Source organism: Heterodontus francisci, chromosome 10 (assembly GCF_036365525.1).
Source record: "Heterodontus francisci isolate sHetFra1 chromosome 10, sHetFra1.hap1, whole genome shotgun sequence".
NCBI lineage: Eukaryota > Metazoa > Chordata > Chondrichthyes > Heterodontiformes > Heterodontidae > Heterodontus > Heterodontus francisci.
In genome coordinates this window covers 122,620,509-122,764,687 of record NC_090380.1, presented here as the reverse complement: position 1 = coordinate 122,764,687, position 144,179 = coordinate 122,620,509, and the positions used below count along the sequence as shown (strand labels likewise).

Below are 144,179 nucleotides of genomic sequence, written 5' to 3'. Positions count from 1 at the left end.
AGGGAGCAGTGATTGCGCGGTCATTGTCAAGGAGAGGTGACTTAATAGAGACATATAAGATAATCAGAGGGTTAGATAGGGTGGATAGTGAGAGTCTTTTTCCTCGGATGGTGATGGCAAACACGAGGGGACATAGCTTTAAGTTGAGGGGTGATAGATATAGGACAGATGTCAGAGGTAGTTTCTTTACGCAGAGAGTAGTAGGGGCGTGGAACGCCCTGCCTGCAACAGTAGTAGACTCGCCAACTTTAAGGGCATTTAAGTGGTCATTGGATAGACATATGGATGTAAATGGAATAGTGTAGGTCAGATGATCGGCGCAACATCGAGGGCCGAAGGGCCTGTACTGCGCTGTAATGTTCTAATTCTAATTCTAATGTTCTTGGCTTGTGTCCCAGGGCAGAGCTTCTGTTGATTCTAATGAGCAAGGGAGAGCTGAGAAAGAGGCAAAATCACTCCACAGGACCTCTGTTAATAATTAAACCTTTCACTGGAGATGAATATTGTCACTGTTTCAGTTCTATTTTTCTCAGAAGTTTTCATTCCTTCTCTCTGTGAGATTGAGGAGATGCTCCCGGTGTTAGTAGATCTTTACTGCACGTCAGCAGAGGAAGCTGAAATGGATTGAAATTATCCTTGGAGATACCAATCTCCATTTGAAAAGAGATTGCTATCTTTCCTGTGAATTCACTGCCCTCCTGGCCTCTCTGACCCTCATCCTCCATCTAAACTCCCACCAACTTTCCAGCCATCCTCTGGACCTTGCCATCATTACCTTTCTTTGCCTAAAGATCTTGATCACAGGTAAAGCCATTTCTGATCACTTCCTGATGCCCATCCCACCCCCACCCACCTTTTCCCACCCCCTTCCTCCTTTTCCCCACCTTCCACCATCCCTTTTCCTACCCATAATCGTTTTTCAAACTCCACCCCTCTTTCCCCTTCCCCTCCCCCTCCCCAGTTCCCCTCCTCCTCCCCAGTCCCCCTACCCCAGTTCCCCTCCCCTACCCCAGTTCCCCTCCACAGTTCCCCTCCCCAGTCCCCCCTCCCCAGTTCCCCTCCCCTTCCCCAGTCCCCCCTCCCCAGTTCCCCTCCTCCTCCCCAGTCCCCCCTCCCCAGTTCCCCTCCTCCTCCCCAGTTCCCCTCCCCAGTTCCCCTCCCCAGTCCCCCCTCCCCAGTTCCCCTCCCCAGTCCCCCCTCCCCAGTTCCCCTCCTCCTCCCCAGTCCCCCCTCCCCAGTTCCCCTCCCCAGTTCCCCTCCCCCTCCCCAGTCCCCCCTCCCCAGTTCCCCTCCTCCTCCCCAGTCCCCCCTCCCCAGTTCCCCCTCCCCAGTTCCCCCTCCCCAGTTCCCCCTCCCCAGTTCCCCTCCCCTTTCCTTTTGCATCAAACCTTGGCAAAATAATCTTTTACAAAATCATTGTCAAACTCCTGCCTGTCCATCCTTTGGCCCTCTCTTCACAATACTTCTGCAGCTGTTGATGCCCCTCACCTCCACCTTTGATGCCCTAGTTTCCAGTAAAATCTTTCTGCCTCAAAGGGGAGCAGTTTTGAATGAATCTTTTACATAATGGTTTCGATATCCATTGAGAGATATCGCTGTCCCACATCAATCACTATCAGGCCCTCCTATTTCCAAAAGCATTTGGTATCATCCTGCGGAGCAAAAATAACCCATGGCTTTTTTTTTACCGCTATCAACCATCCCCTTAAACCCCTCTCCCCTGCTTCCTCCACCCTCATCTCCAACAAGTGCGAGGCCTTTCTGGACTGCTCTGTCACTAACATTGTGTTCCTGCAGCATCTCTTTTTTTATTCTTTCCTCGGATGTAGGTGTCATTGGCAAGGCCAGCATTTGTTGCCCGTCCCGAATTGCCCTTGACAACTGAGTGTCTTGCTAGGTCACTTCAGAGGGCAGTTAAGAGTTAACCACATTGCTGTGGGTCTGGAGTCACATGTCGGCCAGACCAGGTAAGGACAGCAGATTTCCTTCCCGAAAGGACATTAGTGAACCAGATGGGTTTTTACAACAATCGATGATAGTTTCATGGCACCATTACTGAGACTAGCTTTTAATTCCAGATTTTGATTAATTAATTGAATTTAAATCCATGGTGGATTTGAATCCCGGGACTCTGGATTACTAGTTCAGTGACATTATCACTCTGCGACCGTCTCCTGTCTGCAGCATTTTGCATTGAATAACCTTGCTTGGATTCCGAGGAATCTATCACAGAAACATAGAAAATAGAAGCAGGAGTAGGCCATTCAGCCCTTCAAGCCTGCTTCGCCATTCATTATGATCATGGCTGATCATCCAACTCAGTAACCTGTTCCCACTTTCCCCCATACCCTTTGATCCCTTTAGACCCAAAAGCTATATCCAACTCCTTCTTGAAAACATGCAACGTTTTGGCCTCAACTGTTTCTGTGGTAGTGAATTCCACAGGTTCACCACTCTCTGGGTGAAGAAATTTCTCCTCATCTCAGTCCTGAAAGGTTTACCCCATATCCTTAGACTATGACCCCTGGTTCTGGACTCCCCCACCATCGGGAACATCCTTCCTGCATCTACCCGGTCAAGTCCTGTTAGAATTTTATAGGTTTCTATGAGATCCCCCCTCACTATTCTGAACTCCAGTGAATATAATCCTAACTGACTCAATCTCTCCTCATACGTCAGTCCCACCATTCCAGGAATCAGTCTGGTAAACCTTTGCTGCACTCCCTCTATAGCAAGAACATCCTTCCTCAGATAAGGAGACCAAAACTGCACACAATATTCCAGGTGTGGCCTCACCAAGGCCCTGTATAATTGCAGCAAGACATCCCTGCTCCTGTACTCAAATCCTCTCGCTATGAAGGCCAACCTGACACACCATCCTGACTTGGAATTATATCACCGTTCCTTCACTGTCGCTGGGTCAAAATCCTGGAACACCCTTCCTAACAGCACTGTGGGTGTACCTACCCCAAATGGACTGCAGCGGTTCAAGAAGGCAGCTCAGCACCACCTTCTCAAGGGCAATTAGGGATGGGCAATAAATGCTGGCCTGGCCAGTGACACCCAAATCCCATGAATGAATAGAAAATAAAACATACCATTTGCCTTTTTTACCGCCTGTTGCACCTGCATGCTTACCTTCAGTGACTGGTGTACAAGAACACCCAGGTCTCACTGCATATTCCCCTCTCTCAGTTTATAGACATTCAGATAATAATCTGCCTTCCTGTTTTTGCTACCAAAGTGGATAACCTCACATTTATCCACATTATACTGCATCTGCCATGCATTAGCCCACTCACTCAACTTGTCCAAATCACCCTGAAGCCTCTCTGCATCCTCCTCACAACTCACCCTCCCACCCAGTTTTGTGTCATCTGCAAATCTGGAGATATTACATTTAGTTCCCTCATCTAAATCATTAATGTATATTGTGAATAGCTGGGGTCCTAGCACCGATCCCTGCGGTACCCCACTAGTCACTGCCTGCCATTTGGAAAAAGACCCATTTATCCCTACTCTTTGTTTCCTGTCCGCCAACCAATTTTCTATCCATGGCAATACACTACCCCCAATCCCATGTGCTTTAATTTTACACACTAATCTCTTATGTGGGACTTTGTCGAAAGCCTTCTGAAAGTCCAAATAAACCACATCCACTGGCTCCCCCTCATCAACTCTACTAGTTACATCCTCGAAGAATTCAAGTAGATTTGTCAAGCATGATTTCCCTTTCGTAAATCCATGCTGACTCTGTCCGATTCTACCACTGTTCTCCAAGTGCTCTGCTATAAAATCTTTGATAATGGACTCTGGAATTTTCCCCACTACCGACGTCAGGCTGACTGGTCTATAATTCCCTGCTTTCTCTCTACCTCCCTTTTTAAATAGTGAGGTTACATTCACTACCCTCCAATCTGTAGAACTGTTCCAGAGTCTATAGAATCTTGGAAGTTGACCACTAATGCATCCACTATTTCTAGGGCCACTTCCTTAAGTACTCTGGGATGCAGACCATCAGGCCCTGGGGATTTATCAGCCTTCAATCCCATCAATTTCCCCAACACCATTTCTCTACTCAATGATTTCCTTCAGTTCCTCTCTCTCACTAAGCCCTGTGTTCCCCAACATTTCTGGTATGATATTTGTGTCCTCCTTTTGTGAAGACAGAACAAAGTATGCATTTAGTTGGTCAGCCATTTCTTTGTTCCCCATAATAGATTCCCCTGTTTCTGACTGTAAGGGACCTACATTTGTCTTCACCAATCTTTTTCTCTTCACATACCTATAGAAACTTTTACAGTCAGTTTTTATGTTCCCCGCAAGCTTGCTCTCGTACTCTATTTTCCCCTTCTTAATCAATCCCTTGGTCCTCCTTTGCTGAATTCTAAACTGTTCCCAATCCTCAGGTGTTGTTTTTTCTGGTGAATTTGTATGCCTCTTCCTTGGATCTAATGCTATCTCTAATTTCTCCTGTAAGCCATGGTTTGGCTACCTTTCCCGTTTTACGTTTGCACCAGACAGGGATAAACAATTGTTGCAGTTCATCCATGTGCTCTTTAAATGTTTGCCATTGCCTTTCCACCGTCATCCCTTTAAGTAACGTTTCCCAATCCGTCCCAATTAGTAAATTCCTTTACTAAGATTCAGGACCCTTGTCTCAGAATCAACTACATCACTCTCCATCTTGATGAAGAATTCTATCATATTATGGTCGCTCGTCCCCGAGGGGTCTCGTACAACTAGATTGTCAATTATTCCTCTCTCATTACACAATACCCAGTCGAGGATGGCCTGTTCTCTGATTGGTTCCTCAACGTATTGGTCCAGAAAACCATCCTGTATACACTCCATGAATTCCTCCTCTACGGTATTGTGACTAATTTGATTTGCCCAATCTGTATGCAGATTAAATTCACCCATAATTACAGACCTTCCTTTATCACATGCGTCTCTAATTTCCTGTTTAATGCCATTCCCAACATCACCACTACAGTTTGGGGGTCTATATACAACCCTGACTAACGTTTTTTGCCTCTTAGTGTTTCTCAGCTCTACCCATACAGATTCCACATAGTCAGAGCTAATATCCTTCCTCACTATTGCATTAATTTCCTCTTTTACCAGCAATGCAACTCCACCGCCTTTTGCTTTTTGTCTGTCCTTCCTAAACACTGAATACCTCTGGATGTTCATTTCCCACCCCTGGTCACCTTGCAGCAATGTCTCTGTAATCCCGACTATATCATACTCGTTTACATCTATTTGAGCGATTAATTCATTCAGTTTATTGCGAATGCTCCACGTGTTATGACACAAAGCCTTAAGGATTGTCTTTTTAACATTACTTGTCTCCTTCCCACTATTTTTCACTGTGGCCCTGTTTGATTCTGGCCCTTGATTTCTCTGCCTATCACTTTTCTTATTCCCCTTACTGTCTTTTGTTCTTGTCTTTGATCCCCCCTCCTCTGACTCCTTGCAAAGGTTCCCATCCCCCTGCCATTTTAGTTTAAACCCTCCCCAACCACTCTCGCAAATACTCCCCCTAGGGCATCAGTCCCAGTCCTGCCCAGGTGTAACCTGTCCAGTTTGTGCTGGTCCCACCTCCCCCAGAACGGATCCCAATGTGCCAGGAATCTAAAACCCTCCTCCTCACACCATCTCTTCAGCCACGTATTCATCCGATATATCCTGCTGTTTCTACTCTGACTAGCACGTGGCACTGGTAGTAATCCTGAGATCACTACCTTTGAGATCCTACTTTTCAACCCACTTCCTATCTCCCCATATTCTGCTTTTAGGGCCTCATTCTTTTTTTTACTTATGTCGTTTGTACCAATGTGCAACAATGACCTCTGGCTGTTCACCCTCCCCCTTCAGAATGTCCTGTAACCGCTCTGAGACATCCTTGACCTGAGCACCAGGGAGGCAACATACCATCCTGGAGTCTTGTTTGCAGCCACAGAAATGCCTATCTATTCCTCTTACAATTGAATCCCCGATAACTATTGCGTTCCCACACTTTTTACTCCTCCCCTGTGCAGCAGAGCCAACCGTGGTGCAATGAATTGCTGCTTTCCCCCGAGAGGCCATTCCCCCCAACAGTATCCAAAGCAGCATATCTGTTTTACAGGGGAATCGCCACAGGAGATTCCTGCACTGCCTGCCTAGTCCTCCTGCTCTGCCTGGTGGTCACCCATTCCCCTCCTGCCTGTGGAGTCTGAGCCTGCAGTGTGACCACCTCTCTATACGTGCTATCCACGATACTCTCCACCTCGTATCCCCACAGTGTCCCCAGCTCTGAAACACGGGCTTCCAGGAGCTGCAGCTGGAAACACTTCCTGCACACATGCTGGTCCCGGGCACTGGAAATGTTCCCAGCTTCCGACATGAAGTACAAAGAACACACCACGGCTTTGAGCTCCCCTGCCATGACTTAACCCTTTAAATTAATTTAAATCTTCTGGAAGATCTTAATGTCCAATAATGTCAGTTACTCTAGGCCCCTTCTTCCCTGGTCCTCGTTACTCAGTCACGCTCCTTCCCGCTGCCGCTGCTCTTTTCAACTCTGCCGGTCTCCCTCAGTCTTGCTCCTCCTCGCTGCCACTGCACATTTAACCTCTGCCGGTCTCACTCAGTCTTGCTCCTTCCCGCTGCTGCTGCACTTTTAAACTCTGCCGGTCTCGCTCAGTCTCGCTCCTTCCCGCTCCACTTTTAAACTGTGCCAGTCTAACTCAGTCTCGCTCTTTCCCGCTGCCGCTACATTTTTCAATTGTGCCGGTCTCCCTCAGTCTCGCTCCTTCCCGCTGCCGCTGCACTTTTAAACTCTGCCGGTCTCACTCAGTCTCGCTCCTTCCTGCTGCCACTGCACTTTTAAACTCTGCTGGTCTCGCTCAGTCTCGCTCCTTCTCGCTGCCGCTGCACTTTTAAACTGTGCCGGTCTCGCTCAGTTTCGCTCCTTCCCGCTGCTGCTGCACTTTTAAACTCTGCCATTCTTACTCAGTCTCGCTCCTTCCCGCTGCCGCTGCTCTTTTAAACTGTGCCGGTCTCGCTCAGTCTCGCTCCTTCCCGCTGCACTCTTAAACAGTGCCGGTCTCACTCAGTCTCGCTCCTTCCCGCTGCTGCTGCACTTTTAAACTCTGCTGGTCTCACTCAGTCTTGTTCCCTCCCACTGCTGCTGCACTTTTAAACTGTGCAGGTCTCACTCCTTCCCGCGACCGCTGTAGTTTTAAACTCTGCCGGTCTCACTCAGTCTCGCTCCTTCCCGCTGCACTTTTAAACTGTGCCGGTCTCACTCAGTCTCGCTCCTTCCTGCTGCCGCTGCACTTTTAAACTCTGCTGGTCTCAGTCTCGCTTCTTCTCGCTGCCGCTGCCCTTTTAAACTTTGCTGGTCTCACTCAGTCTCGCTCCCTCTCGCTGCTGCTGCCCTTTTAAACTCTGCCGGTCTCACTCAGTCTTGTTCCATTCTGCTGCCGCTGCACTTTTAAACTCTGCCGGTCACGCTCAGTCTCGCTCCTTCCCGCTGCCGCTGCACTTTTAAACTCTGCCAGTCTCACTCAATCTCGCTCCTTTCCTCTGCCGCTGCTCTTTTAAACTCACCCGGTCTCACTCAGTCTCGCTCCTTCCTGCTGCCGCTGCACTTTTAAACTCTGCCAGTCTTACTCAGTTTCGCTCCTTCCCTCTGCCGCTGCACTTTTAAACTCTGCTGGTCTCATGCAGTCTTGCTTCCTCCCGCTGCTGCTGCTCTTTTAAACTCTGCCAGTCTCACTCAGTCTCCCTCCTTCAGCTGCTGCTAGACTTTTAAACTCTGCTGGTCTCATGCAGTCTTGCTTCCTCCCGCTGCTGCTGCACTTTTAAACTCTGCTGGTCTCACTCAGTCTCGCTCCTTCCTGCTGCCGCTGCACTTTTAAACTGTGCCGGTCTCACTCAGTCTCGCTCCTTCCCGCTGCCGCTGCACTTTTAAACTGTACCGGTCTCGCACCTTCCTGCTGCCGCTGCACTTATAAACTCTGCCAGTCTCACTCAGTCTCGTTCCTTCCCGCTGCCGCTGCTCTTTTAAACTCTGCCAGTCTCAGTCAGTCTCGCTCCCTCCCGCTGTCTCTGCACTTTTAAACTCTGCCGGTCTCGCTTAGCGTCACTCCTTCCCGCTGCACTTTTAAACTGTGCCGGTCTCACTCAGTCTCCCTCCTTCAGCTGCTGCTAGACTTTTAAACTCTGCTGGTCTCATGCAGTCTTGCTTCCTCCCGCTGCTGCTGCTCTTTTAAACTCTGCCAGTCTCACTCAGTCTCCCTCCTTCAGCTGCTGCTAGACTTTTAAACTCTGCTGGTCTCATGCAGTCTTGCTTCCTCCCGCTGCTGCTGCACTTTTAAACTCTGCTGGTCTCACTCAGTCTCGCTCCTTCCTGCTGCACTCTTAAACAGTGCCGGTCTCACTCAGTCTCGCTCCTTCTCGCTGCCGCTGCACTTTTAAACTGTGCCGGTCTCGCTCAGTTTCGCTCCTTCCCGCTGCTGCTGCACTTTTAAACTCTGCCATTCTTACTCAGTCTCGCTCCTTCCCGCTGCCGCTGCTCTTTTAAACTGTGCCGGTCTCGCTCAGTCTCGCTCCTTCCCGCTGCACTCTTAAACAGTGCCGGTCTCACTCAGTCTCGCTCCTTCCCGCTGCTGCTGCACTTTTAAACTCTGCTGGTCTCACTCAGTCTTGTTCCCTCCCACTGCTGCTGCACTTTTAAACTGTGCAGGTCTCACTCCTTCCCGCGACCGCTGTAGTTTTAAACTCTGCCGGTCTCACTCAGTCGCGCTCCTTCCCGCTGCACTTTTAAACTGTGCCGGTCTCACTCAGTCTCGCTCCTTCCTGCTGCCGCTGCACTTTTAAACTCTGCTGGTCTCACTCAGTCTCGCTTCTTCTCGCTACCGCTGCCCTTTTAAACTTTGCTGGTCTCACTCAGTCTCGCTCCCTCCCGCTGCTGCTGCCCTTTTAAACTCTGCCGGTCTCACTCAGTCTTGTTCCATTCTGCTGCCGCTGCACTTTTAAACTCTGCCGGTCACGCTCAGTCTCGCTCCTTCCCGCTGCCGCTGCACTTTTAAACTCTGCCAGTCTCACTCAATCTCGCTTCTTTCCTCTGCCGCTGCTCTTTTAAACTCACCCGGTCTCACTCAGTCTCGCTCCTTCCTGCTGCCGCTGCACTTTTAAACTCTGCCAGTCTTACTCAGTTTCGCTCCTTCCCTCTGCCGCTGCACTTTTAAACTCTGCCGGTCTCACTCAGTCTCGCTCCTTCCCGCTGCCGCTGCACTTTTAAACTGTACCGGTCTCGCACCTTCCTGCTGCCGCTGCACTTATAAACTCTGCCAGTCTCACTCAGTCTCGTTCCTTCCCGCTGCCGCTGCTCTTTTAAACTCTGCCAGTCTCAGTCAGTCTCGCTCCCTCCCGCTGTCTCTGCACTTTTAAACTCTGCCGGTCTCGCTTAGCGTCGCTCCTTCCCGCTGCACTTTTAAACTGTGCCGGTCTCACTCAGTCTCCCTCCTTCAGCTGCTGCTAGACTTTTAAACTCTGCTGGTCTCATGCAGTCTTGCTTCCTCCCGCTGCTGCTGCTCTTTTAAACTCTGCCAGTCTCACTCAGTCTCCCTCCTTCAGCTGCTGCTAGACTTTTAAACTCTGCTGGTCTCATGCAGTCTTGCTTCCTCCCGCTGCTGCTGCACTTTTAAACTCTGCTGGTCTCACTCAGTCTCGCTCCTTCCTGCTGCTGCTGCACTTTTAAACTCTGCCATTCTTACTCAGTCTCGCTCCTTCCCGCTGCCGCTGCTCTTTTAAACTGTGCCCATCTCGCTCAGTCTCGCTCCTTCCCGCTGCACTTTTAAACTCTGCTGGTCTCACTCAGTCTTGTTCCCTCCTGCTGCTGCTGCACTTTTAAACTCACCTGGTCTCACTCAGTCACGCTACTTCCCGCTGCCGCTGCACTATTAAGCTCTGCCGGTCTCGCACAGTGTTGCTCCGTCCCGCTGCACTTTTAAACTGTGCCGTTCTCACTCAGTCTCGTTCCTTCCTGCTGCCGCTGTACTTTTAAACTCTGCCGGTCTCGCTCCTTCCCGCTGCTGCTGCGCTGCTGCTGCACTTTTAAACTCTGCTTGTCTCACTCAGTCTTGCTCCCTCCCGCTGCTGCTGCACTTTTAAATTGTGCCGGTCTCACTCAGTCTCGTTCCTTCCTGCTGCCGCTGTACTTTTAAACTCTGCCGGTCTCACTCAGTCTTGCTCCTACCTGCTGCCGCTGCACTTTTAAACTCTGCCAGTCTCACACAGTCTCACTCATTCCTGCTGCCGCTGCACTTTTAAACTCTGCTGGTCTCACTCAGTCTCGCTCCTTCCTGCTGCACTTTTAAACTGTGCCGTTCTCACTCAGTCTTGCTCCCTCCCGCTGCCACTGCTCTTTTAAACTCTGCCAGTCTCACTCAGTCTCGCTCAGTCCCGCTGCTGCTGCACTTTTAAACTCTGCGGGTCTCACTCAGTCTCACTCCCTCCCGCTGCCGCTGCACTTTTAAACTCTGCTGGTCTCACTCAGTCTCGCTTCTTCCCGCTGCCGCTGCACTTTTAAACTCTGCTGGTCTCACTCAGTCTCGCTCCCTCCCGCTGCCGCTGCACTTTTAAACACTGCTGGTCTCACTCAGACTCGCTTCTTCCCGCTGCGGCTGCACTTTTAAACTCTGCTGGTCTCACTCAGTCTCGCTCCCTCCCACTGCCGCTGCACTTTAAAACTCTGCTGGTCTCACTCAGTCACGCTTCTTCCCGCTGCCGCTGCACTTTTCAACTCTGTTGGTCTCACTCAGTCTCGCTCCTTCCCGCTACCGCTGCAATTTTAAACTATGCCGGTCTCGCTCCTTCCTGCTGCCGCTGCACTTATAATCTCTGCCGGTCTCACTCAGTCTCGTTCCTTCCCGCTGCCGCTGCTCTTTTAAACTCTGCCAGTCTCACTCAGTCTCGCTCCTTCCCGCTGCCGCTGCACTTTTAAACTCTGCCGGTCTCGCTCAGTGTCGCTCCTTCCCGCTGCACTTTTTAACTGTGCCGATCTCACTCAGTCTCGCTCCTTCCCGCTGCTGCTGCGCTGCTGCTGCACTTTTAAACTCTGCTTGTCTCACTCAGTCTTGCTCCCTCCCGCTGCTGCTGCACTTTTAAATTGTGCCGGTCTCGCTCAGCCTCGCTCCTTCCTGCTGCCGCTGCACTTTTAAACTCACCCGGTCTCACTCTGTCTCACTCATTCCTGCTGCCGCTGCACTTTTAAACTCTGCCGGTCTTACTAGGTGTCGCTCCTTCCTGCTGCCGCTGCACTTTAAAACACGGCTGGTCTCATTCAGTCTCCCTCCTTCCTGCTGCACTTTTAAACTGTGCCAATCTCACTCAGTCTCGCTCCTTCCCGCTGCCGCTGCTCTTTGAAATTCTGCCAGTCTCACTCTGTCTCGCTCCTTCCCGCTGCACTTTTAAACTGTGCTAATCTCACTCAGTCTCGCTCCTTCCCGCTGCCGCTGCTCTTTGAAACTCTGCCGGTCTCACTCAGTCTTGCTCCTTCCTGCTGCCGCTGCACTTTTAAACTCTGCCGGTCTAGCTCAGTGTCGCTCCTTCCCGCTGCAATTTTAAACCGTGCCGGTCTCACTCAGTCTCGCCTCTTCCCGCTGCCACTGCTCTTTTAAACTCTGCCAGTCTCACTCAGTCTCGCTCCTAACTGCTGCAGTTGCACTTTTAAACTCACACGGTCTCACTCAGTCTCGCTCCTTCCCGCTGCCGCTGCTCTTTTAAACTCAGCTAGTCTCACTCAGTCTTGCTCTCTCCCGCTGCTGCTGCACTGTTAAACTCTCATGGTCTCACTCAGTCTCACTCATTCCTGCTGCCGCTGCACTTTTAAACTCTGCTGGTCTCGCTCAGTGTTGCTCCTTCCCCATGCACTTTTAAACTGTGCCGGTCTCACTCAGTCTTACTCCTTCCCGCTGCCGCTGCTCTTTTAAACTCTGCCAGTCTCCCTCAGTCTCGATCCTTCCCGTTGCCGCTGCACTTTTAAACTCTACTGGTCTCACTCAGTCTCGCTCCTTCCCACTGCAGCTGCACTTTTAAACTCACACGGTCTCACTCATTCTCTCTGCTTCCCGCTGTCGCTGCTCTTTTAAACTCTGCCGGTCTCACTCAGTCTCGCTGCTTCCCGTTGCCGCTGCTCTTTTAAACTCTGCTGCTCTTACTTAGTCTCGCTCCTTCCCGTTGCACTTTTAGACTCACCCGGTCTCACTCAGTCTCGCTCCTTCCCGCTGCCGCTGCACCTTTAAACTCTGCCGGTCTCACTCAGTCTCGCTCCTTCCTACTGTCGCTGCTCTTTTAAACTCACCCAGTCTGACTCAGTCTCACTCCTTCCCGCTGCCGCTGCACTTTTAAACTCTACCGGTCTCACTCAGTCTTGCTCCTTCCCGCTGCCGCTGCTGCTGCTCTTTTAAACTTTTGCCGGTCTCACTCAGTCTTGCTCCTTCCTGCTGCCGATGCATTTTTAAACTCTGCCGGTCTCACTCAGTCTCGCTCCTTCCTGCTGCAGCTGCACTTTTAAACTCTGCCGGTCTCACTCAGTCTTGCTCCTTTCCGCTGCTGCTGCCCGTCTCACTCAGTCTTGCTCCTTCCTGCTGCCACTGCACTTTTAAACTCTGCTGGTCTCGCTCCTTCCCGCTGCACTTTTAAATTCTGCCGGTCTCATTCAGTCTCACTCCTTTTCGCTGCCGCTGCACTTTTAAACTCTGCCAGTCTCACTCAGTCTCGCTCCTCCCCGCTGCCGCTGCACTTTTAAACTCTGCCAGTCTCATTCAGTCTCGCTGCTTCCCACTGCACTTTTAAACTCTGCTGGTCTCATTCAGTCTCTCTCCTTCCCGCTGCGCTGCACTTTTAAACTGTGCCGGTCTCACTCAGTCTCTCTCCTTCCCGCTGCGCTGCACTTTTAAACTCTGCCGGTCTCACTCAGTCTCTGACCCATTCTGGTGGGATAATACATTTTACAATTTCATAAGTCATGTTGCAACCATGTTCTTATTGTGGTTTTTACAGTTTCAGCTTTATTCTTATACTCAGAACATAAGAAATAGGAACAGGAGGAGGCCATTCAGCCCCTCGAGTCCTCTCTGCCATTCAATGAGATCATAGCTGATCTTCTACTTCAACACCATTTTCCTGCACTATCCCCGTATCCCTTGGTGTTTTTAATATGTAGAAATCTATCGATCTCAGTCTAGAACATACGCAACGACTGAGACTCCACAGCCCTCTGGGGTAGAAAATTCCAAAGATTCACCACTCTCTGAGTGATGAAATTCCTCCTCATCAGTCCTATATGGCCTGTCCCTCATTCTGAGATTGTGTCCCCTGGTTCTGGACTCCTCAGCACCCCCTCTAATCTTCAATTTATAATTCTTACCTATTTAAATTCCTCCATGGCCTCGGCCCTCCCAATCTTCCTGGTGTTCCAACCCTACAGCCTCCCCTGCCCTCATCTCATCTCCCCATGTCTTTTCAGACCTGCCATAAAACTCAACGACTTGACTAAGTCTCCGGTTATCCCTGCTAATATCTCTTCCTTTGGCTTGGTGTCCATTTTTGTCTGGTTAAGCCTCAGTGAGACACTCGGGATAGTTTTAGATGTTTGAATCGCTGTAAAAGCAAGTTGTTGTAGGAATTTTCCCAGGGTTCCTAACTGGAGAACTTAAGAATTAAATGCCAGAAGCAGTTGATTGGGATCACGTCCTTGTTGATGCAATTTCTGTACAGTTTGCTGACGGGATGATTAATCCACCCCACCTCACAATGAGTATGTCCAACTAGTCGATACAGAGAAAGACATTGTAGGAAATGGGCTTGCAGTAGCTCCTCCCACTTACCTACAACCTGTCCACAATAATGTTAAAAACTGGTTCAGATTAGAATTTAAATGAAATGTGAATTGTTTAAAATTCTGTGATTCATTCCCTTCATTATTAAAGTATGGAAGGGGCAATAGTCTGCTCACTTAACCTGAGTTCAAGTTTTTTCAAACATTTAGCTCCAGACCTCATCACTGCCTCACTGAAGAGCTGAACTCCAGAGGTGAGGTGAGAGTGATTGCCCTTGACATCAAGGCAGCATTTGACCGAGTATGGCATCAAGGAGGCCTAGCAAAACTGAGGTCAATGGGATTCAGGGGGAAAACCCTCCGCTGGCTGGAGTCATACCGAGCACAAGAAATAGGAGGAGTAGACCATTCGGTCCTTCGAGCCTGCTCCGCCATTCAATACGATCATGGCTGATCTTAGAATTTAACTGCACTTTTCTGGCTGCTCGCCATATCCCTTGATTCCCTGAGAGACCAAAAATCTGTCTATTTCAACCTTAGCACAAAGGAAGATGGTTGTGGTTGTTGGAAGTCAATCATCTGAGCTCCAGGACATCACTGCAGGAGTTCCTCAGGGTAGTGTCCTAGGCCCAACCATCTTCAGCTGCTTCATCAATGACCTTCCTTCAATCATAAGGTCAGAAGTGGGGATGTTCACTGATGATAAATCACCAGGGCTCGATGAAATGTACCCCAGGCTGTTAAAAGAAGCAAGAGAGGAAATAGCAGAGGGTCTGACCATCATTTTCCAGTCCTCACTGGATACAGGTGTGATGCCGGAGGATTGGAGAATTGCTAACATTGTACCTCTGTTTAAAAAGGGAGTGAAGGATAGACCGAATAATTACAGGCCAGTCAGTCTAACCTCAGTAGTGGGCAAATTATTGGAATCTATTCTGAGAGACAGGATAAACAGTCACTTAGAAAGGCACAGGTTAATCAAGGATAGTCAGCATGGATTTGTTAAGGGAAGATCTTATTTGACCAACTTGATCGAATTTTTAGAAGAAGTAACAAGGAAGATAGATGAGGGTAGTGTAGTTAATGTGGTCTACATGGATTTTAGCAAAGCTTTCGACAAGGTCCCACATGGCAGACTGGTTAAAAAAATAAAATCCCATGGGATCCAGGGAAATGCAGCAAGGTGGATACAAAATTGACTCAGTGGCAGGAAACAAAGGGTAATTGTTGACAGTGTTTTAGCGACTGGAGGGTTGTTTCCAGTGGCGTTCCACAGGGCTCAGTACTGGGTCCCCTGCTTTTTGTGGTTATATATTAACGATTTGGACGTAAATGTAGGGGGCATGATCAAGAAGTTTGCAGATGACACAAAGTTTGGCCGTGTGGTAGATAGCGAGGAGGATAGCTGTCGGCTGCAGGAAGATATTGATGGTCTGGTCAGATGGGCAGAAAAGTGGCAAATGGAATTCAACCTGGAGCAGTGTGAGGTGATGTATTTGGGGAGGTCAAACAAGGCAAAGGAATACACGATTAATGGGAAAATACTGAGAAGTGTAGAGGAAGTGAGGGACCTTGGAGTGAATGTCCACAGATCCCTGAAGGTAGCAGGACAGGTCGATAAGGTGGTTAAGAAGGCAAATGGAATCTTTTCCTTTATTAGCCGAGGTATAGAATATAAGAACAGGGAGGTTATACTGGAACTGACCCTCCCTCGGTGCACAGTCTGACCCCCCCTCAGTGCACAGTCTGAACCTGCCTCGGTGCACAGTCCGACCCTCCCTCGGCGCACAGTCCGGCCCTCCCTCGGCGCACAGTCCGACCCTCCCTCGGCGCACAGTCCGGCCCTCCCTCGGCGCACAGTCTGACCCCCCCTCGGTGCACAGTCTGACACCCCCTCAGTGCACAGTCTGAACCTGCCTCGGTGCACAGTCCGACCCTCCCTCGGCGCACAGTCCGGCCCTCCCTCGGCGCACAGTCCGACCCACCCTCGGCGCACAGTCCGACCCACCCTCGGCGCACAGTCCGACCCACCCTCGGCGCACAGTCCGACCCTCCCTCGGTGCACAGTCTGACCCACTCTCGCTGCACAGTCTGACCCTCCCTCGGTGCACAGTCTGACCCTCCCTCGGTGCACAGTCTGAAACACTCTCGCTGCACAGTCTGACCCACTCTCGCTGCACAGTCTGACCCACTCTCGCTGCACAGTCTGACCCTCCCTCGGTGCACAGTCTGACCCTCCCTCGGTGCACAGTCTGACCCTCCATCGGTGCACAGTCTGACCCACTCTCGGTGCACAGTCTGACCCACTCTCGGTGCACAGTCTGACCCACTCTCGGTGCACAGTCTGACCCTCCCTCGGTGCACAGTCTGACCCTCCCTCGGTGCACAGTCTGACCCACTCTCGGTGCACAGTCTGACCCTCCCTCGGTGCACAGTCTGACCCTCCCTCGGTGCACAGTCTGAAACACTCTCGCTGCACAGTCTGACCCACTCTCGGTGCACAGTCTGACCCACTCTCGGTGCACAGTCGGACCCTCCCTCGCTGCACAGTCTGACCCTCCCTCGCTGCACAGTCTGACCCTCCCTCGCTGCACAGTCTGACCCTCCCTCGGTGCACAGTCTGACCCACTCTCGGTGCACAGTCTGACCCACTCTCGGTGCACAGTCTGACCCTCCCTCGGTGCACAGTCTGACCCTCCCTCGGTGCACAGTCTGACCCTCCCTCGGTGCACAGTCTGACCCACTCTCGGTGCACAGTCTGACCCACTCTCGGTGCACAGTCTGACCCTCCCTCGGTGCACAGTCTGACCCTCCCTCGGTGCACAGTCTGACCCTCCCTCGGTGCACAGTCTGACCCTCCCTCGCTGCACAGTCTGACCCACTCTCGCTGCACAGTCTGACCCACTCTCGCTGCACAGTCTGACCCACTCTCGCTGCACAGTCTGACCCTCCCTCGCTGCACAGTCTGACCCTCCCTCGGTGCACAGTCTGACCCACTCTCGGTGCACAGTCTGACCCTCCCTCGGTGCACAGTCTGACCCTCCCTCGGTGCACAGTCTGACCCACTCCCGCTGCACAGTCTGACCCACTCTCGGTGCACAGTCTGACCCACTCTCGGTGCACAGTCTGACCCACTCTCGGTGCACAGTCTGACCCACTCTCGCTGCACAGTCTGACCCACTCTCGCTGCACAGTCTGACCCACTCTCGCTGCACAGTCTGATCCTCCCTCGGTGCACAGTCTGACCCACTCTCGCTGCACAGTCTGACCCACTCTCGCTGCACAGTCTGACCCACTCTCGCTGCACAGTCTGACCCTCCCTCGGTGCACAGTCTGACCCTCCCTCGGTGCACAGTCTGACCCTCCCTCGGTGCACAGTCTGACCCACTCTCGGTGCACAGTCTGACCCTCCCTCGGTGCACAGTCAGACCCACTCTCGGTGCACAGTCTGACCCTCCCTCGGTGCACAGTCTGACCCACTCTCGCTGCACAGTCTGACCCACTCTCGCTGCACAGTCTGACCCACTCTCGCTGCACAGTCTGACCCACTCTCTGTGCACCGTCTGACCCACTCTCGGTGCACAGTCTGACCCACTCTCGGTGCACAGTCTGATCCTCCCTCGGTGCACAGTCTGACCCACTCTCGCTGCACAGTCTGACCCACTCTCGCTGCACAGTCTGACCCACTCTCGCTGCACAGTCTGACCCTCCCTCGCTGCACAGTCTGACCCTCCCTCGGTGCACAGTCTGAAACACTCTCGCTGCACAGTCTGACCCACTCTCGGTGCACAGTCCGACCCTCCCTCGGTGCACAGTCTGAAACACTCTCGCTGCACAGTCTGACCCACTCTCGCTGCACAGTCTGACCCTCTCTCGCTGCACAGTCTGACCCTCTCTCGCTGCACAGTCTGACCCTCCCTCGGTGCACAGTCTGACCCACTCTCGGTGCACAGTCTGACCCACTCTCGGTGCACAGTCTGACCCACTCTCGGTGCACAGTCTGACCCACTCTCGGTGCACAGTCTGACCCACTCTCGGTGCACAGTCTGACCCTCCCTCGGTGCACAGTCTGACCCACTCTCGGTGCACAGTCGGACCCTCCCTCGGTGCACAGACTGACCAATTCTCGGTGCACAGTCTGACCCTCCCTCGCTGCACAGTCTGACCCTCCCTCACTGCACAGTCTGACCCTCCCTCGTTGCACAGTCTGCCTCTCCCTCGCTGCACAGTCTGCCTTTCCCTCGCTGCACAGTCCGACCCTCCCTCGGTGCACAGTCAGACCCACTCTCGGTGCACAGTCTGACCCTCCCTCGGTGCACAGTCTGATCCTCCCTCGGTGCACAGTCTGACCCACCCTCGCTGCACAGTCTGACCCACTCTCGCTGCACAGTCTGACCCACTCTCGCTGCACAGTCTGACCCACTCTCGCTGCACAGTCTGACCCTCCCTCGCTGCACAGTCTGACCCTCCCTCGGTGCACAGTCTGACCCTCCCTCGGTGCACATGCAGACCCACTCTCGGTGCACAGTCTGACCCTCCCTCGGTGCACAGTCTGACCCACTCTCGCTGCACAGTCTGACCCACTCGGTGCACAATCTGACCCACACTCGCTGCACAGTCTGACCCACTCTCGCTGCACAGTCTGACCCTCCCTCGGTGCACAGTCTGACCCTCCCTCGGTGCACAGTCTGAAACACTCTCGCTGAACAGTCTGACCCACTCTCGCTGCACAGTCTGACCCACTCTCGCTGCACAGTCTGACCCTCCCTCGGTGCACAGTCTGACCCACTCTCGGTGCACAGTCTGACCCTCCCTCGGTGCACAGTCTGACCCTCCCTCGGTGCACAGTCTGACCCACTCTCGGTGCACAGTCTGACCCACTCTCGGTGCACAGTCTGACCCACTCTCGGTGCACAGTCTGACCCACTCTCGGTGCACAGTCTGACCCTCCCTCGCTGCACAGTCTGACCCTCCCTCGCTGCACAGTCTGACCCTCCCTCGCTGCACAGTCTGACCCTCCCTCGCTGCACAGTCTGACCCTCCCTCGGTGCACAGTCAGACCCACTCTCGGTGCACAGTCTGACCCTCCCTCGGTGCACAGTCTGACCCACTCTCGCTGCACAGTCTGACCCACTCTCGCTGCACAGTCTGACCCACTCTCGGTGCACAGTCTGACCCACTCTCGGTGCACAGTCTGACCCACTCTCGGTGCACAGTCTGACCCTCCCTCGGTGCACAGTCTGACCCTCCCTCGGTGCACAGTCTGACCCTCCCTCGGTGCACAGTCTGACCCTCCCTCGCTGCACAGTCTGACCCTCCCTCGGTGCACAGTCTGACCCTCCTTCGGTGCACAGTCTGACCCTCCCTCGGTGCACAGTCAGACCCACTCTCGGTGCACAGTCTGACCCTCCCTCGGTGCACAGTCTGACCCACTCTCGCTGCACAGTCTGACCCACTCTCGCTGCACAGTCTGACCCACTCTCGCTGCACAGTCTGACCCACTCTCGGTGCACAGTCTGAAACACTCTCGCTGCACAGTCTGACCCACTCTCGCTGCACAGTCTGACCCTCCCTCGGTGCACAGTCTGACCCTCCCTCGGTGCACAGTCTGAAACACTCTCGCTGCACAGTCTGACCCACTCTCGCTGCACAGTCTGACCCTCCCTCGGTGCACAGTCTGACCCACTCTCGGTGCACAGTCTGACCCTCCCTCGGTGCACAGTCTGACCCTCCCTCGGTGCACAGTCTGACCCACTCTCGGTGCACAGTCTGACCCACTCTCGGTGCACAGTCTGACCCACTCTCGGTGCACAGTCTGACCCACTCTCGGTGCACAGTCTGACCCTCCCTCGGTGCACAGTCTGACCCTCCCTCGGTGCACAGTCTGACCCACTCTCGGTGCACAGTCGGACCCTCCCTCGGTGCACAGTCTGACCCACTCTCGCTGCACAGTCTGACCCATTCTCGGTGCACAGTCTGACCCTCCCTCGGTGCACAGTCTGACCCTCCCTCGCTGCACAGTCTGACCCTCCCTCGTTGCACAGTCCGACCCTCCCTCGGTGCACAGTCCGACCCTCCCTCGGTGCACAGTCTGACCCTCCCTCGGTGCACAGTCTGACCCTCCCTCGGTGCACAGTCTGAAACACTCTCGCTGCACAGTCTGACCCACTCTCGGTGCACAGTCTGACCCACACTCGCTGCACAGTCTGACCCACTCTCGGTGCACAGTCTGACCCACTCTCGCTGCACAGTCTGACCCACTCTCGCTGCACAGTCTGACCCACTCTCGCTGCACAGTCTGACCCACTCTCGGTGCACAGTCTGAGCCTCCCTCGCTGCACAGTCTGAGCCTCCCTCGCTGCACAGTCTGAGCCTCCCTCGCTGCACAGTCTGACCCTCCCTCGCTGCACAGTCTGACCCTCCCTCGCTGCACAGTCTGACCCACTCTCGCTGCACAGTCTGACCCACTCTCGCTGCACAGTCTGACCCACTCTCGGTGCACAGTCTGACCCTCCCTCGGTGCACAGTCTGTCCCTCCCTCGCTGCACAGTCTGACCCTCCCTCGGTGCACAGTCTGACCCTCCCTCGGTGCACAGTCTGACCCACTCTCGGTGCACAGTCTGACCCTCCCTCGGTGCACAGTCTGACCCACTCTCGGTGCACAGTCTGACCCTCCCTCGGTGCACAGTCTGACGTTCCCTCGGTGCACAGTCTGACCCACTCTCGGTGCACAGTCTGACCCTCCCTCGGTGCACAGTCTGACCCACTCTCGCTGCACAGTCTGACCCACTCTCGCTGCACAGTCTGACCCACTCTCGCTGCACAGTCTGACCCACTCTCGGTGCACAGTCTGACCCTCCCTCGGTGCACAGTCTGACCCTCCCTCGGTGCACAGTCTGACCCTCCCTCGCTGCACAGTCTGACCCTCCCTCGGTGCACAGTCTGACCCACTCTCGGTGCACAGTCTGACCCACCCTCGGTGCACAGTCTGACCCACTCTCGGTGAACAGTCTGACCCTCCCTCGCTGCACAGTCTGACCCACTCTCGGTGCACAGTCTGACCCACCCTCGGTGCACAGTCTGACCCTCCCTCGGTGCACAGTCTGACCCTCCCTCGGTGCACAGTCTGACCCACTCGGTGCACAGTCTGACCCACTCTCGGTGCACAGTCTGACCCTCCCTCGGTGCACAGTCTGACCCTCCCTCGGTGCACAGTCTGACCCTCCCTCGCTGCACAGTCTGACCCTCCCTCGCTGCACAGTCTGACCCTCCCTCGCTGCACAGTCTGACCCTCCCTCGGTGCACAGTCAGACCCACTCTCGGTGCACAGTCTGACCCTCCCTCGGTGCACAGTCTGACCCACTCTCGGTGCACAGTCTGACCCACTCTCGGTGCACAGTCTGACCCACTCTCGGTGCACAGTCTGACCCACTCTCGGTGCACAGTCTGACCCTCCCTCGGTGCACAGTCTGACCCTCCCTCGCTGCACAGTCTGACCCTCCCTCGCTGCACAGTCTGACCCTCCCTCGCTGCACAGTCTGACCCTCCCTCGGTGCACAGTCTGACCCTCCCTCGGTGCACAGTCTGACCCTCCCTCGGTGCACAGTCAGACCCACTCTCGGTGCACAGTCTGACCCTCCCTCGGTGCACAGTCTGACCCACTCTCGCTGCACAGTCTGACCCACTCTCGCTGCACAGTCTGACCCACTCTCGGTGCACAGTCTGAAACACTCTCGCTGCACAGTCTGACCCACTCTCGCTGCACAGTCTGACCCTCCCTCGGTGCACAGTCTGACCCTCCCTCGGTGCACAGTCTGAAACACTCTCGCTGCACAGTCTGACCCACTCTCGGTGCACAGTCTGACCCACTCTCGCTGCACAGTCTGACCCTCCCTCGGTGCACAGTCTGACCCACTCTCGGTGCACAGTCTGACCCTCCCTCGGTGCACAGTCTGACCCTCCCTCGGTGCACAGTCTGACCCACTCTCGGTGCACAGTCTGACCCACTCTCGGTGCACAGTCTGACCCTCCCTCGGTGCACAGTCTGACCCTCACTCGGTGCACAGTCGGACCCTCCCTCGGTGCACAGTCTGACCCACTCTCGCTGCACAGTCTGACCCATTCTCGGTGCACAGTCTGACCCTCCCTCGGTGCACAGTCTGACCCTCCCTCGCTGCACAGTCTGACCCTCCCTCGTTGCACAGTCTGCCTCTCCCTCGCTGCACAGTCTGCCTTTCCCTCGGTGCACAGTCCGACCCTCCCTCGGTGCACAGTCCGACCCTCCCTCGGTGCACAGTCCGACCCTCCCTCGGTGCACAGTCCGACCCTCCCTCGGTGCACAGTCTGAAACACTCTCGCTGCACAGTCTGACCCACACTCGCTGCACAGTCTGACCCACTCTCGGTGCACAGTCTGACCCACTCTCGCTGCACAGTCTGACCCACTCTCGCTGCACAGTCTGACCCACTCTCGCTGCACAGTCTGAGCCTCCCTCGGTGGACAGTCTGAGCCTCCCTCGCTGCACAGTCTGACCCTCCCTCGCTGCACAGTCTGACCCTCCCTCGCTGCACAGTCTGACCCTCCCTCGCTGCACAGTCTGACCCTCCCTCGGTGCACAGTCTGACCCACTCTCGGTGCACAGTCTGACCCACTCTCGGTGCACAGTCTGACCCTCCCTCGGTGCACAGTCTGTCCCTCCCTCGCTGCACAGTCTGACCCTCCCTCGGTGCACAGTCTGACCCTCCCTCGGTGCACAGTCTGACCCACTCTCGGTGCACAGTCTGACCCTCCCTCGGTGCACAGTCTGACCCTCCCTCGGTGCACAGTCTGACCCACTCTCGGTGCACAGTCTGACCCTCCCTCGGTGCACAGTCTGACCCACTGTCGCTGCACAGTCTGACCCACTCTCGCTGCACAGTCTGACCCACTCTCGCTGCACAGTCTGACCCACTCTCGGTGCACAGTCTGACCCTCCCTCGGTGCACAGTCTGACCCTCCCTCGGTGCACAGTCTGTCCCACCCTCGCTGCACAGTCTGACCCTCCCTCGGTGCACAGTCTGACCCACTCTCGGTGCACAGTCTGACCCACCCTCGGTGCACAGTCTGACCCACTCTCAGTGAACAGTCTGACCCTCCCTCGCTGCACAGTCTGACCCACTCTCGGTGCACAGTCTGACCCACCCTCGGTGCACAGTCTGACCCACCCTCAGTGCACAGTCTGACCCTCCCTCGCTGCACAGTCTGACCCTCCCTCAGTGCACAGTCTGACCCTCTCTCGCTGCACAGTCTGACCCTCTCTCGCTGCACAGTCTGACCCTCCCTCGGTGCACAGTCTGACCCACCCTCGCTGCACAGTCTGACCCTCCCTCGCTGCACAGTCTGACCCTCCCTCGCTGCACAGTCTGACCCTCCCTCGGTGCACAGTCTGACCCACTCTCGGTGCACAGTCTGACCCTCCCTCGCTGCACAGTCTGACCCTCCCTCGGTGCACAGTCTGACCCTCCCTCGGTGCACAGTCTGACCCACTCTCGGTACACAGTCTGACCCTCCCTCGGTGCACAGTCTGACCCACTCTCGGTGCACAGTCTGACCCACTCTCGGTGCACAGTCTGACCCTCCCTCGCTGAACAGTCTGACCCTCCCTCGCTGCACAGTCTGACCCTCCCTCGGTGCACAGTCTGACCCACTCTCGGTGCACAGTCTGACCCACTCTCGGTGCACAGTCTGACCCTCCCTCGGTGCACAGTCTGACCCTCCCTCGGTGCACAGTCTGACCCACTCTCGGTGCACAGTCTGACCCACCCTCGGTGCAGTCTGACCCACCCTCGGTGCACAGTCTGACCCTCCCTCGCTGCACAGTCTGACCCTCCCTCGGTGCACAGTCTGATCCACCCTCGGTGCACAGTCTGACCCTCCCTCGCTGCACAGTCTGACCCTCCCTCGGTGCACAGTCTGACCCACCCTCGGTGCACAGTCTGACCCTCCCTCGCTGCACAGTCTGACCCACCCTCGGTGCACAGTCTGACCCTCCCTCGGTGCACAGTCTGACCCTCCCTCGCTGCACAGTCTGACCCTCCCTCGGTGCACAGTCTGACCCTCCCTCGCTGCACAGTCTGACCCTCCCTCGCTGCACAGTCTGACCCTCCCTCGCTGCACAGTCTGACCCTCCCTCGCTGCACAGTCTGACCCTCCCTCGGTGCACAGTCTGACCCTCCCTCGCTGCACAGTCTGACCCTCCCTCGGTGCACAGTCTGACCCTCCCTCGCTGCACAGTCTGACCCTCCCTCGCTGCACAGTCTGACCCTCCCTCGGTGCACAGTCTGACCCTCCCTCGCTGCACAGTCTGACCCTCCCTCGCTGCACAGTCTGACCCTCCCTCGGTGAACAGTCTGACCCTCCCTCGCTGCACAGTCTGACCCTCCCTCGGTGCACAGTCTGACCCTCCCTCGGTGCACAGTCTGACCCTCCCTCGCTGCACAGTCTGACCCTCCCTCGCTGCACAGTCTGACCCTCCCTCGGTGCACAGTCTGACCCTCCCTCGCTGCACAGTCTGACCCTCCCTCGCTGCACAGTCTGACCCTCCCTCGGTGCACAGTCTGACCCTCCCTCGCTGCACAGTCTGACCCTCCCTCGCTGCACAGTCTGACCCTCCCTCGGTGCACAGTCTGACCCTCCCTCGCTGCACAGTCTGACCCTCCCTCGCTGCACAGTCTGACCCTCCCTCGGTGCACAGTCTGACCCTCCCTCGGTGCACAGTCTGACCCTCCCTCGGTGCACAGTCTGACCCTCCCTCGGTGCACAGTCTGACCCTCCCTCGCTGCACAGTCTGACCCTCCCTCGCTGCACAGTCTGACCCTCCCTCGGTGCACAGTCTGACCCTCCCTCGCTGCACAGTCTGACCCTCCCTCGCTGCACAGTCTGACCCTCCCTCGGTGAACAGTCTGACCCTCCCTCGCTGCACAGTCTGACCCTCCCTCGGTGCACAGTCTGACCCTCCCTCGGTGCACAGTCTGACCCTCCCTCGGTGCACAGTCTGACCCTCCCTCGCTGCACAGTCTGACCCTCCCTCGCTGCACAGTCTGACCCTCCCTCGGTGCACAGTCTGACCCTCCCTCGGTGCACAGTCTGACCCTCCCTCGCTGCACAGTCTGACCCTCCCTCGGTGCACAGTCTGACCCTCCCTCGGTGCACAGTCTGACCCTCCCTCGGTGCACAGTCTGACCCTCCCCTGACCCTCTATGGGGTGGAGCCCCCAGCAAGATTCCAAGGAAAGTTGACATTGGAACATGGGGCGGGGCTATAACTAAGCCCCGCCCTATGGCATGATTGATGGGCGGGGTCTTGCAGCAATTGAGTGCGGTACCAATAAGCGGGGTCCTGGTCTTCACGCCGGGTGACGGAGGACGGAGGCCGCGGACCGGATGTCTGTTTGAAGTGCAGGGGCCGGTGCGCGGCTATAAAGAGTCCGGTTTGTTTAAACGCTGTCAAGTGGTGCGTTGGGCCTGGAGCCGCGGTCTTGCTTACACGGTCTGTCCGCCCAGCCCGGGAGCCAGCCGAGCCTCCCGGAAAGGTGAGTGTGAGGAGGTAACTCGGTGTTCGGGCTTCTCCGGCCTGTGACCTTTCATCAGTAATTAATCCAGGAGACAGACTTGCATTTCTATAGCGCCTTTCATAAACATCGGACGTTTCAAAGCAATTTCTGGTCCTTTGACGTGTGGTCAGTGTTGTAGGAAAGTTACACAGTAAGATTCCACAATTAGCAATGTGATGATAGCCCTCAGTCCCGCTGGAGTGTCAGCCTCCATTAGACTGGGCCTTAAACACTCAGTCACAGCCAATACTGTAGAGAAAGCCCTTTACACAGAGAGTGGTCAAGGTGAATAGTATAGATATATCTAACAGCTGAATCAACACAGGAGGAAGAAAGAACTCAAAAGTATATGGTGATAGGGTAAGATTGAGAATGTGGGATGAGGCTCGTGTGGAGCATGACTGCCAGCATGGAGTAGATGGGCAGAATTACACCCTGTCTGTTCAGGTACATGTCTGAGTGTTGCTTCTTGTAACTGACCCTGTCATTTGAATGAGTGGCAGTGAGTTGCATGATGTGGGTGGGTGAGTGAGTGAGTGAGTGAGTGAGGTGTCAGGACTGAGCTGAGTGGGTACAGGAGAACACTCTGCAAGAGTAGCTGGGATACCCAGATAATGTAAGCGGGGAACTTTCAACCAGTCAACCTGATGTCGGTAGTGGGGAAAATTCTAGAGTCCATTATACAAGATTTTATAGCAGAGCCCTTGGAGAACACTGGTAGAATTGGGCAGAGTCAGCATGGATTTACGAAAGAGAAATCATGTTTGACAAATCTACTAGAATTCTTTGAGGATGTAACTAGTAGAGTTGATGAGGGGGAGCCAGTGGATGTGGTTTATTTGGACTTTCAGAAGGCTTTTGACAAAGTCCCACATAAGAGATTAGTGTGTAACATTAAAGCGCATGGGATTGGGGGTAGTGTATTGCAATGGATAGAAAATTGGTTGGCAGACAGGAAACAAAGAGTAGGGATAAATGGGTCTTTTTCTGAATGGCAGGCAGTGACTAGTGAGGTACTGCAGGGATTGGTGCCAGGACCCCAGCTATGATGATGGGGGAACTAAATGTAATATCTCCAAATTTGCAGATGAGACAAAACTGGGAGGGTGAGTTGTGAGGAGGATGCAGAGAGGCTTCAGGGTGATTTGGACAAGTTGAGTGAGTGGGCAAATGCATGGCAGATGCAGTATAATGTGGATAAATGTGAGGTTATCCACTTTGGTAGTAAAAACGGGAAGGCAGATTATCTGAACGGCTATAAACAGAGGGGAATGTGCAGCAAGACCTGGGTGTTCTCGTACACCAGTCACTGAAGGTAAGCATGCAGGTCCAACAGGCGGTAAAAAAGGCAAATGGTATGTTGGCCTTCATAGCGAGAGGATTCGAGTACAGGAGCAAAGATGTCTTGCTGCAATTATACAGGGTCTTGGTGAGGCCACACCTGGAATATTGTGTGCAGTTTTGGTCTCCTTATCTGAGGAAGGATGTTCTTGCTATGGAGGGAGTGCAGCAAAGGTTTACCAGACTGATTCCTGGGATGGCGGGACTGACGTATGAGGAGATATTGAGTCGGTTAGGATTATATTCGCTGGAGTTCAGAAGAGTGAGGGGTGATCTCATAGAAACCTATAAAATTCTAACAGGACTTGACAGGGTAGATACAGGAAGGATGTTCCCGATGGTGGGGGAGTCCAGAACCAGGGATCATAGTCTAAGGATACGGGGTAAACCTTTCAGGACTGAGATGAGGAGAAATTTCTTCACCCAGAGAGTGGTGAACCTGTGTAATTCGCTACCACAGAAAGTTGAGGGCAAGACATTGTATGTTTTCGAGAAGGAGTTGGATATAGCTTTTGGGTCTAAAGGGATCAAAGGGTATGGGGGGAAAGCGGGAACGGGTTACTGAGTTGGATGATCAGCCATGATCATAATGAATGGCGAAGCAGGCTTGAGGGGCCGAATGGCCTACTCCTGCTCCTGTTTTCTATGTTTCTATGTGTGTAGGTTTGAGTAGGGTGCGGATGCTATAGGTTGATGGGGGCCATGAGTAATTGTGTGAGGGGTGGTCAAGGAACAGCCAGAGATTTAAGGTGAACTCATTGACTGCTGACAGAGTAGGCAGGGAGGGAGCCAGGGATGAGTAGGTGTCATGGGGCTGAGGGTTGGGAGGTGCTGTGTCTACAATGGTGGTAGGATATGAAAGCTTTAGGAGTTGAAGTGAGAGGCTATACAATCCTGCAGGACCAGTCATGCATTTCGGCTATCAGTGGTCTGAAGAAAAGGGTGTCTGTGCACCACTGCAGGGTGGGACCAGTATGAACAGGAAGAACTTTACCCTTTGCTTCATACTTTCTGTAAGCAAAACCATGAGAGCTGCAGTAAAATGGAAATACATCGTCATCACAATGGTATCTAACTGCAGTCATCAAATCACAGCCTGTACCAGTAAGGGGAGAACCCAATTAATAATGTAGAGAGCGTGAGAGTGTCTGATCAGCACAGTGAATGTTTTGTAGCTGAAGTGAAAATGACCAGCACTGAAACCTGAGGAGCAGGGTGTGTAACACCAGCGTGATCACTAGTAATCAGTTTCATTTATAGTACAATAAAATGTAGCATTAAAACATCCTGCTCTCCGACTGAACTAGCAATCTAGAAATAGTTGCTGTGAAATTAATTCTCACTAAACAATAATCTGTCAGTATGACAAGGGAAGGAGTGGTAGAACCCCTGGGAGGGTAGATGGGATACCATCTGATGAATGAAGATTCAGGGAGGGTAGCAATGGTATGGGCTGAAGGCCAGGAATAGTTCTCAGCTAAGTCGCTAAACAGATTCTCAGTTTCATTTTTATTAGATATTATCAGAAGTATAAGGAGCAGATTGAACTATTGAACTGACATAACTAGTGTTTGAAGTTAAAGCTTTAGAGCAAATAACAATTTATACCAGTTAGTTCGAATTGAAGAACAGGTACAGCAGAGACCAGTTTAACATCTCTGTCCATCATTAGAGTTTAAATATTTATAATACGCTGAGTTGTGCTGTTCGAGGCAAGAAGTGAGTAAAGTGGGTTTGTGAGATGTGATTCTATCTATGTGTGCTGTGCATGAACGGACGTAAATGGTCTCACAATGGAATTCCAATGATTATTACTAAGAAACTGAGGTCGCAGTGCAGCATAGTGGCAGGAAATTTGTTGTGTCAGGGAACAGCAAGCTGCGGATTTGAAAAGCTGCAAGTTGTTGAAGTGAGGATTGAGGGAAAGGAGAATCCAACAGTATTGAGTTCCAGGGAAGAGCAGGAAGTGGGGGGGGGGGGGGGAGGGGTGGTTACAGATAGGTGCAGGGACATGAGCAGCAGAGGTTTGGAAGATCTCACGTTTGTGGGGGGGTAGAATGTGCGAGACCAGCCAGAAGTGTTGGAATAGTCGAGTGTAGAGGCAACAAAGGCGTGAATGAGGTTTTCAGCAGCAGACGAGCAGAGGCAGGGGTGAGGTTGGGCGATTAAGAGGTGGAAATGGGTGCTCTTCGTGATAGCGTGTGAAAACTAACATTGTACTTTTGGATGATGTCATCGAGGGGCAGAATATAGATGAGAAATAGGAGGAGTCCAAGGATCAATCCTTGGGGGACACCAGAGGTAACAGTGTGGGGGGGAGGAAGAGAAGCCATTGCAAGTGATTCTCTGTTTTTGATTAGATAGATAAGAATGGAACCAGGTGAGAGCAGTCCCACCCAGCTGGACGATAGTGGAGAGCCAGTGGAGGAGGATGGTGTGGTCAATCATGTCAAAGGCTACAGACAGGTCGAGAAGGACAAGGGGGGAAAGTTTACCTTTGTCACAGTCTCCCAGGATGTCATTTGTGACTTTGATAAGAGCTGTTTTGGTCCTGTGGCAGGGAGGAAACCTGATTGGAGGCATTCAGACATGGAGTTCTGGGAAAGATGGGAATGGATTTGGGAGACGACAACACGTTCGAGGCCTTGGAGCGGAAGGGAGGTTGGAGATGGGGCAAGGATGGTGGGATCAAGGGTTTTTTTTTTTTTTGAGGAGTGGTGATGATGGCAGATTAAAGGAGAGCTGTGATATTCAGCGCTCCATCTGCAAGTTTGAGGGTTGAGTTTGGCACTATTGTGTTGGCAGGGTTAAAGGGGGCAGCACTGAGGGAGCGCCGCCCTGCCGGAGGGGCAGCACTGAGGGAGCGCCGCCCTGCCGGAGGGGCAGCACTGAGGGAGCGCCGCCCTGCCGGAGGGGCAGCACTGAGGGAGCGCCGCCCTGCCGGAGGGGCAGCACTGAGGGAGCGCCGCCCTGCCGGAGGGGCAGCACTGAGGGAGCGCCGCCCTGCCGGAGGGGCAGCACTGAGGGAGCGGCAGCCCTCTCGGAGGGGCAGCACTGAGGGAGCACTGTACATCATAAATGATTGCTGTTAGCTGCAGAATGGCAATGAGCTTGTGGGTCACTGAAATTCTGAGAGCTGTTTGTGAGATGTGACAAGGCCATATATAATTGCAGGCTTAGTGTAGTGGTGAACTCTTTTTAATAGGAAGTAATTGAAAATTGGTGTCACTCATTAGATCCCCCCCCTTTCCCCCCCCCCCCCCCCCACTCGCTCCCTGTGCCCTTTAATATTCCACCCAATCTAATCCAGCTCTCCCCCACCCCCCCCTCGCTCCCTGTGCCCTTTCATATTCCACCCAGTCCAAGCTCCTGAACTCTTGATTTTCCAGTGTCTCTGAACTCTTGCCCAGGAACTGTGCACTCACTGGAGCCACGTTCAATTAAGTTGAATTGTCGCTTAACATTTGCACTCGCTAAATACAAGCCTAGCAATTTTATTATTTCATGGAATGCTGGTGTCACTGGCAAGAGTAGCATTTATTGGCCATCCCTAATTGCCATTGACAACTGAGTAGCTTTCTGGGTCATTTCAGAGGGCATTTAAGAGTCAGCCACATTGCTGTGGGTCTGGAGTCACATGTAGGCCAGACCAGGTAAGGACAGCAGATTTCCTTCCCTAAAGGACATTAGTGAACCAGATGGGTTTTTTACAACAATTGATAGTTTCATGGTCACCATTACTGAGACTAGCTTTCAATTCCAGATGTTAATTAATGAATTGAATTTAAATTCCACCAGCTGCCATGGTGGGGTTTGAGACCATGCCCCCAGGACATTAGCCTGGGCCTCTGGGTTGCTAGTTCAGTGACATTACCACTGCACCACCATCTCCCCTCTTTATCACACTATCTGCTTGTGCTACATATGAACATGTGAATTAGGATTGGGCCACTCGGCCCCTCAAGCCTGCTCTGCCATTCAATAAGATCATGGCTGATCTGATTGTAACCTCGACTCCACATTCCCGCCTTCCCTCAATAACCTTTCACTCCCTTGTTTTATCAAGAATCTATCTAACTCTGTCTTAAAAATATTCAAAGACTGCTTCCACTGCCTTTTGAGGAAGAGAATTCCAAAGACACTCAACCTTCAGAGCGAAAGAATTTCTCTTCATCTCTGTCTTAAATGGGTGACCCCTTATTTTTAAACAGTGACCCCTGGTTCTAGATTCTCCCACAAGGGGAAATATCCTTTCCACATCCACCCTGTCAAGACCCCTCAGGATCTTATATGTATCATTTTGTCACCTCTGTGTCTGCACACCAGGCGTCCTCTGCTCCATTTTAAAGTTACACCATTTGAAATCTATTTGCTTTATTCTGTAATATTTACGCTCTGTGCATTGACCTGCACAGTGAGGGTTGGCAATAAGCCGTTCAGGCTAAAAGGGAAAGGGGTAGTTTTCTTAGAGTTTGCAACATTGAGCCATTTCGATTCCAGTACTCCTGAAACAGAGTGGAGCAGTGGTGGAAGTGAGGGGTGGTTCTGGTGTGGAAGTTTCAGCTGCATGGACTGGAATGGTGGGATTCAGCCACTCGCCCTGCGTGACAGTGAGCAGGCTTCTTATTCACTCTATTGCTCTGACTAACTGGGTAAAGGTGCTGAACCTTACAGAGCAGCACCCCTATGCTGATTGGCTGACCTCAACCAGGTCCACTGCCATTGGCTAAAGTGCCCTTGGACTGTGGATGTGAAAATTCAGCCAGATTCCTGATTCTGATCCTTGTCCATGCTGGAGATGTCAATGTGATCATTGGGTAAGATCAGGATTAACACAGCACCTTCTCTGATCTGTCAGACCACAAGCGCCTCATGTCCCAGTTCTCCCAGTGTATAAGGGTGACTGGACAAGGAGAGAGGTCCTGTACCCCACTGAGGACAGAGCAGTAGTTTAACATTGTAATGAGCTGTCACAGGGACTCCCTCCTGAGGTGGGAAATGAGCTCACAAGTTAGAATTTACTAACTAGCAACAACTGGGATGGAGTGGGGTATGGGTCTGCTGCTGCTTTCCTTTAGTCTCAATAACCAGGAATGGGGGCAATGGGTGAGCAGCTGGTGCCACAGGGAGTGGGGGGGTGGTATTGGGGTGCGTGGCCAGTATGAGAGAGACTGTGTGGGGTGGGTGGTGGACGAGTGGCCAGTGTGGCAGGGACTCTGTTGAATAATGTTCCAGCAATGGGTTGATGTAAATGCAGGGAGACTGATCCAGGGCATTTGAACAAGCTAATTGTTAAGCTGTTTAAAGGATTAACATGCGAGCAGTGTGTTGCACATTCCTTGTGATTCTCTGGAGAGAAGGAATGCCTGATTTCTTCTATTTCAGTCAGACACTGAGGCATTTGTGAGGATTAATCCCTGTGGTGTTGTAATTTAGGAATAATAACCACACTGTTCCAGGCAAAGGACTGGCCTCACTACCTCCGATCCCTGACTTGCTGAGGGTGGTGTTTCTAGGAGCTGTTGTGCTCTCCGCTTTTTAATCAGACTGCTTCTGTCATAATCTGTTGTGGATTTGCTCAGCTTGTCAGGCCTTGTTCTTGGGAACGAGTGCACTGTTGAAGATGTCGGTGACCCAGACTGCCTACCTCTTGTTCTCTGCTGTTTGCCTGACTCTTCTGCTCCTTGCCCTGGCATACTACAGCTACTGGTAAGGGGAAGCACCAAACCGTCTGACTCCACAGGGAGGGAACAACTGTATAACACTGGGGTACAGTACTGGTGGGACTGGGTCTGTCACTGTCCAACACGGGTACAGGTCTGTCACTATAACACTGGGGTACAGGACTGGTGGGGACAAGTCTATCACTGTATAACACTGGGGTACAGGACTGGTGGGGACAAGTCTATCACTGTATAACACTGGGGTACAGGACTGGTGGGGCTGGGTCTGTCACTGTCCAACACGGGTACAGGTCTGTCACTATAACACTGGGGTACAGGACTGGTGGGGCTGGGTCTGTCACTGTCCAACACTGGTACAGGTCTGTCACTATAACACTGGGGTACAGGACTGGTGGGGCTGGGTCTGTCACTGTCCAACACGGGTACAGGTCTGTCACTATAACACTGGGGTACAGGACTGGTGGGGCTGGGTCTGTCACTGTCCAACACGGATACAGGTCTGTCACTATAACACTGGGGTACAGGACTGGTGGGGCTGGGTCTGTCACTGTCCAACACGGGTACAGGTCTGTCACTATAACACTGGGGTACAGGACTGGTGGGGACAAGTCTATCACTGTATAACACTGGGGTACAGGACTGGTGGGGACAAGTCTATCACTGTATAACACTGGGGTACAGGACTGGTGGGTACAGGTCTGTCCTGTATAACACTGGGGTACAGGACTGGTGGGTACAGGTCTGTCACTGTATAACACTGGGGTACAGGACTGGTGGGTACAGGTCTGTCCTGTATAACACTGGGGTACAGTACTGGTGGGTTCAGGTCTGTCACTATAACACTGGGGTACAGGACTGGTGGGGACAAGTCTATCACTGTATAACACTGGGGTACAGGACTGGTGGGGCTGGGTCTGTCACTGTCCAACACTGGTACAGGTCTGTCACTATAACACTGGGGTACAGGACTGGTGGGGCTGGGTCTCACTGTCCAACACTGGTACAGGTCTGTCACTATAACACTGGGGTACAGGACTGGTGGGGCTGGGTCTGTCACTGTCCAACACGGGTACAGGTCTGTCACTATAACACTGGGGTACAGGACTGGTGGGGACAAGTCTATCACTGTATAACACTGGGGTACAGGACTGGTGGGGACAAGTCTATCACTGTATAACACTGGGGTACAGGACTGGTGGGTACAGGTCTGTCCTGTATAACACTGGGGTACAGGACTGGTGGGTACAGGTCTGTCACTGTATAACACTGGGGTACAGGACTGGTGGGTACAGGTCTGTCCTGTATAACACTGGGGTACAGGACTGGTGGGTACAGGTCTGTCCTGTATAACACTGGGGTACAGGACTGGTGGGTACAGGTCTGTCACTGTCCAACACGGGTACAGGTCTGTCACTATAACACTGGGGTACAGGACTGGTGGGGACAAGTCTATCACTGTATAACACTGGGGTACAGGACTGGTGGGGCTGGGTCTGTCACTGTCCAACACGGGTACAGGTCTGTCACTATAACACTGGGGTACAGGACTGGTGGGGACAAGTCTATCACTGTATAACACTGGGGTACAGGACTGGTGGGGACAAGTCTATCACTGTATAACACTGGGGTACAGGACTGGTGGGGCTGGGTCTGTCACTGTCCAACACGGGTACAGGTCTGTCACTATAACACTGGGGTACAGGACTGGTGGGGCTGGGTCTGTCACTGTCCAACACGGGTACAGGTCTGTCACTATAACACTGGGGTACAGGACTGGTGGGGCTGGGTCTGTCACTGTCCAACACGGGTACAGGTCTGTCACTATAACACTGGGGTACAGTACTGGTGGGTACAGGTCTGTCTCTGTATAACACTGGGGTACAGGACTGGTGGGGACAAGTCTATCACTGTATAACACTGGGGTACAGGACTGGTGGGTACAGGTCTGTCACTGTATAACACTGGGGTACAGGACTGGTGGGTACAGGTCTGTCACTGTATAACACTGGGGTACAGGACTGGTGGGTACAGGTCTGTCACTGTATAACACTGGGGTACAGGACTGGTGGGGCTGGGTCTGTCACTGTCCAACACGGGTACAGGTCTGTCACTATAACACTGGGGTACAGGACTGGTGGGGCTGGGTCTGTCACTGTCCAACACGGGTACAGGTCTGTCACTGTAACACTGGGGTACAGTACTGGTGGGGACAAGTCTATCACTGTATAACACTGGGGTACAGGACTGGTGGGGACAAGTCTATCACTGTATAACACTGGGGTACAGGACTGGTGGGTACAGGTCTGTCCTGTATAACACTGGGGTACAGGACTGGTGGGTACAGGTCTGTCACTGTATAACACTGAGGTACAGGACTGGTGGGTACAGGTCTGTCCTGTATAACACTGGGGTACAGGACTGGTGGGTACAGGTCTGTCACTGTATAACACTGGGGTACAGGACTGGTGGGGCTGGGTCTGTCACTGTCCAACACGGGTACAGGTCTGTTACTATAACACTGGGGTACAGGACTGGTGGGGCTGGGTCTGTCACTGTCCAACACGGGTACAGGTCTGTCACTATAACACTGGGGTACAGTACTGGTGGGTACAGGTATGTCACTGTTTAACACTGGGGTACACTACTGGTGGGTACAGGTCTGTCTCTGTATAACACTGGGGTACAGGACTGGTGGGTACAGGTCTGTCACTGTATAACACTGGGGTACAGTACTGGTGGGTACAGGTCTGTCCTGTATAATACTGAGGTACAGTACTGGTGGGTACAGGTCTGTCTCTGTATAACACTGGGGTACAGTACTGGTGGGTACAGGTCTGTCTCTGTATAACACTGGGGTACAGGACTGGTGGGGACAAGTCTGTCTCTGTATAACACTGGGGTACAGTACTGGTGGGGACAAGTCTGTCACTGTATAACACTGGGGTACAGTACTGGTGGGTACAGGTCTGTCACTGTATAACACTGGGGTACAGTACTGGTGGGTACAGGTCTGTCTCTGTATAACACTGGGGTACAGTACTGGTGGGGACAAGTCTGTCACTGTATAACACTGGGGTACAGTACTGGTAGAATCCGCAGCCCTGATGTTCTGCTTTAACAGTTGTCACTTGTCTCCGTAACAAGATGAGCTGCAGTGATCTAAAGAATGCTTACCTTTTTCTAAAACCAAACCATTCCATGAGGATTGGTCAGAGGACTAAGAGCAGCAGCTGTTAAGATTTGGATTGGGATTAATTGAAGTAGAATGCAGCTGGGATGGGTCCCCTGTATCGCTGGGCTTAATGATAGCTCACTTGGTAAAAGTCCAGAGCTTGTCCTTAGCCCTGGTATAATTCACTTGTCCTTGTACAAAGGTCAGTGTTACGTGGCCATCTCTGTGGGTGACCTTTCTGACTTTCAGATGTTATATAGCCCAGCACAGCAAGATAACCAACTGAAATTGCACTGGAAATGTTGTTTTCTAAAAGAAACCTTGTCCCCATGTGAATCCGCAGCATCCTGTGTGATTAGGACAATGCCTATTTGAATGCCCTTCAGCGACTGAGAAATGCTGTTCCTTGGATCCCTGATCTCACCCTGCTGATGTGTCCTGACATCAGAACGATTTCATGCCCTCCTGACTAACACATCAGCTTTGTGTCCTTGACTAATGTTACACTCTGGAGACTGGCACTGATAATCTATCAAGGCTGAAATGTAAGGATTAGACAATAAGAACATGGGCCGATTTTATCAGCTTCTAGTCAGCTGCTTTTACTCTCTGCTGGCCTCCGTTGATCCTGATGAAAGTGACGACTAGTCCACAGGTAGCTGTGGCCATTGAAAAGCTGTGCAGGGTCATGCCTGTTCAAACACACCACTGGGTTTGCCTCCTGTTTCACTCAGAGTGGCCTCTGTGTCCAGAGGCTCGGGTTCCTCAGTTCTTGTTTGGTGCTGAGACAGGACCGAGTGACTATTGAAAGTATCAGTGACGTTTGCTCACGATTTTGATATGAGCGCTCGCACGGTTTGTGCAGTCGCTTACACTGTGAGGCTTTGGTCTCTGTTTGGGGGATGGTTCAGTGAGTTTACTAACAGATTGCACCCTTCTGCATTCCTAGGACAACACCAACAACAACAGCATCTTGTATTTATATAGTGCCTTTTAATAAAACATCCCGAAGTGCTTCACAGGAACATTAAAAAACAAAATTGGACAATGAAGCACAGAAGGAGATATTAGGATAGGTGACCAAAAGCTTGGTCAAAGAGTTGGCTTTTGAGAAATGTGCTCTTTGTAGTATATATAAATGATTAGGAGGAAAATGTAGCTGGTCTGATTAGTAAGTTTGCGGATGACACAAAGGTTGGTGGAGTTGTGGATAGTGATGAGGATTGTCAGAGGATACAGCAGGATATAGATCGGTTGGAGACTTGGGCGGAGAAATGGCAGATGGAGTTTAATCCGGCCAAATGTGAGGTACTGCATTTTGGAAGGTCTAATGCAGGTGGGAGGTATACAGTAAATGGCAGAACCCTTCGGAGTATTGACAAGCAGAGAGATCTGGGCGTACAGGTCCACAGGTCACAAAGTGGCAACGCAGGTGGATAAGGTAGTCAAGAAGGCATTCGGCATGCTTGCCTTCATCGGTCGGGGCATAGAGTATAAACATTGGCAAGTCATGTTGCAGCTGTACAGAACCTTAGTTATGCCACACTTGGAATATTGCGTGCAATTCTAGTCGTCTGGAGGCTTTGGAGAGGGTACAGAGGAGGTTTACCAGGATGTTGCCTGGTCTGGAGGGCATTAGCTATGAGGAGAGGTTGGATAAACTCAGATTATTTTCACTGGAATGACGGAGGTGGAGGGGTGACATGATAGAGGTTTACAAAGTTATGAGTGGCATGGACAGAGTGGATAGTCAGAAGCTTTTTCCCAGGGTGGAAGAGTCAGTTACTAGGGGACATAGGTTTAAGGTGAGAGGGGCAAAGTTTAGAGGGGATGTGCGAGGCAAGTTCTTCACACAGAGGGTGGTGAGTGCCTGGAACTTGCTGCCAGGGGAGGTGGTGGAAGCAGGTACGATAGCGACGTTTAAGAGGCATCTTGACAAATACATGAATAGGATGGGAATAGAGTTATATGGGCCCCGGAAGTGCAGAAGGTTTTATTTTAGGCAGGCATCATGATCGGCGCAGGCTTGGAGGGCCGAATGGCCTGTTCCTGTGCTGTACTGTTCTTTGTTCTTTGCCTCGCTTTCCTCCTTTAACAACAATGATGTGTAGGGATGGCATTCCAGAGCTTGGGGCCTAGGCAACTGAAAGCATGGCCACCAATGGTGGAGTGATTAAAATAGGGGATGCTCAAGTGCTTTTAAAGTACAATGTGCAACTGTATGTCATCAGCAGAGTGTGTTCTGAACAGCAACATTATCTGTCTCTATGTTGGCAGTTTAATCCTCAGCCTGTGTTTTCTTGCAAAGTTGGTGTTTAATGAGCAGCTGTCATCTTAATTTTGTGTAAAGGCCGTTTAATTCTCTGGGTGTGTACCTTCTGTATTAGTACACTGTACAATTATTGAGTTAGAATTAGAATTGGAACATTACAGCGCAGTACAGGCCCTTCGGCCCTCGATGTTGCGCCGACCTGTGAAACCATCTGACCTACACTATTCCATTTTCATCCATATGTCTATCCAATGACCACTTAAATGCCCTTAAAGTTGGCGAATCTACTACTGTTGCAGGCAGGGCGTTCCATGCCCCGACTACTCTGAGTAAAGAAACTACCTCTGACATCTGTCCGATATCTATTACCCCTCAACTTAAAGCTATGTCCCCTCGTGTTTAGAGGGTGCTCAGAGTCTCTGTATGTGGGGACCTGACCTGGTCTGATTTTTTTTTTTTCCTCTGGTACTTGAGCTTGTATGGTACGATCCGAGGAACATGAGGTGGTCATTCAGCCCCTCAGGGCTGTTCCACCATTGAGCAAGATCATGGCTGATCTGATCAACAGTTGTAAGCCGTGATTGACCTTTCTGTAAGTGTGACACTAGGTGTGTGAAATATTCTTAATGCCTTCATTGAACTGTGCAGAATCTCCCAGCAGCACTGTTCTCTGTAATGTCCTTCCACAAATAGGGAGAATGTTTTGCGTTGTCACTCGGAGTTTGTAGTATTGCTTGTAACTGGTTTGCCACCAGCACTGCCAGTTACTCAAACTGATTGCACATGTGCTACAGTCGGTGCTGATGTCAGCCGAACACAAGGGGAAACTTTGAGACAACAATCCAGGACACGGTTAATTGACATTTGGAATAATATGGGTTAATAAATGAAAGTTGGGTTGGATTTGTTAAAGGCCATTTGTGTTTGACTAACTTGATTGAGATTTTTGAAGTAACAGAGGGTTAATGAGGTCTGATGGAAGGTCACTGACCTGAAACGTTAATTCTGCTTCTCTCTCCACAGATGTTGCCAGACCTGCTGGACATTTCCAGTGCTTTCTGTTTTTATTTCAGATTTCCAACATCTGCAGTATTTGGCTTTTGTGGTATGGTTAATGTTATGTATATGTCCTTTTAAAAAGTGTTTGATAAAGGACAACATAATAGATTAATGAGCAGTAGCAGCATGGATACGCAATTGGCTAAGGGAAAGAGCAGAGAGTAGTGGTGAACAGTTGTTTATCAGACTGGAGGGAAGTATACAGTGTCCCTGGAGAGTCGGTGTTCGGACCATTTCTCGTTATAAATTTTTTTAATTATTCTTTCATGGGATGTGGGCATCTCTGGCAAGGACAGCATTTGTTACCCATCCCTAATTGCCCTTGACAACTGAATTTGGAGGGCAGTTAAGAGTCAACATTAATGACCTGGACTTGGGTATAATTTCAAAGTTTGCAGATTGGACAAAACTTGGAAATGTGCTAAGCAGTGAGAAGGATTGTAACACACTTCAGGAGGACAGAGACAGGTGGAAATGGTCAGACACATAACAAATGAAATTTCCCACAGATGTGTGGAGCATAAACACCAGCAAAGACTGTGCTGAAGACTCAATGAACTGATGCATATTGGGTGAGGAGAGGCAAAACCAAAAGGTACAATTTGAAAGTGGGTACAGGAACAGAGAGAGACATGAAGGCAGCAGGACAGATTGAGAAAGTGGTTCAAAGGTGTACAGAATCATTGGCTTTATAAGTAGAGGCACTAACTACAAAAGCAAGGAAGTTATTATAAACCTTTATATATCACTGGTTTAGCCTCAGAGTATTGTGTTCAGTTCTGATCACTACACTTTAGGAAGGTTGTCAAGGGCCTGGAGAGGATGCAGGGGAGATTTACTAGAACAGTCCCAGGATTGCCAGGGCTGGATGGATTGTATCCCAAGCTGTTCAAGGAAGCCAGGGAGGAAATAGCAGATGCTCTGAGGATCATCTTCAAATCCTCATTAGATACAGGTGAGGTACCAGAGAATTGGAGGTCTGCGAACATTACACCATTGTTTAAAAAGGGTGTAAGAGATAGGCCAAATCATTATAGGTCAGTCAGTCAGACTCTCAATTCTGAGAGATAGGATAAACTGTCACTTGGGCACGGATTAATCGGGGATTATCAGCATGGATTTAAACAAACCAAGAACAGTACAGCACAGAAACAGGCCATTCGGCCCTCCAAGCCTGCGCCGATCTTGATGCCTGCCGAAACTAAAACCTTCTGCACTTCCAGGGACTGTATCCCTCTATTCCCATCCTATTCATGTATTTGTCAAGATGCCTCTTAAACGTCGCTATATTACCTGCTTCCACCACCTCCCCCGGCAGCAAGTTCCAGGCACTCACCACCCTCTATGTAAATAACTTGCCTCGCACATCCCCTCTAAACTTTGTCCCTCTCACCTTAAACCTATGTCCCCTAGTAACTGACTCTTCCACCCTGGGGAAAAAGCTTCTGACTATCCACTCTGTCCATGCTGCTCATAACTTTGTAAACCTCTATCATGTCGCCCCTCCACCTCCGTCGTTCCAGTGAAAACAATCCGAGTTTATCCAACCTCTCCTCATAGCTAATGCCCTCCAGACCAGGCAACATCCTGGTAAACCTCTTCTGTACCCTCTCCAAAGCCTCCACGTCCTTCTGGTCGTGTGGCGACCAGAATTGCACGCAATATTCTAAGTGTGGCCGAACTACAGCTGCAACATGACTTGCCAATTTTTATACTCTATGCCCCAACCGATGAAGGCAAGCATGCCATATGTCTTCTTGACTACCTTATCCACCTGCGTTGCCACTTTCAGTGACCTGTGGACCTGTACGCCCAGATCTCTCTGCCTGTCAATACTCCTAAGGGTTCTGCCATTTACTGTATACTTCCCACCTGCAAGAGACCTTCCAAAATGCATTACCTCACATTTGTCCGGATTAAACTCCATCTGCCATTTCTCTGCCCAAGTCACCAACCGATCTATATCCTGCTGTATCCTCTGACAATCCTCATCACTGTCCGCAACTCCACCAACCTTTGTGTCGTCCGCAAACTTACTAATCAGACCAGCTACGTTTTCCTCCAAATCATTTATATATACTACAAACAACAAAGGTCTCAGCACTGATCCCTGCGGAACACCACTAGTCACATCCCTCCATTCAGAAAAGCACCCTTTCACTGCTACCCTCTGTCTTCTATGACCGAGCCAGTTCTGTATCCATCTGGCCAGCTCACCTCTGATCCCGTGTGACTTCACCTTTTGTACGAGTCTGCCGTGAGGGACCTTGTCAAAGGCTTTACTAAAGTCCAGATAGACAACATCCACTGCACTTCCTTCATCAATCATCTTTGTCACTTCCTCAAAAAACTCAATCAAATTAGTGAGACTTGACCTCCCCTTCACAAAACCATGCTGCCTCTCGCGAATAAGGTCGTTTGTTTCCAAATAGAAGTAAATACTGTCCCGAAGAATTCTCTTTAATAATTTCCCTACTACTGAAGTAAGGCTCACCGGCCTATAATTTCCTGGATTATCCTTGCTACCCTTCTTAAACAAAGGAGCAACATTGGCTATGTTCCAGTCCTCTGGGACCTCACCTGTAGCCAATGAGGATACAAAGATTTCTGTCAAGGCCCCAGCAATTTCTTCCCTTGCTTCCCTCAGTATTCTGGGGTAGATCCCATCAGGCCCTGGGGAGTTCCGAAGAAGGGTCACTGACCCGAAACGTTAACTCTGCTTCTCTTTCCACAGATGCTGCCAGACCTGCTGAGTGAATCCAGCATTTCTTGTTTTTGTTTCAGATTTCCAGCATCCGCAGTATTTTGCTTTTATTGACTTATCTACCTTAATGCTTTGCAAGACACCCAACACCACCTCCTTTTTGATAATGAGATGACTGAGACTATCTACACTCCCTTCCCTAGGTTCATCATCCACCAAGTCCTTCTCTTTGGTAATTACTGATGCAAAGTACTCATTTCGTACCTCGCCCATTTCCTCTGGCTCCACACATAGATTCCCTTCTCTGTCCTTGAGTGGGCCAACCCTTTCCCTAGTTACCCTTTTGCTCTTTATATACGTATAAAAAGCGTTGGGATTATCCTTAATCCTGTTTGCCAATGACTTTTCATGACCCCTTTTAGTCCTCCTGACTCCTTGCTCAAGTTCCTTCCTACTGTCTTTATATTCCTCAAGGGATTCATCTGTTCCTAGCCTTCCAGCCCTTACGAATGCTTCCTTTTTCTTTTTGACTAGGGAACGTCATGTCTTACTAACTTAATTGAATTTTTTGAGGAAGTAACAAGGCGGATTAACGAGGGCAGTGCAGTCTACATGGATTTTAGTAATGCATTTGACAAGGTCCCACATGGCAGACTGGTCAGAAAAATAAAAGCCCGTGGGATACAGGGGAATGATCCGACTTGGATCCGAATTGGCTCAGTGACAGGAAACAAAGGGTAATGGTTGATGGATGTTTTTGCGAATGGAAAGCTGTTTCCAGTGGTGTTCCACAGGGCTCAGTGTTGGGTCTCTTGCTGTTTGTGATATATAAATGATTTGGACTTAAATATGGGAGGCATGATTGGGAAATTTGCAGATGACCCAATAATACAAACACAAACATAGGCTGGGATAATAGTAGTGTAAAGGGCAGTGAGGGGCAAGAGTTCCTAGAGTGTTCAGGAACATTTTCTACAACTGTGTTTTGCTAGTCCAATGAGAAAGGCACTGCTAGACCTGGTTCTTGGCAATGAGGTGGATCAAGTATCAGTAGGAGAGCATCTAGGGGATAGTGATCATTGTATCAAGTTTAGGATGATTATGGAAAAAGACAAAGAACAATCCAGGGTAAGAATAATTAACTGGGGGAAGGCCAACTTCAATGGGGTAAGAATGGAGCTGGGGTGAATAAATTGGATTCAAAAGCTGGCAGGAAAACTGGTCGATGAACTTCTGGGCTACCTTCAAAGAAGAGATAGCTTGATTGTGCCCGAACTATGTTCCCTCGAAGGGGAAAAGTTGAGCAAACAAATCCAGAGCTCCCTGGATGACAAAAGAGGTAAAGATTAAGATAAAGAAGAAAAATTGTGCTTATGACAGATGCCAGGTAGAAAATACTATTGAGAACCAGACTGAATATAGAAGGTCCAGAGGGGGAGTGGAAAAGCAAATAAGAGAAGAAAAGAGACTGGCAGCTAGCATTAAAGGAAATCCTAACGTTTTCTATAGGCATATAACTAGTAAAAAGGTGGTAAAAGGAGGAGTGGGGCCGATTAGGGACCAGAAAGGGGATTTACACATGGAGGCAGAGGGCATAGCTGAGATATTAAAATGAATGCTTTGCATCTGTCTTTACCAAGGAAGAAGATGCAACCCAGTCAATGTTGAAAGAGCAGATAGTCAGACACGAGAGGGGTTTAAAATTGATTAAAGCGCAAGTATTAGATAGGCTGTCTGTACTTAAAGTGGATAAAGCACCAGGGCCGGATGAGATGCATCCAAGGATACTGAGGGAAGTGAAGGTGGAAATCGCAGAGGCACTGGCCATAATTTTTCAGTCTTACTTAGACTCGGGGGTGGTGCCAGAGGACTGGAGAATTGCAAACGTTACACCCTTGTTCACAAAAGGGCGTAAAGATAAGCCCAGCAACTACAGGCCAGTCAGTTTAACTTCAGTGGTGGGAAAATTTCGAGAAAAAATAATTCGGGACAAACTCAACCGTCACATGGACAAATGTGAGTTAATTTAGGAAAGCCAGCATGGATTTCTTGAAGGAAAATCATGTTTAACTAACTTGCTGGAGTTTTGAGGTAACAGAGGGTTGATGAGGGAAAAAAGTTAACAAAGTGAGCGTTGGTCTTCTCGAAAGTGACTCTGGGGAATTAATAAGGGAGAACAAGGAGATGGTCGATAAATTGACCCAGTATTTTGCATCAGTCTTCACTGTAGAGGATACAAGTAACATCCCAGAAATAGCTGTAAATCAGGAAATGGAAGGGAGGAAGGAACTCAAGAGAATTACAGTCACCAGGGAAGTGATACATTTTTTTTAAAATTCAATTCATGGGTTGTGGGCGTCACTGGCCAGGCCAGCATTTATTGCCCATCCCGAATTGCCCATGAGAAGGTGGTGGTGAGCTGCCTTCTTGAACCGCTGCAGTCCATGTGGGGTAGGTACACCCACAGTGCTGTTAGGAAGGGAGTTCCAGGATTTTGACCCAGCGACAGTGAAGGAAGGGCGATTATAGTTTCACGTCAGGATGGTGTGTGGCTTTGTCCTGGATGGTGTCGAGCTTCTTGAGTGTTGTTGGAGCTGCACTCATCCAGGCAAGAAGAGAGTATTCTATCACAGTCCTGACTTGTGCCTTGTAGATGGTGGACAGGCTTTGGGGAGTCAGGAGGTGAGTTCCTCGCCTCAGGGTTCTTAGCCACTGACCTGTTCTTGTAGCCATGGTATTTATATGGCTACTCCAGTTCAGTTTCTGGTCAATGGTAGCCCCTAGGATGTTAATAGTGGGGGATTCAGTGATGGTAATGCCATTGAATGTCAAGGGGAGATGGTTAGATTCTCTTTTGTTGGAGATGGTCATTGCCGAGCATTTGTGTGGCGCGAATGTTACTTGCCACTTATCAGCCCAAGCCTGGATATTGTCCAGGTCTTGCTGCATTTCTACATGGGCTGCTTCAGTATCTGAGGAGTCGCGAATGGTGCTGAACATTGTGCAATCATCAGCGAACATCCCCACCTCTGACCTTATGATTGAAGGAAGGTCATTGATGAAGCAGCTGAAGATGGTTGGGCCTAGGACACTTCCCTGAGGAACTCCTGCAGTGATGTCCTGGAGCTCAAATGATTGACCTCCAACAACCACAGCCCTCTTCCTTTAGTGCTAGGTACGATTCCAACCAGCAGAGTGTTTTCCCCCTCCCTCCCCCCTGTTTCACATTGACTCCAGTTTTGCTCGAGCTCCTTGATGCTATACTCGGCCAAATGCTGCCTAGATGTCAAGGGCAGTCACTCTCACCTCACCTCTTGCGTTCATCTCTTTTGTCCATGTTTGAACCTTGACTGTAATGAAGTCAGGAGCTGAGTGGTCCTGGTGAAACCCAAGCGGAGCGTCACTGAGCAGGTTATTGCTAAGCAAGTGCTGCTTGATAGCACTGTCGATGACACCTTCCGTTACTTTGCTGATGATTGAGAGTAGACTGATGGGGCGGTAATTGGCCTGGTTCAATTTGTCCTGCTTTTTGTGTACAGGACATACCTGGGCAATTTTCCACATTGCAGGATAGATGCCAGTGTTGTAGCTGTACTGGATCAGCTTGGCTAGGGGTGTGGCATGTTCTGGAGGACTAGTCTTCAGTACTATTGCCAGAATATTGTCAGGGCCCATAGCCTTTGCAGTATCCAGTGCCTTCAGTCATTTCTTGATATTATGCGGAGTGAATCAAATTGGCTGAAGACTGGTGTCTGTGATGCTGGGGACTTAAGGAGGAGGCCGAGATGGATCATCCACTCGGCACTTCTGGCTGAAGATTGTTGCAAGTGCTTCAGCCTTCTCTTTTGAACTACTCTGCTGGGCTCCCCCATCATTGAGGATGGGGATATTTGTGGAGCCACCTCCTCCAGTTAGTTGTTTAATTGTCCACCACCATTCACGGCTGGATTTGGCAGGACTGCAGAGCTTAGATCTGATCTGTTGGTTGTGAGATCGCTTAGCTCTGTCTGTCGCATGCTGCTTATGCAGTTTGGCATGCAAGTAGTCCTGGGTTGTACCTTCACCAGGTTGACAGCTCATTTTGAGGTATGTCCGGTGCTGCTCCTGGAATGACCTCCTGCACTCTTCACTGAACCAGGGTTGGTCTCCTGGCTTGATGGTAATGGTAGAGTGGGGGATATGCCAGGCCATGAGGTTACAGATTATGGTTGAGTACAATTCTGCTGCTGCTGATGGTCCACAGCGCCTCATGGATGCCCAGTTTTCAGTTGCTGGATCTGTTCGAAATCTATCCCATTGAGCACAGTGGTAGTGCCACACAACATGATGGAGGCTATCCTCAATGTGAAGACGGGACTTTGTCTCCACAACGACTGTGTGGTGGTCACTCCTACCAATACAGATGCGGCAGGTAGATTGGTGAAGATGCGGTCAAGTATATTTTTTCCTCGTGTTGGTTCCCTCACGACCTGCCGCAGACCCAGTCTAGCAGCTATGTCCTTGAGGCAAATTGTTGGAGCTGTGGGCTGACAAGTCCCCAGGTCCTGATGGACTTCCCATCCTAGGGTCCCAAAAGAAGTGGCGAGTGCGATAGTTGATACATTGCATTTAATTTTCAAAAATTCTCCAGATTTATTTATTTATTTTTATTTAGAGATACAGCACTGAAACAGGCCCTTCGGCCCACCGAGTCTGTGCCGACCATCAACCACCCTTTTATACTAATCCCATATTCCTACCACATCCCCACTTGTCCCTATATTCCCCTACCACCTACCCATACTAGGGGCAATTTATAATGGCCAATTTACCTACCAACCTGCAAGTCTTTGGCATGTGGGAGGAAACCGGAGCACCCGGAGGAAACCCACGCAGACACAGGGAGAACTTGCAAACTCCACACAGATTTAGGGAAGGTTCCATTAGATTGGAAAATAGCGAATGTAGCTCCTTTTATTTAAAAAAGGAGGGAGATGCAAAGCGGGAAACTCCAGGCCAGTTAGCTTAACATCTGTCATAGGGTAATGTCAGAAGCTATTAAAGACACTATAGCAGGGCACTTAGAAAAATACAAGGTAATCAAGAAGAGTCAACACAGTTTTGGGAAAGAGAAATCATGTTTAACCAATTTATTGGAGTTCTTTGAAGAGGTGACATGTGCTGTGGATAAAGAGTGGATGTACAGTACTTGGATTTCCAGAAGGTATTTGATAAGGTGCTACATCAAAGGTTATTGTGGAAAATAAAAGCTCATGGTGTAGGGGGTAACATATTGGCATGGATAGAAGATTGACTAGCTAACAGGAAACGGAGAGTAGGTATAAATGGGTGATTTTCTGTTTGGGTGTAAGAGTCAGTTACTAGGGGACATAGGTTTAAGGTGCGAGGGGCAAAGTTGAAGGGATGTGCGAGGCAAGTTTTTTTTTTTAACAGAGGGTGGTGAGTGCCTGGAACTTGCTGCCAGGGGAGGTGGTGGAAGTAGATACGATAGCGACGTTTAAGAGACATCTTGACAAATATATCAATAGGAAGGGAATAGAGGGATATGGGCCCCGGAAGTGCAGAAGGTTTTAGTTTAGGCAGGCATCAAGATCGGCGCAGGCTTGGAGGGCCGAATGGCCTGTTCCTGTGCTGTACTGTTCTTTGTTCTTTGTTTGAGTGGTGTGCCACAGGGTTCAGTGCTGGGGCCTCAACTTTTTACAATTTATATAAATGAAGGGACTGGGGGTCCAGTTGCTAAATTTTCTGATGACACAATGATAGGTAGGAAAGTAAGTTGTGAAGAGGCAATAAGGAGTCTACAAAGGGATATAGATAGGTGAAGTGAGTGGGCAAAGATCTGGCAATTGGAGTATCATGTGGCAAAATGTGAAATTGTCCATTTTGACAAGTAGAATAAAAAAGAAGCATATTTAAATTGTGAGAGATTGCAGAGCTCTGAGATGCAGTGGGATCTGAATGTCCTCATGTATGAATCGCAAAGGGTTAGTATGCAGGTTCAGCAAGTAATTAGGAAAGCTAATAGAATGTTATCTTTTATTGTGAGGGGAATCGAATACAAAAGTAGGGAGGTTATGTTTCAGCTATACAGGGCATTGGTGAGACCACATCTGGAGTACTGTGTACAGTACTGGTCTCCTTATTTGAGGAAGGATGTAAGTGCATTGGAGACAGTACAGAGAAGGTTTGCTAGACTAATACCTGGATTGGACAGGCTAGGCTTGTATCTGTTGGAATTTAGAGTAATAGGTGACTTATTTGAAACATATAAGATCCTGAGGGGTCTTGACCGGGTGGAAAAAGATGTGGGAAAGATGTTTCCCCTTGTGGGAGAATCGCAAACTAGGGGTCGCTGTTTAACATTGAGGTCACCCATTTAAGACAGAGATGAGAAACTTTTTCTCTGTGGGTCGTGAGTCTTTGGAACTCTCTTCCTCAAAAGGCAGTGGAAACAGAGACTTTAAATATTTTTAAGGCAGGGGTAGATGAGCAAGGGGGTGAAAGATTGTCTGGGTAGGCGGGAATGTGGAGTTGAAGTTACAATCAGATCAGCCATGATCTTATTGAATGGCGGAGCAGGTTGGAAGGGCCGAATAGCCTACTCCTGCTCCTAATTTGTATGTTCGTATGTATAGAATATAAAAGCAGGGATGTAATGCTGGAACTATATAAAACACTGGTTAGGCCACAGCTGGAGTATTGTGTAAAGTTCTGGTCACATTACAGGAAGGACATAATCTCTCTGGAGAGAGTACAGAGGAGATTTACAAGAATGTCGCCAGAGCTTCAAAATTGCAGCAATGAGGAAAGATTGGATAGGCCCGGGTTGTTTGCCTTAGAACAGAGGAGGCGGAGGGATGACTTAATTAAGGTGTACAAAATTGAGGGGCCGAGACAGCAGACAGGAAGGACCTGTTTCCCTTAGCGGAGAGGTCAATTACCAGGGGGCACAGATTTAAGGTGATTGGTAGAAGGATTAGAGGGGACATGAGGAAAAACCTCTTCACCTAGAGGGTGGTGGGTGTCTGGAATTCATTGCCCGGATCGGTGGTGGAGGCAGAAACCCTCAACTCATTTAAAAGGTACCTGGACATGCACCTGAAGTGCTGTAACCTGCAAGGCTAGCGACCAGATGCTGGAAGGTGGGACTAGATTGGGCGGCTTGTTTTTTCAGCTGGTGCAGACACGATGGGCTGAATGGCCTCTTTCTATGCTGTAACTGTTCTATGGATGAGGAACCTCAGTTATGTGGAGCAACTGGAGATGCTGAGCTTGTTCCCCTTAGAGCAGAGAAGGTTAAGAGGAGATGGAACAAAACCTGGGAAAGTCTCGACTAATTAGATAGGAAAGGTACAGTATCTATAGTTAAAGTGATAAAGCATCTAGAGACTGGAAATTATAGTTTAAAATAGTCAGCATGATTCTGAAAGACCAAGTCCTGCTTTTCTAACCTAGTAGAACTCTTTTTTTTTTTATTATAAAGAGGTAATGGAACAGACATGGGTAATGCAGTAGATGTCATCTACTTGGATTTTCAAAAAGCCTTCAATAAGATACCACACAGTAGACCTGTAACAAATATTGGGGCATGTGGAGTCATGAGACAAATAGCTGAATGGATGGCAGATTGACTAAACAACAGAGTAAGGTAAAGGGCAGTTATTCAGATTGGAGGAAGGTAGAAAGTATCAGGATTAGGGCTGGGACTGCTGTTAATAATTTACATTGGTGATTTGGACTTGGGATTAAGTAACTTTGGTATCATCTGCAAATCTTTATACAATCTGAGGTTGTAGCTAACACTGAGGAAGAATGCAACATTATACACAGACATTAGAAAACTCACAGACTGGGCGGTTAAGAGGCAAATGAAGTTTAACATTGATAAATATGAGGTGATGTACTTTGTTCGGAAAAACAGAATTATCAGCTACACCTTATAAAATAAGAAACTGAATGGAGTAGAAGAGCAAAGGGATCTGGGGATACAGGTGAACAAATCAGTAAAAGCAGCGTCACAGATCAATAAAACAGTTAAAATTGTAAACAAAACACTGGGATTTATTTCTAGGATATAGAATTCAAAAGTTATGTTAAACTCGTATCGGATCCTAACCAGGCTGCACATCCAATACTGCAAACCCGAGTTCATATTGTGGTGGGTCTGGAGTCACAGGTAGGTCAGACTGGGTAAGGATGTTCTGGTCTCCACACTATAAAAAGGACAAAAAATATTAGAGAAAGATTTACAAGGATGGTACCAGAACTGAGAGATTACAGCTCACGGGAAAGATTGTGCAGACTGAGGATTTTTCCTTTTAAAAAGAGAAGACTTGGAGACCTGATTGATCTTTAAAAGTGTGAACGGGTTGGGCTGGGTAGAACAAAGAGAAAAGAACAAAGATAATTACAGCACAGGAACAGGCCCTTCGGCCCTCCAAGCCTGCGCCGATCCAGATCCTCTCTCTAAACATGTCGCCTATTTTCTAAGGTTCTGTATCTCTTTTCTTCCTGCCCATTCATGTATCTGTCTAGATACATCTTAAAAGACTCCATCGTGCCCGCATCTACCACCTCTGCTGGCAATGCGTTCCAGGTGCCCACCACCCTCTGCGTAAAGAACTTTCCACGCATATCCCCCCTAAACTTTTCCCCTTTCACTTTGAACTCGTGTCCTCTAGTAATTGAATCCCCCACTCTGGGAAAAAGCTTCTTGCTATCCACCCTGTCCATACCTCTCATGATTTTGTACACCTCAATCAGGTCCCCCCTCAACCTCCGTCTTTCTAATGAAAATAATCCTAATCTACTCAACCTCTCTTCATAGCTAGCGCCCTCCATACCAGGCAACATCCTGGTGAACCTCCTCTGCACCATCTCCAAAGCATCCACATCCTTTTGATAATGTGGCGACCAGAACTGTACGCAGTATTCCAAATGTGGCCGAACCAAAGTCCTATACAACTGTAACATGACCTGCCAACTCTTGTACTCAATGCCCCGTCCGATGAAGGAAAGCATGCCGTATGCCTTCTTGACCACTCTATTTACCTGCGTTGCCACCTTCAGGGAACAGTGGACCTGAACACCCAAATCTCTCTGGACATCAATTTTCCCCAGGACTTTTCCATTTACTGTATAGTTCACTCTTGAATTGGATCTTCCAAAATGCATCACCTCGCATTTGCCCTGATTGAACTCCATCTGCCATTTCTCTGCCCAACTCTCCAATCTATCTATATTCTGCTGTATTCTCTGACAGTCCCCTTCACTATCTGCTACTCCACCAATCTTAGTGTCGTCTGCAAACTTGCTAATCAGTCCACCTATACTTTCCTCCAAATCATTAATGTATATCACAAACAACAGTGGTCCCAGCACGGATCCCTGTGGAACACCACTGGTCACACGTCTCCATTTTGAGAAACTCCCTTCTACTGCTACTCTCTGTCTCCTGTTGCCCAGCCAGTTCTTTATCCATCTAGCTAGTACACCTTGGACCCCAAGCGCCTTCACTTTCTGCATCAGCCTGCCATGGGGAACCTTATCAAACGCCTTACTGAAGTCCATGTATATGACATCGACAGCCCTTCCCTCATCAATCAACTTTGTCACTTCCTCAAAGAATTCTATTAAGTTGGTAAGACATGACCTTCCCTGCACAAAACCATGTTGACTATCACTGATGAGCCCATTTTCTTCCAAATGGGAATAGATCCTATCCCTCAGTATCTTCTCCAGCAGCTTCCCTACCACTGACGTCAGGCTCACCGGTCTATAATTACCTGGATTATCCCTGCTACCCTTCTTAAACAAGGGGACAACATTAGCAATTCTCCAGTCCTCCGGGACCTCACCCGTGTTTAAGGATGCTGCAAAGATATCTGTTAAGGCCCCAGCTATTTCCTCTCTCGCTTCCCTCAGTAACCTGGGATAGATCCCATCCGGACCTGGGGACTTGTCCACCTTAATGCCCTTTAGAATACCCAACACTTCCTCCCTCCTTATGCCGACTTGACCTAGAGTAATCAAACATCTGTTCCTAACCTCAACATCCGTCATGTCCCTCTCCTCGGTGAATACCGATGCAAAGTACTCGTTTAGAATCTCACCCATTTTCTCTGAGTCCAAGCATAACATTCCTCCTTTGTCCTTGAGTGGGCCAATCCTTTCTCTAGTTACCCTCTTTCTCCTTATATATGAATAAAAGGCTTTGGGATTTTCCTTAACCCTGTTTGCTAAAGATATTTCATGACCCCTTTTAGCCCTCTTAATTCCTCGTTTCAGATTGGTCCTACATTCCCGATATTCTTTCAAAGCTTCGTCTTTCATCAGCCGCCTAGACCTTATGTATGCTTCCTTTTTCCTCTTAGCTAGTCTCACAATTTCACCTGTCATCCATGGTTCCCTAATCTTGCCATTTCTATCCCTCATTTTCACAGGAACATGTCTCTCCTGCACGCTAATCAACCTCTCTTTTTAAAAGCCTCCCACATATCACATGTGGATTTACCTTCAAACAGCTGCTCCCAATCTACATTCCCCAGCTCCTGCCGAATTTTGGTATAGTTGGCCTTCCCCCAATTTAGCACTCTTCCTTTAGGACCACTCTCGTCTTTGTCCATGAGTATTTTAAAGCTTACGGAATTGTGATCACTATTCCCAAAGTAGTCCCCTACTGAAACTTCAACAACCTGGCCGGGCTCATTCCCCAACACCATGTCCAGTATGGCCCCTTCCCGAGTTGGACTATTTACATACTGCTCTAGAAAACCCTCCTGGATGCTCCTTACAAATTCTGCTCCATCTGGACCTCTAACACTAAGCGAATCCCAGTCAATGTTGGGAAAATTAAAATCTCCTATCACCACCACCCTGTTGCTCCTACATCTTTCCATAATCTGTTTACATATTTGTACCTCTATCTCACGCTCGCTGTTGGGAGGCCTGTAGTACAGCCCCAACATTGTTACCGCACCCTTCCTATTTCTGAGTTCTGTCCATATTGCCTCACTGCTTGAGTCCTCCATAGTGCCCTCCTTCAGCACAGCTGTGATATCCTCTTTGACCAGTAATGCAACTCCTCCACCCCTTTTACCTCCCTCTCTATCCCGCCTGAAGCATCGATATCCTGGGATATTTAGTTGCCAATCATGCCCTTCCCTCAACCAAGTCTCAGTAATAGCAATAACATCATACTCCCAGGTACTAATCCAAGCCCTAAGTTCATCTGCCTTACCTACTACACTTCTTGCATTAAAACAAATGCACCTCAGACCACCAGTCCCTTTATATTCATCATCTGCTCCCTGCCTGCTCTTCCCCTTAGTCACACTGACTTCATTATCTAGTTCCTTACAGGCTTTTGTTACTACCTCCTTACTGTCAACTGACCTCAATTGGTTCCCATCCCCCTGCCACATTAGTTTATATCCTCCCCAACAGCGTTAGCAAAAGCACCTCCAAGGACATTGGTTCCACTCCGGCCCAGGTGTAGACCGTCCAATTTGTAATAGTCCCACCTCCCCCAGAACCGGTCCCAATGTCCCAAAAATCTGAACCCCTCCTTCCTGCACCATCTCTCAAGCCACGCATTCATCCTGACTATTCTTTCATTTTTACTTTGACTATCACGTGGCACTGGTAGTAATCCTGAGATTACTACCTCTGAGGTCCTACTTTTTAACTTGGCTCCTAACTCCCTAAACTCTGCTTGTAGGACCTCATCCCGTTTTTTACCTATATCATTAGTGCCTATGTGCACAATGACAACTGGCTGTTCACCCTCCCCCTTTAGAATGTTCTGCAGCCGATCTGAGACATCCCTGACCCGTGCACCTGGGAGGCAACATACCATTCGGGAGCCTCGTTTTCGACCACAGAACCGCCTATCTACTCCCCTTACAATCGAATCCCCTACGACTATAGCCCTTCCACTCTTCTTCCCGCCCTTCTGAACAGCAGAGCCAGCCACGGTGCCATGGACCTGGCTACTGCTGCCTTCCCCTGGTGAGCCATCTCCCTCAACAGTATCCAAAACGGTATACTTGTTTTGGAGGGAGATGACCGCAGGGGACTCCTGCGCTGCCTTCCTGCTCTTTCTCTGCCTTTTGGTCACCCATTCCCTTTCTCCCTCAGCAATCCTAATCTGCGGTGTGACCAATTCACTAAACGTGCTATCCACGACCTCCTCAGCATCGCGCATGCTCCAAAGTGAGTCCATCCGCAGCTCGAGAGCCGTCATGCGGTCTAACAAGAGCTGCAGTTGGACAGACTTCCTGCACGTGAAGGAGTCAGGGACATCAGCCATGTCCCTGAGCTCCCACATTGAGCAAGAGGAGCATGACACGGGTCTGAGATCTCCTGCCATTTTTAATCTTAAGCTTAACTTAGTTAAATGAAAAAGGAACGAAAAGTTTTTACCAATCACAATAAAACCAGAGAAATAGAAAAAGCCTTACCTTATAAACACCCCACCGAGTCCTTTTTTTTTGGTTAGAGGAGGAGGGCGGGTGGGAGACACGACAAGTGTGGTGTCTCGGGTTCAGAAACCGCCCAAATCTATAGTGTTTTACTTACCCAGCAGCCCCCTGGCCTCCGCCGAAAAACAAAAGGAAATTAAATTTACTTTCAAACTGACCTTCCCAGCTGCTCACTCGCTCACACTCTGCTCCCGAAAAAGCTGCTGCAATGAAAGGCAAGTTATTTTAAACCGCCCAAATATATAGTGTTTTACTTACCCAGCAGCCCCCTGGCCTCCGCCGAAAAACAAAAGGAAATTAAATTTACTTTCAAACTGACCTTCCCAGCTGCTCACTCGCTCACACTCTGCTCCCGAAAAAGCTGCTGCAATGAAAGCAGTGCAGATGTGCAGAGAATGTTTCCACTTGTGGAAGAATACAAAACCAGGGCCATAAATACAAGATAGTTACTAATAAATCCATTGGGAAATGAGGAGAAATTTCTGAGTGGCTAGAATGTGGAACTTGCTACCAAAGGAAGTGGTTAAGGCAAATATCATGGATGCTTTCAAAAGGAAACTAGATGAGTACATGAGAGAAAAGGGAATAGAAAGGTAGGCTGAAAGCATGAGACTTGTTTGGAGTAAACACCAGCACAGACTAGTTGGGCTGAATGGCCTGTTTCTGTGCTGTTTATTAGTTTTAATCTTGAAATATTCTCTAAGTAAAGTAGCATAGTGGTTATGCTACTGGTTGAGTAATCCAGAGGCCTGTACTAATGATCCAGAGAGAAGTTGAATTCTCACCACTGCTGCTGAGGGATTTTAAATTCAGCTAATTAAGTAAATCTGGAATAAAAAAAAAACTAGACTCCGAAATGGTGACCTCGAAACTATCAGATTGTCGTAAAAACCCATCTGATTCACTGACTCCCTTTAGGGAAGGAAATCTGCCCTCCTTACCCAGTCTGACCTACATGTAACTCCAGACCCACCACAATGTGAACTCGGGTTTGCAGTTTCAGGATAAGGGCTGATCATTTAGGACTGATATGAGGAGAAATGTCTTTACTTAGAAGGATGTGAATCTTTGGAATTCTCTACCTCAGCGTTGTGGATGCTCAGTCATTGAGTATGTTCAAGACTGTTTGTTTTTTTTTTGGGCACTAAGGGAATCAGTGGGATATGTTGCCATGGTCTTATTGAATGGTGGAGCAGGCTCAAGGAGCTATCTGGCATACTTCTGCTCCCATTTCTCATTTATGTTCTTAGTCTATATAATTCTATATTGAATCTTGTACATCTATCCAATTTATTCCCCTCCCCAGTCTTATTACTATACATTTTCTTACACTGCCATTTACCCTCCAATCCAAGCTGTGCAAGCCATTTGGGATACGAACATATGAATTAGGCACAGGTGTAGGCCACTCGGCCCCTCGAACCTGCTCCGCCATTCAATAAGATCATGGCTGAACTGATTACTCCACATTTCCACTTACCCCCGATAACCTTCCACCCCTTTGCTTATCAAGAATCTATCTACCTCTGCCTTAAAAATATTCAAAGACTCTGCTTCCACCACCTTTTCAGGAAGAGAATTCCAAAAACTCACAACTCAGAAAAAAAAATTCTCCTCATCTCTCTTATAAAGTGACCCCTAGTTCTAGATTCTCCCACAAGGGGAAACATCCTTTCCACATCCACCCTGTCAAGACCCCTCAGGATCTTGTATGTTTCAATCAAGTCGCCTCTTACTCTTAATTCCAGCGGATACAAGCCTAGACTGTGCAATCTTTCCTCGTAAGACAGCCCGCCCATTCCAGGTATTAGTCTAGTAAACCTTCTCTGTACTGTCTCCAATGCATTTACATCATTCCTTAAATACGGAGACCAGTACTGTACACAGTACTCCAGATGTGGTCTCACCAATGCCCTGTACAGCTGAAACATAACCTCCCTACTTTTGTGTGCAATTCTCCTTGCAGTAAATGATAACATTCTATTAGCTTTCCTAATTACGTGCTGTACCTGCATACTAACCTTTTGTGAATCATGCACTAGGACACCCAGATCCCTCTGCATCTCAGAATTCTGCAATCTCTCACCATTTAGATAATATGCTTTTTTTTATTCTTCCTGCCAAAATGGACAATTTCCCACATTATACTCCATTTGCCAGATCTTTGCCCACTCACTTCATCTATCTATATCCCTTTGTAGCCTCCTTATGTCCTCTTCACAAGTTACTTTCCTACCTATCATTGTATCATCAGCAAATTTAGCAACCATACCTTCGGTCCCTTCATCTAAGTCGTTTACATAAATTGTAAAAAGTTGAGACCCCAGCACAGATCCCTGTAGCACACCACTCGTTACATTGTACCAACCAGAAAATGACCCATTTATGCCTACTCTCTCTTTCCTGTTAGCGAGCCAATCTTCTATACATGCCAATATGTTACCCCCTACACCATGAGCTTTTATTTTCTGCAATAACCTTTGATGTAGCCCCTTATCAAATGCCTTCTGGAAATCTAAGTACAATACATCCACAGGTTCCCCTTTATCCACAGCACATGTAACTCCCTCAAAGAACTCCAATAAATTGGTTTCTCTTTCACAAAACCATGTTGACTCTACCTGATTACCTTGAATTTTTCTAAATGCCCTGCTATAACGTTTTTAATAGCTTCTAACATTTTCCCTAAGACAAATGTTAAGATAACTGGCCTGTAGTTTCCTGCTTTCTGTCTCCCTCCCTTTTGGTGTGGTTTGGTTGCTTCTCCTCCCCTTGGTGTTATCTGCAAACCTGGTTTCTGTCCTCAACTCTAGATCATTTTTTGACATTGTAGCAATTAGTGTGTCGGTACAGGACCAGTAGCTGCTGGAGTGTGAGAAATTGTGTGATGTCCGTGCACATCATGGTGTTAAGGGAGGCCTGGTGCTGAGTTTCTCGTGCAGTTACAGTGCCAAGTTCAGCTGGATGGGTTTCAGTAGTGAGGGACACACCTTGGGTGGAGCTCGCTGGTGTGGGGGTGAAAAGGGGGCCACTCCTGTGTCCAGGGGGACAGTGAAATACCATGTGTGGGTTTGTGTGACTGGGGATGCTGTCCAATTTCACTCTTTTGGTTCACTACATGTGGATCCCTCATCTTCATTGGAACAGTACAGCTGCTGCTGTTCTGGTTTTAGTCTGTGACCTCTTGTGTCCTGTGCTGTGTTTGTGATAGTGAAGATGACCGAATCAGAATGTTGTTTGTTTCGATCTGTTTAGTTTTTAAATTGAGTCCCACACTGAGAAATCGAAGATTGTTTCCCTTCCAGTGGCCCATTTGTAATTCCATGCCTTTAGATTGGTCATAGACATTTACGGCACAGAAGGAGGCCAGTCAGCCCAGCGGATCCATGTTGGCTCTCCACAGAGCTATCCAGTCAGTCCTACTCCCCTGTTCGAACCCCATATCCCTGCAAGTCTATTTCCTTCAAGTGACCATCAAATTTCCTTTGGAATTCATTGCCTCAGCTTCTACTCCCTTGTGGGCAGTGAGTTCCAGGTTATTTACCACTCGCTGCATTAAAAACTCCTCATATTTCCCCCACCCCCTGCCCCCGTATCTCCTGCCCAAAACCTTCAATCTGTGACTGCTAGTTCTTGTACCATTAATTAATGGGAACAGTTTTTCCTTGTCTATCTTATCTAAGCCTGTCATAATCTTGTACACCTCTATCAAATCCCCCTCAATCTCCTTTGCCCAAGGGAGAACAAACCCAGCTTTTCCAACCTAACCTTGTAACTAAAATCCTCCATCCCTGGAACCATTCTGGTAAATCTCCTCTGCACCCTCTCAAGGACCCTCACATCCTTCCTGAAGTGTGGTGACCAGAACTGGATGCAATACTCCAGTTGGGGCCTAACCAGAACTTTATAAAGGTTCAGCACAACTTCCCTGCTTTTGTACTCAATGTCTCTATTTATGAAACCCAAGATCCCATATGACTCGCTGTTTTCTGTCCTTAAGCCAATTTTTTTAATCAAGTAGATACTGACCCTCCTCTTCCATGAGCTTCAGTTTTGTCAACCAGCCTTTTATGTGGTACTTTTTCAAACGCTTTCTTAAAATCCATATAAACAACATTCACCACATTCCCTTCATCAATCTTCTGTTACTTCAAAAAATTGAAATAGATTAGTCAAGCATGATCTCCCCATTACGAGTCTATGCTGGCTCTCCTTAATTAACTCAAACTTCTCCAAGTGTCTGTTGATTTTTGTTTTCCCTGATTATTATTTCTAAAACCTTACCCATCACTGATGTTAAACTAACTGGCCTGTAGTTGCTAGGACAGTCCTTACACCCTTTCTTGAATAAGGGTGTCACATTTGCCACTCTCCAATCTCCTGGCACCTCCTTCATATTCAGAGAAGATTGTGACGAGCCCTTCCGCTATCTCCATCCCCTCCCGCACAGACACTTGGTCCACTCTGCCCACCTCATTTCCCAGCACTAGATCCAGCAATACCTCCTTTTCTAGTTGGGTTGAGAACAAACTGATCAAGGAAGTTCTGTTGAACACATTTCAGAAATTCCTCCCCTTTACTCTAACAGTATCCCAATTGATATTTGGGTAATTAAAGTCCCTCCAATATCACCATTCAATAGTTCTTGCAAATCTCTGATTTCCCCTACAGATCTGTCCATCCTGTCCCATTTGAATTTAATGAATAAAACAATCTGGAATCGAAAGCTAGTCTAATGGTGACCATGAAACCATTGTCGATTGTTGTAAAAACCCATCTGGTTCACTAATGTCCTTTTAGGGAAGGAAATCTGCTGTCCTTACCTGGTCTGGCCTACATGTGACTTCAGACCCACAGCAATGTGGTTGACTCTTAAATGCCCTCCGAAATGGCCTAGCAAGCCACTCAGTTGTATCTAACCACTACGAAGTCAGTAAGGAATGAAACTGGACGGACCACCCGGCATCGACTTGGGTACCAGAAACGACAAACTGCAAACCCAGCCCTGTCGACCCCGCAAAGTCCTCCTTACTAACATCTGGGGGCTAGTCAAGCAGCAGCCTGACAGTCATACTCACTGAATCATACCTTACAGACAATGTCCCAGACGCTGCCGTCACAATCCCTGAGTATGTCCTGTCTCACCGGCAGGACAGACCCAATAGAGGTGGCAGCACAGTGGTATACAGTCGGGAGGGAGTTGCCCTGGGAGTCCTCAAGATCAACTCTGGACCCTATGAAGTCTCTTGGCATCAGGTCAAACATGGGCAAGGCAATCTCCTGCTGATTACCACCCACAGCCTCCCCATTGGTTGATGAATCAGTACTTCTGCATGTTAAACACCACTTAGAGGAAGCACCTGAGGGTGGCAAGGGTGCTGAATGTACTCTGGGTGGGGGACTTCAATGTCTATCACCAAGAGTGGCTCAGTAGCACCACTACTGACTGAGTTGGCCAAGTCTTAAATGACATAGCTGCTAGACTGGGTATGCAGCAGTTGGTGAGGGAAAAATATACTTGACCTTGTCCTCCCCAATCTGCTTGCTGCTGATGCATCTGTCCATGACGGGTATTGGTAGGAGTGACCACCGCACAGTCCTTGTGGAGACAAAGTCCCATCTTCACATTGAGGATACCCTCCATGTGTGACACTACCACTGTGCTAAATGGGATAGATTTGGAACAGATCTAGCAACTCAAAACTGGGCATCCATGAGGCGCTGTGGGCCATCAGCAACAGCAGAATTGTACTCGACCACAATCTGTAACCTCATGGCCCGGCATATCCCCCACTCTACCATTACTGTCAAGCTGGGAGACCAACCCTGGCTCAGTGAAGAGTGCAAGAGGGCATGCCAGGAGCAGCACCGGGCATAGCTCAATATGCGGTGTCAACTTGGTGAGGCTACAACTCAGGACTACTTGCATGCCAAACTGCGTAAGCAGCATGTGATAGACCGAGTTAAGCGATCCCATAACCAATGGATCAGATCTAAGCTCTGCAGTCCTGCCACATCCAGTCGTGAATGGTGGTGGGCAATTAAACAACTAAGTGGAAGATGAGGCTCCACAAATATCCCCATCCTCATTGATGGGGGAGCCCAGCACGTCAGTGCGAAAGATAAGGCTGAAGCATTTGCAACAATCTTCAGCCAGAAGTGCCTCCTCCTGAAGTCCCCAGCATCACAGATGCCAGACTTCAGCCAATTCGATACACTCTGCGGGATATCAAGAAACGACTAAAGACACTGGATACTGCAATGTCTATGGGCCCTGACAATATTCCAGCAATAGTACTGAAGATCTGTGCTCCAGAACTTGCCGCACCCCTAGCCAAACTGTTCCAGTACAGCTACAACACTGGCATCTACCCGGCAATGTGGAAAATTGCCCAGGTATGTTCTGTACACAAAGCAGGACAAATTGAACCTGGCCAATTACCGCCCCATCAGTCTACTCTCAATCATCAGTAAAGTGATTAGAAGGTGTCGTCAACTGTGCCATAAAGCAGCACTTGCTTAGCAATAACCTGCTCCGTGACATTCCGTTTGGGTCACCAGGGCCACTCAGCTCCTGACCTCATTACAGCCTTGGTCTAAACATGGACAAAAGAGCTGAACTCCAGAGGTGAGGTGAGAGTGACTGCCCTTGACATCAAGGCAGTATCTGACCGTGTATGGCATCAAGGAGCCCTAGCAAAACTGGAGTCAATGGGAATCGGGGGGGGAAAACTCTCTGCTGGTTAGAGTCATACCTAGCACAAAGGAAGATGGTTGTGGTTGTTGGAGGTCAATCATCTCCGCTCCAGGGCATCACTGCAGGAGTTTCTCAGGGTAGTGTCCTAGGCCCAACCATCTTCAGCTGCTTCATCAATGACCTTCCTTCAATCATAAGGTCTGAAGTGGGGATGTTCGCTGATGATTGCACAATGTTCAGCACCATTCGTGACTCCTCAGATACTGAAGCAGTCCATGTAGAAATGCAGCAAGACCTGGACAATATCCAGGCTTGGGCTGATAAGTGGCAAGTAACATTCACGCCACACAAGTGCCAGGCAATGACCATCTCCAACAAGAGAGAATCTAACCATCTCGCCTTGATGTTCAATGGTGTTATGATTGCTGAATCCCCCACTATCAACATCCTGGGGGTTACCATTGACCAGAAACTGAACTGGAGTAACCATATAAATCTTTCTTTCTTTTGGGCCTCCTTATCTCGAGAGACAATGGATATGCGGCTGGAGGTGGTCAGTGGTTTGTGAAGCAGCGCCTGGAGTGGCTATAAAGGCCAATTCTGGAGTGACAGGCTCTTCCACAGGTGCTGCAGAGAAATTTGTTTGTCGGGGCTGTTGCACAGTTGGCTCTCCCCTTGCGCCTCTGTCTTTTTTCCTGCCAACTACTAAGTCTCTTCGACTCGCCACAATTTAGCCTGTCTTTATGGCTGCCCGCCAGCTCTGGCGAATGCTGGCAACTGACTCCCACGACTTGTGATCAATGTCACACGATTTCATGTCACGTTTGCAGACGTCTTTATAGCGGAGACATGGACGGCCGGTGGGTCTGATGCCAGTGGCGAGCTCGCTGTACAATGTGTCTTTGGGGATCCTGCCATCTTCCATGTGGCTCACGTGGCCAAGCCATCTCAAGCGCCGCTGACTCAGTAGTGTGTATAAGCTGGGGGTGTTGGCCGCTTCAAGGACTTCTGTGTTGGAGATATAGTCCTGCCACCTGATGCCAAGTATTCTCCGAAGGCAGCGAAGATGGAATGAATTGAGACGTCGCTCTTGGCTGGCATACGTTGTCCAGGCCTCGCTGCCGTAGAGCAAGGTACTGAGGACACAGGCCTGATACACTCGGACTTTTGTGTTCCGTGTCAGTGCGCCATTTTCCCACACTCTCTTGGCCAGTCTGGACATAGCAGTGGAAGCCTTACCCATGCGCTTGTTGATTTCTGCATCTAGAGACAGGTTACTGGTGATAGTTGAGCCTAGGTAGGTGAACTCTTGAACCACTTACAGAGCGTGGTTGCCAATATTGATGGATAAATACTGTGGCTACAAGAGCAGGTCAGAGGCTAGGAATCCTGCGAGGACCTCATCACCTGTCTTCCCCAAAGCCTGTCCATCTACAATACACAAGTCAGGAGTGTGATGGAATACTCTCCACTTGCCTGGATGGGTGCAGCTCCAACAACACACAAAAACTCAACACCATCCAGGATAAAGCAGCCCACTTGATTGGCACACTATCCACAAACATTCACTCCCTCCACCACTGACGCACAGTGGCAGCAGCGTGTACCATCTACAAGATGCACTGCAGCAATGCACCAAGGCTCCTTAGACAGCACCTTCCAAACCCATGACCTCTATTACCTAGAAGGACAAGGGCAGCAAATACATGGGAACACCACCACACACCATCCTGACTTGGAACTATATCGCCGTTCCTTCACTGTCGCTGGGTCAAAATCCTGGAACTCCCTTCCTAACAGCACTGTGGGTGTACCTGCACCACGTGAACTGCAATGGTTCAAGAAGGCAGCTCACCACAACCTTCTTAATGGCAATTAGGGATGGGCAATAAATGCTGGCCTAGCCAGCAACACCCATAGTCCAGAAACGAATAAATAAAAAAAGTGATCATACCTTGGTTGCTTCTCAACTGTTAACCAAATGGATTCTGTCCTTGCTCCCTCAAGGACATCCACCCTTCCCAACACTGCAATGTCTCCCTAATCAGTACTGCCACCCCACCTTTTTTTTTTTCCCTTGTCCATCTTTTCTGTACCCTTTTTATATCCTTGTATATTAAGCATCCAGTCCTCACTTTTTAAGCCACGTTTCCATTATTGGCACTACATCATATTCCCATTCTGCTATTTGTGCTTCTAGCTCACCAACCTTATTCACCACACTTTGTGTGTTTATACACATGCATTGTAATACTTGTGGTCCCTGGGATGAAAGTGTTGCTGCATGATGAAAGGCTGAGTAAATTGGTCTGTATTCTCTGGAGTTTAGAAGAATGAGAAGTGATTTTGTTGAAATGTACAAGATTCTGAAGGGGCTGGATTGGGTAGACACTGAGGAGGCTTCCTTTAGCTGGGGAATCTAGAACACTGGATCACAGTCTCAGGGTAAGGGGTGATCATTTAGGACTGAGATGAAGAGAAATTTCTTCACTCAGTTGTGAATCTTTGGAATTGTCTACCCCAGAGGGTTGTGGATGTTCACTCATAGAGTATACGGAAGACTGAGATCAATAGATTTTTGGAGCCTATAAAGGAATTTCAGGATTATGAGGACAGGTGGGAAAGTGAAGTTGAAGTGAAAGTTCAGCTGTGAGCTTGTTGAATGGTGGAGCAGGCTGGAGAGCTGCAGAGCCTAGTCCTGCTATTTTGTTCTTGTGTGGAGGAGTCAGGTCTGATTTAGGGCAGATGGGCTGTGAGGCAGGTTGAGAACCTGAGATCAAGGGCACAAGCCACTCCTCTGGTGCTAAAACTCTTCCTGTGAAACCTAGTCACTCCAACATGCAGTTGAGTATTTCTGCTCAGCCTGATCTTGTCCTCACTGTCTTCTCAGCATGAGAGCTGAGTAAGAAAGCACTTGTATTTTTATAGCACCTTTCATGACCTCCGAATGCCCCAAAGCACTTTACAGCCAATGACTTACTTTTGATGTGTCACTATTGTCATGCAGGAAATGCAGCAGCCAGTATGCACAGAACAATGAGGTCAGGTCCAGATCATCGTTCTCTGATGCTTGGCTGGGACACTAGGGAGAACTTCGAAACAGTGACTCTAGTATTTTTAGGCCCACCTGTTGGGGGGGGGGGCGATCGGGGGCCTCCATTTAACGTCTCATCCAAAAGTCAGAACCACTGACAGTACAGCATCATCTCTGTCCTGGTTCCACCAGCGCTCCCTCAACTGCATTGTAATTTTTGGCTTTGTTTTTTTGCTCAAGTCTCTGTAGTGGGGCTTGAACCCACAGCCTTCAGACTGAAGAATAGTGGAGCCATGTCCGCTTGCTGTGGGTTAAGCGGCAGCTGATAGTCTGTCGCTCCTGAGGGTGGCTGATTATCAAGTACAGAAACAGGCTTGTTTGGGAAGAGCCTGTGCCTCTGACGCTACCCCATTATTGGGAGCTAAGCCTTCTGTTGCTTAGTAACACACTATTTAATACAGCTCCTTTTTCTCAAAATTTTTGTTTAAACCCTAGGCAGGGAGCAGTGTGAAAAATATGGTACAAAAGGTTTAGTCTATGTTGGACTGAATCCAACACTCAACAACCACCAGTTGTATTTAGACATTAACATGCAGTGAGCGGCCTGAACGAGGTGTGACAATTTTGTATTTACCCTCCTTTTATGGTTCCAGCTACCACTTGAAAGGCTGCGGTCTTGTATCTTTTAGTCAGTCGCTAAGAATCTCTCCCTAAAGGGAAGTGAAACTTTCCACTGAGGCCTGCTTGGTTACATAGAAACACAGAAAATAGAAGCAGGAGTAGGCCATTCGGCCCATCGAGCCTACTCCGCCATTCATTATGATCATGGCTGATCATCCAACTCAATAACCTGTTCCCGCTTCTCTTTTTTTCCCCTTTTTCCCCCCCCCCCCCCCCCCCCCATACCTCTTGATGCCTTTAGACCCAAGAGCTATATCCCACTCCTTGAAAACATACAATGTTTTGGCCTCAACTGCTTTCTGTGGGAGCGAATTGCACAGGTTCACCACTCTCTGGGTGAAGAAATTTCTCCTCATCTCAGTCCTGAAAGGTTTACCCTGTATCCTTAGACTATGACCCCTGGTTCTGGACTCCTCCACCATCGGAAACATCCTTCCTGCATCTACCCGGTCAAGTCCTGTTAGAATTTTATAGGTTTCTATGAGATCCCCCCTCACTCTTCTGAACTCCAGCGAATAATATAATCCTAACTGACTCAATGTCTCCTCATACGTCAGTCCCACCATCCCAGGAATCAGTCTGGTAAACCTTCGCTGCACTCCCTCTACAGCAAGAACATCTTTCCTCAGATAAGGAGACCAAAACTGCACCCAATATTCCAGGTGTGGCCTCACCAAGGCCCTGTATAATTGCAGCAAGACATCCCTGCTCCTGTACTCGAATCCTCTCACTATGAAGGCCAACATACCACTTGCCTTTTTTACCGCCTGTTGGACCTGCATGCTTACCTTCAGTGACTGGTGTACTAGAACACCCAGGTCTCGTTGCATGTTGCCCTCTCTGTTTATAGCTGTTCAGATAATCTGCCTTCCTGTTTTTACTACCAAAATGGATAACCTCACATTTATCCACATTATACTGCATCTGCCATGCATTAGCCCACTCACTCAACTTGTCCAAATCACCCTGAAGCCTCTCTGCATTCTCCTCACACCAGGTTTTGCGTCATCTGCAGACTTGGAGATATTGCATTTAGTTCCCGCATCTAAATCATTAATATATATTGTGAATAGCTGGGGTCCTATCACCGATCCCTGCGGTACCCCACTAGTCACTGCCTGCCATTCAGAAAAAGACCCGTTTATTCCTACTCTTCTTTTCCTGTCTGCCAACCAATTTTCTATCCATCCATCGCAATACACCACCCCCAATCCCATGAGCTTTAATTTTACACGCTAATCTCTTATGTGGGACTTTGTCAAGCCTTCTGAAAGTCCAAATAAACCACATCCACTGGCTCCCCCTCATCAACTCTACTAGTTACATCCTCGAAGAATTCCAGTAGATTTGTCGAGCATGATTTCCCTTTCGTAAATCCATGCTGACTCCGTCCAATTCTACCACTGTTCTCCAAGTGCTCTGCTATAAAATCTTTGATAATGGACTCTAGAATTTTCCCCACTACCGACGTCAAACTGACTGGTCTATAATTCCCTGTTTTCTCTTTGCCTCCCTTTTTTTTTATAAATAGTGGGGTTACACTAGCTACCCTCCAATCTGTAGGAACTTTTTGAGTCTATAGATTCTTGGAAAATGACCACCAATACATCCACTATTTCTAGGGCCACTTCCTTAAGTACGCTGGGATGTAGATTATCAGGCCCTAGGGATTTATTGGCCTTTAATTCCATAAATGTCCCCAACACCATTTCTCTACTAATACTGATTTCCTTCAGTTCCTCCCTCTTATTAAACCCTGTGTTATCCATCATTTCTGGTATGGTATTTGAGTCCTCCTTTTGTGAGACAGAACCAAAGTATGCATTTAGTTGGTCAGCCGTTATCCGACTTCATTCTTCATTGGTTCATAAGTCCTTTTCATTTATTTCCTAATTCCGAATTGATACTCCCCTTTATGTTATCAATCACATGTAACAACTTAGTTATTACAATTGTTACGACCAAGTCGGGAGTAATGCACTGTTAATTCAGTACCATTACTCCACAGGTCGCAACATATTAATAAAGTTTCCCACCTACTGGAAAATAGCCAAATTAAACACTTTGTCCGCCAGAATAAAACACACCAAACCAGGTTTCTTTAAACAACAAAATTAGTTATTAATAAACTAAGTCTTAAATAATAATTAGCTAATTCTATGTGAAAAGATTTTATAACTCCTTATTCTTCCTAACCCTCGTGCACACACACATACGTTAAAAAAAAATTAACTGGTTTTAAAAGGATGGTTTCAGATTACACTGTTTCTTGGGGATAATTGGGTTGTAACATTTTGCTGAGATATTTCCAGGTTGATGAGGTGTCCCAGAGGCAAATAGTCAGATACCACTCAAAGTCTCTCCAGGTAAGGTTGATTAGCAGTCTATGATGGGTAGGCATTCACGGCACTTCATCTGCAGCAGGCGTCATAGATCTTTCAGCAAAGGGTATAGCATTGGGTCTACTTGTGTTTTGAAATAGCAGTCTAGCAATAGAAGCTTTCTTGAGATTTCAGGATCTCTCGAAACATAAGAGGCAACAGGAATCACTCCTGAGGCAGAGATTTTTCAGAGACTGGAGGCAATAGGAATTTGCTACTTTTTAAAATGCAGGGCTTCCTCTCAGCAAAGGAGCCTTTCTCCACAGAGAGCAGCAACTCCCCTTTTCCTCTACAGGCATACCGCAACCACCTCAAATGTAGGAGTTCTTTCCACGAGGGGCAAACTTCTTTTCAGAGATTAGGTCTTTTCTCTGCTCTGCAAACACAGGTCCCAACCAGCTCACTGCTAGCTGCTTCCAGCTCCCTGGTCTTTTATACAAACTGCAAAACTGAAACTCTAACAGTAAGTCATGTGACGGTCATAAATCATCTTGCCATTTCCCTGTTACTTGGAAACAAGTGCCTTGCAGTCTGCATTCCATTCAAACACCAAGTTTCAGCATTCAATTTTCACAGAAAATCTTTTTTCTCAGGCTTTAAAAGCACAGAGTTCATAGCTTTCGATTTTTAAAAAAAAACAAAGCTCTTGAGGCACAGTATACAAAACTACACACTATGCAACAATACTCTCAAACTTGTGACAGGTTTGTGGTTGTTTTGCTCACGCTCACACACTCTCACTCTTGTGTTCTCTCTCTCATACTCATTGTACATGTGCTTACTCTCCAGAACCAAGACAGCTTCAGTAATAGAGCTGCTGTCAATCGCAGTCTATAAATCAATCTTTGAAACCTAATATCGTTCCAAAAATGGGAATAGACTTTTATATGCCAAGTATAAAATGTGATCCACCGATGTGGATGTGGGTGGTTGCTATTTTAAAATGTGAGGGGGAAAAAAAAAAAGTCATTCATATTAAATTAGTGTGGCATGGTTTATTAAATTAATTCTACAAAGATACCTTTAACCACAATCAAAGTGTTTTAGAACCCGTCAAATTCATTGTCTTCATCATCCAGCACAAAGAGTTCATTAAATTCATTCTGAGCCGCTTTGGCTATGGCATCATTGTAAGGATCCCACTCTGGAACAGATGTGGTGCTTTGTTTCATCTTTCCACAACACCTCATTTTCCGCTCCATCCATGGAATTGGATATTCTGCATTTTTCTGAACAATCTGATGACAATTTGTGCAGTAATAGCATCCCATGATATGATGGAGAAACTGCATGAAATATCAAGTGGGGCAGCTCGCTTACTTCCACTCTTGCTGGAAGATTTTTTTTTCTCTGTTAACCGTCCTCCTATTCCATTTGGCATGAACATGATCCTTGACTGGCTTGTTGAGGCACACATCCAAAGGTTGAACTAAGGACATTGGGTCCCCTAGTATAACTGCAATGTAGGTGTTATTTCTCTTGCGGGAACCTCTTGACCTCATCTGTTGTATGGGATCTGAACATGTCCCATGCTAATAAGCTGCAGTCTTTACGTAGGCCTTTGGGACACCTATTCCACACATTATCGATCCAAAGCTTCACTCCATCCTCATCTATGCAACAACAAAATAAAAGCAAAATACTGTGGATGCTGGAAATCTGAAATAAAAACAAGAAATGCTGGAACCACTCAGCAGGTCTGGCAGCATCTGTGGAAAGAGAAGCAGAGTTAACGTTTCGGGTCAGTGACCCTTCATCGGAACTCCAATGTTTTTATCTCATCTATGCAACCATTGTCATGAATATGCACGGAAACTCCTGCAGGGAACTTGATGTGTGGCATGGTTTTTTTTTTTTTAAATTACCACAGGCTCTAATTTTGTTCAGTCGGCCATGCAGGCTAGTACCACCGTGTATCTTGTCTTCTCGTGTCCTCTAGTTTTCACTAGAACTGTTTTTGAACCTTTCCACTCCACAGTTCGGCTGTGCATATCGAAATTCATGGACGTTCTATCCGTGTTGCCCATGTGGTGTAATGGGTGTTCTCCTTTTTGCCACTGTCTGATGAATCACTGGAAATGGCTAACTTTGGCATTGAGGTCTTTTGATAGTCTCCACATACACACATACAGCCCCTTGAGCCTGCTCTGCCATTCAATACGATCATGACTGATCTGATTGTAACCTCAACTCCACATTCCAGCCTGTCCCAAATAATCTTTTGCCCCCTTGCTTATCAAGATTCTTATCTCCCTCTGCCTTAAAAATATTCAAAGACTCTGCTTCCACCCAAGGACTCACGACCCTCTGAGAAAATTTCTCCTCATCTCTGTCTTAAATGGGTGACCCCTTATTTTTAAACAGTGACCCCTAGTTCTAGATTCTGCCACAAGAGGAAACATCCTTTCCACATCCACCATGTCAATATTCCTCAGCATCTTGTATGTTTCAATAAAGTCATAGGAGCCTAGGAGTAGGCCATTCAGCCCATCGAGCCTGTTCTGCCAGTCAATGCGATCATACGAACATATGAATTAGCAGAAGTAGGCCATTCAGCCCCTCTAGCCTGCACCACCATTCAATACGATCGTGGCTGATCTATTTGTGTCTCAAATTCCAACTCCCATCTACATTGAATTCAGTGTTCAGTCCGGCAGGAAGCTCAGAGTCATGCTTACGGACTGAGCGGAGGTGTTCCGCAAAGCGGTCACTCAATCTGCGTTTAGTCTCCCCAGTGTGGAGGAAACCACATTGTGAGCAGCGAATACAGTATACTACATTGAAAGAAGTGCAAGAAAATCGCTGCTTCACCTGAAAGGAGTGTTTGGGGCCTTGGATAGTGAGGAGGTAAATGGGCAGGTATTACACCTCCTGCGGTTGCAGGGGAAGGTGTCATGGGAAGGGGATGAGGTAATGGAGGAGTGGACCAGGGTGTCGCGGAGGGACCGATCCCTTTGGAATGTGGACGGGAAGGGAGGGGAAGATGCATTTAGTAGTGGCATCACGCTGGAGGTGGCGGAAGTGGCAGAGGATGATCCTTTGGATATGGAGGCTGATGGGGTGGAAAGTGAGGACAAGGGGAACCCTGTCGTTCTGGGAGGGAGGGGAAGGGATGAGGGTAGAGGTGTGGGAAATGGGCCGGACACGGGTGAGGGCCCTGTCAACCACAGTTGGGGGGAATCCTCAGTTGAGGAAAAAGGAAGACATATCGGAAGCGCTGTCATGGAAGGTAGCATCATCAGAGCAGATGCGTCAGAGATGGAGAAACTGGGAGAATGGAATGGAGTCCTTACAGGAGATAGGGTGTGAAGAAGTGTAGTCGAGGTAGCTGTGGGAGTTGGTGAGCTTATAATGGATATTAGTAGACAGCCTATCCCCAGAGATGGAGACAGAGAAGTCAGGGAAGGGAAGTGTCAGAGATGGACCATGTAAAGGTGAGAGAAGGGTGGAAATTGGAAGCAAAGTTGATAAAGTTTTCCAGTTCGGGGCGGGAGCAGGAAACGGCACCGATACAGTCATCAATGTACCGGAAAAAGAGTTGGAGGAAGGGGTCTGAGTAAGATTGGAACAAGGAATGTTCAACATATCCCACAAAAAGACAGGCATAACTAGGACCCATGTGGGTACCCCTAGTTCTAATCTCACTCCTACCAGCATCCACCCTGTCACGTCCTCTCAGGATTTTATGTTTCAAAAAGATCACTTATTCTTCTAAACTCCAATGGTATAGGCCCAACCTGTTCAACCTTTCCACATAAGACAACCCCTTCATCCCAGGAATCAGTCGTGTGAACCTTCTCAGAACTGTTAGTGCAATTTTATCCTTTAAATAAGGAGACCAAAACTGTACTCAGTACTCCAGATGTGGTCTCACTAAGGTCCTGTACAGCTGCAGAAAAACTTTCCTACTTTTATATTCAATTCCCCTGGCAATAAACGACAACATTCCATTTGCATTCCTACTCACTTGCTGTACCTGCATACTAACCTTTTGTGATTCATTTACCAGGGCACCCAGGTCCCTCTGTAACTGCTGAGTTCTGCAATCTCTCTCCATGTAAATAATATACTGCTTTTCTATTCTTCCTGCCAAAATGGAAGTTCACATTTTCCCACATTATACTCCATCGAGCAAGTTTTGCCCACTCACTTATCCTATCCAATCCTTCTGTAGACTCTTTACCACCTCCTTGACAACTTACTTTCCTACCTATCTTGGTGTCATCTGCAAATTTAGCTAATACATTCGGTGCTTTCATACAAGCCATCCACTTTGGACCTATAGAGGATAGAACCGGGTACTGTCTAAATGGGGAAAAGCTAGAAACAGTGGCTCTGAAGAGACTTGGGGGGTCCAGGTACATGGATCACGAAAATGTCATGGAGAAGTATAAAAAAAAGTCAAAGGCTAATGGAATGCTGGCCTTTATATCTTGAGGGCTGGACTATAAGGAGGTAGAAGTCATGCCTCAGCTATTCAAAACCCTGGTTAGACCACACCTGGAAAACGGAATAATTCTGGGCAGTACACCTTAGGAATAATATATCCGCCTTTGGAGGGAGTACAGTGTAAATTTACCAGAATGATACCTGGATTGCAAGGGTTAACAGCGAGGAGAAATTAAGCAAACTAATGTTGTATCCCCTGGAATTTAGAAGGTTAAGGTGATTTGCTCCTGTGTTCCCATGTTCCTATTCGATGAAAGTTTTTAAGATGATTAAGGGATTGGATAGGATAGGTAGAGAGAAACTATTTCCGTTGGTTTGGGAGTTTAGGACTGGGAAACATAGTCTAAAAATTAGAGCCAGACCTTTCAGGAGTGAAATTAGGAAACACTTCTACACACGTAGGGTGGTAAGAGGTTTGGAACTCCAATCCACAAACAGGAATTGATGCTGGATCAATTGTTAAAATTTAAAACTGAGGTTGATAGATTTTTTGATAACCAGGAATATGGTGTAAAAGTGGGTATATAGAGTTAGGTTGTAGATCAGCAGTAATTTCATTAACAAAGTGATTCCTGACAACGCAGCTGACATCATCAGGCTGCACCAAGGTGCACACGTGCACACGGGCTCCTGCTCTCTGTGCGTGTGCTGCGTTCCGACTTGCCAGGACTGGTTAGTGCATGCGCCGATGATGTCATCGCGTGACGTGTGCATCTTCAGGCAACACGTCTGGTCGGCCGCAGCGCATGCGCTTTACGCGTACAGCAATGCAACGCCAACGGGTATTCATGTATGTGTCAAGCTCCCCCCCCCCCCCTCGCTTCTCTCTCCGGCCGCTCCACTCTCTTCCCCCCTCCCCTCTCCCTCCACTCTCTCCGGCCGCTCCGCTCTCCCCCGCCCTCCCCTTGCTTCTCTCTCCGGCCGCTCCACTCTCTTTCCCCCCCCTCCCCTCTCCCTCCACTCTCTCCGGCCGCTCCGCTCTCCCCCGCCCTCCCCTCGCTGCTCTCTCCGGCCGCTCCGCTCTCTTCCCCCTCCCCCCCCCCCCCAATCCCTTCTCCCTCTGCTCTCTCCGGCCGCTCCGCTCTCTTTCCCCCCCCCCCCCCCCGCTCTCTCCGGCTGCTCCGTTCTCCCCCACCCCCCCTACCCTCGCTGCTCTGTCCAGCTGCTCCACTTCCCCCCCCCCCCCCCCCCCACTGCTCTCTCCGGCTGCTCCGCGCTCCTCCCCTCCCCCTCTGCTCTCCGGCCGCTCTGCTCCCCTCCCCACCCCCCCCGCTCTCTCTGGCCGCTCCGCTCCGCTATGTCCCCTTTAAGTTATCTCAAATTGGGTGAGTTGTGGGGTCTTTGCACTCTGCAGAGTTGAGAGCTCTGATGGCAACAGATGAACAAATTCCACAGTCATTGTATTAACACTGCAAATGGAATCAATGGCTTGTTCCTGCCCCCTGTTGGGACCTGTGTGCTGGGCAAGGCTCTGTTCTAAACAGCACTGGTGAAGGGGCATTGACCTGAAACGTTAACTCTGCATCTCTCTCAGATGCTGCCAGACCTGCTGAGTGTTTCCAGCATTTCTTGTTTTTATTACTGTAACACAATGGTTGTGGTTTATGTAAAGGAGTCAGTTACATCTGTGAATAACTGCTGCCCAGATCCCTTACACCGTACTCAACAAATGTCAATATTCTTCCGGGATGAAACAATTGGGCAAGTATCACTGACCCTGGGAATGTACTTGTAGTCCTGGTTATACAGTGAGAAACAGCTGACAGCAAGCTTCAGGAATTACTCGAGTAACTGAATCACTACCTGGTCATGTAGAGTTAGCCATGTGACCCATCAGAGTGCCCACTTAGAGCAAACAGCACAGCCAGACTGCTGTGAGTGGGATACAGTCCTGGTCTGCTGTTCCAGTCAGCAATGAAATAAAGATCCTCATTTTCCACAGTGATTGAGATCCAACTCAACTCCCACCCAGCATGTCCCTTCCTCTTCAGCCTCCTCCATCATCTCCTCACCTGAAATTGATTCTATTGGAGGAGGATTGGTAACCAGAGGACACAGGTATAAGATAATTGGCAGAATAAGCAGGGGCGATATGAGGGAGGATTGAGGATGTTCTGTGACTTCCATCTGTGCTATAAGCTTGTACATCTGTATGGTGCAGTGTGAGGGTTGAATTGATGGTTTGTGTGTTCTCTCTGTTCCAGGACGGTTATTCTGAGCCAGGGGCCTTGTAAACGTTTCTGATTTAAACCATGAGTGTGATTGCCTACCTGAAGACACAGTTCATTGTTCACCTTTTACTTGGATTTGTGTTCGTTGTCAGTGGCTTCTTCATTAACTTCATCCAGCTGTGCACACTCCCAATCTGGCCCATCAACAAACAGCTGTATCGGCATCTCAACTGTCGGCTTGCTTACTCACTGTGGAGCCGTAAGTATTCAGCATTGCACCTTCTCCTAGACTGGACTGGACTGCCCTACGTGCATGCTGACACATCTATTGGGTTTGGGAAATGGATTGGGGAGCCACTCGACCAGGGTGCAAATCCAGCCCAGACTCATTCTCTACCTGTAAGGATCCAGTTAATACGTTTGGTCAATTTTCGCCATATTTCCTGATTTGCCCTCAAACAACACCAGCCTACCCATAATATGGCACAAATTGAACTGCTTTCCGAAAGGGAAAGCTATCCCAGAGTGGATTTGCTTCTGGCATGGGGATTGAGGGATCTTTACTCTGTATCTAACCCCGTGCTGTACCTGTCCTGGGAGTGTTTGATGGGGACAGTGTAGAGGGAGCTTTACTCTGTATCTAACCCCTGTACTGTACCTGCCCTGGGAGTGTTTGATGGGGGACAGTGTAGAGGGAGCTTTACTCTGTATCTAACCCTGTGCTGTGCCTGGCCTGGGAGTGTTTGATGGGGGACAGTGTAGAGGGAGCTTTACTCTGTATCTAACCCTGTGCTGTGCCTGGCCTGGGAGTGTTTGATGGGGGACAGTGTAGGGGGAGCTTTACTCTGTATCTAACCCCCGTGCTGTGCCTGTCCTGGGAGTGTTTGATGGGGACAGTGTAGAGGGAGCTTTACTCTGTATCTAACCCTGTGCTGTGCCTGTCCTGGGAGTGTTTGATGGGGATAGTGTAGAGGGAGCTTTACTCTGTATCTAACCCTGTGCTGTGCCTGGCCTGGGAGTGTTTGATGGGGGACAGTGTAGAGGGAGCTTTACTCTGTATCTAACCCTGTGCTGTGCCTGGCCTGGGAGTGTTTGATGGGGGACAGTGTAGAGGGAGCTTTACTCTGTATCTAACCCTGTGCTGTGCCTGTCCTGGGAGTGTTTGATGGGGATAGTGTAGAGGGAGCTTTACTCTGTATCTTACTTACCCTGTGCTGTACCTGTCCCGGGAGTGATTGATGGGGATAGTGTAGAGGGAGCATCCATTGGACATGGTGAATAGGAGAAAGTTTTTAAGAAGGACAGGTGGAATAAAAACTGGGTTTCTGTCGGATGAGGGGCTATTGAAATCTATTACCACTGTGCAACATTTTAAACAATTCTCTGTGTTGTCCTCGAGCAAAGTAGTAAAAATATTTTCCTGTCTGGCTTTGACAGGTCAGAGTTTTCTGGTTTAAATTCTCTCCTCTGGTCAGCTAGATCATTGTGGGACTTGGTCTTTTTCTGCGATTGATACCCTTGTTAATCTGCCCCTCTTCCCTCTCTCTGTCTCTAGAGCTGGTATTGCTGCTGGAATGGTGGTCCGGCACGGAGTGTACGCTTTTCACTGAACAGGCCACGGTGGACAAATTTGGCAAGGAGCATGTTATTGTCATCTTAAATCACAATTTTGAGATTGACTTCCTCTGCGGTTGGGCCATGTGTGAGCGATACGGCATCCTGGGGGTCAGTAACATTAACCTTTTACCTTTCCGTATTTTCAGCTACTGTCTTGGAAAGCCTGTGGGAAATGAGACTCCCATGCATGCTCCTTTTTTAATTTGATTCCTTCTTCCCCTCTCTTGTTGCAGGGAACGTGTCTTCACATTCAATTTGAGCCTGTTAGTGCAGACCCCTTTCCTCACCACCCCTTCCCAAGCTGCTGGCGTGTGCATCTGTGTGCGTGTGTGCATCTGTGTGCGTGTGTGCATCTGTGTGCGTGTGTGCATCTGTGTGCGTGTGTGTATCTGTGTGTGTGTCCTGAAGCCATGTATTGTTTTTGCAGTGTTCATAGCATCAGAGACAGTTTAAGGCACAAATCAAATACAAAATCAGACTTGATCGATTCAGTATTGCATAAACTAAAAACTAAAGCTGATTTTATAATTTATAATACAGAATGAAAGAGAGAGACCAGCAGGGAGTATATTTGCTCAAATTCGGACAACTTAGTACAAAAGCTATATTAAGTATGATTAGGGTTTATCAGTATTTGTAAGGTTTACCAATAGTAGTAAGGTCTATTAGAATTAGCAAGCTTTATTAGCATTGGTAAGGTCTATTACCAGTAGGAAGGTCTACATATCCGTGTAATCGAGAAAAGTATAACTTTAGAACAGGTAAGTAGCTGGTGAGTATTTTCGACAAGTGAGTAGCTGGTGAATATTTTTTTCTGAGTAAGGTTTATTTTAACTAGTGAACTGTATTGATTTTTAGTAGGATTTATCAGTACCAGTAAGATTTTATTAATAATTCAAAGGTGTAGTTTTGGTAAGGTTTTTTTAAGCAGTAACAAAAGGTTAACTAATAAATAAAGGAATGACCGGGGTGCTTCAACCTCGAGTGCACCTTCTGTGTTATGTGGGAACTCCAGGATAATTCCCGTATCCTGGAGAACCATTTGTGCAGGAAGTGTTGTCTATTGTGGCAGCTTGAGCTACAGGTTTTGGAACTTGAGCAACAGCTGGCGACACTGCGGTGAACTCGTGAGGATGAGAGCTACATGGATTGCATGTTTATAGATGTGGTCACCCCACAGCTCAAGAGTATGCAAGGACAGAGGGAATGGGCAACCACCAGATGGTCAAAAAGAATCAGGCAGTTAGTGCAGGAGACCCCTGAGTGCATCTCACTCTTCAGTTCTGAATACCGAGGAAAGTGATGCTTCACCTGGGGAGTGCAGCCAGAGCCAAGTCCATGACACCATGGGTGGCTCAGCTGCACAGGGGGGTACAGGGAAGACTGGAAGAGACAGAGTGATAGATGATTCAATAGTCAGGGGAACTGACAGGCATTTCTGTGGTGCAGACGTGAATCCAGGATGGTGTGTTACCTCCCTGGTGCCAGGGTCAAGGATGTCACTGAGCGGCTGCAGAGCATCCTGAAGGGGGAGGGTGAACAGCCAGCAGTTGTGGTCCACATTGGAACCAACGACATAGGTAGAAAGAGGGATGTGGTCCTGCAGTCAGAATTTAGGGAGCTAGGTTAGAAATTAGCAAACAGGATCTCAAAAGTAGTAATCTCCGGATTCCTCCCAGTGCCACGCGCAAGTGAGTATAGAAATAGAAGGATGAGACAGATGAATGTGTGGCTGGAAAGATGGTGCAGGAGGGAGGGCTTCAGATTCCTGGGACATTGGGACCGACTCTGGGGGAGATGGGACCTGTACAGGCCGGACGGGTTACACCTGAACAGAGCCGGGACTGAGTTCCTTGCGGGACGTTTTGCTAATGCTGTTGGGGAAGGTTTAAACTAGTTTGGCAGGGGGATGGGGACCTGAGGATAGACTCAGTTGCGACAGAATCAGAAAATAAAATGGAAGGCAGAAAATTAATGGATGAGTCTGGAAGACAGAGGAAACAAGGGTTAGAAAATAAAAAAAGAGTTTGACAGTGTTCAAGGGAATCTATTTCAATGCAAGGAGTATAGCAAATAAAGCTGATGAGCTGAGGGCACAGATAGACACATGGCAGTGTGATATCATAGCTATTACAGAAACATGGCTTAAGGAGAGACAGGAATGGCAGCTCAACGTTCCTGGTTACAGGGTTTTCAAACACGATAGGGAGGAGGATAAGAAAGGAGGGGGAGTGGCAATTTTGGTCAAAGAAACTTTTACAACTGTGAGAAGGGATGATATGTTGGAAGGTTCATCAAATGAGGCCATATGGATTGAGCTAAGGAACAAAAAAGGGCAATCACACTGCTGGGAGTGTACTATAGACTCCCAAACAGTCAGAGGGAGATAGAAGAGCAGTTATGTAGGCAAATCCCTGAGAAGTGCAAGAACAATAGGGCAGTAATAGGGGATTTTAATTACCCCAATATTAACTGGGATAGTATTTAGTGTGAAAGGAATTGAGGGAGCAGAATTTTTGGGGTTCATTCAGGAGAACATTTTTGCCCAGTATGTAGCAAGTCTAACAAGAGAGGGTGCAGTTTTAGACTTAGTTTTAGGAAATGAAGATGGGCAGGTGGAAGGAGTGGCAGTGGGAGAGCATTTTGGTGATAGTGATCATAATTCAGTCAGTTTTAACAATTATGGAAAAGGACAGAACAGGAGTTAGAGTTCTCAATTGGGGCAAGGCCAATTTTACAAAACTGAGAAGTGATTTAGCAAAAGTGGACTGGAAACAGCTACTTGCAGGTAGATCAGTGTTAGAGCAGTGGGAGGCATTCAAAGGGGAGGTTCAAGGGGTTCAGGGTAAACATGTTCCCACAAAGAAAAAGGGTGAGACAGCCAAATCTAGAGCCCCATGGATGTCAAGGAGCTTACAGGGCAAGATAAGGCAGAAAAGGAAAGCCTATGTCTGACACTGCGAATTCAATAATACAGAAAGCCGAGAGGAGTATAGAAAGTGGAGGGGTGAAATCAAAAAGGAAATTAGGAAAGCAAAGAGAGGGCATGAAAGAATATTGGCAAGCAAAATCAAGGTGAACCCAAAGATGTTTTATCAATACATTAAGAGTAAGAGGATAACTAAGGAGAGAGTAGGGCCCATAAAAGACCAAAAAGGTAACCTATGTGTAGGAATGGAAGATATTGAAAGCCTCTGTCTTCACAAAAGAGAGGGACGATTCAGATATTGTAGTTAAGGAGGAAGAGTGTGAAGTATTGGATATGATAAATATAGGGAGAGAGGAAGTATTAATGGGGCTAACATCCTTGAAAGTTAATGAATCACCAGGGCCAGATGAAATGTACCCTAGGCTGTTAAAAGAAGCAAGAGAGGAAATAGCAGAAGGTCTGACCATCATTTGCCAGTCCTCACTGGATACAGGTGTGATGCCGGAGGATTGGAGAATTGCTAATGTTGTACCTCTGTTTAAAAAGGGAGTGAAGGATAGACCGAATAATTACAGGCCAGTCAGTCTAATCTCAGTAGTGGGCAAATTATTGGAATCTATTCTGAGAGACAGGATGAATTGCCATTTAAAAGGCACAGGTTAATCAAGGATAGTCAGCATGGATTTGTTAAGGGAAGATCTTGTTTGACCAACTTGATCGAATTTTTTGAAGAAGTAACAAGGAAGGTTGATGAGGGTAGTGCGGTTGATGTGGTCCACATGGATTTTAGCAAGGCTTTAGACAAGGTCCCACATGGCAGACTGGTTAAAAAATAAAATCCCATGGGATCCAGAGAAATGCAGCAAGGTGGATACAAAATTGACTCAGTGGCAGGAAACAAAGGGTAATTGTTGACGTGTGTTTTAGCGACTGGAGGACTGTTTCCGGTGGTGGTCCGCAGGGCTCAGTACTGGGTCCCCTGCTTTTCGTTGTTATATATTAACGATTTGGACGTAAATGTAGGGGGCATGATCAAGAAGTTTGCAGACGACACAAAGATTGGCCGTGTGGTAGATAGCGAGGAGGATGCAGGAAGATATTGATGGTTTGGTCAGAAAAGTGGCAAATGGAATTCAGCCTGGAGAAGTGTGAGGTGACACATTTGGGGTGGTCAAACAAGGTAAAGGAATACACGATAAATGGGAAAATACTGAGAAGTGTAGAGGAAGTGAGGGATCTTGGAGTGAATGTCCACAGATCCCTGAAGGTAGCAGGACAGGTCGATAAGGTGGTTAAAAAGGCATATGGAATCCTTTCCTTTATTAGCCGAGGTATAGAATATAAGAGCAGGGAGGATATGCTGGAACTGTATAAATCATTGGTTAGACCACAACTTGAGTACTGTGTGCAGTTCTGGTCACCTCATTACAGAAAGGATGTAATTGTAGAGCAGAGAGGGTAACAGAGAAGATTTACGAGGATGTTGCCAGGACTGGAAAAATGCAGCTACGAGGAAAGGTTGGATAGGCTGGGGTTGTGCTCCTTGGAACAGAGAAGGCTGAGGGGAGATTTGATTGAAATGTACAAACTTGTGAGGGTCCTGGAGAGAGTGGAGATGAAGGGTCTATTCACCTTAGCATAGAGGTCAGTGATGAGGGGACATAGATTTAAAGTGATTGGTTGAAAAATTAGAGGAGAGATGAGGAACAACTTTTTCACCCAGAGGGTGGTGGAGGTCTGGAACTCACTGCCTGAAAGGGTAGTTGAGGCAGAAACCCTCAACTCATTCAAAAGGAGCCTGAATAAGCACCTCAAGTGCTGTAATCTGCAGGACTACGGACCAGATGCTGGAAGGTGGGATTAGAATGGATGGATCGTTTTTCAGCCGGTACAGACAAGATGGGCCAAATGGCCTCTTTCTGTGCCTTTAAACTTTTTATGATTCTAAGGCCACCTGGCTAAGCAGTAAGGGCTCGAACAAGGATAATGAGTGCATGGATTGCACTCAGTTGGGTAGTTGGTGTGGGTGTGCCATAAGGGAGGATGGGGATTTGGAAGGGGCGGGTGGAGTGTGGGGGTGTGGTGGGAGCGGAGAATTGTGCAGGGTTTTGGGGGTGGGGGATGTGGAGGGGGCAGGTGTGTGAAGTGGGTGTGGGGGTGCGATGGGTTTGGATGTAGACCTGGGTTATGTTGCAGGTTCCCTGAATCCCGGTTGTCTGGTACTGATCAAGTTTAGAGTGTGTTTCATTCACTGGTTTTTGCTCTCATGTTTACAGAGTTCCAAAGTGTTGGCGAAAAAGGAGCTGCTCTGCGTCCCTCTAATTGGGTGGACATGGTATTTCCTGGAGATTGTTTTCTGTAAACGTCGTTGGGATGAGGACAAAGACACGGTCGTGAGTGGACTGCAGGCACTACGGGACTACCCAGAGTACATGTGGGTGAGTACACAGCACCCGACAATTGCCTAGTGCGGTACTGCTCTGATTGTATGAACATCTGTAGAGCAGATAAACTGAGACACCCAGTGGCTCAAATGCAGAATTCCCCAAAAGTGCAAGTGCAGGGAGAGAAAACCATAAGAAGCACAATTACGTCATGTGTTTAATAAATGGGAACACAGAGTACAGGAGCAAAGAGGTAATGAATAATTGGAACAAGGTAACAGTTAGACCACAGTAAGAATACAGTGTGCAGTTTTAAACTCCCCATGATAGGGCATTAAAACCTCGGAGTACAGTGTAAGCTCACCAGGAAGAGGAGCTAAAGATACTCTGACTCTATCCACTGCTGCTGAAGGTTAAAAGGAGATATAATGAAAAGCATGACAGTGGGATTAGTTTGGGATTGATACAGGGAGAACAAGTGGTGTAGTGGTATTGTCACTGGACTAGAGACCCAGGGTATTGCTCTGGGGGCATGGGTTCAAATTCCACCACGGCAGAAGGTGGACTTTGAATTCAATTTAAAAAAATAAATAAATAAATTTGGAATTAAAAGCTAGTCTAATGATGGCCATGAAACCATTGTCGGTTTTTGTAAAAACCCATCTGGTTCACTAATGTCCTTTAGGGAAGGAAATATTCTGTCCTTACCTGGTCTGGCCGACATGTGACTCCAGACCTACAGCAATGTGGTTAACTCTTAGATGCCCTCTGAAATAGCCAAGCAAGCGCCATTCATTTGTATCTAACTGCTACGAAGCCAAAAAAGAATGAAACCGGCCAGACCACCAACATTGACCTAGGCACCGGAAATGACCACGGCAAACCCAGCCCTGTCGACCCTGCAAAGTCCTCCTTACTAACATCTGGGGGCTTGTGCCAAAGTTGGGAGAGCTGTCCCACAGACTAGTCAAGCAACAGCCTGATATAGTCATACTCACGGAATCATACCTTACAATGTCCCAGACACCGCCATCACCATCCCTAGGTATGTCCTGACCTAGCAGAGGTGGTGGCACAGTGGTATACAGTCGGGAGGGAGTTGCCCTGGGAGTCCTCGACATCAATTCTAGACCCCATGAAGTCTCATGGCATGAGGTCAAACATGGGCAATGAAATCTCCTGCTGATTACCACCTACTGCCCTCGCTTAGCTGATGAGTCAGTACTCCTCCATGTTGAACAGCACTGGAGGAAGCACAGAGGGTGGCATGGGCGCAGAATTACTCTGGGTGGGGGACTTCAATGTCCATCACCAAGAGTGGCTCAGTAGCACCACTACTGACCAAGCTTGCTGAGTCCTAAAGGACATAACTGCTAGACTGGGTCTGCGGCAGGTGGTGAGGGAACCAACAGGAGCGAAAAATATACTTGACCTCGTCCTCACCAATCTGCCTGCTACAGATGCATCGGTCCATGACGATATTGGTTGGAGTGACCACTGCATTGTACATCTTCACATTGAGGATACCCTCCATCGTGTTGTGTGGCACTACAACCTTGCTAAATGGAATAGATTTTGAACAGATTTAGCAATGCAAAACTGGGCATCCATGAGATGCTGTGGGCCATCAGCAGCAGCAGAATTGTATTCAACCACAATCTGTAACCTTGTGGCCCGGCATAACCCCCATTCTACCATTACCATCAAGCCAGGAGACCAAACCTGGTTCAATGAAGAGTGCAGGAGGGCATGTCAGGAGCAGCACCAGGCATACCTCAGTGAGGAGTCAACCTGGTGAAGCTACAACACGAGACTACTTGCATGCCAAACAGCGTAAGCAGCATGCAGTAGACAGAGCTAAGTGATCCCATAACTAACAGATCAGATCTGAGCTCTGCAGTCGTGAAGCGCCGTGCAGATTGCAAGTTGAGTGTGGAGATTCAAGTTTGCTGAGTGGGGATTTTAAGTTTTATCTTTATGAAAGTGTATCTGCAGTTAGCATTCAACTGGGATTTGCTCTCTAGACAAAGTAGGATTAAGGAAGTAAAGTAAGTTTCTTACAGTCTTCAGCAGGGATGAACAGGCTCTACTGTAGAGTAGCTGATTAGTTAAGTAGCTGACCAGTCAAATCTGATTGTTGCAGTTTCAGTTTCAAAAGGTATAAGTATCGAGGTTTAGGTGCAGCCTGCAAGCTGAGTGTGGAGATTAGAGTTTGGTGAGTGGTGAGTTCAGTGAAGTGGGGAGGAGGCGCTCCATTTTTCTACTTTTTTTTTCACACTTTTTTTAAACCTTCAGTATTTGGTTACTGCTTCGGTGCAGTGGAAGGAGCTGTTTGGTGAGTACCTGGTAAGCTATTCTACTTATAATAAATAGTCTGTAAAGTTAAGGTATGGCAGGGCAGCTCAGCCAAGTGGAATATACAACCTGCGGTATGTGGGAAGTCATGGACGCACCACGTGCCCTAGACAAACACATCTGCAGGAAGTGTCACCGGCTGCAGAAGTTTGAGCTCCGGGTTTTGGAACTCGAGCGGCAGCTGGAGTCACTGTTGTGCATCTGCGAGGCAGAGGACTACGTGGGTAGGATGTTTAGGGAGGTGGTTATACCGCAGGTTAAAAGTATGCAGGCAGATAGGGAATGAGTGACCACCAGGCAGTCGAAGAGAACCAGGCAGGTAGTGCAGGAGTCCCCTGATATGATCTCACTCGCTAATCGGTTTTCCATTTTGTATACTGGTGAAGATGATGGTTCCTCAGGGGAGTGCAGTCAGAGCCAAGTTTGTGGCACCACAGTTGGCTCAGCTGCACAGGAGTGGAAAAGCAGTAGTGATAGGGGATTCGTTAGTTAGGGGAACAGACAGGTGTTTCTGCAGCAGTAAACGTGACTCCAGGATGGTGTGTTATCTCCCTGGTGCCAGGGTCAAGGATATCACGGAACGGCTGCAGGACATTCTTCTGGGGGAGGGTGAACAGCCAGAGGTCGTGGTCTACATCGGTCCCAATGACATGGATAAGAAGGGGGATGAGGTCCTGAAAGCAGATTTTAGGGTGCTGGAAGGAGATTAAAAAGCAGGACCTCAAAAGCAGTAATCTGAGGATTACTCCCAGTCCCACATGCAAGTGAGCATAGGAATAGGAGAATTGGGTGATTGAACATGTGGCTGGAGAACTGGTGTAGGAGGGCGGGCATCAGATATTTGAGACATTGGGACCAGTTCTGGGGCAGGTGGGATCTGTACAAGATGGACGGGTTTCATTTTAGTAGGTTTGGGACTAATTCCTCGCAGGGAGATTTGCCAGTGCTGTTGGGGAAGGTTTAAACTAAATTGTCAGGGTGGATGGGAACCTGAGAGGGAGCTCAGATTGGAGGGAAGCAAAACTGGTATCTTGTCAGGGGGGTGGGAACCAGGAGCAAATGTCAGAGAGGAATACCAAGAAGCACAGAATACTGTGGGAGATAGATAGCACAACAGTTGGGAATAGTAAGTTATTAGGTGGGGTCAGAGTAAGGGAGAAAGTAATAAAGTCTGAATGTGCATGGATGTAAATTCAGAGTGTGGTTAATAAGACTGGTGAGGTATAGGCATAGATCGCCATGTGGAAATATGATGATGGGGCTATAACAGAGACCTGGCTCAAAGAAGGGTAGGACTGGGTATTAAATATTCATGGAGACAAGATGTTCAGGAAAGATAGGAAAGGGAATAAAGGGAGAAGGATGGTAGTATTGATTAAGGATGGCTTTGCAGTGCTGGAGAGAAAGGATGTCCCAAAGGAGTCAAAGACAGAATCAGTTTGGCTCGAGCTAAGGAACAAAAAACGATGCGATTACGTTGCTTGGTGTTGTCTATAGGCCATCAGCTGGTGAGAAGGGCATGGAGGAACAAATTTGCAAGGAAATTAGAGAGGTGCAAAAAGGTAGTTATAATGGGTGACTTTAATTATCCAAACATAGACTGGGATAATAGTAGTGTCAAGGGCAGTGAGGGGCAAGAGTTCCTCGAGTGTTCAGGAAAATTTTCTACAACAGTATGTTTCTTGTCCAATGAGAAAGGGGGCACTGCCAGACCTGGTTCTTGGGAATGAGGTGGGCCAAGTGGATCAAGTATCAGTAGGAGAGCATTTAGGGGATAGTGATCATTGTATCATAAAGTTCAGGCTGATTATGGAAAAAGACAAAGAACAATCCAGGGTAAGAATAATTAACTGGAGGAAGGCTAACTTCAATGGGGTAAGAATGGAGCTGGGGCGAATAAATTGGATTCAAAAGCTGGCAGGAAAACTGGTAGATGAACAATGGACTACCTTCAAAGAAGAGATAGTTCGGGCACAGTCAAGGTATGTTCCCTCGAAGGGGAAAAGTAAGACTAACAAATTCAGAGCTCCCTGGATGATAAGAGGTAGAGATTAAGATAAAGAAGAAAAAGTGTGCTTATGACAGATGCTAAGCAGAAAGTACTGTTGAGAACTGGGCTGAATATAGAAGGACCAAAGGGGAAGTGAAGAAGCAAAGAGAGAGTATGAAAAGAGACTGGCAGCTAACATTAAAGGAAATCCTAAAGTTTTCTTTGGCATATAAATAGTAAAAGGGTGGTAAAAGGAGGAGTGGGGCCGATTAGAGACCAGAAAGAGGATTTACACATGGAGGCAGAGGGCATAGCTGAGGTATTTAAATGAATACTTTGCATCTGTCTTTACCAAGGAAGAAGATGCAACCCAGTCAATGTTGAAAGAGGAGATAAGTCAGACACGAGGGGTTTCAAATTAATAAAGTATTAGATAGGCTGTCTGTACTTAAAGTGGATAAAGCACCAGGGCTGGATGAGATGTATCCAAGGATACTGAGGGAAGTGAGGGTGGAAATTGCAGAGGCACTGAAGAATTACAAACGTTACACCCTTGTTCAAAAAAGCCCAGCAACTACAGGCCAGTCAGTTTAACTTCGAAGGTGGGAAAACTTCTAGAAAAAATAATTCGGGACAAAATCAATATCACATGGACAAATGGGAGTTAATTAAGGAAAGTCAGCATGGATTTCTTGAGGTAAAATCATATCTAACTAACTTGCTGGAGTTATTTGAGGAGGGAACAGTGTGGGTAGATGAGGGCAATGCTGTTGATGTGATGTACATGGGCTTTCAAAAGGCATTTGATACAGTGCCACACAACAGAGCAAACTTGTAGCTCATGGAATAAAAGAGGCGGCAGCAACATGGATACAAAATTGGCTGAGTGACAGGAAACAGAGTAGTGATTAATGGATATTTATCGGGCTGGAGGAAGGTTTGTAGTGGAGTTCCCCAGGGATCAGGGTTGGGACCCTTGCTTTTCCTGATATATATTAATAACCTAGACCGTGGTGTAAAGGGCACAATTTCAAAGTTTGCAGATGATACAAAACTTGGAAGTATGTTGAACTGTGAGAAGGATAGTGTAGAACTCCAAAAGGACATAGACAAGTTGGTGGAATGGGCAGACAGGTGGCAGATGAAGTTCAATGTAGAGAAATGTGAAGTGATTCATTTTGGTAGGAAGAACATGGAGAGAAAATATAAAATAAAGGGTACAATTCTAAATGGGGTGCAGGAGCAGAGGGACCTGGGTGTATATGTGCATAAGTCATTGAAGGTGGCAGGACAGGTTGAGGGAGTGGTTAATAAAGCATGCAGTATCCTGGGCTTTATTAATAGGGGCATAGAGTACAAGAGCAAGGAAATTATGTTGAACTTGTATAAGACACTATTTTGGCCTCAGCTGGTGTGTTGAGTCCAATTCTGGGTGCCACACTTGAGGAAAGACGTGATGGCATTGGAGAGAGTACAGAAAAGATACACAAGAATGGTTCCAGAGATGAGGAATTTCAGTTATTAAGATATATTGGCGAAGTTAGGACTGTTTTCCTTGGAGAAGAGAAGGCTGAGAGGTGATTTGATAGAGGTATTCAAAATCATGAGTAGATAGAGAGAAACTGTTCCCACTCATGAAAGGATCAAGAATGAAAGTGCACAGATTTAAAGTATTTGTTAAGAGAAGCAAAAGTGAGATGAGGAAAAACTTTCACGCAGTGAGTGGTTAAGGTCTGGAATGCGCTGCCTGAGAACGTGGTGGAGGCAGGTTCAATTGAAGCATTCAAAAGGGAATTGAACAGTTATATGAAAAGGAGGAATGTGCAGAGTTAAGGGGAGAAGACTGGGGAATGGAACTGAGGGAATTGCTCTTTCAGGGAGCTGGTGCAGACACGATGGGCCGAATGGCCTCCTTCTGCACTGTAGCGATTCTGTGAATGGTGGTGGACAATTAAACAACTAACTGGAGGAGGTGGCTCCACAAATATCCCCATCCTCATTGATGGGGGAGCCCAGCACATCAGTGCAAAAGATAAGGCTGAAACATTTGCAACAATCTTCAGCCAGAAGTGCCGAGTGGATGATCCATCTCGGCCTCCTCCTGAAGTCCCCAGCATCACAGATGCCAGTCTTCAGCCAATTCGATTCACTCCGTATGATATCAAGAAACGACTGAAGGCACTGTATACTGCAAAGGCTATGGGCCCTGACAACATTCTGGCAATAGTACTGAAGACTTGCGCTCCAGAATTTGCCGCGCCCCTAGCCAAGTTGTTCCAGTACAGCTACGACACTGGCATCTGCCCGGCAATGTGAAAAATTGCCCAGGTATGTCCTGTACACAAAAAGCAGGTCAAGTCCAACCCGGCCAATTACGCCCCATCACACTACACTCCATCATCAGTAAAGTGATGGAAGATGTCATCAACAGTGCCATCAGGCGGCACTTACTGAGCAATAACCTGCTCTATGATGCTCAGATTGGGTTCCACCAGGTCCATACAGCTCCTGAGCTTATTACAGCCTTGGTTCAAAAATGGACAAAAGAACTGAACTCGAGAAGTGAGGCGAGAGTGACTGCCCTTGACATTAAGGCAGCATTTGACCGAGTATGGCATCAAGGAACACTACCAAAACTGAAGTCAATGGGAATGAGGGGGAAAGTTCTCCGCTGGCTGGAGTCATACCTAATGCAAAGGGAGATGGTGGCGGTTGTTGGAGGTCAATCATCTGAGCTCCAGGACATCACTGCAGGAGTTCCCCAGGGTAGTGTCCTAGGCCCAACCATCTTCAGCTGCTTCATCAATGACCTTCCTTCAGTCATAAGGTCAGAAGTGGGGATATTCGCTGACGATTGCACAATGTTCAGCACCATTCGTGACTCCTCAGATACTGAAGCAGTCCGTGTAGAAATGCAGCAAGACCTGGACAACATCCAGGCTTGGGCTGATAAGTGGCAAGTAACATTCGCGCCTCACAAGTGCCAGGCAATGACCATCTCCAACAAGAGAGAATCTAATCATCTCCCCTTGACATTCAATGGCATTACCATCACTGAATCCCCCACTATCAACATCCCGGGGGCGACCATTGACCAGAAACTGAACTGGAGTAGCCGTATAAATACCGTGGCTACAAGAGCAGGTCATAGGCCAGGAATCCTGTGGCGAGTAACTCACCTCCTGACTCCCCAAAGCCTGTCCACCATCTACAAGGCACAAGTCAGGAGTGTGATGGAATACTCTCCACTTGCCTGGATGGGTGCAGCTCCAACAACACTCAAGAAGCTCAACACCATCCAGGACAAAGCAGCCCGCTTGATTGGCACCCCACATACAAACATTCACTCCCTCCACCACTGACACACAGTGGCAGCAGTGTGTACCATCTACAAGATGCACTGCAGCAACTCAGCAAGGCTCCTTCGACAGCACCTTCCAAACCCACAACCTCTACCACCCAGAAGGACAAGGACAGCAGACGCATGGGAACACCACCACCTGCAAGTTCCCCTCCAAGCCACACACCATTCGGACTTAGAAACATAGAAAAATAGGAGAAGGAGTAGGCCATTCGGCCCTTTGAGCCTGCACCGCCATTCAATACAATCATGGCTGATCATCCAAACTGAGTACCTGTTCCCGCTTTCTCCCTGTATGCCTTGATTCCTTTAGCCCTAAGAACTATATCCAACTCTTTCTTGAATATATTAAACGATTTGGCCTCAACTGCTTTCTGTGGTAGAGAATTCCACAGGTTCACCACTCTCTGGGTGAAGAAATCTCTCCTCATCTCAGTGTTAAATGGCTCACCCCTTATCCTTAGACTGTGACCCCTGGTCCTGGACTCCGCCATCGGGAACATCCTTCCTGCATCTAGTCTGTCCAGTCCTGTTTGAATTTTATATGTTTCTATGAGATCCCCTCTCATTCTTCTGAACTCTAGTAAATACAAGCCTAATGGACCCAATCTCTTTTCATACGTGAGTCCTGCCATCCCAGGAATCAGTCTGGTGAACTCCCTCCATAGCAAGAACATCCTCAGATAAGGAGACCAAAACTGCACACAATACTCCAGATGTGGTCTCACCAAGGCCTTGTATAATTGCAGCAAGACATCCTTGCTCCTGTATTCGAATCCTCTCGCTATGAAGGTCAACATACCATTTGCCTTCTTAACTGCCTGCTGCACCTGCATGCTTACTTTCAGCGACTGGTGCATAAGGGCACCCAGGTCTCACTGCACCTCTCCCTTTCCCAATCTATCACCGTGCAAATAATCTGCCTTCCTGTTTTTGCCACCAAAGTGAATGACCTCACATTTATCCACATTATATTGCATCTGCCATGTATTTGCCCACTCACTCAACCTGTCCAAATCACACTGAAGCTTCTCTTCTTCCTCACAGCTCACACTCCCACCCAGCTTTGTGTCGTCTGCAAACTTGGATATATTACATTTAATTCTCTCGTTTATATCATTAATATATATTGTGAATAGCTGGGGTGCTCGCACTGATCCCTGCGGTACCCCACTAGTCACTGCCTGCCGCTCTGAAAAAGATCCGTTTATTCCTAATCTTTGTTTCCTGTCTGCCAGCCAGTTCTCTATCCATGTCAGTACCTTACCCCCAATCCCATTATATTTAATTTTGCACGCGAATCTCTTATGTGGGACCTTATCGAAAGCCTTCTGAAAGTCCAAATACACCGCATCCACTGGTTCTTCCTTATCTATTCTGCTAGTTACATCCTCAAAAAATTCCAGTAGATTTGTCAAACATCATTTCCCTTTCGTAAATCCATGTTGACTTTGTCTGATCCTGTTATTGCTTTCTGCTATTACATCTTTTATAATGAACTTTATAAGGGGGAGGGTGAACAGCCAGAGGTTGTGGTACACATCGGTACCAATGATATCGGCAGGAAGAGTGACGAGGTCCTGCAGGGGGAGTTCAGGGAGTTAGGTAGAAAGTTAAAAGACAGGGCCTCTCGGGTTGTAATCTCGGGATTACTCCCTGTGCCACGTGCCAGTGAGGCTAGAAATAGGAAGATAGTGCAGCTAAACACGTGGCTGAACAGCTGGTGTAGAAGGGAGGGTTTCAGATATCTGGACCATTGGGAGCTCTTCAGGGACAGATGGGACCTGTACAAGAAGGACGGGTTGCATCTGAACTGGAGGGGCACAAATATCCTGGCTGCGAGGATTGCTAGCGTCACTCGGGAGGGTTTAAACAAGTGTGGCAGGGGGGTGGGAACCAGAGCAGCAGGACAGCAAGTGAAATAAATGAGGGGGAACTAGTAAATAAGGCCAGTAAGAGGAAGAGCTGGCAGGGAGATGTTGCAGAGCACAGCGGGACTGGTGGTCTGAAGTGCGTTTGTTTCAATGCGAGAAGTATAACAGGTAAGGCAGATGAACTTAGAGTTTGGATTAGTACTTGGAAATATGATGTTGTTGCTGTTACAGAGACTTGGTTGAGGGAAGGACAAGATTGGCAGCTAAATGTTCCAGGATTGAGAAGCTTCAGGCAGGATAGAGGGGCATGTAAAAGGGGTGGGGGTGTTGAATTACTGGTTAAGGAGAATATCACAGCTGTACTGCGGGAGGACACCTCAGAGGGGTCATGCAGCGAGGCAATATGGGTGGAGCTCAGGAATAGGAAAGGTGCAGTCACGATGTTGGGGGTTTACTACAGGCCTCCCAACAGCCAGCGGGAGGTAGAGGAGCAGATATGTAGACAGATTTTGGTAAGATGTAAAGATTAACAGGGTTGTAGTGGTGGGTGATTTTAACTTCCCCTATATTGACTGGGACTCACTTAGTGCTAGGGGCTTGGATGGGGTAGAATTTGTAAGGAGCATCCAGGAGGGCTTCTTGAAACAATATGTAGATAGTCCAACTAGGGATGGGGCCGTACTGGACCTGGTATTGGGGAATGAGCCCGGCCAAGTGGTCGACGTTTCAATAGGGGAGCATTTCGGGAACAGTGACCATAATTCCGTAAGTTTTAAGGTACTTGTGGATAAGGATAAGAGTAGTCCTCGGGTGAAGGTGATAAATTGGGGGAAGGCTAATTATAACAATATTAGGCAGGAACTGAAGAATTTAGATTGGGGACGGCTGTTTAAGGGTAAATCAACATCCGACATGTGGGAGTCTTTCAAACGTCAGTTGATTAGAATCCAGGACCAGCATGTTTCTGTGAGGAAGGATAAGTTTGGCAAGTTTCGGGAATCTTGGATAACGCGGGATATTGTGAGCCGAGTCAAAAAGAAAAAGGAAGCATTCGTAAGGGCTGGAAGGCTAGGAACAGATGAATCCCTTGAGGAATATAAAGACAGTAGGAAGGAACTTAAGCAAGGAGTCAGGAGGGCTAAAAGGGGTCATGGAAAGTCATTGGCAAACAGGATTAAGGAAAATCCCAAGGCTTTTTATACGTATATAAAGAGCAAGAGGGTAACTAGGGAAAGGGTTGGCCCACTCAAGGACAGAGAAGGGAATCTACGTGTGGAGCCAGAGGAAATGGGCGAGATGCTAAATGAGTACTTTGCATCAGTATTCACCAAAGAGAAGGACATGGTGGATGATGAGTCCAGGGAAGGGTGTGTAGGTAGTCTCAGTCATCTCATTATCAAAAGGGAGGAGATGTTGGGTGTCTTGCAAAGCATTAAGGTAGATAAGTCCCCAGGGCCTGATGGGATCTACCCCAGAATACTGAGGGAGGCAAGGGAAGAAATTGCTGGGGCCTTGACAGAAATCTTTGCATCCTCATTGGCTGCAGGTGAGGTCCCAGAGGACTGGAGAATAGCCAATGTTGTTCCTTTGTTTAAGAAGGGTAGCAAGGATAATCCAGGAAATTATAGGCCGGTGAGCCTTACGTCAGTGGTAGGGAAATTATTAGAGAGGATTCTTCGGGACAGGATTTACTCCCATTTGGAAACAAACGAACTTATTCGCGAGTGACAGCATGGTTTTGTGAAGGGGAGGTCATGTCTCACTAATTTGATTGAGTTTTTTGAGGAAGTGACAAAGATGATTGATGAAGGAAGGGCAGTGGATGTTATCTATATGGACTTCAGTAAAGCCTTTGACAAGGTCCCTCATGGCAGACTGGTACAAAAGGTGAAGTCACACGGGATCAGAGGTGAGCTGGCAAGATGGATACAGAACTAGCTCAGTCACAGAAGACAGAAGGTAGCAGTGGATGGAGGGATGTGACTAGTGGTGTTCTGCAGGGATCAGTGCTTGGACCTTTGTTGTTTGTAGTATATATAAACGATTTGGAGGAAAATGTAGCTGGTCTGATTAGTCAGTTTGCGGATGACACAAAGGTTGGAGGAGTTGTGGATAGTGTTGAGGATTGTCCGAGGATACAGCAGGATATAGATCGGTTGGAGACTTGGGCGGAGAAATGGCAGATGGCGTTTAATCCGGACAAATGTGAGGTAATGCATTTTGGAAGGTCTAATGCAGGTGGGAAGTATACAGTAAATGGCAGAACCCTTAGGAGTATTGACAGGCAGAGAGATCTGGGCGTACAGGTCCACAGGTCACTGAAAGTGGCAACGCAGGTGGATAAGGTAGTCAAGAAGGCATACAGCATGCTTGCCTTCATCGGTCGGGGCATCGAGTATAAAAATTGGCAAGTCATGCTGCAGCTGTAAAGAACTTTAGTTAGGCCACACTTAGAATATTGCGTGCAATTCTGGTCGCCACACTACCAGAAGGACGTGGAGGCTTTGGAGAGGGTACAGAGGAGGTTTACCAGGATGTTGCCTGGTCTGGAGGGCATTAGCTATGAGGAGAGGTTGGATAAACTCGGATTGTTTTCACTGGAACGGTGGAGGGGCGACATGATAGAGGTTTACAAAGTTATGAGTGGCATGGACAGAGTGGATAGTCAGAAACTTTTTCCCAGGGTGGAAGAGTCAGTTACTAGGGGACATAGGTTTAAGGTGAGAGGGGCAAAGTTTAGAGGGGATGTGCGAGGCAAGTTCTTTACACAGAGGGTGGTGAGTGCCTGGAAATTGCTGCCGGGGGAGGTGGTGGAAGCAGGTACGACAGCGACGTTTAAGAGGCATCTTGACAAATATATGAATAGGAAGGGAATAGAGGGATACGGTCTCCGGAAGTGCAGAAGGTTTTAGTTTAGGCAGGCATCAAGATCGGCGCAGGCTTGGAGGGCCGAATGGCCTGTTCCTGTGCTGTACTGTTCTTTGTTCTTTGACTGTAGCATTTTCCCCATTACTGATGTCAGGCTAACCGGTCGAGAATTCCTTGTTTTCTCTCTACCTCCTTTTCTAAATAGTGGGGTTACATTAGCTACCCTCCAATCCGTTGGAACTGTTCCAGAGTCTATAGAATTTGTAAAATGATCAGCAATGCATCTACTATTTCTAGGGACACTTCCTTAAGTAATCTGGGATGTAGACCATCAGGCCCTGGGGATTTATCGGCCTTCAATCCCATCAATCTCCCCAACACCATTTCCCTACTAATACTGATTTCATACAGTTGTTCTTTCTCACTAGACCCTATGTTCCCCAACACTTCTGGGAGGTGATTTGTGTCCTGCTTTGTGAAGACAGAACTGAAGTATATACTTAATTGGTCTGCCATTTCTTTGTTCCCCATTATAATTTCCCCTGCATCTGACTGTAAGGGACCCACATTTGTCATCACTCATCTTTTTCTCTTCACATATCTATAGAAACTTTTACAGTCAGTTTTTATGTTCTCTGAAAGCTTACTCTCATACTCTATTTACCCCTTCTTAATCAATCCCTTTGTCCTCCTTTGCTGAATTCTAAACTGCTCCCAATCCTCTGGTTTGCTGTTTGTTCTGGCCATTTTATATTTCTCATCCTTGGATCTAATACTATCCCTAATTTCTTCTGTAAGCCACGGTTGAGCCACCTTCCTGTTTTATTTTTGTGCCAGACAGGAATGAACAATTGTTGTAATTTATCCATGCGCTCTCTAAATACTAGCCATTGCCACTGTCAACCCTTTAAGTAACATTCCCCAATCTATCATAGCCAACTCGCGCCTCATACCTTCATAGTTTCCTTTATTTAGATTCACGACCCTAGTCTCTGAATCAACACTCTCACTCTCCATCTTAATGAAGAATTCTATCATGTTATGGTTGCTCTTCCCCAAGGGACCCCGCACAACAAGATTGTTAACTAATCCTTTCTCATTACACAATACCCAGTCTAGGATGGCCTGTTCTCTAGCTGGTTCCTCAATATATTGGTCTAAAAAACCATTACATACTCACTCCAGGAAATCCTCCTCTACAGTATTATTGCTAATTTGGTTTGCCGAATCTATATGTAGATTGAAGTCGCCCATAATTACAGTTGCACCCTTATTGCACGTGTCTCTGATTTCCTGTTTATTGCCATCCTCTACATTACCACTGTTGTTTGGGGGTCTATATACAACCCCCACCAACGTTTTCTGCCCCTTGTTTCTTAGCTCTACCCATACAGATTCCACATCAGGATTCTCTGAGCTAATATCCTTCCTCACTATTATTTTGATTTCCTCTTTTACTAACAACGCTACTCCACCACCTTTCCCTTTTTGCCTGTCCTTCCTAAATATTGAATACCCTTGGATGTTCAGTTCCTATCCTTGGTCACCCTGCAGCCATGTCTCTGTAATCGCAACTCTATCATATTCATTTACATCTATTTGCGTGGTTAATTCGCCTACCTTATTGCAAATACTCCACACATTGAGACATAATGCCTTTAGGCTTGTCTTCTTAACATTCTTAGTGCAAAATAATGCTAAGATGACTGTGGCCCTTTTTGTTTCTTGCCCTTGATTTCTATGCCTTCCACTTTTGCCTTTTTGTTTCCTGTCTTTCGTTTCTATCCTTGTTTCCTCCTCCTCAGGCTCCCTGCTCAGATTCCCATGCCCCTGCCATTCTAGTTTAAATCCTCCCCAACAGCACTAGCAAACGCCCCCGCGAGGACGTCGGTTCCGGTCCTGCCTGGGTGTAAACTATCCCACTTGTACAGGTCCCACCTTCCCCAGAACCAGTCCTGATGTCCCAAGAACCTAAATCCCTCCCTCCTGCACCATTTCTCCAGCCACTGATTCCTGTTCCTATACTCACCAACACGTGGCACAGGAAGTAACCCTGAGATTACTACCTTTGAGGTCCTGCTTTTTAATTTAGTGCCTAACTCCATAAATTCATCTTGGAATGAATCTCCCATCACTCTGGCTTTCCCAGTCTTTTTCCTCCCCTGCTGTGCAGCAGAGCCATCCGTGGTGCCACGAACTTGGCTGTTGCTGCTTTCCACTGGGAGGCCATTTCCCCGCTCCCCCCCCCCCCCAAATAATATCAAAAGCGGTATATCTGTCTGAGAGAGGGATGGCCACAGGGGACTCCTGCACTACCTGCCTGTGGCGGCTACTCCGCTGGTGGTCACCCCATCTCTTTTCTGCCTGTGCAGCCATTACCTGCGATGTGACCACCTCACTAAACCTGCTATCCACGACATCCTCAGCATCACAGATACTCCACAGTGAATCCACCTGCAGCTCCAGCTCTGTAATGTGGGTAGCCAGTAGCTGCAGCTGGATACACTTCCTGTACACATGGTCGTCAGGGACACTGGAAGCGTCCCTGATTTCCCACATAGTGCAGGAGGGGCATATCATGGGGCTGAGCTCTCCTGTCATGACTTACCTTTAGATTACTTAGTTACTCCCTTTAATTAAAAAATACTAATTACACTAGGGGCCTTGTTCTACTCCAAACACTACCCACTACAATCTAAAGTCCTTTATAAATTACACTAATTTAAAAAAACCCACTTTATTAGTACTCACTTTATCACTTATGCGGTCGGTGTTGATGTTTTTTCAAAATAAAACTTTCCCCTTAGTGCATTTAAATAGCTTTAAAAAACATAACAGCTGTTACTGACCTAACCAATCACCTTGCAGATTTCCCGTGATGTCCCTAAGTTGTTTTCCCCTCTTTTTCGAATCTCAGCGCGGCAGGGAGGGCGAGTGGGAGAGAGAGAGTGGCAGAGAGGGAGAGAGAGATTGCCGCCTATGTATGGAACTATATCGCCGTTCCTTCACTGTCTCTGGGTCAAAATCCTGGAACTCCCTCCCTAACAGCACTGTGGGTGTACCTACCCCACATGGACTGCAGTGGTTCAAGAAGGCAGCTCACCACCACCTTCTCAAGGGCAATTAGGGATGGGCAATAAATGTTGGCCTAACCAGTGGTGCCCACATCCCACGAATGAATCAAAAAAAATGTGGCAGTGGGATTAGTTTTGGATTGATATAAGGAGAGGATGTGGCAGTGGCATTAGTGAAGAGCCTGATTGGCAGAGCAGCCTTATTCTGTACTAGAAATTTCTATGGTTTCTATTGAGGTGGGATTAACTATCCCCAGTCAGTGTCCGTGGGACCCCCATCCCAGGGGCAGTTGGTGCCTTGATTACAGGTCAGTTATGAGAAGACCCTTTATTTGTGACACACTTCCTATTTCAGTTCCTGTTGTACTGTGAGGGCACACGGTTTACGGAGAAGAAGCATCGTATCAGTATGGAGGTTGCTGAATCGAAGGGTTTGCCGAAGTTGAAATATCACCTGTTACCGAGGACCAAAGGGTTTACCACCACAGTGCAGTATCTCAGGGGAACAGGTGAGCTAGGCCACCCACTGACACAGTTTGTAACCCCACATCAGATTGTTTCTTCCATTGATGAGCTTGTGTGTGGCTGAGTCCAGGAGCCCATCTCGCCCCTTGGCAAAGTCGGGCACTTCCAGTTTCAAGTTGAACTGGGATTTCGTGTCTGTCTTTGACCTCGGCTCTGTTGGCTTTGCAGTCTCTGAAATACTGCAGTGGCTGGAGTTCGATTGCGTTCGAAGTGTTTGATATTGGGTCTTCGTACATCCCCGGGCTGCCAACCCACTGATGTACTTGACACTCGGGATCATTAAGCAGCTGTGTCTGCCTCTCTCTTTGACCCTTGGCCCAACAGACCCTTTCCTCAGACTAGTGCTCTAGCTGTTAAGGGTGTTACATGCCGAGGGATGGGTAGCTGTTTGTAAGCTGCCTTGACCTGTGCTGTGCCAGCCAGCCCTGATGCCAGCTGCAGCATGACTGCTGCTCCATGAAGCCCATCATTACATCCCTGCTTTGTGTTTCAGTTACTGCTGTCTACGACGTGACGTTAAACTTCCGAGACAACAAGAACCCGACACTACTGAGTATACTATACGGCAAGCAGTACCACGCAGACATGTGTGTCAGGTGAGGAACAGGCAGGGAGTGGCAACACAAACACCTCATCTGCCCGCCACCAATACCTGAAGCTCAGAGATTTCCCAACTTAAATGTGTCTTGCAGATGACAGACAGGAATGAGATGCGAATTTGTTTACACCGTGAGATCTTGTGCTCTCATTTCGCTGCCCGAAAGGGTGGTGGAAGCAGATTCAATAGTAACTTTCAAAAGGGAATTGGATAAATACTTGAAGGGGAAAAAATTTGCAAGGATGTGGAGAAAAGATCAGGGAGAGTGGGATTAGTTGAGTAGCTCTTTCAAAGAGCCGGTACAGGCTGAATGGGTCAAAAGGCCGCCTCCTGTGCTGAATAGTTCTAACACCTAAAGCTCTTGGGTGTGTGTGAGGGAACAGGTTGTGGCCGTCCTGTGAACATCTCATCTTCCTTTCCATTTTTGTGCTTCCCTGTGGAATTCTGTGCAGTCAGACCTTGTCTCCTCGCCTGGTCCGAAATCTTGACTGGGGGTAGGGCAGTTGTCCACGGGTCTGGCATCACCAGCCTTATTCTCTACCTACAATTGGAAGGCAAGGAGAAACACAAGAAAATGCCTGCTCAGAGCTGCCTGTCTTGTGGCCCTGTCCATTCTGCCTCTTGCTGTCTAGCTGAGTAAATCAGTCAGTGTGCACTCTCATATGTTGTGGTGTGCCACTTAAAATCCTTACATAGAAACATAGAAAATAGGAGCAGGAGTAGGGCATTTGGCCCTTCGGGCCTGCTCCGCCATTCAAAAAAGATCATGGCTGATCGTCTAATTCAGTACACTGTTCCCACTTTCTCCCCATATCCCTTGATCCCTTTGGCATGAAGAAATATATCTATACCCCGTATCCTCAGACTGTGACCCCTGGTTCTGGACTCCCCAGCCATTGGGAACATCCTCCCTGTATCTAGCCTGTCTAGTCCTGTTAGAATTTTATAGGTTTCTGTGAGATCCCCGCTCATTCTTCTAAACTCTATTGAATATAGGCCTCGTCAACCCAATCTCTCCACATACGTCAATCCTGCCATCCCAGCAACCAGCCCAGTAAATCTTCTTTGCACTCCCTCCATGGCAAGAACATCCTTCCTCAGATAAGGAGACCAAAATTGCACATAATACTCCAGATGTGGTCTCACCAAGGCCCTGTATAACTGCAGTAAGACATCCTTGCTCCTGTACTCAAATCCTCTTGCAATGAAGGCCAACATACCATTCGCCTTCCTAATTGCTTGCTTTCAGCGACTGGTGTACAAGGACACCTAGGTCTCGTTGCACCTCCCCCTTTCCCAATCTATCACCATTCAGATAATAATCTGTCTTTCTGTTTTTACAACCAAAGTGGATAACCTCCCATTTATACACATTATACTGCATCTGACATGCATTTACCCACTCACTCAACTTGTCCAAATCACATTGGAGCCTCTTTGCATCCTCCTCACAGCTCACATTCCCCCCTTCCCCCCCCCCCGGCTTTGTGTCGTCTGCAAACTTGGAAATGTTACATTTAGTTCCCTCACCCAACTGATTAATATATATTGTGAATAGCTGGGGCCCAAGCACTGATCCCTGCGGTACCCCACTAGTCACTGCCTGCCACCCAGAAAAAGACCCATTTATTCCTACTCTCTGTTTCCTGTCTGTCAACCAATTCTCAAGCCATGCCAGTATATTACCCCCAATCCCATGTGCTTTAATTTTGCACACTAACCTCTTATGTGGGACTTTATCAAAAGCCTTCTGAAAATCCAAATACACCACATCCACTGGTTCTCCCTTATCTATTCCACTAGTTACATCCTCAAAAAGCTCCAGTAGATTTGTTAAGCATGATTTCCCTATTGTAAACCCATGCTGACTTTGTCCAATCCCGTTTATGCTTTCCAAAGAGTGGGCCTTCTGAGGAGCATTTTTTATTCAATGAAGAGAATGTGGGTACCTGTTTGCCTGGGGGTGTGTCAATGTCATTCTATGGGTGCGTCTGTGTCTGTCTGCGCCTGAGCATGTTCATGTATGTGAGCGAGCATATGTATCCAGTTCAAATGCACAGTTAATTACTTCAGTCAGGGCAACGTTCCAGGCAGCTTTCCGATAGATATTGTGGTTTGTTTGACAGGAGGTTTCCTCTAGAAGATATTCCTGAAGATGAGAAGGAATGTGCAGCATGGCTCCATAGACTGTACCAGGAAAAGGTAATGACTGATCTCGGGCTTGGTTTCCCCTTCCTTGTGCATCTTGAGATGAGGTGAAGATACTGCTTGGGAGAAATGTCAGTTATGGAATGTGATTGAGGCTTTATTTAGGGTCAGTTTTTAACATCTTCATTCCTGACTCTCTCTGGGTACGGGTTCCACACACACTGACTCTCACTGGGATACGGGTTCCACACACACTGACTCTCACTGGGGTACGGGTTCCACACACACTGACTCTCACTGGGGTACGGATTCCACACACACTGACTCTCACTGGGGTACGGGTTCCACACACACTGACTCTCCCTGGGGTACGGGTCCCTCACACACTGACTCTCCCTGGGGTACGGGTCCCACACACACTGACTCTCACTGGGGTACGGGTCCCACACACACTGACTCTCACTGGGGTACGGGTTCCACGCACACTGACTCTCACTGGGGTACGGGTTCCACGCACACTGACTCTCACTGAGGTACGGGTCAGTCTAACAGGTATGTTCAGTGGTGCTGAGTTTGTATTGAACAGTTAATACAGTGGGACAAGTGTCACTGTATAAGTGGGGTTTGTTGCTCCTCTGCGTCATTGCCTATTGCAAGTGTCCTGTGTGCAGTCAGTGCAAGGTGACAGTGTCAGCTGTTGTTTTAAATGGTTCCAATTTCAGTCCAATCTCCTCACTGATGAATGTGAGCCCCTGACTCTGAACACTTCACTCTCCGAGTCTATATCAGGCACTGACACCTGTGAACATGGTGGATTTCACTGAACTCGTCTTTCATATGGTTCCTTGTCTGAGAATTTATTCCTGGCCGTCCCATTGGGGCAGAGAACAGAAATGAGAAGTGGGTCCCTCTGAGCCCCTCCTCCCCCTCAGAGATCAGCTCTCTCTGCCTCACACATACACACTGAGGTAATCCTCAGTCCCCTTTTTCAATGCCAATTGTTGGGTGTTGTTCCTACCTGGGACTGCCTGGGCAATGAGGTGATATTGCTGTTCGGGCCCTGGCTCCCTGACAACCCCGCAGCTGGGGAAACTGCCATCGCTCCCTTTCTCACCACTGTTTGTTGCTCTAAGGTGAAGTATGGCGGCACTCTATCCTTACGTTATTTCTTTGCTTTTAAATTTTTCGGACTGCGATTTACCTCCACGGTGTAAAGATGGAGCGGCACCAGGCGTGGACCTACCCTGACCTGAGCTCACCCAGCTCTCTGAGGCAACAACTTATTGATTGGGAATGTATCTCTCTCCATTTCCGTAGGATGCACTGCAGGAACAATACGCCAAGGATGGCACATTCCCTGGGCAACCTATCCATCCTCGACGTCGACCATGGGCCTTTCTTAACTGGTTTTTCTGGGTGATTGTACTCCTGACTCCGCTCTTCAACTTCATGTTCGGCGTGTTTCTCAGTGGCTCCCTGGTCCTCATCTGTTCATTCCTGCTGTTTGTCGGAGCAGGTAACATTTATAATAAAAACAGATAATGCTGGAAATACTCAGCTGGTCTCAAAGCATCGGTAGAGAGAGAAACAGAGTTAACATTTCGGCTATCGTTTCTCTCTCCACCGATGGTGCCTGACCTGCTGAGTATTTCTGTTTTTGTTTCAGATTTCCAGCATCTGCAGTATTTTGCTCAGGTTTATGGGATACAGTGCAGTATTGGTAATTTCACTGAACTAGTAATCCAGAAGCCCAGGCCTTGGGACACAGGTTCAAATCTGACGATGGCAGCTGGTGGAATTTATATTCAATTAATTTTTAAAAATCTAGAATTGAGAGCTGTTCTCAGTAATGGTGCCATGAAACTATCATCGATTGTTGTAAAAACCCATCTGGTTCACTAATGTCCTTTAGGGAAGGAAATCTGCTGTCCTTACCTGGTCTGGCCTACATGTGACTCCAGACCCACAGCAATGTGGTTAACTCTTGCATGCCCTCTGAAATGACCCAGCAAGGGCAATCAGGGATGGGCAACAAATGCTGGCCTTGCCAGCGTCGCCCAATTCCCATGAAAGAATTTTTTTAAAAAGTAGAAACTTCTCCACCAATCCTGTCAATGTTAATGAGACCTAGAGGTCTTCAATGATAACTGCCCGTAGCTCGTCAAAGGCAACCAGCCTTCTAATGACAAGAGCAAGGTGGGTTTTATACCAGGGAGCACACAATGTGAACTGCTGGGGTGCTATACTGGTTAATACAGAATTACAAAATTGTTACAGCACAGAAGGAGGCCATTAGGCCTGTCATATCTGTGCCAGCTCTCCGAAAGAGCAGTTCACCTAGTGTCACTTCCCTGCCTTCTCCCTGTGGCCCTGCACATTCTTTCTTTTCAGATAATAATACAATTCCCTCTTGAAATCCTCGATTGAATCTACCTCCACCGCACTCTCAGGCAGTGCATTCCAGATCCTAAACACTCACTGAACCTGCCTCCACCACACTCTCAGGCAGTGCATTCCAGATCCTAAACACTCATTGAACCTGCCTCCACCACACTCTCAGACAGTGCATTCCAGATCCTAAACACTCACTGAACCTGCCTCCACCACATTCTCAGGCGGTGCATTCCAGATCCTAAACACTCACTGCATTAAAAAAAAGGTTTTCCTCATGCCTTCTCTGGTTCTTTTGCCAATCATTTTAAATCTGTGCCCTCTGGTTCTCAACCCATCCACCAATGGGAACAGTTACTCCCTATCTACTCTGCCTAGACCGTTCATGATTTTGAACACGTCTATCAAATCTCCTTTCCACCTTCTCTCAGGAGAACAGCCCCAGCTTCTCCAATCTAATCTATCCACTTAACTGAAATCTCTCATCCTGGAACCATTCTTGTGAATCTTTCCTGCACCCTCTCTAATGCCTTCACGTCCTTCCTAAAGTGTGGTGCCCAGAATTGAACCCAGTACTCCAGTTGAGGTGAACCAATGTTTTATAAAGGTTCATCATAACCTCCATGTTTTTGTACTCTATGCCGCTATTTATAAAGTGCAGGATCCCGTATGGTTTATTAACTGCTTTCTCAACCTGCCCTGCCACCTTCAACAATTTGTGCATGTATTCCACCAGGAACCTCTGCTCTTGCACATCCTTTAGAATTGTACACTTTATTATATATTGTCTTTCCTCATTCTTCCTACCAACATGTATCACTTCACACTTCTCTGCATTAAATTTCATCTGCCACTTGTCTGTCCATTCCACCAGCCTGGCTCTGTCCTCTCGAAGTCTGTCACTATCCTCCTCACAGTTCACAATACTTCCAAATTTTGTCTCATCTGCGAATTTTGAAATTGTAACCTGCACACCCAAGTCTTGGTCATTAATATAGATCAAGAAAAGCAGGGATCCTAATACCAGTCCCTGGGAAACCCTCCTATATACCTTCCTCCAGTCCGAAAAACAACCGTTCACCATGACTCTGTTTCCTGTCACTCAGTCAACTTTGTATCTGTGTGCTGCTGTCCCTTTTATTCCACTGTCTTTAACTTTGCTGACAAGCCTGTTATGTGGCACTTTGGAAATCCACAAGCAGCACACCAACTGCATTTCAGCCATGATCCTATTGAATGGCGGAGCAGGCTTGATGGGCTGAATGGCCTACTCCTGCTGCTATGTTCCTATTACTCTCATCAACTCTGTTACCTTGTCAAAAAACTCAAATCAAATTAGTTAAACACGATTTGCCCTTAATATATTTGTGCTGGCTTTTCTCAATTAATGCACAGTTATCCAAGTAACTGTTAATTTTGTCCTGAATTATCATTTCTAAAAGCTTCCCCACCACCGAGGTTAAACTGTCTGTCTGGCCTGTAGTTGCTGGGCTTATCTTTATACCCTTTTTTGAAGAAGGCTGGAACATTTGCAGTTCTCCAGTCCTCTGGCACCACCCCCGAGTCTAAGGAATGGCCAGTGTCTCTGCAGTTTCAGCCCTTACTTCCCTCTGTATCCTCACATGCATCTCATCCTGTCGTGGTGACTTATCAATTTTTAGCCCATTCAGTGTCTTAACTACCTCTTCTTACACTATGACTTTGGCAGCATCATCTTCCTTGGTAAAGACAGATGTAAAGTATTGATTTAATACCTCAGCTATACCCCCTGCCTTCATGTGTAAATGCCCTGTTTGGTCCCTAATTGGCCCCACTTATCTTATTATTTAGATGCCTATAGAAGACTTTTGGATTCCCTTTTATGTTAGTTGCCAGTCTCTTTTCTCTCTCTCTCTTTGTTTATTTATTTAGAGATACAACACTGAAACAGGCCCTTCGGCCCACCGAGTCTGTGCCGACCAACAACCACCCATTTATTCTGACCCTACAGTAATCCCATATTCCCCATCACCTCCCTACACTAGGGACCATTTATAATGGCCAATTTACCTATCACCTGCAAGTCTTTTGGCTGTGGGAGGAAACCGGAGCACCCGGCAGGAACCCACGCAGACACAGGGAGAGCTTGCAAACTCCGCACAGGCAGTACCCAGAATTGAACCCCGGGTCCCGAGAGCTGTGAGGCTGCGGTGCTAACCACTGCGCTTCTGATTTATTCTTTCACTTCCCCACTGAACCTAATATCGTCAACCTGGTTCTCACTTGCATTATCCACCTGAGATGTGTCATAGGCACCCTTTTTCAGCTTCATCTTACTCACTATCTCTTTCATCATCCTGGGAGCTCTGGATTTGTTTGCCCTACCTTTCCCCTTCATGGGAATGTACCTCATAAGAATATAAGAACTAGGAGCAGGAGTAGGCAATTCAGCCCCTCGAGCCTGCTCCGCCATTCAATACAATCACGCTGATCTCATCTCGGCCTCAATTCCACTTCCCTGCCGTTCTCCATAACCCTTCAACCCTTTACTAATTAAAATCTGTCTATCTCCTCAAATTTACTCAATGTCCCGGCATCCACCGCACTCTGAGTAATGAATTCCACAGACTCATAACGCTTTGAGAGAAGTAATTTCTCATCTCTTTCTCTTCCTCTCTATTTCTCTTCCTCTCTATTTCTCGCCCTCTCTCTTTCTCTTCCTCTCTCTTTCTCTCTTCCTCTCTCTTTCTCGCCCTCTCTATTTCTCGCCCTCTCTATTTCGCCTCGCCCTCTCATTCTATTCTTCGCCCTCTCTATTCTCGCCCTCTCTTTCTCGCTCCTCTTCTCTTTCTCGCCCTCTCTCTTTCTCGCCCTCTCTCTTCTCGCCCTCTCCTCTTTCTCGCCCTCTCTCTTTCTCGCCCTCTCTCTTTCTCGCCCTCTCTCTTTCTCCTCTCTCTTTCTCGCCCTCTCTCTTTCTCGCCCTCTCTCTTTCTCGCCCCTCTCTCTTCTCGCCCTCTCTCTTTCTCGCCCTCTCTCTTTCTCGCCCTCTCTCTTTCTCGCCCTCTCTCTTTCTCGCCCTCTCTCTTTCTTCGCCCCTCTCTCTTTCTCGCCCTCTCTCTTTCTCGCCCCTCTCTCTTTCTCGCCCTCTCTCTTTCTCGCCCCCTCTCTTTCTCGCCCCCTCTCTTTCTCGCCCCCTCTCTTTCTCGCCCCCTCTCTTTCTCGCCCCCTCTCTTTCTCGCCCCCTCTCTCTCTTCTCGCCCCCTCTCTTTCTCGCCCCCTCTCTTTCTCGCCCCCTCTCTTTCTCGCCCCCTCTCTTCTCTCTTCTCTCTGCCCCCTCTCTTTCTCGCCCCCTCTCTTTCTCGCCCCCTCTCTTTCTCGCCCCCTCTCTTTCTCGCCCCCTCTCTTTCTCGCCCCCTCTCTTTCTCGCCCCCTCTCTTTCTCGCCCCCTCTCTTTCTCGCCCCCTCTCTTTCTCGCCCCTCTCTTCTCGCCCCCTCTCTTTCTCGCCCCCTCTCTTTCTCGCCCCCTCTCTTTCTCGCCCCCTCTCTTTCTCGCCCCCCCTCTCTTTCTCGCCCCCTCTCTTTCTCGCCCCCCTCTCTTTCTCGCCCCTCTCTTTCTCGCCCCTCTCTCTTCTCGCCCCCTCTCTTTCTCGCCCCCTCTCTTTCTCGCCCCCTCTCTTCTCGCCCCCTCTCTTTCTCGCCCCCTCTCTCTTTCTCGGCCCCCTCTCTTTCTCGCCCCCTCTCTTCTCGCCCCCTCTCTTTCTCGCCCCCTCTCTTTCTCGCCCCCTCTTTCTCGCCCCTCTCTTCTCGCCCCTCTCTTTCTCGCCCCCTCTCTTCTCGCCCCCTCTCTTTCTCGCCCCCTCTCTTTCTCGCCCCCTCTCTTTCTCGCCCCCTCTCTTTCTCGCCCCCTCTCTCTTCTCGCCCCCTCTCTTTCCTCGCCCCCTCTCTTTCTCGCCCCCTCTCTTTCTCGCCCCCTCTCTTTCTCGCCCCTCTCTTTCTCGCCCCCTCTCTTTCTCGCCCCCTCTCTTCTCGCCCCCTCTCTTTCTCGCCCCCTCTCTTTCTCGCCCCCTCTCTTTCTCGCCCCCTCTCTTTCTCGCCCCCTCTCTTTCTCGCCCCCTCTCTTTCTCGCCCCCTCTCTTTCTCGCCCCTCTCTTTCTCGCCCCTCTCTTTCTCGCCCCCTCTCTTTCTCGCCCCCTCTCTTTCTCGCCCCCTCTCTTTCTCGCCCCCTCTCTTTCTCGCCCCCTCTCTTTCTCGCCCCCTCTCTTTCTCGCCCCCTCTCTTTCTCGCCCCTCTCTTCTCGCCCCCTCTCTTTCTCGCCCCTCTCTTTCTCGCCCCCTCTCTTTCTCGCCCCCTCTCTTTCTCGCCCCCTCTCTTTCTCGCCCCCTCTCTTTCTCCGCCCCCTCTCTTTCTCGCCCCCTCTCTTTCTCGCCCCCCTCTCTTCTCCTCGCCCCCTCTCTTTCTCGCCCCCTCTCTTTCTCGCCCCCCTCTCTTTCTCGCCCCCTCTCTTTCTCGCCCCCTCTCTTCTCGCCCCCTCTCTTTCTCGCCCCCTCTCTCTTCTCGCCCCCTCTCTTTCTCGCCCCCTCTCTTTCTCGCCCCCTCTCTTTCTCGCCCCCTCTCTTTCTCGCCCCCTCTCTTTCTCGCCCCCTCTCTTTCTCGCCCCCTCTCTTTCTCGCCCCCTCTCTTTCTCGCCCCCTCTCTTCTCGCCCCCTCTCTTTCTCGCCCCCTCTCTTTCTCGCCCCCTCTCTTCTCGCCCCCTCTCTTTCTCGCCCCCTCTCTTTCTCGCCCCTCTCTTCTCGCCCCCTCTCTTTCTCGCCCCCTCTCTTTCTCGCCCCCTCTCTTCTCTCTCGCCCCCTCTCTTTCTCGCCCCCTCTCTTTCTCGCCCCCTCTCTTTCTCGCCCCCTCTCTTTCCTCGCCCCCTCTCTTTCTCGCCCCCTCTCTTTTGCTCTCTTTCTCGCCCCCTCTCTTTCTCGCCCTCTCTCTCTTCTCGCCCCCTCTCTTTCTCGCCCCCCTCTCTTTCTCGCCCCCTCTCTTTCTCGCCCCCTCTCTTTCTCGCCCCCTCTCTTTCTCGCCCCCTCTCTTTCTCGCCCCCTCTCTTTCTCGCCCCTCTCTTTCTCGCCCCCTCTCTTTCTCGCCCCCTCTCTTTCTCGCCCCCTCTCTTTCTCGCCCCCTCTCTTTCTCGCCCCCTCTCTTTCTCGCCCCCTCTCTTTCTCGCCCCCTCTCTTTCTCGCCCCCTCTCTTTCTCGCCCCCTCTCTTTCTCGCCCCTCTCTTTCTCGCCCCCTCTCTTCTCGCCCCCTCTCTTTCTCGCCCCCTCTCTTTCTCGCCCCCCTCTCTTTCTCGCCCCCTCTCTTTCTCGCCCCCTCTCTTTCTCGCCCCCTCTCTTTCTCGCCCCCTCTCTTTCTCGCCCCCTCTCTTTCTCGCCCCCCTCTCTTTCTCGCCCCCTCTCTTTCTCGCCCCCCTCTCTTCTCTCGCCCCCTCTCTTTCTCGCCCCTCTCTTCTCGCCCCCTCTCTTTCTCGCCCCCTCTCTTCTCTCCGCCCCCCTCTCTTTCTCGCCCCCTCTCTTTCTCGCCCCCTCTCTTTCTCGCCCCCTATCTCTTTCTTCGCCCCCTCTCTTCTTCGCCCCCTCTCTTTCTCGCCCCCTCTCTTTCTCGCCCCCTCTCTTTCTCGCCCCCTCTCTGCTCGCCACCTCTCTTTCTCGCGCCCCCCCTCTCTTTCTCGCCCCCTCTCTTTCTCGCCCCCTCTCTTTCTCGCCCCCTCTCTTTCTCGCCCCCTCTCTTTCTCGCCCCCTCTCTTTCTCGCCCCCTCTCTTTCTCGCCCCCTCTCTTTCTCGCCCCCTCTCTTTCTCGCCCCCTCTCTTTCTCGCCCCCTCTCTTTCTCGCCCCCTCTCTTTCTCGCCCCCTCTCTTTCTCGCCCCCTCTCTTTCTCGCCCCCTCTCTTTCTCGCCCCCTCTCTTTCTCGCCCCCTCTCTTTCTCGCCCCCTCTCTTTCTCGCCCCCTCTCTTTCTCGCCCCCTCTCTTTCTCGCCCCCTCTCTTTCTCGCCCCCTCTCTTTCTCGCCCCCTCTCTTTCTCGCCCCCTCTCTTTCTCGCCCCCTCTCTTTCTCGCCCCCTCTCTTTCTCGCCCCCTCTCTTTCTCGCCCCCTCTCTTTCTCGCCCCCTCTCTTTCTCGCCCCCTCTCTTTCTCGCCCCCTCTCTTTCTCGCCCCCTCTCTTTCTCGCCCCCTCTCTTTCTCGCCCCCTCTCTTTCTCGCCCCCTCTCTTTCTCGCCCCCTCTCTTTCTCGCCCCCTCTCTTTCTCGCCCCCTCTCTTTCTCGCCCCCTCTCTTTCTCGCCCCCTCTCTTTCTCGCCCCCTCTCTTTCTCGCCCCCTCTCTTTCTCGCCCCCTCTCTTTCTCGCCCCCTCTCTTTCTCGCCCCCTCTCTTTCTCGCCCCCTCTCTTTCTCGCCCCCTCTCTTTCTCGCCCCCTCTCTTTCTCGCCCCCTCTCTTTCTCGCCCCCTCTCTTTCTCGCCCCCTCTCTTTCTCGCCCCCTCTCTTTCTCGCCCCCTCTCTTTCTCGCCCCCTCTCTTTCTCGCCCCCTCTCTTTCTCGCCCCCTCTCTTTCTCGCCCCCTCTCTTTCTCGCCCCCTCTCTTTCTCGCCCCCTCTCTTTCTCGCCCCCTCTCTTTCTCGCCCCCTCTCTTTCTCGCCCCCTCTCTTTCTCGCCCCCTCTCTTTCTCGCCCCCTCTCTTTCTCGCCCCCTCTCTTTCTCGCCCCCTCTCTTTCTCGCCCCCTCTCTTTCTCGCCCCCTCTCTTTCTCGCCCCCTCTCTTTCTCGCCCCCTCTCTTTCTCGCCCCCTCTCTTTCTCGCCCCCTCTCTTTCTCGCCCCCTCTCTTTCTCGCCCCCTCTCTTTCTCGCCCCCTCTCTTTCTCGCCCCCTCTCTTTCTCGCCCCCTCTCTTTCTCGCCCCCTCTCTTTCTCGCCCCCTCTCTTTCTCGCCCCCTCTCTTTCTCGCCCCCTCTCTTTCTCGCCCCCTCTCTTTCTCGCCCCCTCTCTTTCTCGCCCCCTCTCTTTCTCGCCCCCTCTCTTTCTCGCCCCCTCTCTTTCTCGCCCCCTCTCTTTCTCGCCCCCTCTCTTTCTCGCCCCCTCTCTTTCTCGCCCCCTCTCTTTCTCGCCCCCTCTCTTTCTCGCCCCCTCTCTTTCTCGCCCCCTCTCTTTCTCGCCCCCTCTCTTTCTCGCCCCCTCTCTTTCTCGCCCCCTCTCTTTCTCGCCCCCTCTCTTTCTCGCCCCCTCTCTTTCTCGCCCCCTCTCTTTCTCGCCCCCTCTCTTTCTCGCCCCCTCTCTTTCTCGCCCCCTCTCTTTCTCGCCCCCTCTCTTTCTCGCCCCCTCTCTTTCTCGCCCCCTCTCTTTCTCGCCCCCTCTCTTTCTCGCCCCCTCTCTTTCTCGCCCCCTCTCTTTCTCGCCCCCTCTCTTTCTCGCCCCCTCTCTTTCTCGCCCCCTCTCTTTCTCGCCCCCTCTCTTTCTCGCCCCCTCTCTTTCTCGCCCCCTCTCTTTCTCGCCCCCTCTCTTTCTCGCCCCCTCTCTTTCTCGCCCCCTCTCTTTCTCGCCCCCTCTCTTTCTCGCCCCCTCTCTTTCTCGCCCCCTCTCTTTCTCGCCCCCTCTCTTTCTCGCCCCCTCTCTTTCTCGCCCCCTCTCTTTCTCGCCCCCTCTCTTTCTCGCCCCCTCTCTTTCCCGCCCCCTCTCTTTCCCGCCCCCTCTCTTTCCCGCCCCCTCTCTTTCCCGCCCCCTCTCTTTCCCGCCCCCTCTCTTTCCCGCCCCCTCTCTTTCCCGCCCCCTCTCTTTCCCGCCCCCTCTCTTTCCCGCCCCCTCTCTTTCCCGCCCCCTCTCTTCCCGCCCCCTCTCTTGCCCGCCCCCTCTCTTGCCCGCCCCCTCTCTTGCCCGCCCCCTCTCTTGCCCGCCCCCTCTCTTGCCCGCCCCCTCTCTTGCCCGCCCCCTCTCTTGCCCGCCCCCTCTCTTGCCCGCCCCCTCTCTTGCCCGCCCCCTCTCTTGCCCGCCCCCTCTCTTGCCCGCCCCCTCTCTTGCCCGCCCCCTCTCTTGCCCGCCCCCTCTCTTGCCCGCCCCCTCTCTTGCCCGCCCCCTCTCTTGCCCGCCCCCTCTCTTGCCCGCCCCCTCTCTTGCCCGCCCCCTCTCTTGCCCGCCCCCTCTCTTGCCCGCCCCCTCTCTTGCCCGCCCCCTCTCTTGCCCGCCCCCTCTCTTGCCCGCCCCCTCTCTTGCCCGCCCCCTCTCTTGCCCGCCCCCTCTCTTGCCCGCCCCCTCTCTTGCCCGCCCCCTCTCTTGCCCGCCCCCTCTCTTGCCCGCCCCCTCTCTTGCCCGCCCCCTCTCTTGCCCGCCCCCTCTCTTGCCCGCCCCCTCTCTTGCCCGCCCCCTCTCTTGCCCGCCCGCCCCCTCTCTTGCCCGCCCGCCCCCGATCTCGCTCTCTCCCGATCTCGCTCTCTGATTAGTAGGTTTGCGGACGACGCATAGTGATGAGGATTGTCAGAGGATCCAGCAGGATATAGATTGGTTGGAGACTTGGGCGGAGAAATGGCAGATGGGGTTTAATCCGGACAAATGTGAGGTAATGCATTTTGGAAGGTCTAATACAGGTGGGAAGTATACAGTAAATGGCAGAACCCTTAGGAGTATTGACAGGCAGAGAGATCTGGGCGTACAGGTCCACAGGTCACTGAAAGTGGCAACGCAGGTGGATAAGGTAGTCAAGAAGGCATACGGCATGCTTTCCTTCATCGGTCGGGGCATCGAGTATAAAAATTGGCAAGTCATGTTGCAGCTGTACAGAACTTTAGTTAGGCCACACTTAGAATATTGTGTGCAATTCTGGTCGCCACACTACCAGAAGGATGTGGAGGCTTTGGAGAGGGTACAGAGGAGGTTTACCAGGATGTTGCCTGGTCTGGAGGGCATTGGCTATGAGGAGAGGTTGGATAAACTTGGATTGTTTTCACTGGAACGACGGAGGTGGAGGGGCGACATGATAGAGGTTTACAAAGTTATGAGCGGCATGGACAGAGTGGATAGTCATAAGCTTTTTCCCAGGGTGGAAGAGTCAGTTACTAGGGGGCATAGGTTTAAGGTGCGAGGGGCAAAGTTTAGAGGGGATGTGCGAGGCAAGTTCTTTACACTGAGGGTGGTGAGTGCCTGGAACTTGTTGCCGGGCGAGGTGGTGGAAGCAGGTACGACAGCGACGTTTGAGAGGCATCTTGACAAATACATGAATAGGATGGGAATAGAGGGATACGGACTCTGGAAGTGCCGAAGGTTTTAGTTTAGACAGGCATCAAGATCGGCGCAGGCTTGGAGGGCTGAATGGCCTGTTCCTGTGCTGTACTGTTCTTTGTTCTTTCCTGAACACCTTGTATCCAGGAATATTTAGTACCCAATCCTGCCTCTTTTTTGAGCCAGGCCTTCGTTATCGCCACAACATCATACTCCCACATGGCTACCTGTGCCTGCAACATCCCAAACTCCGTGTGTTCATGTACGTCCGCTGTATGCCTAATTTAGACCTTATTGAACTCTATCACCATCCTTCCACTATCTCCTGCAAACCCCCGCTTCTTCTCTTGAACATTGTCACTCTTGGTGAAGATTTGGCCTACTCTGATATCCCAGCAATGGAGCTTATCCTCACGCTTGAGCTCAGACTGCCATTGTTAGCAGTGTTGTAACCGAGGTGGGAGGAGTACACTGTCATTTCTAGTTCCACTCCTCCACAGCTCACAACATATATTTTTTTAAATGTTTACCCAGTTTCCAATGCAGTCAATCATACACTCTACTTTTTATCCCAGAATAAAATACACCAGCCAGGTTTCTTTAATAAACAACAAAATTATCAGTTTATTATAAAACAAGACTTAACCAGTAACAAACCAAGCATTAACACACACAGTGAAAAATGCAAGTTCCCCTTTTTAAATTCCCTACACCCAATCACACTCTCACTCTGGAAAAAAATACAGAAATTCTCTCTGCAGAGCTCTGTTCAAAAAAAAAAAGGACAAAAAGAATATTTTGGCCAAATACTTGCTAATTCTTGAAGAAAAAAAAATATGGAAATTGTCCCTTTTTGGTCTGGCATCCTAAATACGTGTAGACGATGGTCAGTGGAATATTCCTAGTGCACTTCTTTTCAGGCGATGTTGAGGCTTTTCAGGAGAAATGCAGCATCAGTTCCTCTATTTCTTGCACTTGAATCTCAGGAAGTTCTCGGAGATGGAAGAGGGTGAGCTGAGGGTGGCGGCTCTCTTGGCTGGTTTTCTCCAACTGTCTTCAAAACAGTTCACATCCCGATGCACTGCCCAAAGCAAAACAAAAAACAATATCTCAAGAGTCAAGCCTCCTCACCCCTATAAATCTTGACCTGTCACTCCTCTTTAAACATCTTCCCCAGGTCACCAAGGTTTCTGTTGTTTATTGCTTAAAGCACATGACTGCCAGCAAGGCTGTTTTTAAACAGCATCAATGTCCTTTCAATGAACTGTCAACAACAAAGCAAAGTCCAGCTTCTATGAAATCTTCAGTCTTCACAATTTAAAGATAAGTCCTCAAAACATATACTTCACGTAAAATATAGAAGCCCTTTCGTAACAGCAGGCTATTTAATTGTGTGGGGAGGAACATCAGTATCACAGCCAGATTCAGACCTTCACACCCCTCGCATCCAAAATCCAGGGGTAGAGATCAACTGCAGTGGCCTGCCTAAGCTCCAAAGACGCTCTGTGCACAGTTCAGCCTGGCAACCAGCAGTGTATTTATTCATTAGGCTACTGGGGAAAGTTACAGGGATTAGGTTTAAATGTATAGGGTTACACCAGTCACCTTGATGCCAGTGTGGAGCTTCTCATAATTGATGTCGATTGGATTCTTGCCATCATCTTCCTTCCCACCTTTGAGGGGACCATAAGCGACTTCATTGTCAAGCATCCTCTACACTTTGGCCTGGATATATTCTTCGAAAGAGGAGGGTGCTGCTAATGTCAATAAATGAGAATTTGGTAGAGAAATTGGATGGGATAAAAGTAGATGAAGAGATGTCCTTGTTTGACGCTGCAGGGTGGTGTTCCTAATTGCCAAGATTGGCAGCGCTCAAAATAGAAATATCACCCAGTCCAGTTGGGGTGCATCCTATTTTACTATACAAGGGTGGAGATTGCGGAGGCTCAGACCACAATTTTCCAGTCCTCCTTGGAGACAGGTGTGGTTCCAGAGGACTGGAATATTTTAAATGTTATACTCCTGTTCAAAAGAAGATGAGAAACAAGGTAACTACAGATCACTTAGCCTAATGTCCATAGTGAGGAAACTTAGATATAATAATTAATTAATTGTTGCTTGGAAAAATTTTGAAATATGGAAAAAAATGAATGTCAGCATGGATTTGGTAAAGGCAAATTGTGTTTGACAAACTTGATTGAGTTCTTTGAAGTAACGTAGAGTATTGAGTGTAGTGCAGGTGACGTGTGTGGATTTTCAAAAGACGTTTGATAAAGTACCACTGAAATAGACTTGTTAGCAAAACTGAAGCTCATGGGATTAGAGACAGTGGCAGCATGGATACAAAATTGGTTAAGGAACAGAAAGTAGAGAGTAGTGGTGAATGGCTATCTTTCAGACTGGAGGGAAGTGTACAGTGGTGTTCCCCAGGGGTCAGAAAGAGCTGTGATCCAATTAATGATCTGGACTTCAGTATACAGGACATAACATCAGAACTGGTGAAAGGTCACAGACCTAAAACATTAGCTCTGTTTCCCTCTCTCTCTCCACAGGTGCTGCCTGACTGCTGAGCATTTCCAGCACTTTCTGTTTTTATTTTCGAAAAACAAGTTTAGCCCCAGTTGTAGTATTGTGTCCAAATCTGGGCAGCACACTTTAGGAAGGATGTGAAATGCTTTGGAGAGGATACGGAAGAGATTTACTAGAATGGTTCCAGGGATGAGGAATTACAGTTAGTTTTAGTTTAGTTTAGAGTTACAGCACTGAAACAGGCCCTTCGGCCCACCGAGTCTGTGCCGACCATCAACCACCCATTTTATACTAATCCTACACTAATCCCATATTCCTACCACATCCCCACCTTTCCCTATATTCCCCTACCACCTACCTATACTAGGGGCAATTTATAATGGCCAATTTACCTACCAACCTGCAAGTCTTTTGGCTGTGGGAGGAAACCGGAGCACCCGGAGAAAACCCACGCAGACACAGGGAGAACTTGCAAACTCCACACAGGCAGTACCCGGAATTGAACCCGGGTCGCTGGAGCTGTGAGGCTGCGGTGCTAACCACTGCGCCACTGTGTTACCTTGACAAACTGGAGAAACTTAGAGCAGGGAAGGCTGAGGAGATTTGATAGAGGTGGTTAAAATCATGAAGGGTTTAGATAGAGTAAATAAAGAGGTTGAAGGGGTGATAACCAAAGGGCAGATTTGAGGTGATCAGTAGAAGAACTAGACGCAACATGAGGAAAAACATTTTATGCAATGGATGGTTAGGATTTGGAATGCACTGCCTGAAAGGATGGTGGAGACAGATTCAATAGGAGCCTTAGGGATATGGTGAAAGAGCGAGGGAGTGGGACTGACTGGATTGCTCTTCCAGTTTGTTGATGCACCGAATGGCCGCCTCCTGTGCTGTAGTATTCTATGATTCTATAAAAAGTAGCTGGACCTGCACCTGAAGAGTTGTAACCTGCAAGGCTATGGACCAGGTGCTGGCAGATGGGATTAGATTGGGCAGTTATTTATTTTTTTGGCTGGCGCAGACAAGATGGGCTGAATGGCCTCCTTCTGTGCTGTAATTTTTCTATGCTTCTATGGGATTTGACAGAGTAGTTAGGGAGAAACTTTATTTATAATGGCTGAAGGGGTGATAACCAAGGACACCAATTTAAGCTTATTAGCAAAAGAACCAGAGGTGACATGAGTATTTTCTTTTATGGAGCGAGTTGTTGTGATCTGGAATGTGCTGCCTGAAAGGGAGGTCGAAACAAATTCAATAACTTTCAAAAGGAAATAGGATAGATACTTGGAAGCAGAAAAAATCACAGGGCTATGGAGAAAGAGCAGAGGAAGTGCCTCTTGCTTGTTGCCCTGTGGGTTGTTCTACCTTGTGGGGGCCTGAAATTAATCCTGAGCCCATTTACTGGATGAGTTCACATCTATAGTTCTGCCTGGCTAATGAACAGGATTACCTGAAACACTAATCACTTGTTACTGAGCCCTGAGATTGTTTGTTTTTAATTTTGAATTGGTGTTTTCCAGCACTATCCTGTGATAAACCATCTCTTCCCCCCTCCTTCATTGTTACCGTTTGCTTTCCCTGTTTTCACAGCATCCTTCTGTGTGCGGCGACTCATTGGAGTGACAGAGATTGGAAAAGGGTCTAGTTATGGAAACCAGGAATTTAAGAAGAGGATGTAGAGGTGTTAATGGAAAGACTTCCGAGCTGCTTACCGAAAATAACTTCATGAATTTTTAGGAATGTTTTGCTCTCCACAATTGATGGCAACTAACGGTGACTAGGAGCCAATAATTGGCCATTCCATAATCAACTCGTGAATGGGCAGCTGTGCTGACCCTCTGTTCACACTGCACTGACGGCCTCTGCCCAAGTGGCTGTCTGGCACCCCTCCCCCCACTGTGCCACACTTCAGCCCCTCCCTCCCACCCCCCCACCCCGCCCCCCCCCACCAGCCCCGGTGCCGCGCTCCAGTTCCTCTTCTCTCCGTATCTGCCTGTTTTTCCGGCAGTCACTGGGAGCCTCTGACACCTTGACCACCTCCGTTCCAGGGTTCTTTGATGTGCCGAAAGGTTTTGTGGTGCAGGAGTCTCAGACAGCAAGTGTCCATTCTGATTAGTTTTTATAATGTATACTGACTGACTAATTCCGTTACGTACTCAACCCTTGCAGTGCCAGCTATTGTCACTGCACTGACTCTTCAGTGATGGGTCAGTAACATTGGCACCAAGGATGCAGTGTATTGGCTGCTTGTAGACTGAATTTAAACATAAGAATGAACAGAATGCCACATGGCATACAGATAAGTTTCAGTCTCACAAGAGAGAGAAAGACAGTGATCCCTGCCCCAGCATCTCTACCAACTTCGATCTACACTCAAATCACCTCTCTTTCCCCCACCCCCACAATTTCTCTTCTCCTATATTCCAGCCTGAACTCATTTGCTGAGATCTGTAATTCCTGTTTTAATTTAATCAAATCATGCAACTGACTTTTTATATTTAGTGGTTAGATCAGGAAGGTAATTTGAGCTGAGGTTGAATGCGGGGCTTCTGCTGGGTCTCTGACACACAATCTGTCTCCTCTTGTGATGTTCAGTGTTGACTCTGCCCAGGACTAGTCACCAGTGTGTTAAACAGGAGCTGGGGTCAATGACTGTTTTGAGTTCTGAATAAGCTGAATAGGTTTATCATTTCATTTGTCCGTGGAAAGTCTCTATGATGTACTTAAGCAAGGGGCGTGGTTGCAGTGAGACACAGTGCTTGAGACCCCCAGTTTTGGGAGGGCTGGAGGGAGCAGGATCTGCACTGTGTAACAGGACCCCCAGTCTGGGGGATTCTGTGCTGCACTGTATAACAGGGCCCTTAATCTGAGGAATTCTGCACTGCACTGTGTAACAGGACCTTTAATCTGGGGAATTCTGTGCTGCACTGTGTAACAGGACCCCCAGTCTGGAGAATTCGGTGCTGCACTGTGTAACAGAACCCCCAGTCTGGGAATTCTGTACTCCACTGTATAACAGGACCCCCAGTCTGGGGAATTCCGCACTGCACTGTGTAACAGGACCTTTAATCTGGGGAATTCTGTGCTGCACTGTATAACAGGACCCCCAGTCTGGGGAATTCTGTGCTGCACTGTATAACAGGACCCCCAGTCTGGGGAATTCTGTGCTGCACTGTGTAACAGGACCCCCAGTCTGGGGAATTCTGTGCTGCACTGTATAACAGGACCCCCAGTCTGGGGAATTCCGCACTGCACTGTATAACAGGAGCCCCAGTCTGGGGAATTCCGCACTGCACTGTATAACAGGACCCCCAGTCTGGGGAATTCTGTGCTGCACTGTGTAACAGGACCCCCAGTCTGGGGAATTCTGTGCTGCACTGTGTAACAGGACCCCCAGTCTGGGGAATTCTGTGCTGCACTGTATACCAGGACCCCCAGTCTGGGGAATTCTGTGCTGCACTGTGTAACAGGACCCCCAGTCTGGGGAATTCTGTGCTGCACTGTGTAACAGGACCCCCAGTCTGGGATCCAGACATTGCAGTTATGTGGAATACTAGTCAGACCTTCTGATCTGTCCCACAGGTCACACTTAGTTCAGACTGAGTGTCTGTTTGCACCAGCGTTGGATTGATGGGGTTTGAAGCAGAGATCCCTGAATTCTCCAGTTTTGTATCTTAGTGGCAATGGTAGATTAAATCTCACTGCTTACACCACTGGAACAGGTCAATTATCTGCAATGAAATTGGATGTTACTGTTCACCCAGAGCTGTAGTCAGAGGAGATCTGTCACTCTGATTCAAGAGAGAAATTCAAGTCAACATCTCGGAATCCAGTTTGTGAATTTACAATGTGAAAGTGGAGCTTAAGAGGTGGCTTTCGATGATGCTGGGAATATGGAGAATAGTTAGCTAAGCAGTGAGGTATTCATTGGAATGGAGTGAAGCAGTGACTGATTTCAGTTTGCTGCTAATTTTTAATCTTTTGAAAGCACCCTTTTTGGGGCTTTGAGCACCCTCTGGTTTTAATCCTATACCAATACCTCCCTACACTCCGAATATTAAATGTTAGAAATCTCCTTCTGCCATGTGTTTGGATCACAATCAACTTCTTTCTGTTTGTTAATCTCCTTAAAGGATTAAATGGATCCATCCCTTTATATAAATGACCTATAACACAGTTCAGCCACAGAGAAGGTGTGTCTCTGCATTGTGTGCATGCCTCTCCGTTTCTGTGTTGCATGTTTGTTTTTCTTTGTAGATGATCTGGAATTTCAGACTCAAATCTCTACAGATTTGGAGCATAAAATTTAAAATGAATGATTTGAAAATGACTGGAACTATATTAGAATGAGAGCTGCCTGTACTTATATCTATCACTTTCACCCATCCCAGAAAGGGCTCGGGCTCAGGTCTGTACCTGTCCTGGGAGTGTTTGATGGGAACAGTGTGGAGGGAGCTTTACTCTGTGTCTAACCCTGTGCTGTACCTGTCCTGGGAGTGTTTGATGGGGGACAGTGTAGAGGGAGCTTTACTCTGTATCTAACCCCGTCTGTACCTGTCCTGGGAGTGTTTGATGGGGACAGTGTAGAGGGAGCTTTACTCTGTGTCTAACCCCGTGCTGTACCTGTCCTGGGAGTGTTTGATGGGAACAGTGTAGAGGGAGCTTTACTCTGTGTCTAACCCTGTGCTGTACCTGTCCTGGGAGTGTTTAACACTGCTTCTGGAGTCTGTAATGGAGAGATCTGTTTCCAAACTAACACCCCACCCTGGATGCGCAGAAAATTTGCTTTAAAAAAAAATTATTCTTTTTATGTGGTAGTTCATTTCAATAAAGGAATAATAGAGATATTGAAATCTGCGTAGATCCATGCAGACAGGAGCTGCACTGCCCTGAAACTCCTTGCCCGCCAGAGGAGGTTCACAATGGCTCTGCCCCAGGGGACAGTGGGGAGGATGGAATCTGGGACACAGCCACTCGAGATAAATGAACTGATGTGTACACCTGGGAGGCACCCTGTGGTATGTGGGACTGTTCAGTGTTGTTCCCTGCTGCAGTCATGGGTGGTCTCTGGCTGCAGCCCATACTCTGATTGTGTCTGTTCTCCCCTCTGTTACTGTTATTTTGACAATAATGGTATCAGGATCTTGGCACAGACCTACCAGTAAATGTAAACTAATTTGTAAATACACTGGAGCCACGAAGTTTGTGTGTTTTGGGGTTTAGCACTGATGAATCAGTATATTCCAAACAGTTATTTGTACGGGACGGGACACTCCGTCTTCCCGCCATTTGTGTTGTGATCCTGAGCGCCTGTTTATTACCATTTTGCATGTTCTGCAGTTTCACATGTTAAATGTCTACAAGGACTTTCAGGGATTAAAAATTTTAACTGGATGAACCATGCCACCAGCTTCACGGGACTGGGGTGAGAGCTGTGTTAATCATGCATTTCAGAATAAACAAGTAAACAGTTCCACTGTGCTGGTCTTGAATGTGGTGCTGCTGCTAGGAAGATTTCACCACCTTGACTCATTGGATCAGTGGGGCAGTTTATAGAAATGATTGAACCTCATCAAATCCTCCCCTCCCTCAGCACCTCCTCCCCTCCCTCCTCAAATCCTCCCCTCCCTCAGCACCTCCTCCCCTCCCTCTTCCTACAAGCTGCAGCTTTTTCAATACTTGCTTGTCATCCAGTTACTTCCTCCTGTTTCTCTGCTCTTTGGTATTATCTCCTGCGTTTGAGCTTGACCTGATGTGGTTTGAGGACGACAGACCACGTCACAAACCAAGGTTTTAAATTTAGTTCATGGAGATTTCGAGGAATGTGGTCAGAATTAACCACAGTCGATTGGGCAGAACTATTATTGGGGAAAGCTACAGATGCACAGGGAGAGGTGTTCAGAAAAACTATTTGGTAGAATATAGGATCAGTACATAGCCTTAAAAGGCAAATGCTATACTTGTGTAACTAAATAACCTTAGTCAACAAGACCAGTAAGAGATGGTATAAAACAAGAAAGGGTTTATGTGAAAACAAAGAACAGTAGAGAAGAACTGCAAAAAGGAATACAAGAAAAATGCTTACAGGGAATATTAGTAACAGCAGCTTACATTTAGATAGAACCTTTAATGTAGTAAAGCACCCCAAGGCACATCACTGGTAAATTACAAGACAAAGGGTTTGTTTACAAACCAAGTCCAGGAATCCTGGTGACCTCTTTGTTTTTCTTTTTAAAAAGTTAATCTGGAAGCTTGAAGAGATGCAGAATCAGTATCCATAATTAAACTATAAGTCCTTAAAATATATTTTACAAAAAATAGAAGCACTCTCATAACATTCATTATATATATCAAAAAAGCAGTGGTCCCAGCACTGACCCTTGGGGAACACCACTGTCTTATATCGTCCAGTCTGAAAAACAAACATTTACTATAACTTGCTGTTATCTGTTCTTGTACCCGCTTTTTATCCAATTGGACACTGACCCTCCTATTCCATGAGCCTCAATTTTGTTAACCAGCCTTTTATGTGGTACTTTGTTGAGCACTTTTTAAAAATCCATACAGACAACATCCACTGTATTCCCTTCATCAAAAAATTCAATTAAATTAGTCGATCTGCCTTTTACAAATCCATGTTGGCTCTCCTTAATTAACTCAAATCTCTCCAAGTGTCTATTGATTTTTTTTTCTCCGGATTATTATGTCTAAAACCTTACCCACCACTGATAAACTAACCGGCTTGTAGTTGTTAGTACTCTCCTTATACCCTTTCTTAAATAAGGGTGTCACATTTTCCACTCTCCAATCCTCTGGCACCTCCCCCGTATCCAGGGAAGTTTGGAAGATTATGACAAGCCCTTCCGCTATCTCCATCCCCACTTCCTTTAGCAACCTGGGATGTAAACCATCCGGACCAGGTGACTTATCTACCGTCAGCATAGCCAGACTTTCCAGTACCACCTCCATCTCAATTTTTACCCTAACCATTGCCTCTACTCTCTCCGTTTTTATCAATATTTGTCAGATTCCTCTTCCTTAGTAAACACTGATACAAAGTACTGATTAAGTATTGTAGCCTTGCCCTGCGCCTCAAAACATATATTAGGGGAGATAGTAGTGTAGTGGTAATGCCACGGGTTCAAATCCTAGCACGGCAGCTGGTGGAATTTTAATTCAATTAATTAATAAATGTAATTAATAAAATCTGTAATTGAAAGTTAGTCTCAGTAATGGCACCAGGAAACACTCAGATTTGTCATAAAAACCCATCTGGTTCACTAATGTCCTTTTAGCGATATAAAAAAAATCAGGGGAAAGTTTTTTTTAAATCTACCATATAAGTGATAAAGTTAGTATGACTAAAGTGTGTTTTTTTTAAAATTAGTGTTATTTATTAAGGATTTTAGATTGTCGTGGGTAGTGTTTGGAGTAGAACAAGGCCCCTAGTGTAATTAGTATTTTTAATTAAAGGCCGCAAACAAGACTCCAGGATGGTGTGTTGCCTCCCTGGTGCTGGGGTCAAGGATATCTCGGAGCAGCTGCAGGACATTCTGAAGGGAGAGGGTGAACAGCCAGTGGTCGTGGTACATGTCGGCACCAACGATATAGGTAGAAAAAGGGATGAGGTCCTGCAAGATGAATTTAAGGTGTTAGCTAAATTAAAAAGCAGGACCTCAAAGGTAGTAACCTCAGGATCACTTCCTGTGCCATGTGTTAGAACATAGAACAGTACAGCACAGTACAGGCCCTTCGGCCCACGATGTTGTGCCGACCCTTTAACCTAATCTAAGATCAAACTACCTACATACCCTTCATTCTACTATCATCCATGTACCTATCCAAGAGTCGTTTAAATGTCCCTAATGTATCTGCTTCTACTACCACCGCTGGCAGCACATTCCACGCACCCACCACTCTCTGTGTAAAGAACCTACCTCTGACATCTCCCCGAATCCTTCCTCCAATCACTTTAAAATTATGCCCCCTGGTGATAGCCCTTTCCACCCTGGGAAAAAGTCTCTGGTTATCCACTCGATCTATGCCTCTCATCATCTTGTTCTTTCTTTTGGGCCTCCTTATCTCGAGAGACAATGGATACGCGCCTGGAGGTGGTCAGTGGTTTGTGAAGCAGCGCCTGGAGTGGCTATAAAGGCCAATTCTGGAGTGACAGGCTCTTCCACAGGTGCTGCAGAGAAATTTGTTTGACTGGGCTGTTGCACAGTTGGCTCTCCCCTTGCGCCTCTGTCTTTTTTCCTGCCAACTACTAAGTCTCTTCGACTCGCCACAATTTAGCCCTGTCTTTATGGCTGCCCGCCAGCTCTGGCGAATGCTGGCAACTGACTCCCACGACTTGTGATCAATGTCACACGATTTCATGTCGCGTTTGCAGACGTCTTTATAACGGAGACATGGACGGCCGGTGGGTCTGATACCCGTGGCGAGCTCGCTGTACAATGTGTCTTTGGGGATCCTGCCATCTTCCATGCGGCTCACATGGCCAAGCCATCTCAAGCGCCGCTGACTCAGTAGTGTGTATAAGCTGGGGGTGTTGGCCGCTTCAAGGACTTCTGTGTTGGAGATACGGTCCAGCCACCTGATGCCAAGTATTCTCCGAAGGCAGCGAAGATGGAATGAATTGAGACGTCGCTCTTGGCTGGCATACGTTGTCCAGGCCTCGCTGCCATAGAGCAAGGTACTGAGGACACAGGCCTGATACACTCGGACTTTTGTGTTCCGTGTCAGTGCGCCATTTTCCCACACTCTCTTGGCCAGTCTGGACATAGCAGTGGAAGCCTTACCCATGCGCTTGTTGATTTCTGCATCTAGAGACAGGTTAGTGGTGATAGTTGAGCCTAGGTAGGTGAACTCTTGAACCACTTCCAGAGCGTGGTCGCCAATATTGATGGATGGAGCATTTCTGACGTCCTGCCCCATGATGTTCGTTTTCTTGAGGCTGATGGTTAGGCCAAATTCATTGCAGGCAGACGCAAACCTGTCGATGAGACTCTGCAGGCATTCTTCAGTGTGAGATGTTAAAGCAGCATCGTCAGCAAAGAGGAGTTCTCTGATGAGGACTTTCCGTACTTTGGACTTCGCTCTTAGACGGGCAAGGTTGAACAACCTGCCCCCTGATCTTGTGTGGAGGAAAATTCCTTCTTCAGAGGATTTGAATGCATGTGAAAGCAGCAGGGAGAAGAAAATCCCAAAAAGTGTGGGTGCGAGAACACAGCCCTGTTTCACACCACTCAGGATAGGAAAGGGCTCTGATGAGGAGCCACCATGTTGAATTGTGCCTTTCATATTGTCATGGAATGAGGTGATGATACTTAGTAGCTTTGGTGGACATCCGATCTTTTCTAGTAGTCTGAAGAGACCACGTCTGCTGACGAGGTCAAAGGCTTTGGTGAGATCAATGAAAGCAATGTAGAGGGGCATCTGTTGTTCACGGCATTTCTCCTGTATCTGACGAAGGGAGAACAGCATGTCAATAGTCAATCTCTCTGCACGAAAGCCACACTGTGCCTCAGGGTAGATGCGCTCGGCCAGCTTCTGGAGCCTGTTCAGAGCGACTCGAGCAAAGACTTTCCCCACTATGCTGAGCAGGGAGATTCCACGGTAGTTGTTGCAGTCACCGCGGTCACCTTTGTTTTTATAGAGGGTGATGATGTTGGCATCGCGCATGTCCTGGGGTACTGCTCCCTCGTCCCAGCACAGGCATAGCAGTTCATGTAGTGCTGAGAGTATAGCAGGCTTGGCACTCTTGATTATTTCAGGGGTAATGCTGTCCTTCCCAGGGGCTTTTCCGCTGGCTAGGGAATCAATGGCATCACTGAGTTCCGATTTGGTTGGCTGTATGTCCAGCTCATCCATGACTGGTAGAGGCTGGGCTGCATTGAGGGCAGTCTCAGTGACAGCATTCTCCCTGGAGTACAGTTCTAGGTAGTGCTCAACCCAGCAGTCCATTTTCTTGGGTTGGTCAGTGATTATGTCCCCCGATTTAGATTTGAGGGGGGCGATCTTCTTGATGGTTGACCCAAGAGCTCTCTTCATGCCATCATGCATTCCTCTGATGTTTCCGGTGTCTGAGGCCAGCTGAATATGACTGCATAGGTGTTGCCAGTAGTCGTTTGCGCAACGCCTAGCTGTTCTTTGTGCAGTACTTCTGGCTGCTTTAAGTGCTGCGGATGTTAAATCGCTGGGGGCTTTCTTGTAGTTCAAAAGTGCAATGCGCTTAGCGGCTATGACAGGTTCCAGCTCTTCATTATGAGATTGAAACCAGTCTGCATTTCTCTTCGCACTTTTGCCGTAGGTGGTCAAAGCTGACTCATAGATGGCGTCTCTGATGTGGGCCCACTTGGTCTCAGCATCCCCTGTGGGAGTGTTTTGAAGGGCTGTTACAAGTGAATTTAGAAATTTTTGTAACAGCTGTGGGTGAGAAATTCTGCTCGTGTTGATGCGCGGGTGGCCCTTCTGCTTGGAATGATGCAACTTCTTTGGTCTGAGTCTAACCTTGCTGCCCACCAGGGAGTGGTCGGTGTCGCAGTCCACACTGTGGAAGCTGCGTGTGATTTGAACACTGTTTAAGACGGCTCGCCTTGTGACAATGAGGTCTAGCTGGTGCCAACGACGTGATCTTGGGTGCCTCCATGAAACCTGGTGACAGGGTTTAGTGTGAAAGAACGAGTTGGTGATGCAGAGGTTATGATAGGTACACAACTCAAGCAGTGTCTGCCCGTTCTCATTCATCCTTCCAACGCCATAGCGCCCAAGGCAGGAGGGCCATGAGTCATGGTCGGCCCCAACCCTGGCATTAAAGTCCCCCAGCAGGAATAGGTGTTCGGTGTTGGGGATGCTGCTAATGATGTTATGGAGTTGTTCATAGAACTGGTCTTTAGCTTCATGTGGGGAGCAGAGTGTTGGAGCATAGATGCTGAGTAGGTGTACTGGACCAGAGGTGGTGAGCAGTCGGATGGACAGTATGCGTTCCGAGCCATTTGAGGGAGGCTCTATCATGCTGAGCAAGGAGTTTCTGATGGCGAAGCCCACTCCATGCTGTCTTGGTTCTTCAGGATCCCTGCCCTGCCAGAAGAAGGTGTAGTCTTGCTCTGCTAGAGAGCCACTCGCGGGGAGGCGAGTCTCCTGAAGTGCTGCAATGTCTACATTGAATCTACTGAGCTCGTTGTTAATGATGGCGGTCTTCCGAGAATCGTTGATTTGTGTAAGGTCTTCCGACAGGCCAGGACACATAGTTCTGACGTTCCAGCTTGCAAAGCGAAGGGCTGGTACCTTCTTTCCTTTTTTCATGTTGTTTGGTGCGGTGTATCAGTCCACCTTTCGGGCAATGACCCTGAGCTCCAAGCACCCATTGAAGCAGGCAGACTGTGGCGGGACAGAACCTTATTGACCGGGGGCTGCCCGGTTTGAGGCGGGCGGTAGCTGTCCAGTGAGGTGCAATGACCTCTCCCACCGACAAAGGCAACCCGTGGCGCCCAGTTTCTACGCCAATTTATCTGGACTTATAACCCGTAACTGCTGCCTTCTGTGTTGTGTCGGTCGCTGTGAGGCAACTATGGAGTGACCTCTCCATGGCGCATGCCTGGGCAAATTTATGGAGGTTGAGAGTTGCCCAGTCGTCAAAACCCCCCACTCGGCCTTTCTGGTGGGGTCCAAAGGAGTGCAGGACACGACGTTTGGCACCAGTATGGCTGCAGGAACTGCCGGAAACATGCCAAAGGTGACACATGACCGCCTACGGGGTTCCGCTCCGGATTTTCTGTTAGGGTTTACTCCCTTAGCCTTGGTCTCTCCCGAGACGCCCACAAGGCAGTGGGGTTGTTGGGGCCCCTACACAGGTGTAGGATGGTGCCGGTGGGAGGACCTCTATCAAGTCACCTCTCATCCTTCTTCGCTCCAATGAGAAAAGCCCTAGCTCCCTCAACCTTTCTTCATAAGACATGCCCTCCAGTCCAGGCAGCATCCTGGTAAATCTCCTCTGCACCCTCTCTAAAGCTTCCACATCCTTCCTATAATGAGGCCACCAGAACTGAACACAATATTCCAAGTGTGGTCGAACCAGGGCTTTATAGAGCTGCAGCATAACCTCGTGGCTCTTAAACTCAATCCCCCTGTTCATGAAAGCCAACACGCCTTCTTTACAACCCTATCAACTTGGGTGGCAACTGTGAGGGATCTATGGACGTGGACCCCAAGATCCCTCTGTTCCTCCACACTGCCAAGAAGCCTGTCTTTTAGCCTGTATTCTGCATTCAAATTCGACCTTCCAAAATGAATCACTTCACACTTTTCCAGGTTGAACTCCATCTGCCACTTCTCAGCCCAGCTCTGCATCCTGTCAATGTCCCGTTGCAACCTACAACAGCCCTCCACACTATCCACAACTCCAGCAACCTTTGTGTCATCGGCAAACTTACTAACCCAGCCTTCCACTTCCTCATCCAAGTCATTTATAAAAATCACAAAGAACAGAGGTCCCAGAACACATCCCTGTGGAACACCACTGGTCACCGAGCTCCAGGCTGAATACTTTCCATCTACTACCACCCTCTGTCTTCTATGGGCCAGCCAATTCTGTATCCAGACAGCCAACTTTCCCTGTATCCCATGCCTCCTTACTTTCTGAATGAGCCTACCATGGGGAACCTTATCAAACGCCTTGCTAAAATCCATATACACCACATCCACTGCTCTTCCTTCATCAATGTGTTTTGTCACATCCTCAAAGAATTCAATAAAGCTTGTGAGGCATGACCTGCCCCTCACAAAGCCATGCTGACTATCTCTAATCAAACTGCTTTTCCAAATAATCATAAATCCTGTCTCTCAGAATCCTCTCCAATAATTTGCCCACCACCGACGTAAGACTGACTGGTATGTAATTCCCAGGGTTATCCCTATTCCCTTTCTTGAACAAGGCAATAACATTTGCCACCCTCCAATCCTCTGGTACTACTCCAGTGGACAGTGAGGACGCAAAGATCATCGCCAAAGGCGCGGCAATCTCTTCCCTCGCTTCCCGTAATAACCTTGGGTATATCCCGTCTGGCCCCGGGGACTTATCTATCCTCATGTCTTTCAAAATTTCCAGCACATCCTCCTTCTTAACATCAACATGTTCGAGCATATCAGCCTGTTTCACACTGTCCTCACAAACGACAAGGTCCCTCTCACTAGTGAATACTGAAGCAAAGTATTCATTTAGGACCTCCCCTACCTCCTCTGACTCCAGGCACAAGTTCCTTCCACTATCCCTGATCGGCCCTACCCTCACTCTGGCCATCCTCTTGTTCCTCACATAAGTGTAGAACACCTTGGGATTTTCCTTAATCCTACCCGTCAAGACTTTTTCATGTCCCCTTCTAGCTCTCCTAAGTCCATTCTTCAGTTCCTTCCTGGCTACCTTGTAACCCTCTAGAGCCCTGTCTGATCCTTGCTTCCTCAACCTTAAGTAAGCTTCCTTCTTCCTCTTGACTAGCTGTTCCACATCTCTTGTCATCCAAGGTTCCTTCACCCTACCATCCCTTCCTTGCCTCATCGGGACAAATCTATCCAGCAGTCGCAGCAAGTGCTCCCTAAACAACCTCCACATTTCTGTCGTGCATTTCCCTGAGAACATCTGTTCCCAATTTAAGCTCCCCAGTTCCTGCCTAATAGCATTGTAATTCCCCCTCCCCCAATTAAATATTTTCCCATCCCGTCTGCTCCTATCCCTCTCCATGACTATAGTAAAGGTTAGGGAGTTGTGATCACTATCACCGCAATGCTCTCCCACCGAGAGATCTGCCACCTGGCCTGGTTCGTTGCCAAGCACCAAATCCAACATAGCCTCCCCTCTACATATTGAGTCAGGAAACCTTCTTGGACACACCTGACAAAATCTGTTAGTGAGTATAGGAACAGGAGAATAGACCAGATGAATGCATGGCTGGAGAAATGGTGCAGGAGGGAGGGATTTCGATTCCTGGGACAGCTGAACCGGTTCTGGAGAAGGTGGGACCTGTATAAGTGGGACGGTTTACACTCAGGCAGGACCGGAACCGATGTCCTCGCAGGGGCGTTTGCTAGTGCTGTTGGAGAGAATGTAAATGACAATGGTAGGGGGATGGGAACCTGAGCAGGGAGACTGAGGAGGAGGAAACAAGGATAGAAACGAAAGACAGGAAACAAAAAGGCAAAAGTGGAAGGCATAGAATGGAATAGTGTAGGTCAGATGGTTTCACAGGTCGGTGCAACATCGAGGGCCGAAGGGCCTGTACTGCGCTGTAATGTTCTAATTCTAATTCTAATTGTGCGAAATAATGCTAATATGACTAAGAATGTTAAAAAGACAAGCCTAAAGGCATTGTGTCGCAATGCGTGGAGTATTTGCAATAAGGTAGGTGAATTAACCGTGCAAATAGATGTAAATGGATACGATACAGTAGCGATTATGGAGACATGGCTGCAGGGTGACCAAGGATGGGAACTGAACATCCAAGGGTATTCAATATTTAGGAAGGACAGGCAAAAAGGGAATGGAGGTGGAGTAGCGTTGTTAGTAAAAGAGGAAATCAATATAATAGTGAGGAAGGATATTAGCTCAGAGAATCCTGATGTGGAATCTGTATGGGTGGAGCTCAGGAACACCAAGGGGCAGAAGACGTTGGGAGTTGTATATAGACCCCCAAATATCAATAGCGATGTGGAGGATGACATTAAACAGGAAATTTTTCAATAAGGGTGCAACTGTAATTATGGGCGACTTCAATCTACATCTAGATTGGGCAAACCAAATTAGCAATAATACTGTAGAGGAAGAATTCCTGGAGTGTTAGTGATTTTTTTTTTTGGACCAATACATTGCGGAACCAACTAGAGAACAGGCCATCCTAGACTGGGTATTGTGTAATGAGAGAGGATTAGTTAAGAATCTTGTGCGGGGTCCCTTGGGGAAGAGCGACCATAACATGATAGAATTCTTCATTAAGATGCAGAGTGAGAGAATTGATTCAGAGACTAGGGTCCTGAATCTAAATAAAGGAAACTATGAAGGTATGAGGTGCGAGTTGGCTATGTTAGATTGGGGAATGTTACTTAAAGGGTTGACAGTGGATAGGCAATGGCTAGTATTTAGAGAGCGCATGGATAAATTACAACAATTATTCATTCCTGTCTGGCGCAAAAATAAAACAGGAAGAGTGGCTCAACCGTGGCTTACAAAAGAAATTAGGGATAGTATTAGATCCAAGGAGGAGAAATATAAAATGGCCAGAACAAGCAGAAAATCTGAGGATTGGGAGCAGTTTAGAATTCAGCAAAGGAAGACAAAGGGATTGATTAAGAAGGGGTAAATAGAGTACGAGAGTAAGCTTGCAGTGAACATAAAAACTGACTGTAAAAGCTTCTATAGATATGTGAAGAGAAAAAGATTAGTGAAGAAAAATGTGGGTCCCTTACAGTCAGAAACAGGGGAAATTATAATGGGGAACAAAGAAATGGCTGACCATTAAATACATACTTTGGTTCTGTCTTCACAAAGGAGGACACAAATAACCTCCCAGAAATGTTGGGGAACATAGGGTCTAGTGAGAAGGAGGAACTGTATGAAATCAGTATCAGTAGAGAAATGTTGTTAGGGAAATTGATGGGATTGAAGGCCAATAAATCCCCAGGGCCTGATAATCTACATCCCAGTGTACTTAAGGAAGTGTCCCTAGAAATAGTAGATGCATTGCTGATCATTTTTCAAAATTCTATAGACTCTGGAATAGTTCCAACGGATTGGAGGGTAGCTAATGTAACCCCACTATTTAGAAAAGGAGGTAGAGAGAAAACAGGGAATTATAGACCGGTTAGCCTGACATCAGTAATGGGGAAAATGCTAGAGTCCATTATAAAAGATGTAATAGCAGAGCACTTGGAAAACAATAACAGGATCGGACAAAGTCAACATGGATTTACGAAAGGGAAATCATGCTTGACAAATGGACTGGAATTTTTTGAGGATGTAACTAGTAGAATAGATAAGAGAACCAGTGGATGTGGTGTATTTGGACTTTCAAAAAGCTTTCGATAAGGTCCCACATACGAGATTAGCGTGCAAAATTAAGTATCATGGAATTGGGGGTAAGGTACTGACGGATAGAGAACTGGTTGGCAGACAGGAAACAAAGAGTAGGAATAAACAGGTCTTTCTGAGTGGCAGGTAGTGACTAGTGGGGTACCGCGGGGATCAGTGCGAGGACCCCAGCTACTAACAATATATATTAATGATATAGATGAGGGAATTAAATGTAATATATCCAAGTTTGCAGATGACAAAGCTGGGTGGGAGTGTGAGCTGTGAGGAGGATGCAGAGAAGCCCCAATGTGATTTGGACAGATTGAGTGAGTGGGCAAATACATGGCAGATGCAGTATAATGTGGATAAATGTGAGTTTATCCACTTTGGTGGCAAAAACAGAAAGGCAGATTATTATCTGAACGGCGATAGATTGGGAAAGGGAGAGGTGCAGCTAGACCTGGGTGTCCTTATGCACCAGTCGCTGAAAGTAAACATGCAGGTGCAGCAGGCAGTTAAGAAGGCAAATGGTATGTTGGCTTTCATAGCAAGAGGATTCGAGTACAGGAACAGGGATGTCTTGCTGCAATTATACAGGGCCTTGGTGAGACCACATCTGGAATATTGTGTGCAGTTTTGGTCTCCTTATCTGAGGAAGGATGTTCTTGCTATGGAGGGAGTGCAGCGAAGGTTCACCAGACTGATTCCTGGGATGGCAGGATTGAAGTTTGGTGAGAGATTGGGTCGATTAGGCTTTTTTTCACTAGAGTTTAGAAGAATGAGGGGGGATCTCATAGAAACCTACAAAATTCGAACACGACTGGACAGACTAGATGCAGGAAGGATGTTCCCAATGGCAGGGGAGTCCAGGACCAGGGGTCACAAAGGATAAGGGGTGAGCCATTTAGGACTGAGATGAGGAGAGATTTCTTCACCCAGAGAGTGGTGAACCTGTGGAATTCTCTACCACAGAAAGCAGTTGAGGCCAAATCATTAAATATATTCAAGAAAGAGTTAGATATAGTTCTTAGGGTTAATGGGATCAAGGGATACAGGGAAAAAGCGGGAACAGGTTACTGAGTTTGGATGATCAGCCATGATCGTATTGAATGGTGGAGCAGGCTCGCAGGGCCGAATGGCCTACTCCTATTATTCTAAATCTGCCATCCTTGTCTGGTCTGGCCTACATGTGACTCGAGACCCACAGCAATGTGGTTGACTCTTAACTGCCCTCTGAATTGGCCTAGCAAGTCACTCAGTTGTCAGGGGCAATTAGGAATGGGCAGTAAATGAAAGAATTTTTAAAAACTGTTGGGGCAAGGGAAGTAAACGGATCAAAGTTCATGATAACATTTACAGAAATGCCTGCTCTACATATTTCTATTCTTCCTGCCAAAGTGAACAACCTCACAATTTCCTACATTATACTCTATATGCCAGATTTTTGTCCACTCACTTAACCTATCTATATTTCTTTGTGTCCTCTTCACAACTTGCTTTCCTACCTATCTTTGTATAATCTGAAAATTTGGCTACAATACACTCAGTCCCTTCATCCAAGTCATTATTATAAATTGTAAATAGTTGAGGCCCCAGCACTGATCCCTGACCCGAATCCTAAGGGTAACCCTAACCCTTACCTAATTCCTAAACCTAAACAGCCCTTACATTGAGTAAGGGGATGTATAGAACCTAACTTAGCTATTCTAAACACTATTCCCTTAATCTTCTTTAAACCCTTACCCTAAAATCTATCTCTTTGTCTTGACCTTAAGCACGACTGCTCTTTCAATTAGATGTACTCACTGCAAAGTTAGTAATATATGCCTTGCATTCCAATTCCAATTCTAACCCTAGTATGGAAAATGGCAGGAAGAATTGGGCAGACACCAATGCAAGGTAAAATGCCACATAAACGTGGAAGATACCAACTGAGTGAAACTGAAGAAACTAGTATATAAACACGAGAGGGGAGGCTTTTTCCACCCCTGCTGCCCAATTACCCTAACCTAACTCTAGTTACAGTTTGCCAACATGAAAATGCCCTATTTATCCTGACTCTCTGTTGCCTGTTCGTTAGCCAATCCTCTATCCATGCTAATATATTACCCCCAACACCATGCGCTCTTATCTTGACTATAACCTTTTATGTGGCACCTTATCAAATGCCTTTTGGTAATCCAAATACACTACATCTACTGTTTATGCTTGTTACATCCTCAAAGAATTCTAATAAATTTGTCAAACACGATTTCCCTTTCATAAACCATGTTGACTCTGCCTGATTGTATTATGATTTTCTAAATGTCCTGCTACTACTTCCTTAATAATGGACTCTAGCATTTTCCCAATGACAGATCTTTGGCTAACTGGCCTATGTAATGTCATGCTTTCTGCCTCCCTCCTTTCTTCAATAGGGATGTTGCATTTGCAGTTTTCCAATCCACTGGGACCTTTCCAGAATCTAGGAAATTTTGGAAGATTACAACCTATGCATTCACTATCTCTACAGCCAATCTTTTATCATCCTATGATGCAGGCCATCAGGTCCAAGGGATCTGTCAGCCTTTAGTCCCATTAGTTTTCCCAGTACTTTTTCTCTTGTGATAGTGATTGTTTTAAGTTCCTCCCTCCCTTTTGCCTCTCTACTATTTTTGGGATGCTTTTTGTGTCGTCTTCTATGAAAATACTTGTCCAAATACTTGTTCTGCCATTTCCTTGTTTCCCATTATTAATTCTCCAGTCGCATCCTCTGAAGGACCAACACTTACTTTAGTCTGCTCTCTTCCTTTTTATATATTTGTAGAAGCTTTTACTGTCTGTTCTTAGATTTTTCAGTAGTTTACTCTCCTGCTCTAATTTCTCCTTTTTTTAGGTCGTCTTTTGCTGCTTTCTAAAATGTTCCCAATCTTCTGGCCCACCGCTAATCTTTGCAGCATTGTACACCTTTCTTTCACAAGAAATAGGAGCAGAAGTAGATGCTATTGAGCCTGCTCCGCCATTCAGTGCAATCGTCGATGATCTTGGGCTTCAATTCCACTTTCCTGCCCACTCTCCATATCCCTTAATTCCCTGCGAGACCAAAAATTTATCCCAGCCTTAAATGTATTCAATGATGGAGCATCCACAACCCTCTGGGGTAGAGAATTCCAAAGATTCACAACCCTTTGAGTGAAGTAATTTCTCCTCATCTCAGTCCTGAATGATTGACCCCTTATCCTGAGACTGTGTCCCCGTGTTCTAGATTCCCTGACCAGTGGGAATAATCTCTCAGCTTCTATCCTATCGAACCCTTTCAGAATCTTGTATGTCTCAATTAGATCACCTCTCATTCTTCTAAACTCCAGAGAATATCGGTCCAATTTACTCAGCCTCTCCTCATAGGACAACCCCCTCATCGCAGGGACCAATCTAATGAACCTTCGCTGCACTGTCTCCAGTGCAAGTATATCCTTTCTTAAATGTGGAGACCAAAACTGCACACAGTATTCCAGATGCAGTCTCACCAAAAGCCTACACAATTGTAGCAAGACTTCTTTATTCTTGTACTCCAATCCCCTTGCAATAAAGGCCAACATGCCATTTGCCTTCCTAATTGCTTGCTGTACCTGCATGTTAACTTTCTGCGTTCCTTGTGTAAGCACACTCCAGTCTCTCTGAACATCGACACTTACAAGTTTCACACCTTTTTAAAAAATTCAGCTTTTCTATTCTTGACCAAAGTGAATAACTTCACACTTCCCTACTTTATACTCCATTTGCCATCTTGTTTCCCACTCACTTAACCTGCCTCTATCTCTTTGCAGCCTCTCTCTGTCTTCTCCACAGCTTACCTTTCCACTGAGCTTTGTATCATCAGCAAACTGAGATACATTACTTTATGTCTCTTCATCCAAGTCATTAATACAGAGTGTAAATAGCTGAGGCATTGATCCTTTTCACTGCCTGCCAACTTGAAAATGCCTCATTTATGCCCATGCTCTGCTTCGTGTCTGTTAACCAATCCTCTATCCACGAAGTCCCGTCTTCACATTGAGGATACCCTCCATCGTGTTGTGTGACACTATCACCGTGGTAAATGGGATAGATTTCAAACCGATCCATCGATGCAAAACTGGGCATCCATGAGGCGCTGTTGGCCATCAGCAGCAGCAGAATTGTACTCAACCACAATTTGTAACCTCATGGCCCAGCATATCCCCCACTCTACCATTACCATCAAGCCAGGAGACCAACCCTGGTTCAATGAAGAGTACAGGAGGGCGTGCCAGGAGCAGCACCTCAAAATGAGGTGTCAACCTGGTGAAGCTACAACACAAGACTAATTGCGTGCCAAACTGCATAAGCAGCATACGATAGACAGAGCTAAGCGATCCCATAACCAACAGATCAGATCTAAGCTCTGCAGTCCTGCCACATTCAGCCGTGAATGGTGGTGGATAATTAAACAACTAACTGGAGGAGGTGGCTCCACAAATATCCCCATCCTCAATGATGGGGGAGCCCAGCACATCAGTGCAAAAGATAAGGCTGAAGCATTTGCAACAATCTTCAGTCAGAAGTGCGGAGTTGATGATCCATCTTGGCCTCCTCCTGAAGTCCCCAGCATCACAGATGCCAGACTTCAGCCAATTCGATTCACTCCGCGTGATATCAAGAAACGACTGAAGGCACTGGATACTGCAAAGGCTATGGGTCCTGACAATATTCCGGCAATAGTACTGAAGACCTGTGCTCCAGAAAGTGCTGCGCCCCTTGCCAAGCTGTTCCAGTACAGCTACAACACTGGCATCTACCCTGCAATGTGGAAAATTGCCCAGGTATGTCCTGTACACAAAAAGCAGGACAAGTCCAATCCGGCCATTTATCGCCCCATCAGTCTACTCTCTATCATCAGTAAAGTGATGGAAGGTGTCATCAACAGTGCCATCAAGCGGCACTTTGCTTAGCAATAACCTGCTCAGTGACACTCAGCTTGGGTTCCGCCAGGGCCACTCAGCTCCTGACCTCATTACAGCCTTGGTTCAAACATGGACAAAACAGCTGAACTCAAGAGGTGAGGTGAGAGTGACTGCCCTTGACATCAAGGAGCTCTAGCAAAACTGAGGTCAATGGAAATCAGGGGGAAAACCCTCCGCTGGCTGGAGTCATACCTAGCGCAAAAGAAGATGGTTGTGGTTGTTGGAGGTCAATCATCTGAGCTCCAGGACATCACTGCAGGAGTTCCTCAGGGTAGTATCCTAGGCCCAACCATCTTCAGCTGCTTCATCAATGACCTTCCTTCAATCATAAGGTCAGAAGTGGGGATGTTTGCTGATGATTGCACAATGTTCAGCACCTTTCGTGATTCCTCAGATACTGAAGCAGTCCGTGTAGAAATGCAGCAAGACCTGGACAATATCCAGGCTTGGGCTGATAAGTGGCAAGTAACATTTGCACCACACATGTGCCAGGCAATGACCATCTCCAACAAGAGAGAATCTAATCATCTCCCCTTGACATTCAATGGCATTACCATCGCTGAATCCCCCACTATCAACATCCTGGGAGCTACCATTGACCAGAAACTGAACTGGAGTAGCCGTATAAATACCGTGGCTACAAGAGCAGGTCAGAGGCTAGGAATCCTGAGGCGAGTAACTCACCTCCTGACTCTCCAAAGCCTGTCCACCATCCACAAAGCACAAGTCAGGAGTGTGATGGAATACACTCTACTTGCCTGGATGGGTGCAGCTCCAAGAACATTCAAGAAGCTTGACACCATCCAGGACAAAGCAGCCCTCTTGATTGGCACCCCATCTACAAACATTCACTCCCTCCACCACCAACGCACAGTGGCAGCAGTGTATACCATCTACAAGATGCACTGCAGCAATGTACCAAGGCTCCTTAGACAGTACCGTCCAAACAACAAGAACAAAGAACAGTACAGCACAGGAACAGGCCATTTGGCCCTCCAAGCCTGCGCCAATCTTGATGCCTGCCGAAACTAAAACCTTCTGCATTTCCGGGGACCGTATCCCTCTATTCCAAACCCGCAACCTCTACTAACTAGAAGGACAAGGGCAGCAGACGCATGGGAACACCACCACCTGCAAGTTCCCCTCCAAGTCACACACCATCCTAACTTGGAACTATATCACCGTTCCTTCACTGTCACTGGGTCACAATCCTGGAACTCCCTTCCTAACAGCACTGTGGGTGTACCTACCTCACATGGACTGCAGAGGGTCAAGAAAGCAGCTCACCACCACCTTCTCGAGTGCAATTAGGGATGGGCAATAAATGCTGGCCTGGCCAGCGATGCCGACATCCCATGAATGAATAAAAAAAAATATATTACCTCCAACACCATGAGCCCTTATCTTGGCTATTAATCTTTTATGAGATAGTCAGCACGGTTTTGTGACGGGTAGGTCGTGCCTCACAAACCTTATTGAGTTTTTCGAGAAGGTGACCAAACAGGTGGATGAGGGTAAAGCCGTGGATGTGGTGTATATGGATTTCAGTAAGGCGTTTGATAAGGTTCCCCACGGTAGGCTATTGCAGAAAATACGGAAGTATGGGGTTGAAGGTGATTTAGTGCTTTGGATCAGAAATTGGCTAGCTGAAAGAAGACAGAGGGTGGTGGTTGATGGCAAATGTTCATCCTGGAGTTTAGTTACTAGTGGTGTACCGCAAGGATCTGTTTTGGGGCCACTGCTGTTTGTCATTTTTATGAATGACCTGGAAGAGGGTGTAGAAGGGTGGGTTAGTAAATTTGCGGATGACACTAAGGTCGGTGGAGTTGTGGATAGTGCCGAAGGATGTTGTAGGGTACAGAGGGACATAGATAGGCTGCAGAGCTGGGCTGAGAGATGGCAAATGGAGTTTAATGCGGAAAAGTGTGAGGTGATTCACTTTGGAAGGAGTAACAGGAATGCAGAGTACTGGGCTAATGGGAAGATTCTTGGTAGTGTAGATGAACAGAGAGATCTTGGTGTCCAGGTGCATAAATCCCTGAAGGTTGCTACCCAGGTTAATAGGGCTGTTAAGAAGGCATATGGTGTGTTAGCTTTTATTAGTAGGGGGATCGAGTTTCGGAGCCACGAGGTCATGCTGCAGCTGTACAAAACTCTGGTGAGACCGCACCTGGAGTATTGCATGCAGTTCTGGTCACCGCATTATAGGAAGGATGTGGAAGCTATGGAAAGGGTGCAGAGGAGATTTACTAGGATGTTGCCTGGTATGGAGGGAAGGTCTTACGAGGAAAGGCTGAGGGACTTGAGGTTGTTTTCGTTGGAGAGAAGGAGGAGGAGAGGTGACTTAATAGAGACATATAAGATAATCAGAGGGTTAGATAGGGTGGATAGTGAGAGTCTTTTTCCTCGGATGGTGATGGTAAACACGAGGGGACATAGCTTTAAGTTGAGGGGTGATAGATATAGGTCAGATGTGAGAGGTAGTTTCTTTACTCAGAGAGTAGTAGGGGCGTGGAACGCCCTGCCTGCAGCAGTAGTAGACTCGCCAACTTTAAGGGCATTTAAGTGGTCATTGGATAGACATATGGATGAAAATGGATTAGTGTAGGTCAGATGGTTTCACAGGTCGGCGCAACATCGAGGGCCGAAGGGCCTGTACTGCACTGTAATGTTCTAATTCTAATTCTAATTCTTATCAAATGCCTTTTGGAAATCCAGGTATACTCTATCTACTGGTTCCTGGTTCCCCTTTACCATCCCAGTTACATCCTCAAAAACACTCGAATAAATTTGTCAAACAGGATTTCCCTTTAGTAAAATCATGTTGACTTGTTCTAATCATACTCTGCTTTTCTCAGTGCATTGTTAAGACTCCCTTAATAATAAATTCCAGCATTTCCCAACAACTGATGTTAGGTATAAAAACAAGAAATGCTGGAATCACTCAGCAGGTCTGGCAGCATCTGTGGAAAGAGAAGCAGAGTTAACGTTTCGGGTCAGTGACCCTTCTTCGGAACTGACAAATATTAGAAATGTCAAAGGTTATAAGCAAGTGAGGTGGGTGTGGGGCAAGAGATAACAAAGGAGAAGGTGTAGATTGGACAAGGCCACATAGCTGATGAACTGAAGATTGAGCAGCAGCAAGTGCAAACACGAAAAAGAACAGTGGGTAAGCAAACTGAACAAACTACAATGAAATGAAATAAACAAAAGAAAAAATATTGTAAAAAGTGTTAAAAAGAAAAAAAAGAACTAAAAATAAAAGTAAAATGGGGGGCTGTCATGCTCTGAAGTGATTGAACTCAATGTTCAGTCCAGCAGGCTGTAGTGTGCCTAATCGGTAGATGAGATGCTGTTCCTTGAGCTTGCGTTGATGTTCACTGGAACACTGCAGCAATCCCAGGATAGAGATGTGGGCATGAGAGCAGGGGGGAGTGTTGAAATGGCAAGCAACCGGAAGCTCAGGGTCCTGCTTGCAGACTGAGCGGAGGTGTTCCGCAAAGCGGTCATCCAATCTGCATTTGATCTCCCCAATGTAGAGGAGACCACATTGTGAGCAGCGAATACAGTATACTACATTGAAAGAAGTACAAATAAATCGCTGCTTCACCTGAAAGGAGTGTTTGGGGCCTGGGATAGTGAGGAGAAAGGAGGTAAATGGAATAATCCCCACTTGCCTGGATGGGTGCAGCTCCAACAACACTCAAGAAACTTGACACCATCCATTGTCACCCCATCCACAAACATTCATTCCCCCCACCACTGACGCACAATGGCAGCAGTGTGTACCATCTACAAGATGCACTGCAGCACCTGCAATATTCTAAGTGTGGCCTAACTAAGGTTCTGTACAGCTGCAACATGACTTGCCAATATTTATACTCTATGCCCCGACCGATGAAGGCAAGCATGCCGTATGCCTTCTTGACTACCTTATCCACCTGCGTTGCCACTTTCAGTGATCTGTGGACCTGTATGCCCAGATCTCTCTGCCTGTCAATACTCCTAAGGGTTCTGCCATTTACTGTATACTTCCCACCTGCATTAGACCTTCCAAAATGCATTACCTCACATTTGTCCAGATTAAACTCCATCTGCCATTTCTCTGCCCAAGTCTCCAACCGATCTATATCCTGCTGAATCCTCTGACAATCCTCATCACTTTCCGCAACTCCACCAACCTTTGTGTCGTCCGCAAACTTACTAATCAGACCAGCTACATTTTCCTCCAAATCATTTATATATACTACAAACAGCAAAGGTCCCAGCACTGATCCCTGCGGAACACCACTAGTCACATCTCTCCATTCAGAAAAACACCCATCCACTGCTACCCTCTGTCTTCTATGACCGAGCCAGTTCTGTATCCATCTTGCCAGCTCACCGCTGATCCCATGTGACTTCACCTTTTGTACCAGTCTGCCATGAGGGACCTTGTCAAAGGCTTTACTGAAGTCCATATAGATAACATCCACTGCCCTTCCTTCATCAATCATCTTCGTCACTTCCTCAAAAAACTCAATCAAGTTAGTGACACATGACCTCCCCTTCACAAAGCCATGCTGCCTCTCGCTAATAAGTCCATTTGTTTCCAAATGGGAGTAAATCCTGTCCCGAAGAATCCTCTCTAATAATTTCCCTACCACTGACGTAAGGCTCACCGGCCTATAATTTCCTGGATTATCCTTGCTACCCTTCTTAAACAAAGGAACAACATTGGCTATTCTCCAGTCCTCTGGGACCTCACCTGCAGCCAATGAGGATGCAAAGATTTCTGTCAAGGCCCCAGCAATTTCTTCCCTTGCCTCCCTCAGTACTCTGGGGTAGATCCCATCAGGCCCTGGGGACTTATCTACCTTAATGCTTTGCAAGACACCCAACACCTCCTCCTTTTTGATAATGAGATGACTGAGACTATCTACATTCCCTTCCCTAGGCTCATCATCCACCAAGTCCTTCTCTTTGGTGAATACTGATGCAAAGCATTTAGTACCTCACCCATTTCCTCTGGCTCCACACATAGATTCCCTTCTCTGTCCTTGAGTGGGCCAACCCTTTCCCTGGTTACCCTCTTGCTCTTTATATACGTATAAAAAGCCTTGGGATTATCCTTAATCCTGTTTGCCAATGACTTTTCATGACCCCTTTTAGCCCTCCTGACTCCTTGCTTAAGTTCCTTCCTACTGTCTTTATATTCCTCAAGGGATTCGTCTGTTCCTAGCCTTCCAGCCCTTACGAATGCTTGCTTTTTCTTTTTGACTCGGCTCACAATATCCCGCGTTATCCAAGGTTCCCGAAACTTGCCAAACTTGTCTTTCTTCCTCACAGGAACATGCCGGTCCTGGATTCTAATCAACTGACGTTTGAAAGACTCCCACATGTCAGATGTTGATTTACCCTTAAACAGCCGCCCCCAATCTAAATTCTTCAGTTCCTGCCTAATATTGTTATAATTAGCCTTCCCCCAATTTAGCACCTTCACCCGAGGACTACTCTTATCCTTATCCACAAGTACCTTAAAACTTATGAAATTATGGTCACTGTTCCCAAAATGCTTCCCTGCTGAAACTTCGACCACCTGGCCGGGCTCATTCCCCAATACCAGGTCCAGTACGGTCCCATCCCTAGTTGGACTATCTACATATTGTTTCAAGAAGCCCTCCTGGATGCTCCTTCCAAATTCTGCCCCATCCAAGTTCCTAGCACTAAGTGAGTCCCAGTCAATGTTGGGGAAGTTAAAATCACCCACCACTACAACCCTGTTACCTTTACATCTTTCCAAAATCTGTCTCCATATCTGTTCCTCTACCTCCCGCTGGCTGTTGGGAGGCCTGTAGTAAACCCCCAACATCGTGACTGCACCCTTCCTATTCCTGAGCTCCACCCATATTGCCTCGCTGCATGACCCCTCCGAGGTGTCCTCCCGCAGTACAGCTGTGATATTCTCCTTAACCAGTAATGCAAATCCCCCACCCCTTTTACATCCCCTTCTATCCCGCCTGAAGCTTCTAAAGCCTGGAACATTTAGCTGCCAATCCTGTCCTTCCCTCAACCAAGTCTCTGTCATAGCAACAACATCATAGTTCCATGTACTAATCCAAGCTCTAAGTTCTTCTGCCTTACCTGTTATACTTCTCACATTGAAACAAATGCACTTCAGACCACCAGTCCCGCTGTGCTCAGCAACATCTCCCTGCCTGCTCTTCCTCTTAGTCTTACTGGCCTTATTTACTAGTTCCCCCTCATTTATTTCACTTGCTGTCCAACTGCTTCAGTTCCTACCCCCGTCACACTAGTTTAAACCCTCCCGAGTGACGCTAGCAAACCTCGCAGTCAGGATATTTGTTCCCCTCCAGTTTAGATGCAACCCGTCCTTCTTGTACAGGTCCCATCTGTCCTGGAAGAGATCCCAATGGTCCAGATATTTGAAACCCTCCCTTCTGCACCAACTGTTCAGCCACGTGTTTAGCTGCACTATCTTCCTATTTCTAGCCTCACTGGCACGTGGCACAGGGAGTAATCCCGAGATTACAACCCGAGAGGTCCTGTCTTTTAACTTTCTACCTAACTCCCTATAAAATATCCCCTTAAATGTCTGCCACTGCTTCTCTACCTTTTAACCTACTTTCCCAGTCCACTCTGGCCAACTTGTCTTCATACCATTGTAATTGCCTTTATTTAAGTTTAAGACACTAGTTTCAGATTCAAATTTCTCACCCTCAAACGGAATGTGAAATTCATCATGCTACGATCACTCTTCCCTTGAGGATCCTTTACTATGAGGTCATTAATTAATCCTATCTCATTACATATTAACAGGTCTAAAATAGCCAGCTCTACAGTTGATTCTAGAACATATTGTTCTAAGAAACTGTCCCTAATACACTCTATGAACTCAACCTCTAGGAGGGGGAAAGCTACCTGGGCACTTTGTTCCAGAAGGCAGTCACACTGTCACACTCCATAGGATAGTGTCTTCAGATTTGGTCAGGGACAGGAGGGTGTGACTGCGAGTGAGGCAGGTAAGGGGATCAAGAAAGCAGAAGTGAGGGAGCCTCAGCCCCTGTATTTGTCCAACAGGTTTGAGGTTCTTTCAGCTTGTTTGGATGAGAGTGGGGGCTGCAGGGTGGATGAGCAACCTGACCATGGCACCATGGTACAGGAAGCCATTCAAGTGGGGGGAGTAAATAGAAATGTAGTGGTTTGTAGGGATCCATAAAATCAAGGGGATAGACATAGTTCTCTGCAGCCAAGAGTGAGAGTCCGGGAGGCTGTGTTGCCTGCCTGGTGCCAGGGCTCAGGACATCTGCTCAGGGCCGGAGAGGAACTTACAGTGGGAGGGGGAGGATCCAGTCATCATCCACGTGGGTACCAACGACATAGCTAGGAGTAGGAAAGAGGTTCTGCATAGGGAGTATGAGCAGCTAGGGGCTTAATTAAAAAGCAGAACCTCAAAGGTAATAATCCGGATTATTACCTGAGCCACGAGCAAATTGGTGTAGGGTAAATAAGATTATAGAGATGAATGCATGGTTCAAAGACTGGTGTGGAAGAAATGAATTTCGATTTGTCGGCCACTGACACCAGTACTGGGGAAAGTGGGAACTGTACTGTTGGGACGGTCTTCACCTGAACTGTGCTGGGACCAGTGTTCTGGTGGGTCATATAACTAGAACAGTATCAAAATCAAAGATTTTATAGCAGAGCACTTGGAGAACAGTGGTAGAATTGGACAGAGTCAGCGTGGATTTATGAAAGGGAAATCATGCTTGACAAATCTACTAGAATTCTTCAACGATGTAACTAGCAGAGTTGATGTGGTGGGGTGGGGGGGGGGGGGGGTGGGGGGAAGGGGCGGGGAGCCAGTGGATGTGGTTTATTTGGACTTTCAGAAGGCTTTTGACAAAGTCCCACATAAGAGATTAGTGTGTAAAATTAAAGCGCATGGGATTGGGGGTAGTGTATTGCGATGGATAGAAAATTGGTTGGCGGACGGGAAACAAAAGAGTAGAGATAAATGGGTCAGTTTCCGAATGGCAGGCAGTGACTAGTGGGGTACCGCAGGGATCGGTGCTAGGGCCCCAGCTATTCACAATATATATTAATGATTTAGATGAGGGAACTAAATGTAATATCTCCAAATTTGCAGATGGCACAAAACTGGGTGGGAGGTTGAGTTGTGAGGAAGATGCAGAGAGGCTTCAGGGTGATTTGGACAAGTTGAGTGAGTGGGCTAATGCATGGCAGATGCAGTATAATGTGGATAAATGTGAGGTTATCCACTTTGGTAGCAAAATCAGGAAGGCAGATTATCTGAACGGCTATAAACTGAGAGAGGGGAATATGCAGCGAGACCTGGGAGTTCTCGTACACCAGTCGCTGAAGGTAAGCATGCAGGTCCAACAAGCAGTAAAAAAGGCAAATGGTATGTTGGCCTTCATAGCGAGAGGATTCGAGTACAGGAGCAGGGATGTCTTGCTGCAATTATACAAGGCCTTGGTGAGGCCACACCTGGAATATTGTGTGCAGTTTTGGTCTCCTTATCTGAGGAAGGATGTTCTTGTTATAGAGGGAGTGCAGCGAAGGTTTACCAGACTGATTCCTGGGATGGCAGGACTGATTTATGAGGAGAGATTGAGTCGGTTAGGATTATATTCGCTGGAGTTCAGAAGAGTGAGGGGGGATCTCACAGAAACCTATAAAATTCTAACAGGCGTTGACTGGGTAGATGCAGGAAGGATGTTCCCGATGGTGGGGGAGTCCAGAACCAGGGGTCATAATCTAAGGATACGGGGTAAACCTTTCAGGACTGAGATAAGGAGAAATTTCTTCACCCAGACAGTGGTGAACCTGTGAAATTCGCTACCACAGAAAGCAAATGAGGCCAAAACATTGTATGTTTTCAAGAAGGAGTTAGATATAGCTCTTGGGTTTAAAGGGATCACAGGATATGGGGGGAAAGTGGGACCAGGTTACTGAGTTGGATGATCAGCCATGATCATATTGAATGGCAGAGCAGGCTCGATGGGCCGAATGGCCTACTCCTGCTCCTATTTTCTATGTTTCTAAGTAGAGAGGGCTTTAAACTAAATAGTGGGGGGACGGGATCATGTGAGAGGAGATGCGGTAAAGCAAAGGGAAACAATGAGGTAATAGAGCATGGTAGCTATTTTGATAATGATAAGCAGAGTGTGACAGGAAGGGACAGTGTACAAACTTAAGAGTGCACCTGCAGATAAGACCAGAGATTGCAGAAATGGTAAAAAGACAGATTAAAGGCTCTGTATCTGAATACACGCAGCAATCGTAACAAAATAGATGAATTGTTAGCACAGATAGAAATAAATATGTCTGGCCTGATGGCCATTATAGAGACATGGTTGCAAGGTGACCAAGGCTGGGTCCTGAATATTGAAGGTAGCGAGAGATGACCTTCGGAAGAGCAAATGTAGAATCAGTTTTGGTAGAGATAAGAAATAGGAAAGGTAAGAGGTCACTTGTGGGAGTAGTTTAAAGATTCCTAACAGTTGCTACACTGTAGGGCAGAGTATACAGGTATAAATAAATGGGGCATGTAAGAAAGGTACCGCAATAGTCATGGGTGACTTTCATCTACATGTAGATTGGAATAATCAGATTGACAAAGGTAGCCTGGAAGATGAGTTCATAGAGTGTATTTGGGACAATTTCTTAGAGAAGTATATTCCAGAGCCCGCTAGGGAGCATGCTATTCTAGACCTGGCAAA

At 48.2% G+C, this 144,179-nt stretch overlaps 1 protein-coding gene across 1 annotated transcript; it reads left to right on the top strand.

The window, feature by feature from the left end:
• The first annotated feature begins 25,221 nt into the window (after window positions 1–25,221).
• Window positions 25,222–118,885, top strand: agpat3 (1-acylglycerol-3-phosphate O-acyltransferase 3). Its single transcript, XM_068041307.1, has 9 exons — window positions 25,222–25,406; window positions 73,588–73,813; window positions 75,110–75,279; window positions 80,377–80,538; window positions 96,362–96,515; window positions 97,025–97,127; window positions 99,256–99,331; window positions 100,595–100,793; window positions 115,003–118,885. Exons 2-9 carry the CDS (start codon window positions 73,636–73,638, stop codon window positions 115,089–115,091), a joined length of 1,131 nt encoding a protein of 376 aa, XP_067897408.1. The 5' UTR covers window positions 25,222–25,406; window positions 73,588–73,635; the 3' UTR covers window positions 115,092–118,885.
• The last annotated feature ends 25,294 nt before the right edge of the window (window positions 118,886–144,179 follow it).

Excerpts from the sequence above, each read along its gene's own strand:
- agpat3 (XM_068041307.1), top strand. The coding sequence starts at position 73,636 with ATGAGTGTGATTGCCTACCTGAAGACACAGTTCATTGTTCACCTTTTA. Across the intron at positions 73,814-75,109 it reads TGCTTACTCACTGTGGAGCC|AGCTGGTATTGCTGCTGGAA; the intron begins GTAAGTATTCAG and ends CTCTGTCTCTAG. Across the intron at positions 80,539-96,361 it reads ACTACCCAGAGTACATGTGG|TTCCTGTTGTACTGTGAGGG; the intron begins GTGAGTACACAG and ends TTCCTATTTCAG.